At 40.5% G+C, this 144,179-nt stretch overlaps 1 protein-coding gene and 1 long non-coding RNA gene across 3 annotated transcripts; one reads left to right on the top strand and one right to left on the bottom strand.

The window, feature by feature from the left end:
- Positions 1–3,549: 3,549 nt before the first annotated feature.
- On the top strand, positions 3,550–83,623 carry HTR7 (5-hydroxytryptamine receptor 7). Of its 2 annotated transcripts, none has more exons than XM_008532204.2 (3): positions 3,550–4,785; positions 73,434–74,192; positions 81,916–83,623. In XM_008532204.2, exons 1-3 carry the CDS (start codon positions 4,241–4,243, stop codon positions 81,956–81,958), a joined length of 1,347 nt encoding a protein of 448 aa, XP_008530426.1. In that variant the 5' UTR covers positions 3,550–4,240; the 3' UTR covers positions 81,959–83,623. The 2 variants fall into 2 exon arrangements, with proteins under 2 accessions (XP_008530426.1, XP_008530429.1); XM_008532207.2 differs by having other exon boundaries at positions 3,551–4,785; positions 73,434–74,197.
- A 56,530-nt stretch (positions 83,624–140,153) lies between these two features.
- On the bottom strand, positions 140,154–143,427 carry LOC139084089 (uncharacterized). The gene is made up of 4 exons (XR_011541449.1): positions 142,928–143,427; positions 142,669–142,758; positions 142,353–142,474; positions 140,154–140,533 (listed from the first exon to the last, which is right to left on the bottom strand). It is a non-coding gene; the product is annotated as an uncharacterized lncRNA (long non-coding RNA).
- Between the last annotated feature and the right edge of the window lie 752 nt (positions 143,428–144,179).

A 144,179-nucleotide genomic window follows, 5' to 3' on the forward strand; every position in this document is an offset into this window, starting at 1 on the left:
AAAGTAATTAAAGGAGGTATATATCTAAGTTAAAACAAAACTCATGATTCACTTTTAAACTGAGGAATTATTTTAAATCATGAATGACTCTTGGTTATAGGCATTATTCTATATCCTATTCATTCGACAAATGTTTATTGAACACCTAGTAGGTGGCAGGAATAAGAAAATATCCATGCCTTTGGGGAGTCCACAGTCTAATGGGGAAGATAGTCATATATATGTAAAGCATAAGGCAACAGTGAGTGCTATAATAAAGGTGAGAAAAAAGTACTTTAAGAGCCTAGAAAGGATAAGACGAGCTATGGTGAGGGGACTGTCACAGAGAAGGGGATATTCCTGTGGCCCAGACTAAATGCTTTTCCGCAACTGGGCCTCCCCAGTGTCCATGTTGCCAGATTGCGGTCCTCATCAGTAGGAGGTCTGTTCTGTCTCTTTGCTACTGCTCTACGGCCTGACTGGCAGCCACAGGGTAGCATTTGGGTATTTATAGACAATAATCTCAGCATTACACCTATCTGAGCAGTCTGGCTTTCCTAGTCTTTTCTCATCCAATTCTGGGGTCAAGGGACACCCAGACAATTAGCTCAGTTGAGTGAGGCAACGGGCTGTCAAAGTGAGCAGCTGAAAAACTCGGGAGAAGTGAAAGAGTAGACCTGTGGGAAGTCAGCTGCTTTGGGCATCAGAAACTACTGGAACCCCAGTCAGCATCACATTAGCATGCTTAACTGAGTAGTCAGTTGCCAATGAATCCTATGGCATAGAAAGCTTTATTTTACTTGTGTTTCTTAAAGTAAATCTAGATTGTCAGAGTATACTTGTTTAGGGGAAAATACACTCTCCTAAGCTGATGTCCTGTGGACGGGCATGTGTGGGTCTGCATAGATATGATTAAGGACATGCATTTAGATGAGCCAGATGAATACCTAGAGGGAAGAAGAGCTTATTAAAAGACGATAATTCCTGTTGTAGGACTCGGCTGCTCTTCTGTACTCCCCTAGAGCAGTTCTGAGAGTGGGAGATTGCCATTTGGAAACATCAGAAAGCTCTAGTCTCCAGTGCCCTCGTTGCCCATCTTACGAGAATACTGTTATAGGCAATGAGAGTCTAGACAAGGTTCGGTACTTTTTAAAGCAATAGAGGTATTTTTTAAATGAAAGAAAGAAAAGTGATGAAAACTAAAGACATATTTTGATTCAGATGCCAACACTTCCCTTATTATCTGCAGTATAACTGCCAAAGAGTGGGCAGGCCGGGGGACGAGGAAGGAAGCAACACCTTGACATGGATTTTAAAACACCAGGACACCAAGGGCGAAACAAATAACAAATTGAGGTGAATGTTTGGGTAATTTATGAATATTTTTTTGTGAAGCTGTATCTTCAGCTTTTCTTTGTGAGAAAATTATGGAAAAGTATACATGAGATTTCAGCATTTTTATGAAGATAGGATTATTTGTTAGTCAAGGTTAGAGGAAAACTGATAGAATTCCAGATTGTTCTGTCAGGATTTTGGAATAATACAATGATAGATGATATTTAAATTCAACATAAGCAAGGTAATGCTGCAGAAGCCGAGATTTTCAATAACTATGTTTATGCATTGTGACAGCTTATAAATTAAAAACCTAGCAACTCTTAGGAAATACATTCAGCTATCACCAGGTTTAATGTAATAGGGGTGACTGCTCGATCAAAAGGGGAATTTTGACCTGATGCTCTACTGAAAATGGAAGAGGAAGTAAATTAGAAAGTAGTATTTTACTGATTATTTGGTGGGTTTATACGTCCTACAATTAAAAAACAAAAGCAAAAAACATCAGAAGGTGCTAGGAAATATAAGTGGGCTGGGTAAGGGCTGGTAAAAGTGTAGGTGGCAAATTATATTGACTGTAGATTCAAACAAAAATAAAACAACTGCTTTTAAAATTCTTGGTGTACTTATTTAATGTGGAATATTATTTAAAAGAGCCAAGACAGAATGTAAGCTGACCTGATTACTCAAGGAAAAAAAAATGAGAGAAGCCAAATAAGTTAAAATAAGTTAAAAAGTTAAAATGAGAAAAGTCAAAAGTATCTTGTGAAATTTACTTCCTTATGGAATTTTTAAGAGGCCTTGAGACAATTCTAAACCTCAAAACCAAAAATGGAGACATTTCAAAATAGTCAAAGATGATCTTGAAAAAATCATTTAACTTTCCCAGCCTCTATTTCCCTCTCTGTATTGAAGAGGGAACAAACGGTTTCTTAGATGACTTCCAGCTACAAACTAGTTTTCTTTTGTCTGAAATTATGTTTAATACTAACATAAATAAGGTTGAAGAAATTTCCTCATCCATCCTCTTGACTATTAAATAGTATTGCTTTGTGGCCTGCATGTTATCCTCTACTCTTACTCTGACTCAATCTATCCATCTGCTTATCCCAGGCAGAGGAGAGCCTCTGACATCTTCCTAAACAGTGAAAGAGCAGTGAACATTGGCCCACCATTCAGGGATTTTTTTTCTCTACTTAATTTTTTTTTTCTTGGGGAAGATTGGCCCTGAGCTAACTCTGTGCCAGTCTTCCTCTACTTTGTATGTGGGTCTCTGCCACAGCATGGTTGCCAACCACTGGTGCAGGTCTCTGCAGGGAACCGAAACAGCAGCCCAAGCTGAGCATATGGAACTTAACCACTAGGCCCTGGGGCACCACCCCTCCATTTTTTTTTTTTTTTTTTTAACGTGTAGAGGGAAGACTACCGACATAGTAATCAGATAAACTTGGGTTTGAAACCTAACTATTACTTACCAGCTAACTGCAATAGCAGCTGTGTTTCCTTATCTGGAAATATAGAGCTAATACCCACCTTGAAGAATGAGAGTATTATTCAGCCCCCAGATCAATACATTTAGAGGTTTCTGTTTCTTTTCTTCTTATTTATAATCCGCTAGGGCCTAACTAGAAAAGGAAACAGATTTGATTATTTTTAGAGTCTTAAACTAAACAAATCACTGCTGGCTCCCAAGAAAACCCTGAAACAAAACGGAGTGAACTAAGTCTCACAAACGATAAGAATCAGCCACTCTGACAGGGTTTGAACACCAAGGGCATTTGAGGCAATAGGCATTAAGTCAACGTACACCTCCAGCATTCTTCTGCAGAACATTATAACAGGTCATTTCTTCGCTTATGTGCAAGCTTTCCCGAATGCCATGGGAAAATTAACCCTCCTTTCAGGGTATTAGGCTTTGTAGTCTGAATATAAAAGCAGCCAGGGTCTATTTTCAGGCCTGTTTCTAGACGCCTGGAGGGTGAGCCAGAGTGGGTTTAAGCCCCCTGGAGGGTCCAAAGCTTTCCCAGGGCCCCCAGCTCCTTCTCGGTACCAGGACCTGAAGGCACCATTCCCTTTTTCCTTTCTTCTTCTTCTTCTGAGCTCCCACCCCCACCCAGTTCGGCGGTTTCTCCTTTTCCCATAAGTGGTCAACATAGGAAACGGAAGTATCTATTTATTGTTTGGTGTAGTAGTGCTCGAAAACGTTTTTTAATTAAGAAGAAGAAAAATTCCTCTCCAGGTTCTCCCTTTGGCCCTGAGTGCGAAGGGCCGCTGGCTCGCGATCCTCCCCCCGCGCATCTCCGGTGACCGCCCGGAGGAGGTCGGGCTGTCGGAGGGGTCGGCGCCCGCGGCCGCACACAGGTCCCCGTGCGGGCCGCCTCGGGAGCCCGGGAGGTGCGTGGAGCGCCGGCCCCCGCCCAGGGGGAGGCGCGGGAGAGGCGGCGGCCCCTGTCCCGCCTGGGAGGCCCGGCCAGGAGCCGAGGAGCTCAGCGGCGGCGGGGACGCGGCGCGGCTGCCGCAGGGGAGCGGCGGCGGCGGCGGCGGCGGCGGCGGCGGCGGGCGCGAGGGGCGGGGCGCACTCCGCAACTTCTGCCGCTGCTCCCGGGCGCTCTCGGCCGAGCCGCGCGGCGGCGGGCGGCGGGCGGCGGGGCGGCCCGGCGAGCCGGCGCGTCCCGAGCGTCCGTCGGTGCCTGTGGCATCTCCGGCAGGGAGTCCCTGTGCGGCCGCGCTCCCGCGGTGTCCGCAGCGGCCCGGGGGCCCGGGACGTGCGGGGCCGCGAGGCCAAGCCGGGGCGCCCCCCAGCGGCCGGCGCGGGCCCCATGGCTGGGCCGCGCGGAGCGGAGCAGGCGAGGTGAAGCCCCAGGGCCGGCAGCCGGAGCTCGTGGCGGGGGCGCCGGCTCCATGGGCAGCAGCGCACGGCGGCGCGATGATGGACGTTAACAGCAGCGGCCGGCCGGACCTCTACGGGCACCTCCGCTCTTTCCTCCTGCCCGAGGTGGGGCGCGAGCTGCCGGACCTGAGCCCCGACGGCGCCAGTCCGGTCGCGGGCTCCTGGGCGCCGCACCTGCTGCGCGGGGTCCCCGAGGTGACGGCCAGCCCCGTGCCCACTTGGGACGCGCCCCCGGACAATGCCTCCGGCTGCTGGGAGCAGATCAACTACGGCAGAGCCGAGAAAGTTGTGATCGGCTCCATCCTGACGCTCATCACGCTGCTGACGATCGCCGGCAACTGCCTGGTGGTGATCTCGGTGTGCTTCGTCAAGAAGCTCCGCCAGCCCTCCAACTACCTGATCGTGTCCCTGGCACTGGCCGACCTCTCGGTGGCTGTGGCGGTCATGCCCTTCGTCAGCGTCACCGACCTCATCGGAGGCAAGTGGATCTTTGGCCACTTCTTCTGCAACGTCTTCATCGCCATGGACGTCATGTGCTGCACAGCTTCGATCATGACCCTGTGCGTGATCAGCATCGACAGGTAAGGGCCGGGGCGCTCCGTCCCGGGGTCCGGCTGGGCATGTGCTGGCAGCTCAGCCCCGCGCGCTCGCTTTTCCTGAGAGGATAAGCCAGACTTCACGGCGGGTTGAAGGGCTGCGCTTTAAACATCAACCCCCACACATCCACCCTACACCAACGAAACAACTTCAGGCACGGCAAAGCCTGTATGCACCGTTAAAAGAAGAGCCCGAAATGTTCTGGTTTACTGTAGTGAAGATTTTAAGACCAAAGTTAAGAGTGTTTTAAGCATTAGCAGTTCCACCAGGGGGTCCCTTGGCTTGGTTTTCAGAAAGGAAGGGATTTGATCCTCTCTGAGTTTGACAGACGTTTTCTGTGAGCCTTCAAGAGTCAATTCTTACTTTAAGAAATCAGTGGGAGAAAAGCCACCCTGCTTCCCTGATTGTAGGAGCTACTCCCCAGGCCAATGGAAAGACCTAGGATGGTCCCAGAATTGGGGGTCTGCGTATACCCGTATGATTGCTGATTCTGAATCTTATTCTTTTCGAAGTCTGTTTTTCGTTTTTGGCAACGGTGTCTGTAACCTGCAGGCTTACTGACTGGAGCCTTACTCCCTGTCTGAATGGTTAGTTCTAGCCTGTCATCATATCCCTTGGGAATCTTCTCTTGAAAACTCCCCCACTGGCGTAATTGAAACAGAGGCTGACCATCTGTCAGGGATGCTGGGGAAAAAATTCCTGCCTTGGGTGTCAGATGGGACTAGGAGACCCAGGGTTTCTTTAGACTCTGGGATTACAGGATCCTGCAATGGACCTAGTCTTTGGCTCTCGAAATATTGTGCAGTTGACAACTTGAAGTATAGTCCCAGTGCTCTGTGGCCACAGAACAGCTCTGCTTCTCTTGAAACCGAAATATTAAGCCTTAATATTCACATGCAGAATTCTACTGGTGGTTTAAAAGCAGCACGGGACTGGTATCCTGTTGCGTTTAATGATACAGAGAAACGGTTGCTTATTTTCTTAGTGGACCTATAGAACCTTTACTGTGTAGACTTTTCAGCATAGGAGAAGTAATTGATGCCTCCACACTTAAAATGACAGTGTCTCAAAGGATGGTCTAGCACGAAATGGAGATTTTCCTCCCTGTAAATGCTTCTCATAATGGTTTGTTGATATTTAACATGTTCTGCAGTTTTACTCCTTGACCAGGGTTTATAATTACTGAATAAAGGGAATGATAGGAAAGGGGATATTTTCAAGGAAAAATACACTGTAGCTGCATTTACAGATCTAGATTGTTTTTTAAAAATTGATCCTGCCATTTTATATATTGTGTTAGGATCTTCTGACAGCAAACAAGGAATTATTTTTAAGAGTAGAGCATGAACTGCATGTATGAGAATATTAGCTCCACACCTGACAGCTGAAGTTCAGGATTACTGTAGTTAAAAATGACAAAAACATTTGCATTTACAGCCTGGCTGTGGCAACAGGAACTAGGAGAGCACACTCCATGTGCATAGTAAGTATATGTATGAATTATAAGCACAGGAACTCAACTGCTCAGCCAACCAAAACAGTGCTTCTTGTATGAATGGAGGCCTTTAAATGGAACTTAGTGTAATAAAGCAAATGGCAATTTATGCTGCAAGTAATACATTTATAATTTTTTTTTCATTTCCTAATTGGTAAATGATAAATAAACAGCACAGTGTGCTAACTTGTCTCCAAAGACAGCCAGTGCTTCTGTTCTTCTGGGCACATTCAGGTCTGGCTGGGACATCCTGTGATTCCCGTACGTGATCGAAAGGCTTTCTTCCCTCGCTGTGCATGTGTGACTTACCAGCAGCAGGAAGGTTCGAATACAGAGAAGAGCTTAATCTTTCTTGGCAAGAGCTTCTAATTTCTTTGTCAACTATATCCTTATGATTGTCACAAATTGTGGGAATACAGGGATATAGGTTCTATGTCTTCATTTCCTGTGAGAATTACCCCATTGTTGAATTCTGCTTAAAAATTAGTTTAGAAGATGAACATATTTCTTTACCTAAATGAAGAATTGATAACATTGGAAGACACAGATTGCTTTTCTTCCAACAACACTCAGAACTAAAAATGAGAAAAAGGAAAATGCACTTGCTATCTAAGGTGAATTATTTCTGAAAAGAATGTTTTCTGCAGTTCCATGGTAGACGATGACCAGTGATATAAAAATGTGCTAAGAAAATGGGAAAAAAATGTACTCTTCATTCATTCATTTCTTCATTCCCTCTTGAGTACCTAATGTAGTTATGCTGTGCTTTGTGCAGCATAATGAAAGGTGAATGACAGTATTCCTGCTTTTGAGCTCAGCCTGTATTGTGAGAATTCAGATATCTGCTGGGCATTTGACCTATCCAAAAGGGAACCTTTGACTTGTCTTAACCAATCCCCACCATACCAGGATGCTTTTCCAATGCAGTGTCATGCCATTCTTCTTCATGGGCTTCAATACTCCCATGCCTACCCTTTCTAGATAATGACTCATGTTCACTGAAAATGTAGCAGCCATTGCATGGGAACTCCCTTACCTTACTTTCCACCGCCAAACAAGCAATCTTTCCTCCATCTGTACTCTTCTTTTTATTTCCCTCCAGTTAAAAAGCAAGAAGACATGGTGTCCCAGCAAAGACCAAACCACCTGTACTTCATATCCCTTCCCTCTCACCTTCCTGAGGACTTTGTTCCTTCCTCGATCCCTCATCTTTTCTTTGTCTTCAGCTTTGCTTCTCTACCAGGTTAAGCTTGATCTTCCGTCTTTAAGAATTCCTTCTTTGGCCTCACTTCTCCCTCCAGTTGCTGCTCCGCTTCACAGTTAAGTTGCACAACGAACTGTGCCCACAACCTGTGTTTATTTCCTTACCACCCCTCAGGTATATGAGTTTGACACTCACCAGGTCTACTGCAATGTCTAACTGGCCTTCCTGGTTCCACTTCTGTCCACCTTCATCCATTGCCTGTGAAGAAGCAAGAATAATCTTTGTAAAAAAATCTTTAAGTGAGATAAAATTTTCCTATAGTGAAATGAGCAGATATTAAATGTACAATTTGATGAGTTTTGACAAATGTGTATACCCATGTAACCAACATTCCAATCAAGATATAGACTATATTTGTCATCCCGGAAAGTTCCCTATGCTCCTCTTAGAATGATCTTTTAAAAATAGAAATAATTACCTTTTATATACTGTTTAAAAACCATGCAAAACAGTTGTATGTATTGATTAGGGAAGCTTCTATAAAGAGTGAAAGGATAAAATAGGGCAGAGGAATGGTGACCACCAAATTCCCGAGAGTGCTTTTTTTCGCTGGGGTTGGTGGAGGTGTCCTCAGGGGTGGTACACAGATCAGCTGTATTGGTAATGTTTTGTTTCTTAAACTTGGTGGTGGATACAGTCTTGTTATTCTTACTCTTTTTTTTTTTTTTTTTTTGAGGAAGATTAGCCCTGAGTTAACTGCTGCCAATCCTCCTCTTTTTGCTGAGGAAGACTGGCCCTGAGCTAACATCGGTGCCCATCTTCCTCTACTTTATACGTGGGACGCCTACCACAGCATGGCGTGCCAAGCGGTGCCATGTCCGCACCCGGGATCCGAACCGGCGAACCCAGGGCCGCTGAGAAGCGGAACGTGCGCACTTAACCACTGCACCACCGGGCCGGCCCTCCAGTCTTGTTATTCTTTGTGTAATTTTCTGTATGTCTCAAATATGCTTTTTACCTTTTTTGGGAAATACCTGCTATAGAAAAGTGAACAATCCCAAGTGTAGAGCTTGATGAATGTAGAGCTTGTAGATGTTGTTGCTAATGTTATTTTACTCCAGAGAAGATAGCCGCTAGGCAGGTGAATTGGGGAACTGATTATTGTAATCAAGTTAGAGACTGTAGAAACAAAGTGAATAGGTAGATGTGATCTGCAAGTAGATCAAGAAATTGAAAATTACTAACCTTCCAGAGGTCCCCTCCTGCCCCTTCCCACTTCCTTATACTCCTAAAGATAACCATTGTCCTGCCTTTTAGCATCATAAATTAGTTTTGCTTGGTCAAAACTTCATATAAATGGAATAGTATAGTATGTACTGTATTAAATCTGGCTTCTTTTGCTCAGTAGAATGTCTGTGTTATTCATTCATAGTTTTTAGCCTATCAGTACTATTCATTCATTTTTATCACTGAATAGTAATCCATTGTATAAATATACCATAATTTGTTTACCATTTCACCTGTGGGTAACATTTGAATTGTTTCCAGTTTCTGGCTGTTACTGCTTCTATAAACATTTATTTATGTAGAAGTCATTTTGTGGACAGGTTTTTGTTTCTTTTGGGTAAATATGATACTGGGTAATAAAGTACCTTATTGCATGTTAATTCTATTTATCCCCTCACACCTTTTGTGTTATTGTTGTCATACATCTTATTTTTTATTTCCTTTTTTTTTTTTGAGGAAGATTAGCCCTGAGCTAACTGCTGCCAATCCTCCTCTTTTTGCTGAGGAAGACTGGCCCTGAGCTAACATTGTGCCCATCTTCCTCTACTTTATATATGGGATGCCTACAACAGCATGCCGGCGTGCCAAGTGGTGCCATGTCTGCACCCGGGATCGGAATTGGCGAACCCCAGGCTGCCCAAGCAGAACGTGCACACTTAACCACTGTGCCACCTGGCTGGCCTCATTGTCATGCATTTTAATCTACATATTTTTAAAACCCGTTAGATAGTACTTTTATTGTTCTTTTAAACAATCAGTATTCACAGATATGAAATGTACAGTTTGATGAGTTGTATTTACCCACATGTTTACCTTTTCCATTGCTCTATTTTTTCCTGCATTCTTATGCTTTCATCTGGGATCATTTTATTTTGCCCAATTAGAATTTGTTGACTTTTTTTTTTAAGTGAAGGTTTGCTGGTGACAAATCCTCTCAGTTTTCACTTGTGTGAAAATGTCTTAATTTTCCATCATTTTTGAGTGATATTTTCTCTCAGTGTGGAATTCTATATTTGAGGTTTTTTTCAGCACTTTAAAACACTATTCCATTGTCTTCAGGTTTCCATAATTTCTGTTGAAAAATCAACCATTAACCAACCTTATTATTCCTTTGAAGATAGCCATTTTTCCTTTGGCTGCTTTTAGGATTTTTTCTTTGTCTTTAGATGTTATAAATTTTTCTATGATGTCGTTAGGTCTGGAGTTTTGATTATTTTTTGCTGTTTATTTGCTTTTAACCCTGCTGGAGTTCTTTGTTATTTTTGTATTTGTGCATTGATATCTCTAATCAGTTTGCTATTGTCTCTTCAAATACTTTTCTGGTCCCATTTTTTCTCTCTACTTCTATATTTTCAAGTTTATGTAAATTAGACCTTTTTACTCTAATGTGTCTTACACTCTTTTCTATATTTTCCATTTTACTTTTTTCTCTGTGCTTCAGTTTTGAAAAATTTTTACCTGCCTTCCGATTTATTAATCATCTCTTCTACTATGTCCAATCTCCTGTTCAGTCTTATCTGAGTTCTTACACAGTCCTAGAAACTCCATTTGATTCTTTTTATTGATTCTGATTCTCTACCTTTTCACCTAATTTCTCCATCTTGTTATTATATTTTTGAGTATACTAATCATAGTCATTATTTTTCTACTAATTCCAATATCTGAATCACTTGTAGTTTTTTTGTGTGTGATCTGTTTTTTTTTAAACACTGTTTTCTGTGTGTGTCTTGGCATGCCTAGTAAATTTTGATTGCACACTCAACATTTTGTATGAAAAATTGTAGATGTTGTTGCTAATGTTATTTTACTCCAGAGAAGATAGCCACTAGGCAGGTGAATTGGGGAACTGATTATTGTAATCAAGTTAGAGACTGAGCTTACTGTAGGCTGTTTTAGTCTTAATAAAGCTCTGCCTGTCACTGGACTGATGCCTTGTCCTAGGGTGTAGCCTTCTTGGTATTTCAGCTAAGAGCATGGGGTGTTCTCAAGGACTCCTCCCCCTGGCTAGTTCAGAACTCTAATTTTTCTCTCCTCAGTACTGTGAAGCGTTTTGGGAGCTTTCTCCTTGGCATCTTAGCCTGCTGCCCTATACAGCTTCAGAATTCAGCAAATATCCTGAGGGGACTACCAGCCACGTTTTGGGCTTGGTATTTTGCACTTCCCATCTTACTGGAGCCTGGCCTCTCAGGTCTCTAATATTTGTCTTCTAACCTCAGTAGTCTACCAAAAGTTCTTCTGGTATTTTTGCCTCTTAATAGCAACTCTGCTGAGGCTTTTTGCCTGGATCTTCAGCTCCTTACCCCTCTCCTAGTTTTGGCCAATGTGCCCAAGGAAAGAGTGGTTACAGAACTTTGGCTCACCTCTCTGTGGTTCTCGCTTCTCCAAAATTTTGTCCCCTCAATTCCTGGTTGTCTCAACAGTTCCGTGATGCCTTCAAGCAGGGGTGTGTGGTTGTGTGTGTATGTGTTTGCGTTTTTGTGCTATATGCAGCTTTTCTAGTGGTTTTCAGCAGAAGCATTGATCTGAAGCATCAAGCAACTCCATCATCGCTAGAAGTGGAAGTGTGCCTGAAATATTTTAAATATATAAAAATAGAGAAATATAATTATGTAAATTTCCTGCTTAAAAGCCTTCCTTGGATTTCATTTAACTTAGAATAAAATTCAAACTCTTTAGCATGTCTACAAGGTCCCTGGTTTGTCCTGCTGTACTCCCCAACAACATTTTGTACCGTATTTCATCTTTCTCTTTGTAGTTTAGTCATATTGACCTTTTCCAGTTTCTCCATCACGCCAAATTCTTTCCTGCATCAGGCCACTTCCATGCAAACCCACCAACTGATATATTTGTGAAACTGTGATTTCACGTCTCAGGTTTAATTCCCTTATATATGTTTTTTGATCCCAAGTTGGAAAGCTTAAAAGTGTTTAACCCTCGAGAGAGCCACAATTAAAATATCTGAAAAATACCAAGTGTTGGCAAGGATGTAGAGCAAAGGGAACTTTCATGCATTACTAGTGGGATTTTGAAGTCATGAACCACTTTGAAATAGTTTGGTATTCTCAAAGAATGCTGAAGGCATGTACATCCTATGACTCTGTTATTTTACCACTAGTTATGTATCAGAGAAACTCTTGTCACCAAAAATCTTGTACAAAACTATTTATAACATCCACAAACTTGAAACCCAAAAACTTGAAAAAAATACGTCTGTGTATCAATAGTAGAATGGACAAATTGTGGTACATTCATACAATAGAATAGCATTCAGTGGTGGTTATCAAACTTGAGTGTACATCAGAACTATCTGGAGACCTTATTAAACACAGATTGTTGGGCCCTACCCCAAGAGTTTCTGATTTGGTAAGTCTGGGGTGGAGCCCAAGATTTTGCATTTCAAACAAATTCTCAAATGATTCCCATGCTACTGGTTTGGGGAACTTACTTAGAAAACTGTTACAGATAGCAATGAAAATGAACAAACTGTAGCTAAAATGAATCTAACAAAGGAAGTTAAACAACTTTTTATTATATTTTGAAACAAATGTGAAAGTCTAGAGTAGGGGCTGGCCCTGGGGCCAAGTGGGTAAATTCGCATGCTCCCCTTCGGTGGCCCAGGGTTTCACCAGTTCGGATCCTGAGAGCGGAGGACATGGCACTTCTCATCAAGCCAGGCTGAGATGGCATCCCACATAGCACAACCAGAGGCACTCACAACTAGAATATACAACTATGTAGTAGGGGGCTTTGGAGAGAAGCAGAAAAGAAGAAAAAAAAGATTAGCAACAGATGTTAGCTCAGGTGCCAATCTTTAAAAAAGAAAAGGTCAAGTGTATAGTATAAAGGGCTTAATTATATCCATTGCCTAGCTTCAACAGTGATAATTTATGGCCAATTTATTCAGTGTATACTTTGCAACTCCTCCTTCCTCCCATTGTTTTAAATCAAATTTTAGATGTCATGTCATTTTACCTAAGTACTCTGAGGTCACAAACACAATGCTGAGCAGAAGAAGCAGAGTACAGAAGAACACATATAATGTGATTCCATTCAGATAAAAAGTTAAAACAGACAAACAACATTGTTTAGGGCCATACATACATGGAAATATTATAAAGAAAAGGACGGAAATAAATATCATGAGAATGAGAATAGTTATTACCTCTGGGAAGGAGGGGGTTGTGATCAGAGAGGCATGCTGCTGAAGTCGTGTAACGTTCTATGTCTTGACTGTAATGGGTAGTTACATGAGGGCTCACTTTTAAAATGACTGGTAAAATATCCATGTATATTTTAGGCACTTCCCTGCATATGTATCTTGTTTTATAAAAAAAGGGACGAAAGTGTTTATTTGATGACATCTCATGAGGTGTTTTTGGATGCCTATCAGCTCTGTAATTAATCTGAGCAGATGCAATTCTTGTTTTAATGCTATTAGCAACCATTAGTTTTAGTTTCATGTTTGAGGGCAGGGTCATCTTTGGGTGGTTCACGGTTACAGGAACTCATCTGGCTCATTTGCAAGAGCCATAAGCTTTAGTTCTGACTGGTGTCTGGCTAAAGCCTTGCGTCCTCGCCAGGTACTATGACTCATTGGCTTCCATGGTCTGAGAGTCCTGCTCTTGGCTTTAGTTCTGCTGTGATCAGCAGTGCAGGGTACATTCTGGCTTCTCTGGATTGCCTTTCTCTTTGAAGGAAGTCATCCTTGCTCATCTCTCAAATTAATTTTCAGCTTGTAGAATTTCGCTTTAAGAGTTGATATAATCCTCTTCTAGCTTTGCTATGGGAAGGGGAGAGGGCCGAGAAGGAACAGGTCTTCTGCTTTATTCTTTTGTGAGGTAACACTTCCCACAAACTACTTTCGTTTTTTCTTATGTTAACTAACAGAAAGTAATACCTCAGGGTAGAAATGCTTACAGCTAATAGATGTTTCGTGTTTTATCGTTCACAGACCACTTTCCCCATATAGAAATCTCCTCTGATCCTCCCTACAAATTTATGAGGGGGGCATTATTATCTCCACTTGATGTAGGAGGAACTGGAGGACAGAAGTGACTTGTCCAAGGACACACAGTTTGTAGGGGTGGAACCTGTGTTCAAAGCCTATTCAAGTGCCATGTATTTATGTATATATATATTTAAGGAAAATAATAAAAGTTTAGACATGGGTCGTGATGAAGGAGATAGTTTCTGACTTAGGTCTTAAAAGAAATGTTGAATTAGACTGGTGATGAAATGGCAGGAGAATTTCCAGGCAGGGAAACAGCAGATGCCAAGAGCATGGAGGCCGTGAATCAGTCTGTGAGTGAACTTATAGAGAGGGAGCAGGAAGGCTTTCCATGTGAGAGAAGAGCATAGGAATCTACCAAGTCAGTAAGACATGCTGCTTGTTGCCCATCCCGACCCCCATCCTCCCCTTTCTCCTTGGTTATAGGACTTCCTGTTTTTACCTGGGAATATGGCTGTCCAGAATAAAGACTACATTTCTCGGCTCCCCTGCAGCAGGGTGTGACCATGTTACTAAATTCTGACCCAAGAGATATTGGTAGAAGTATTGTTTTGGTTTCTTGGAAATTTCTTTCAGGACAATTGATGTGTGCCCTCTTCCTCTTCTTTTTTGTTCTTTCTTTCATCTTGTCACCTGGAATGTGAATATGGTGGCTAGAGCTCTGGTCATTGTCTTGGTCAAGATGGACAACCAGGGCCACACTTGAGAAGGAAGAGCAGTGCGCTGGGAGGGTAGCCTGGGTCCTGGAGGATTGTGGAGTCCACAGGATTGCTGGAACGCTGACTTCTTACTGGCTGATAAACAGATGCCATTATGTTGTCTCTCACATGCAGCTTAACTCAATCCCAACTGCTAAGTGCCAGTTTCTTATCCCACTCCCTCATCCTTCCTACTGGTATCCACACACACTTCTTAAAATATCATTGTGAGGGTGTCACTGTGTCAGTCTCCTTTGGAAACCCCTCAGGAATAACAGCTACCATTTTTGAGGACTTTTTGTGCTATATAAATTCTGAGAGATTTTGCACACAATATCTCGCTTAATCTTCATCACACTCTCGTAAGGGTGTTTATTGAGTGTCTGTCATTGAGGGTCTCTGTTGGCCAAAGGAGAACAGGACAGAGTATGAATATTTTAATCACATTCTGTAGATGAGGAAGCTCAGGAGACATACACCTTGTATGCGGCAGGAAGAGCATCTGAATCAAAAGCCCATGTATGTCCCCTACATTGTTGTAGCCATTGCCTGCTACATGAGGAGAATATTGTTAGGATAGCATTCAAGGCCGTTTATAATTTGACCCCCTTGTAGCCTCAATCTGACTGACTCCATCATAGGCACCCTCCTTTTTAACACTATGTCAAAACAGAACTAATGCTCTTATCCCCCAAACTTGTTCCTCATCTAAGGAACTGATGCCGTTCCAGTAAATGGCATTAGTCTCCACCCAGTTGCTTTGCTAGACATTTGGGTATTATCTTTGAAACTTCCTACTGACTGTCACCAGCCAATCAACAAGTCCTGCTGATTGTCCCTCCACTTTCCTTCTTCTCCTCTCTCAGCACTAGCAACTCATCCCAAGCTCATATAAGCTTTCATTTGGACCATTCTGAGTAGCCACCCAGAAGTCTCCCTGTATCTGCCCTTGCCCCATGTTAATGCAAAGTGTGTAGCCCTAGGTGCACATAAGAATCACCTGGCCAATTAAAAAAAAATACCAGTGCTTGGATCCCACCTCTAAAGATCCTGATTTAATTGGTCTGGGTGGGCCTGGGCATCACTATGTTTGAAAATATCCCGCAGGTGTTTCTAATGTGTAGCCAGAGGGAGAACCCTTGAGTTAGGGTGACCTTTTAAAAATCCAAATATGATTTTATCCATGGATCCCAAACTTATCTGCACATTAGAATCACCTAGGAATCATCAAAAAATTCCAAAGCCCATACCCAGGCCATACACAAGCCCAGCTAATTCACAATCACTGGGGGTGGGACTAATGCATCTGTATGTTGAGAGCACCCTAGATTAGTCCTGGATTATGCTGTTCTGCTACTTCAAACTCTTTGTTATTTATTTGTTTATTTATTCTTTTGATGAGGAAGATTGGCTCTGAACTAACGTCTGTTGCCAATCTTCTCTTTTAGCTTGAGGAAGGTTGTCCCTGAGCTAACATCTGTGGCAATCTTCCTTTGTTTTGTATGTGGGACGCTGCCACAGCATGGCTTGGTGAGTGGTGTGTAGGTCTGCGCCTGGGATCCGAACCCGTGAACCCCAGGCTGCCGAAGCAGAGTATGGGAACTTAACCACTAAGCCACCATGCTGGACCCTCAAACTCTTTAAAAGGTTAATAAGTTGGCTTGCTCTTGGGATAAGATCATAAATCTTTAGTTGACCTAAAAGATTGTGTTATTTGACCTTGCCTATCTCACCAGATCAGGGGTTGGCAAACTTTTTTCTGTAAAGGGCTAGATAGTAAATATTTCAGGCTTGTCCACCATGCGGTCTCTGCTGCAACTATTCAACTCTGCTGTTATAGCACGAAAGCAGCCTAGACAATATGTAAATATATGGGCGTGGCTGTGTTCCAATAAAAACTTTATTTGTGGATCCTGAAATTTAAGTTTCATATAATTTTCACGTCATTAAGTATCATTCTTCCTTTTGATTTCTTCAACTATTTTAAAATGTAAAAACCATTCTTAGCTGTACAAAAACAGGCAGAGGCCAGATTTGCTCTCACTGGAGCTTTCTGACTTCTGCCCAAAATTTGATATGATTCAATTCAGTTCCTATCTAACCTTCTATCTATCCACCAATTATCCATCTTCCTCCCCTTGTCCACGTCCCCCCAACCCCTGCCATTCTGCGGCTGTGGTCTTCTTTCAGCTCCTTGACATTTTGATGTTCAGGGCCTTCACAAGTCATTGTATTGCCCAAGCCCTCTCACTCACCCAACACGCTTTTCTGCCTCCTTGGCTGGTTAATTTTCATCACTCTTCAGACAGCTCCTTGGTTAGATGTTATTGTCTCATGGAAGCATTCCTAGAATCCCCAGACTATCCTTAAACAGTCTTATAACTCCCTGCATTCTTTCTTCCTAGCGCTCACTTCAATTTGTAATTAATGGTTTGTGAAATTAACTGTAATGTATTCATGATTTGTGGGATCATCTGTACATTCTGCATGGCAGGACCCGGGTCTGTCCCGTTGGAGCCTACTTCTCTGGCATAGTAATTGGCACACAGTAGGTATTCGGTTAATCTTTGTGGATTGACTGAGGAAGGAAGGAAGAGAGGGAAGGTGGGGCCTCTGATTCCCAAATGCCTGGCCTGCACTCCTGCACTTCTGGTTCTCCAGCCTCCTATAAAACGTTCCTCTTGGTGACAGTGTAGAAGCTTCCTTGGGAAACCAAATTAGGATCAGGAGATTGTCTGATGAAACAGAAGCAGCGTGGAGGCAGAGAGACAGTCCCCAGGGCTTGTCCTATCAAGGTGTAGTAGGCTGGTGAGTCACTTTCTGCTCTCCTTGTCTATGCAGAACACTGACTTTAACAAAGCCCCAGTGATACAAAAGCCTTAGCAGCTTAGAGGCAGGAATCAACTCTTTATTATCATCATTGCTGTGCCATGAAGCAGGGTGAAAATGCAGGGAAAATTAAATGAAAATCCCAGAGCCTTTTTTTTTCAGTGAATAAGCACATTTTTGACCAATCTTGTGCATCCGAGAGGGAAAGCCATGGGTGTCAGGCATGAAGGCGATACCCAAGTAGGAGAGCATAATAACTGGCAGTCACGATTTCATTTATTGAGTGTGTACTGTGTGCCAGGCCCAGTGCCAAGGGCTTTAGGTAGTTCATCTCATTTAATCTCCATGACCACTCTCATCCCTGCCGCCCCTGCGTGATGAGGAAGGGGAGGCTGATGGAGGTTAAGTAACTTGCCCAAGAGCACACAGGAAGAAAGCAGGGGAATCACATTTGGCTGGGGGAGGTCTGACTCCAGGTTGTCTGAGGCTCAGAGGGGTGCTGGCTTTATGAACATCATCTGTGAACCACATCAAGCAGTAGGTGTTTTCTCTTGCCTTTCAGAGAGGATGACGATGATGTTAATATAATAGTAATAATTATTACTACTATAATATTAGTATAAGTCCATAGTCTCTTATCTAATATCCTTGGGGCCAAATGTGTTTCAGCACAGTCTTCTCCACTTTATTGTTGATCCAGGGCATCCCCTACTCCAGACCATCTGTTAACTTCTGGGTTAGGGTTAAGGTGAGGTCATTATGGAGTATCAAGATCCATTCCTTCACTGGTTTAAGATAGAATCTGAACAGCAGGCCCTGACAGAGAGGCCAGGGGTGTGTGTGTGTGTATGTGTGTGTGTGTGAGAGAGAGAGAGAGAAAGAGAAGAAGAAATGGATGGAGACAGATAGGAAGAGGGGAGAGGAGGAGAGAGGGAGAGAGAGAATGCATGCATGAACAAGCAAGAGGAGATGGTGGAGGTGAGATTTATTTAATAAGCAAACCGTTATTGTTGGCCTGCTGGCTATTTAAGTACTGAGGGGATACAAAAATGGATAAAGACAGAGCCCCGTCATGAAGAGGTTATCTGTTTGAGCATAAATTAAGATTATTTTATTCACATATCAGAAAACTTGGCGCTTTAAAAAGTTGGGTTATACATATTGCTTTGTAGTCAATCCCTGTGTGATATGACCTTTCTTGAAGGAGTTTATGAGTCCTTTAGTGTCTGGTGGTGCACAATTGGATTGTTTGAGCATTTCCATCGATAAAAAACAGAGTACTCTGTGGTCTGTTTTTGACCAGCCTTTCTGTGCCTGAAGAATTCTTGTTAAGGACTGCTGTAAAATGATGACTCCTAGGTCAAATCTAAGTGCTCACTCTTCTGATGTTGTTATGTTGAAGTACAGGATGCCAACTGCTGGGAGCTGAGCAGCTGTGAACCTTTGGGGGAACACCTCTAGTGCATTTATTTGTGGAGCTTTATTTTTGTCCATTTAGCTGGTTTGCATTCTCACTTTCATCATGGCCTCTGTTCTAGCTCAAATTCCTAAGCATCCTACGTTTCTGGGCATTCTGATAATATTTTCCACTTTTCAAAGAGGCAGCTGGATAGCTTTCTTTCTTCCAAATCGTCCTTTCATCTGGAACATCAGCCAGAACCATCCACCTCAAGGGGGCTATCAATATTTATGGGTAAACATGGGGAGACTTAATGGTGTGCTCCAAACCGTCTATAATCAATCTGGTCCAGCTGCCTGAATATTTCACAATTTTATCTGGGGAAATGTATATTCTGTATGTTTAGTTTGAAAAAGTCTATTTGACTGATAGTCTCAGTAAAAGTCTTTGAAAAGTCTTCTGTTCTGATCAACAGATTGCCTTGCAGTTTCATACTTGATAATTTTCTGGATACTGCAGGCCCCTACTACTCTGGCTTTCTTTCTGGGTTACAAAGGTGATAGTCCTTTATTAGCAAATTCTTAACATCAAAATCGCCTTCTCTTATCATGGGAGTCATAGGGGATTCATCTATTCACTTCTTCAACATTTACTGATTACTTAATCTTCATTGGATACTCTTCTATATCCTAAACAAGGCAAATAAAGTCTTTGCTCTCTTGAATCTTATATTCTAGTAAGAATAGGCAAGAAACAGATAAATTAAAAAAAAAACTACACACTAATTCATTAGGAATAAGTGCCATATGGAGAACTAAAACAGAGTGATGCGTTAGAGTAGGTGATTGCAGAAGGCCTTTCTGAGGAGGGGACATGTGCGTTGAGATGTAAGTGACGTGATAGAGCTGGCTGTGTGAAGATCAGGACGAAGAACATTCCAGGCAAAGGCAGCAGCTGGTGCAAAGGCCAATGTGATTCGAGTAGAGGACCATGAAAGGAAAGCCTGGAAGGAGATGAGAGTAGAGCAGTGGTCACAGATCACTTTGGGATTTGGGGAAGGTAAAGAGTTTGGATTTTATTCTCAGTGCGATGGAGCCACTGGAGAATTTGAAGTCTAGGGTCACGTGATCTGATTTATAATTTTAATAGTTCATTGTGGTTACTTTGTGGAGAATTAACTGGAGAGGGGAGAGAGTGAAAGCTGGGAGACCAATTGAAAGGTTCCCATAATAGTCAAGATAAGAGATAATTGTAGCCTGGACTGGGTTGGGAGTAGTGAAGATGGGGAAAACTGGAGGGATTCCGGATATGTCTTGGAGACGCATTAGCAGGGCTAGTTGATGGATTGGATGTGGGGAGTGAGGGATGGAAGAGACTAAAGGATGACCCTTGTGCTTTTGGCTCAAGCAACTCAGTAGACGGTGATGCTGTTTACTGAATGGGAGAATAGTAGAACCGGTGGTAAAAATCAAGAGTTCTATTTTGAATGGTAAGTTTGATATCAATAGACATCTGGACATAAGAGTCTAGAATTCCAGAGAGAAGTCAGGATTAGAGATACAAATCTGGATGTCATTGTAAATGATATTTAAAGCCATAGGGTGCGAGAGAATAGATAGCAAAAGGTGTCTGGATACCAAGCCTTAGGGAGATAAAATATTTAGAGGTCAAGAAAAGAGGAGCTGGCAAAGTTTGAAAAGGAATGGTCAGTGAAATATGAGGAACACCTGGAGAGTGTGCTATCATGGAAATGAAAGGAAACATGTTTTGACAAAGATAGATTATCAACTATGTCAAATGCTATTGTAAGATAAGGCTAGAAAAATGACCAATTTGGTGACCTTAGATCACTGGTGATCTTGAGAAGGACAGTTTCAGTGAAGCAGTGGAATGGAAGCCCATGTGGAGTGAGGTGAAGAGAGAATGAGAGGAAAGAAATAGAGACAGTGACTAGAAATGACTCTTTCAAGAAGTTTTGCTGATATCTACTCAGCTGGAAGTCAGAAAGTCTAGATTCCAGCCCTATATCTACTGCATTGTACCCTGATGATAGTTATTTGTGTAAATGTCTTAAATTCCATTAGAATGGGCAAGGACTTTGACTTCATTTTTCACTTCTCCTTCCTAGCACTCACAAAGTTCCTGGCACACAGTAGGAACTTAATTCATCCCTCCATTCATTCAGTTAATATGATTAATGAATATCCTACTAGAGTAGAAACCCTTTAGGCTCGAGACCATGTCTGATTCACATTCTGCAGGCTCACGTATACTAGTTGGGATGCAAAAATATTCCTGAATGAATAAATGAGTCTGGCAAACTTGGGAGTTGAGTGAGGAGCTAGGGTTAGGAAAGGTCAGAGATGGGAGCTGTTTAGACCAGGGTTCCTGTAGGACTGGGGAAGGGCACAGAGATCCCTGGTGAGGCAGAAGCCAGGGGTTAGGATACAGATTCTCTCTCTGTGGCTCCTAACTGTGACCTTTCATAAGTCACTGTACCTTATCTCTAAACCTTCCTCGTAATGACAGAAATATCTCCATAGAATTAGTATGAGGAATAAATGAGATTATATCCATGAGGAGTTTAACAAGGGCCTGACTCATACAAAACACCCACTGGTTGAGAGCATTGTTATTATTACTATTATTAATATTGTTCAACTCTGAGCTGTGCGAGGGCCTTGAGTTCTATCAGCCAGTGAGGGCCGCTTTCTGGGATTAGAGGGTTGTTTGAATCAGAGGGCCCTTCCTGACTCTCCTTTCTTCTTCCATCCTAAAAAGAATCAGTAACTCAAGTTTGCCTTTAGGAAAAGTCTATATGGGTTTTTGATGAGGCTTCAGGGAATGCCAGCCTGCCCCAAACCACCCTACTTGTCCATTGATGCCAGAAATAGCAGCCAAAGTCTATTCTATGATTAAGTTTAGATGCTGCTTGAGGCAAGCCAGAGTCTTGAATTCCTTCCTGCTGGGGTGTGCTCAATGGGTCAGTCAGGAAGGATAAATAATTGCTATCTTACAGAATGCTTTAGGTAATGGGGGGTCGAGGGTTTGTGGTGCATCGTGACTCCTCAGATAACATCCTAGCTGTTTCCTCCTCTTGCCCTTTCTCTGTCTACTTCCTGTGTGTTGAAGGAAGTATAGGGGCTGTTTCCATTTTCCCAAATATACCATGTCCTCCCTTGCTTCCATGTCCCAATATGTACTGTTCCTTCTACCTGGCATGCCCACCCCTTTTCTGCCTATTTCCTAAACATTCTTCAAGATTCAGCTAACATCTCACAATCTCCAGGAAGCTGTCCCTGACACCTCGGTCTGGGTTAGGTGCCCCTCCCAGGCTCTCCCTTAGCACTCTGAGCTTCTTTCTCTATTATCATCATGCTGAAATATAATTGTTTATATTTCTATGTCCCCCATGCACCAAATGCTGAGATCCTTGGGGACAGGGGCATCTGATCCATCTCTGTTTGCTCTCAGCTTCTCTTGGCATGTGGAAGGTGCTTAATAAAAATTTGTTGGATAAATGAATGAATGAACGAATGAATGAAGCAAGCAACAATTGGCTATTTAATTGGGTCTTGGGTATGAAACAAGTAGGCAGGGAAGATGAGAGAGGCACCTGGAAGCCATACCATTTATGATCCAGCTCTGCTTTGGTGGGCCTTGTTTCCTTCTCCCCTGAGTGGGGACCTCATCATAGCTGCCAGGAGCATTTTTTTTCTGTGACTTTGAAAGCACAGTTCTGCTTTGCATGATTTGTGAAGACACTGCAAATTTCATTCCCAGGATATTCTTTCATTAAGGTCTCCCTCTAAGGGCTGTCAGTATAACAGAGTTTTTACTTGCATAGCTCATTACGTGAACATCCCCAGCAGCCTTGTTGGGTTGGCTTCCAAGCCCCAGGGGCAAGACTAGACACTGGAAATAATATGATGGGATCCGCTACAGCCACAGATATTTCAAATATACGTGTGCAAAATGGGAAATCATGTGATGAAATCCTACCTTGCCTCCAGAAGCTCTTATTGCTACATCTTGGGCCACTCAGACGCATTTTTACATTTCCACTGGTTCCCGTCTTGATTCTTCTTCTAGGGAATAACTCCCACCCTGGTAAATTCCTAGGAGACTGTTACACTTCCCTCAAATATCACTCATGTATAGCCTTGTGATAGAGTATAAAAATGGCCCCCAATTTTTCCCGTTCCTATATGCACACACCTTTCAAGGGTGACTTGACAGCCCTTCCCATGTTGAGTCCAGGGTTGGCTTTATAACTTGCTTTAGCTAATGGGTCTTTAGCAAATATGATGCAAGCCCAGACTTGAAATGGCATGTGTGTTGGAATTTGCCTTCTTTTGATGCTTTTGGGGAATCCTGTGATTGCTATCATGTGAAGAAGCCCAGGATGGATGCCAAGAGACCCATGGCTTAGTCTTCCTATTTCCATGGCTGCCAGTTACCAGTCAGGTGAATGAGCTTGTCATAATTACTCAGGCACCAGCCGATCTATCCGCTGACCACACACATAAGAAAACCCACTTGAGGTGAACTGAACCTGCCTGGACCAGAACAGCCTAGCTGACCTGCAGAAGTGTGAGCTGAATAAATGGCTAGCATTTAAACCACAAGGTTTTAGAGTAGTTTGTTACACAGCAAAAGCTAACTGATAATGTCTGTAGCGATTTGACCTTCCTCTCCCCTGAATTTATGTTCCCATATTGATTTGTCCATTTTATAGCACGTCCACCATGTTCTCTGGATGGTTATTTATGAGTCCAGCTCCCAGGTATACCTTGGATACTCCAAGAGCAGAAGCAGTGTCTGGAATACTAATAGGATTTGCCCACCTAAGACATTTCTCAGTGCCAGGGACCAAGAGTGTGCTCTGGAAATGTGGACGGGCCAGAATGTGTGCAGCTCAATTGCGATGTCTTTGAATCTTGGCTTCTGTGTCACCAACAGCCTTTTTACTTATTTTTCCCCTACTCCCCAGCACCATATCCAAAACCTGATGTTTGCTCTACCCTTGACATTTTGTGTTTTCACATTCTCTTCTACAGTTATGGTGTTCTTTTACTTACCCTTATAATTTCTTGCTGTTTCTATAGATAATAGCAAAGTCCCCCAAGTTTTTTAAAAATAGGATTACGTAGTCATATAAGACGCTCGCCAAAATAAAGCCTTTTGATAAGAATCCAAGTTTCCTTTTTCTAAATTATATTTTTTAAATGGCATTTTATGTGATGATTGATTTTTATTTTACTTAGATTTGATTTTATTTTCAATGTGTAGGATTCATATTTTCAAAATGAACATCTTTTCCACTGAAAGCTATTAATTTCATCTTGTCTAAGGTGATAATTCTTCAAACAAATTCAGTTAATGTTTAGCTTCAGTAAAAATCCCTGATCGATTGTTGGCATTTTGGGCACCCTGGGAAGTTGTGTGAAGGAGTCCTTCAGAGTCAGAATGAAGGAACAGGAAGGTAACTCAGGTAAGAGATATTAACAACTCCCCAAGAAATTTTTGTTCAATAAATGCCCATTGAAGGATTAAGTGTTACTGCTTGTCAGTCAGACCCTGTGCTACAGGCTGAGTGTCTCATTGAGTCTTCCCAATAGCCCTGTGCGGTAGGTCCTATTTTCCCATTTTACAAATGAGAAAAGTCTTAGACAGTTTAATCAGATTACCCAGAGTCAGAACCTGTACTCGGACTTGGGTAAGTCTGATTTCACAGAGAAGAGAATGGAAAATGTGGTCTATTCCTGGTAGGTGATGTATCGTCTTTTAAACATGAAAATCGAATAACATATCTAGACCTTGGAGGTCCACCTAGGGGCATGATATCAGCACCTTGAAATATCCTGGACAGTGATAGGATAGGGGCAGACCTTGGTGTGTGTGTTGGTCTATGCCTGTTCCTAGCTGCCCAGAAATTCCAGGTTGGGCATGCCAGAAGTCAAGTGAGGTCAGGTTGTCCCCCTCAAATTGCCAGACAAACAGAATCAGAGGATGTTAAAACTGCAAGGGACCTGCACTAGGTTACATCTCCAGGTCTACTCTCTACCTTCTCCACTCCGTTCTCTTCCTTGGAAACTGATATGCCCTCTGGCTTCTGATTGGGTTCAGCCAATGGGAAATCCTGGGAAGAGTGTCAAAGGGGAGCCTACCCTTCCTTTGGATCACCTTGCATTGACTGTGCTCCTTGCATTGACTGCTTCTCTCAAGGTTGCCCTTGCTACCTGACTCCTTTCTGGGTCCTGTAACTGCCTCCTTTTGTCCTCCTTTTGGGCCTGGGCTGGTGATTGTTCTCTTGGTGCTGCACTGTGCTTTGTAGTTTCCCTCCCTCCTGCCTATATCTCTGTAAATAGTCTCCTTGAATTCTCCTAATTTGAGTGTGCGGTCTGTTTCTTGCTGAGACTCTAATTGATATAGAATTCTTGAAATTATATAGTCCATCCTTTACACTCTATAAAGAGAAAACTGAAGCACAGAGAAAGTATGTGCTTGCTTGAAGCAGCTGACTGCTAAGTGACAGGACCAGAACTTGGAAGGCACACTGGACTGACTCCTCCTCCAGAGCTTCTCCCACATACCCCAGTGAGGAAAGACCAGTGAATGAACAGCATTAGTTAGGGCAGTTGTTTATTTTATTTCCTTTTTTTCGTGGAGCAACTTCACTGAGTCACATCTTCCTGTAATGACTTTGGCCCACATCATCACTCAGCTGTACTTGGGCAACTTCTCAGCTATGACTATTGCCTTATCTTGGGTGCTCCAGACTAAAAAATGCCGTGAATGGGTTTCTGTGTTTCACTGGTTACAAACTTAAAAGCAGTGTAGGCAGACAGTTTGTGCGTGAGTGTAGTTAATGTCTTTCATGGTAAATGGGTTTTGTTCTTTAGGAAATGCAGGGTTTGTTGATAAGTTATTGAATGGTATTCAAGTTGGAATTACTGACACTCGGCTTTTGCCGATGCACTGGCACAAGATAAACAGTCAATAAATATTTGTTGAATAATTGAATGAATGAATGTCAACGAGTGGGAAATAGTAGTTCAAAGTTGGCAGTAGCACCTAATCTGTCTAGTGAAGTGCTTAATTCTTTGACTTCTGAGGGATTCTCCATTGGCTATTGAAATCTGTTGAAATTAATTAGGATTTTGTTGATCTCCTGACTTTCTTTATTCTGTTTATTTTCCATGCCTGTGATGATGTAGGGAGACCACTGCATTTGGAGTCTAAAGGCCCTGCTTTTAGTTCTCATTCTGTGACTTCTTTGTGAGCCGTGAGACATCACTTCACTCTCTTTGACCCTCAGTTTCCACATTGTAAAGTTGGGTTGATAATGCCTTTCTCAGAGGATGTCTTGGTGGTAAAAACAAAAATGTGTAGGCCAGAGTGCTTTGTTGTAAGTTGTGGAGATTATTGCTTTTACTCTAGTGTTAGGATGTTACAATTGTCCTTTGAAAGGACAGACTTGGCAGGACTATGGGCCTATGTTGACATTTTGATCCGTGTGCTTATACTAGTTCAGATGCGTGGGTTCTTCTCCCAGTATCTATAAAACTCATTTGTAGATCTTATGATTCTAAAGAGATCACTTGAGAAAAGGATCAGAAACCACATTTCCTATAGGGGATATCCCCATCTTGTAGGCAGGTCCTTGCTCCAAGCCTTAATGGTCTGAATTCACATTCAGCTCCTCTCCACATTAAAACTTTCTCCCCCAACACCTCTTTCAAGGTGGTGGGGTCCTTCCTCCCCTCTTTGCCTATTCCCTCTTCCCCCTCAGCAACAAAAGCAAAACCTAAAAACCATCACTCTCTTATGCTGTCCGGGAACAATTGAAAAGATCTTTATTATTTTATTATGCAGAACAGTTTCTTTCTTTTCAGCTGTTGTCTCATCAGATTAGCCAAGAGCCTTCCCTTTCACAACCTAAGGGCTGTGTCATCCTAAGCAAAAGAATGACTCCCCCCTCCCCCAGGTGAATTCTGCACTCTCCCAGAATGCGGAAGCAGCTAGAGTAAGTATTTCTCCCTTTTTAAAAATAGCAGATTTTCCTTCCTGATGAATGTAGATGTGGTTATGATTAATAAAATACAAATGTACTTAAGAGCATTTAAGCTATTGTAGTAGTAGCTTTTTGTCTTTCTTAATTTTTTCAAAAAGTACAATTACTACTAAGTATGGGTTTGAAAATGTTTGACATCTAAAAGGGGTCCTCATTTCTGAAGAAGGATGGGAATCCCTGGGATATACCTTTTAGCTTGTGAGATACTGCCTGGACTCCATCCCTCCCCAGAACGAATGGGAAGCTGGCTGGTGCCAATCTAACTGAGCTTCTTGACCCGGGGTCTGGGATGGTACTTAGGGTTTCTGTTTCAGATTTATGCGTTGAGGAATAAGGCTGCAGTAAAGCCAGTGTCCAGGACAAAAGTGAGCTTGGGAACCAAAAGGACAGTTGGGAGTGGGTAGACCCCAGAATTAGAAACAGATATCAGGTTAAGCTTTCATGGAGCAATTTTGGGTTGTAACTCTGAATTATACACCAATCAATAGATATTTGGGAGAAATTATGGGGAATGGGGTACACTGTTCAAACACAAGATCCCAAACCTAGTAGATTCCTCTTGACTTTGGGTCCCTAGCCCTAGGATCTCTGCTTGCCATTGTGGATAAAGAGGCAGTATTAGTGAAAACGGAGTAGGAGAGATTTTCTGGGAAGGGGTGAAAATGAACACTTACATTTCCACAGTGGTTTTTACTTCATCTTTTTCTTCTTCTTGTTTGACATCTTCAGTGAGATATAATTTACACACCATAAAATTCACCCACTATAATACACAGATCAGTGATTTTGAGTGAATTTATAGATTTGTGTATCTATCACCACAATCCAGTTCCAGAACATTTCCAATACCTCCCAAAGTTCCCTGTGCCCTTTAGTCTATAGCCATTCCCATCCCACAGACCCAGGCAACCAGTAATCTGCTTTCTGTCTCTATAGATTTCCCTTTTTTGGAAATTTTGTATAAAAAGAATCATGTAATATGTAGTTTTTTTTGTATCTCATTTCTTTTATTTGGCATATATTTTTGAGGTTCATTCATATTATAGTATGTATTGGTAGCTTATTCCTTTTTTATTTTTTGATTTGTTTCTGAGTAGTATTCTATTGTACACCTATACCACATTTTTTTTTAATAGTTGAAGGACATCTGACATTTTTCCACTGTTTTGGCTATTATGAAAGTTCTGTTATGTACATTTGTGTACAAGTATTTGGGGGACATTGTTTTTATTTCTCTTGTGTAGATAACTGCAAGTGGAATTGCTAGTAAGTATATGTTGAACTTTCTAAGACTCTGCCAAACTGATTTCCAAAGTGGTTTGTACATTCCCAAAAGTAGTGTATCGGAGTTCCAGTTTCTTCCTGTTCACACCAGCACTTGGTATTGCCAGTCTTTTGATTATAGCTACTGTAGTGGGTATATAGTAGAATTTGATTGTCATTTAAATTTGCCTACTGACTAAAGATGTTGAGCATCTTTTTGGCCAATTGTCTATCTTCTTTGGTGGGATGTCTATTCAGAGTTTCCTCTCACTTTTAAATTAGGTTATTTGTGGTTTTATTATTGAATTGTAGGAGTTCTTTATATGTTCTAGATACAAGTTCTTTATCAGATATATGATTTTAAGATATTTTCTTCCATCCGTAATCTTGTTTTTAGTAGTATGTGAATTATTTAACTTATTTATTGTTTTTAAATATTTATTAGCACTTACTGTGGAATGGATACTGTTTAACACATTGGGAATAGAGAACGAACAAACTAGACCAAATGCTCACTCTCACAGAACCTCAGATCTAATGGAGGGAAAAAACAACACATACATTTTAAAAAAATGTAATAGGAAATAATTTGTGCTAGACAGAAAAATAAAACATGGGAAGGTGAGGCAGAGAAGTTCTGCTTCAGATGGAGGTGGGTGGGACGTTCTCTGGTATGAGGACGTTTGAACAAAGATCTGAATAGAGTTAGGAAGCTGTGTGTCTATGCGAAGGGCCCATCCATAATCTTTAAAAATCATTAAAGTGTTTCACCCTCTCAATTTCAGTGCTCTGGGGAAAAGCCCTAGGTCATGAACACCAGGGATGATATGCAAAATATTTAACTACATGTTACCGCTAACCAATCACAGTAGATGTGGGTCATAGGGCTGGGTGATGGAGAAGAGGGGACCACTCAGGCAGCTTGGGGGAGCAGCTGTTTGCCAGCTAGTCTGGAAGTATTGTAATATTGTAACAACCGATAGAGTCATACCAGTGTATACACCTGGTATGAGATCAGGCTTGGGCCAGTTATTGCCAAGCAATTGGAGGGAAACAGCAGTTGAGTCTGTGGAGGATCCCAGAGGTAGCAGTGCGGAAGCACCAAGAAGAAACCTACCTCGAGTCTCTCCAGTGGACAGCGGGCTTTTAGGGGTCCACACCGGATGCACATGGGCATGGAGGCTCAGCAGGACTCAAGGTGTTTTTCTAGAGCATTAGCTCGCGACCTGGGCTCCTCTGAGGATCACCTGGGGATCTCTTAAAAGTACCTGTCCTAGGGCCCTGACCCAGGTTGATTAAATCAGATTATCTGCAGGTGGGGCTTAAGCAGCTGGAGTTTTAAAAGCCCCCCAGCTGATTCTAATGACATCTACGTTTGAGAACCCAATGTTGCTTTGAGCAAGATGGTCCCCAGTCCTGAAGGAGCTACATAAAATCAAGGTACGAAGTTAGCGTTGGCAAACATACTTTCTTGTGCTGCTTGAGGAAAAGTGGAGAGAAACAGCAATATCAACTCCCATTTTTTGAGCACTCTTCAAAGTACATTACTTTATTTAATCCCTCAATTATTGTCCCAGGTAGTCCTCATTCCTTTGTCACTTGTGAGCAAACTGAGTCTCAGAATGATTACAGTTTGCTCAAGATGATGCAGTTCATAAAGGGAAGAGTTCCTCCTTCTCAGAGGACTCGCGTTCTTTCTGTGACAGTCCTGGAAAGGTTTAGTATTGTATCGTGATCACATCCCCCAAACCTGAAGAATGGAAAGGAGGCCTCCGCGTTATGGCCCAGGAGAACCACATTGAAACTCGTGCTCTGTGTTCCTAGAACAGTTTTTCATTTCGATGATGGCTATTTTTGGTATAATTCTAACAAGGTTGCTTATCTGGTTTCCTAGTTGTCAGATTAGAAGCAGAACGTTGGAAAAGGGAGAAGAGTTGCTCAGGGAGGTGCATTAAAATGGCAAAAAGTTGGAGCCAGAGACCCACAGGGGAGGAGGAAACTAGTGAGCTGAGTGGGTTGAACTGGTTCATCTCTGAGGTCCCTTCCAGCTCTAAAATTCAATATGTTTAAGATAAAAGCTATAAAAAGCCACAGAAAAACACCCAAGAATGAAAAAGCCTAGCCATGTGGACCTAGTGTGGGGTATATAATCCTAGAGAACTAGGCAAGTCCTGAGGGTGGCACTGTGTCACAGTGCGATTCTTGATGCTTTTGATGAGGACGTTGAGTCATCAGGAAAACAGTAGATTTTGTTCTGTAGATGCTGTTTCAGAATGCAAAAAAGCACCCAAATTATTGAAAGATTTCACTCAAAAATGCTTATTAAATTGTTTGCTGCATAAACATCCACTGTTTGGAAAATTTACTTAGTGGGACATCTTCCCTGATACATTCATCGTTGTTTTATGGGGGTTTTGTTCCATGACAGAATAATTCAGATAGTTGTGACAGTATCCTGCATCCATATATTGCTTCATACTAATTCAAAGCATTTTTCCATCCTAGTTTCCAGTTAGGGCTTTGAAAGATTTCTAGTTCCGCTTATCGGGTATCCTTTGTACGCAGCCTTCTCCTACAGCTTCTTACGTGGTTTTATGGTTAGCCGGCTTCTTGATGACAAGGACTGGGTCGTCTTCATTTTGGTATCCTTTGAGTCTCCGTACATGTGTTACATCAATGGTGAATCAGTGAATGAATGAACCGCAGTAGAATAAAGTTCCTCTGTGGTCCTGTCTCTAAATCCTCTAGGTTTGTCTTTCACTGGGAAGTGCCTCTTGCTTACCTTTCTTTCCATTCCCATCACCACTACCTTGTTTTTTCACTGCACTCCAAAATCACCACTGAAAAATAAATCTCCACATGCTGGTTGTGAAAAATCTCGAAAATACATGAATGGATACACCTGACAAGGAAAAAAAAAAAAGATGACCAGGAGTCCCACTATCCAGAAATAAACATCGCTGACATTTTAGGCTATATCCTTCCAGTCTTTTTTCTTAGATCTCTTTTATATAATGGAGATGTCAGCTGCCATCCAGCCTGCTCTCTGAGCTTCCCCAGAAGAATCCACTTGCGTGAAAGTATTTATAAGCAATTTATAACATATTGTAAATTTTCTTTGACAGTGGAGTTTTGGGTTTCTTTTTGAATCTTCCTCTCTCTTTTGTGGACTCCCATCTCACTAGCTCCTGTCTTCTTTATCCTAGTTCTTTCCCAGACTTCTAGTATCTTATGGCTTTGTTATTTATTATTCAGAGAACCTTTAAACCTTTGTGCTCATATCGTTGTTCTCCCTAGGAGGTTGTGGTACTGGGAGTGGTAGAGGGAGGTCATAATTTTTTTCTCTTACATATAAATGTCTTTCAAAAGTGGGTTCATAGTTAGTTTTTTTTTTCCCCATTTTTTAACTTGTGGTAAAATATGCATAACATAAAATTTACAGTCTTACTGTTTTTAAGTATAGTTCATTAGTGTTAAGTACATTCACATTATTGTGCATCCAGTCTCTAGAACTCTTTTCATCTTGCAGAACTGAAACTCTGTACCCATTAAACAGCAACTGCCTATTCCCCTCTCCCCTCAGCTCCTGGCAACCACCATTCTCTTTTCTGTCTCTATGAATTTGACTACTCTAGGTACCTCATATAAGTGGAAATCATACAGCATTTCTGTCTTTTTTCATTTAGCATAGTGTTCTCAAGGTTCATCCATGAGGTAGCATGGGTCAGAATTTCTTTCCTTTTCAAGGCTGAATAATATTCCATTGTGTAGATATACCACATCTTGCCTTTCCATTCATCTGTTGATGGGCACTGGTTGCTTCCATCTTTTAGCTATTGTGAGTAACACTGCAGTGAACATGGGTGTACAAACATATCTTTGAGACACTGCTTTCTGTTCTTTTGCATATATATCCAGAAGTGGAATTGCTGGGTCCTATGCTAATTCTATTTTTAAGTTTTTGAGGAACCACCATACTGTTGTCCACAGCAGCTGCACCATTTTACATTCCCACTGTAGATAGAATTTTGTATCTTGCTGTTTTTCACTTAAAATTGTGTTGGGAGCAATTGCCACACCACATCAAAATTATAGCTTTTGGTGACTGCATAATTGTCTAACATGGTTTATTTAGTCATTTCTCTAGATTTTGATATTTAGGTTGATTCTAGTTTTTGACTGTTATTAAGAGTATGGTAAAAATACTTGTTTACTGCTCTGTTTGTTTTTTTTTTTTTTTTTTTTTGGTGAGGAAGATTGACCCTGAGCTAACATCTATTGCCAGTCTTCCTCTTTTTGCTTGAGGAAGATTGTTGCTGAGCTAACATCTATGCCAGTCTTCCTCTGTTTTATGTGGGATGCCACCACAGCTTGGCTTGACAAGTGGTGCTAGGTCTGCACCCAGGATCCAAACCTAGCAACCCCAGGCCACTGATTGAGACCTTCACCACTATGCCACCAGGCTGGCCCCTTGCTGCTCTGATTATTTTCTCAGGATAATTTCTTATAAGTGGAAATTATAAGAGTCTGTATATTTTTAATATTTATGGCACATATTGCCATGTTCTTCAGAAAGGTGATATGAATTTATGTTCCTCCAGCAAGTGTGTGGGAGAGTATCTGTTTCATTGCATTCTTGCCAACACTGGATAGAATCATAAGACATTTTTAAAAAAACTTTGACTACTTAAGAAACAAAAAGAGTACCCCATTTTGGTTTGTATCTTTGATTAGAGATGTCCAACTTTATATTGACTGGCTTTGTATTTCTTCTTTTGTGAATTGCTTTGTGTTTTCATCTTCATTTTACTGATTTAGAAATAACTTTTATTTTCGGTTATAAAAATACTTTGTTCATTGTAGAAAATTTAGGATGTACAAAAAAGTATAAAAGAAATAAAATTCTTGTTTGGAGATGAATACTATTAAAATGGTGAATATTCTAATCTTTTTTCTTTCTATATCAGTATCTATATTAATTAAAATTTAACTTGTAAGAGCTCTTTATGTTTGAAAGATAAGCCTATTTTTTAATATATGTTGCAGATATATTTTTCTGGTTTATCATTTGCTTTTTAATTTTCTAAGATATTCTTAATATAGTCAAATCTATCTTTTATTTCTTAGATTGCTTTTTTGCTTAAGGTGTCTTTATCCTTTGACAATTTAAATATTTGTGATTTATTTTAGATATTTCATGGATTTTTTTACATTTAGTTCTGTAGTTATTTTCATTGTTGTAATAAGATTTAATACGTACTAAGGTTTGTTTCTGGGCTATTATTCTATTTGACTAATTATGAATTCTTATACCAATATTTTGCTGTTTTAATTTTTTATTGTCTGAAAGGACCATTCATTTCCTTTTCAAACTTTTTTGACTAAATATTCTTCTAGATGACCTCCAGAATCATTTGACTCATTCTAAGAAAACAAATATCCTATTGTATTTCTAAGATACAATTTTCTATATCAACTTTTACTTTTTTTTTGGTTTTTTTTGCTTTTGGGTGAGGAAGATTGGCCCTGAGCTAACATCTGTTGCCAATCTTCCTCTTTTTTTTTCCTCCCCAAAGCCCCAGTAAACAGTTGTATGTCCTAGTTGTAGGTCATTCTAATTCTTCTATGTGGGATGCTACCACAGCATGGCTTGATGAATGGTGTGTAGATCCATACCCAGGATCTGAACCAGCAAACCCTGGGTCACTGAAGTGGAGAGCATGAAGCTAACTACTTGTCCATGGGGCCGACCACCCCCCCTTTTTTTTTTTGGTAAGGAAGATTGGCCCTGAGCTCATGTCTATTGCCAATCCTCCTCTTTTTGCTGGAGGAAGATTGTCCCTGAGCTAACATCTGTGCCAGTCTTCCTCTATTTTGTATGTGTGATGCCACCACAGCATGACTTGATGAGTGGTATGTAGGTCCACGCCTGGGATCTGAACCCACGAACCTTGGGCTGCTGAAGTGAAGTGTGTGAACACAACCACTATGCCACTGGGCTGGCCCCGATTTTGACTTTTTCTTTGTTTGTTTTTAGTTTTTTTTTGAGGAAGATTAGCCCTGAGCTAACATCTGCTGCCAATCCTCCTCTTTTTGCTGAGCAAGACTGGCCTTGAGCTCACATCTGTGCTCAACTACTTCTATTTTATATGTGGGACACCTGCCACAACATGGCTTGACAAGCGGTGCATAGGTCTGCACCCAGGATCTGAAATGGCGAACCCTGGGCTGCCAAAGCGAAATGTGCAAACTTAACTGCTGCACCACCAGGTGGGCCCCCCCAATTTTAACTTTTTAATGGACTTAATATCTTGTCTCATCCTTCTGAGGATGTTAATTTTACTATTGAAAATTGTACTTATTTTAAGTCTCTCCCTGTTTGCTCTAATGATTCTTCTTCTTCTGGTGTTAGTTCTTGTTGAGTTTGATGCTTCATCTTGGTGCTTTTGGTTGTCCCCAAATGTTGTGTGATTCTTGGTTGTGGGCTCATCTTGTCTGTTGGTAATGGTGTCTCTTTCACTGCAGCAGCCCCAGTCTCTATGAGGGAGGGTGGGATGTGTTTCCGGGGCGGGGGGATGGTTCTACTAGTTAGTGTGTTGGGTGTAGGGGAGAGTGGAGAATGACAGGTTTGTCTGTCTGTTCCTACTGTGGTAACCATCCCCACCCAGGTCTCACACTATTCATTGTCCTGGAGCCCCATCCTATGTGTACCACTTCTTGGCTTAGAGCACCCCCAGAGGCTCTGCCACGTGTTTCAGCAGTCATTGTCTCTGAGCGTTTTAGACTGGGGGCTGTCTTTTAATGTGATCCAGTCTACCTTGAGTCTTTAAGGGATTCCATATGAGTTTCGGTTCATTGAAGGCACCTCTTCTTGCTTTCCAATATTGTTATAGATTTTTTAAAAGACTCTTCTTTACACGTTAAGGAATTGCTATCTAAGGGCCGAGGCTGCAGTATACATTGGTCTGTAATTCTGAGCTGATGTTATTTTTGTTTTTTAAGAGTTTTTAAAAAACTGATTTTTAATATAATTGAATTTCTTTTTCTTTTTTGTGTTTTTTTGGTGAGGAAGATTGTCCCTGAGCTAACATCTGGGCCAATCTTCCTCTATTGTGTATGTGGGATGCCACCACAGCATGGCTTGATGAGTGGTGTGTAGGTCCGTCCCTGGGATCCAAACTTGTGAACCCTGGGCCATCGAAGTGGAGCATGTGACCTTAACCACTACACCACTGGGCCAGCCCCTGTAATTGAATTTCTTTTCACTATTTATATATTAGTGAATATATATATATATTTTAGATAGACTGGTATACTACTATATTATATAAATACATTTCCTAACATTAAACTGTTTGCATTCCTGGAATTAACCTCATTTGTGGTCATTATGAATGATTCATTTAGTTTATTTTAAAATTCCATTTGTCGGTGTTTTGTTGTGATTTTCACATATCACATATCTAACCCATCACACTTATAATTACTTGTTAACAGCTAGTCTGTAAGTACCAGGAAGACAGAGACCCTACTTTTTTCTTGTGTTTTTGGGTAGTGCCTAGTAGATAACAGATCCTATATATTACCTATTAGAATTAAAGACACGGGGCTGGTCTATAGTTAATTTTCGCAGTTTGTTCTAATCTGGATCTGTTTTTTTCAGATTTAGAATTACATTAGGTTCATGAAATGAATTGGGTGGATTTGCATCATTTTGTCTATATTAGAGCATCAGGTTCTGGAGCCTTTTTTGTTTTTAATCTTTCAGTTTCCTTCGTTATTATTGGTCTACTTACGTTGTCTACTTCTTTTGGGGTCAGCCTGGAAGATTTATATTTTCCCATAGACATTGCAAGCCAGCTGAATTATACTCTCTGCTTTACCTGAAGCTAGCATGGCTCTCTGTGCTTCTTTAAAATCAGTGTTTGTCCAGTGAATTTGTTTATCCTTCAGCTCTCTGTGATTTTAATAGATGTGTTTATTTTAAGCCATGTCTTGTTCAATATTTTTAAAGATCATCTGAGGGTCCTTGTAAATAGTTAGATTATTCATTTAAGTGCTTTTATAAGTTTTTCATCTTTATTTTTTCATGAGGGGCGGGTAGTTTTGTGGGAAGCAAAGAGAGGCTGCTACTGGAATGTTGGCCAGATGTCATCTTCAGTGACATTTTCTAGTACAACCCTCAACTGAGCTTTCTGATTTTGGTTTCCTTCCGTTCAATCCATTTTGCCTATTTCCATCCTGTTGATTTTCCTGAAACACTACTTTGATTATTCGTTTCCCTGTTGAAATTCTCCCTATTGTCTTCAGAACAAACTTAAGATGTCTTAGGTGGTGTTTAGAGTTCTCCACACATAGGTACATCTTCTGTTATGTCTCATTAAGCCCTTACACAAATTATTATTCCAGCTGAATCAGTCTTTGTATATCCCTTACTCCAACCCCAAACCTGCCTTGTAGTTTTTTATGTTTCAACTTTCTTCAAGCTTTCATTCACATTTGGATGTTCTTTTCCATCTATCCAAGTGCTACTGATCGCCCTTGGCTCAAATCTGACCGAATCCATCGAGTCTTCCCTTATTGTCACAACAGGAAGTGGGCTTTTCTTCCTGTGTGGGCGAAGGCAGAGAAAGGGACAAGGAAGGCACATGTGGGTAGACATGAATGTGTGCATTCCAATTCTTGGGGTGGATGGTGTACTCATGGTGTTGACTGTATTATTTTTTAAGACAAATAAAATAAATAAAAAGAGGGCCATGCATGGAGCAATGTTGATAATGTGTTATAAACCAAGAATTATGATTATTTCCATCTGCTATGACTGTAGCCAAAAAAAAATCTTCTATTTACAAACTTTATTTTTTATCTCCCCAATTAGACATTCAAGTCTTAGAGCCAGGGGCTTGGTGCTGTTTTATTTTTAATCCCCCACTGTACCCTGCAGGGAGATAAGACTGGAGTGGAAGTCAGGAAACTTGAAAATTTGAATCACGACATCATGGTTATGTTCCTAGCACTGAGAGCTTGCATGACAAATGTGTGACACTTAAAAAAAATTTTTTTTAGTGGTTTTCAAGTTAAAAAATGGTTTCACATTCTGTTTCATTTCATCCTTTTAAGAGAATCATCTAATCTGTAGGGTCATAGATGCCTCTGAAAATGAGGAGTTTGAGTTACATGATTTATATGATTCTGTCTCTCTTCAAAGTTCTTTAATTCCATGATGTCTTTTTACAAACTATACTGAAAACAGATTTGAAGATTTCCCAGGTAAATACCAAAGAACTCTAGGAAACAGCTGTGACCAGATATTTCAGATTTGAAGAAGAAAAACTCCTGTCAAATACTGGAATAATTTTCATTTTTCTGAAAACTTGTTAGAAAAGATAAAGAAACAGGAAGATCATCAAGTTTCAACTTACTGGAAATCAAAATAGTAACTTTTGTTTTTGGCACCAGAGCTAACATCTGTTGCCAATCTTTTTTTTTTTTTTTTTTCCTTCTTCTTCTCCCCAAGGCCCCCTGGTACATAGTTGTGTATTCTAGTTGTAGGTCCTTCTGTTTGTGCCATGTGGGACGCCCCCTCAGCATGGCCTGATGAGTGGTGCCATGTCCACGTCCAGGATCCGAACCGGTGAAACCCTGGGCCACCGCAGCGGAGTGGGCAAACTTAACCACTCTGCCATGGAGCTGGCCCAATGGTATCTTGAATGAAAGAAGCTGGATGGGAATGTCAAGAGTTAACTTTAAACATTCTTCTCTTTGGGCTCATGAGACATAGAATAAATACAAAATGTACATCTTTATTTTAGGTACAATTTCACAGGCTACAACATATTTTAATTTAGGCTGGTCTTATTTTGTATTCTCTCTTCCTCTCTTCCCTTTTCAGTGTACCTGAACAAAAATGTATACACGTACACTTGGACCACTCATCTTTCTTGAGCATTTTCTGCCTAAGAATCTTTCCTTGATATTTTCCATTTAATCCTTCTACTGGATTCTATTCAGTATTCAGTGTATCACTTAAATGCTAATTATTTATGTAGCCTTCCTTTAACTTCTCAGCTGAAATTCATCATCCTCCAATCTACCTCCTCACTCCTAACACACACAGACACACACACACACATTTTCATGGTGGTTCCTACGTATTGCTTTATTCTAAGTATGCATCTGTCTGTCTTCTCTAGACTTAAACCTTCTTGTGGACAGGTACTTGATGATAATCTTTTTTCTGTCCCACCTAGGAACCGTAACAGTTACTGACCTATGAGAATTGCTCACTAAAGAGTATGGCTCGGCACAAAGTTTTCTGAACAGCCCTCCCCCGCCCCCTTACATGAAATACCATGTAGCATTCAAATATGTAGAAAAAATTAAGGAGGTTATTTTATTAGTATAAATTTGTTAGTTCAAATTTGTGACATTTGATTATTTTAAAGTCATCCAAGAGAGCAATGAGGCTGATTTAATAAGCTTCCGATGAAATTTGTGTTTATGGAAGACAGTTCCAGTGACATCAATCTAAGCATCCAATTTAATTTTCTCTCTCTTTCACTCTGTATCTCTCTCTCATACATGCACACACTCTCTCTCTGTTTGCATGGTGTCAAGAAAATCTGGACTCACACAGGTGAGTAGTTGCAAATGGCAGTATTTTTAATAGCTTGCTCTTCATTTTAACTGCTACAGTAGCTCAAAAGAGTAGGAAATACTTATTTCAAATTAACATCGCAGCAAGTAACAAGTGCATGCCGTTATTAATTGTTAAGTGTTCAGTTTAAAGAGTCAATTAATGGGTTCCTCAGCCATTTTAATCTGTCACCATTTGGCAGAACGCACTATATGAATGTATCTTGTCATTTAATTGAGTACAGCACACGTATGTTGTAGGATTGATTTGCTTGTACAGTTTTCTGTGAGTGGACTTGTGCAAGTCTGAGTTTAAAACAAAACCAAACCCTGCAATCTTCTTAGTGAGTCTCACGTTCCCAAGAAGTTCAAATATATCCACAAAGAAGCTTTATTGTTGTAAAGGATCCAGAACAAAGCAGAGTTAACCAGGCTGCACAAATTAAATCATTTAGGGTCTCCTGTGTGTTCAGTTTGATAGAGAACACAAATGAGTGTGGGTGAGGCTTTATATTACAGTTTTAAAAATGATTGCTATATTGAAGAATGAAATTTGAATCAATGTTTGCAGAACCCTGGAAGCCCAGTTTGGCTTCCACATGACTAGGGTCAAAGGATGTTGCCATCAGAAAGGTTCATTGTGTCTGACCCTTTCATTTGTCCAGAGGGTAGCTGTGATGAGATATGGGAAAGCCTGCAGCATACTATCTAGTGTGTGCACTAAATATTTATTTTCTCGAAGTAATGAATAAATAAATGAGAAAGGAGAATGATAGCTGTTAATATTTATTGAATGTGTGCTCTATGCCAGATTCTCTAAGTGCTCATAATAAACCCAGGACTGTCCTCTTATTATTCCCATTTTACAAATAAAACTGAGGCATAAAGAGATTAAGTAACACGTTCAAGGTTGCCTAGCTTAGATATGGCAGAGCATGGCTTTGAATTCTGGCTCAGTGACCTCCCCAAATCCGCACGTTTGACCATTGCACTATACCCACAGATGTATTTAGCAAGTACAGTGCTTTCCCTAGTGATTTACTTTTGTTTAATTGTAGCTGATCTCGTGCAACCATGCAAGGCTGATCTTTCTGTTTTATTTATCATTTTCATAGAACTACGGTGATTCTGAATTGTCTGTTAACCTTCAGCAGTACATCTGCCAACAGCAGTTAAAGAAGCAGATCATGTCTGGGCACTTGGATTTATAAAGTGGATTTGATGTTCCCAGGGAGCCTTTCCACATTCTTTTCAGTTCAGGCAGATGCACTGATCTGTGTGGGGCGTCCCTCCGGACACAGTTTTATCGTGGGCAGAACAGATGAAAATAGCATTGAAAACCAAAGCCCTTGGTTATTTTTTTCTACTTTCCATTTCAATGATTGTTGATTTTGTAGCTTGGGAGGACTAGTTTTGAAGACCATAGAGGAAAAAAAACAATCACAAAAGGAAGAGTCAAAGCAAAGGCCTTGAGCATTGCTGGATCTTTATGCTACTTTCAAGAGCTTTTTGTTGTGCAATAATACAAAGTATAGCTTAGGAAGAAGGAAATGATATTTGCTTCAAATGATCATTATTTACTTCTGATTTCAGTAGTCATTCAGCTAACAGATGTGCTGAGACACTTCGTAAGAAAAGCCTATAGGCTGTGGGAGAAGGACAAGTCAGCGCCTAATTATAATTATTATACTGTGATTACATTATATCCTAGTGTTATATATCAAGTGCTATAGGATCTCAATAATGACAGTAGGTAGCTAGAGAGGGGCACAGATAGGAAGAACTTCACAGTGGAGGTGCCACTTGAGCAAGAGCTTGAAGGATGAATAGGAGTTTGCCAGGTTGGGAAGTAGGGACCAGAAGTGCAGACTCTTCCTGAATTTTCCACTTTGGCAGAGTCCTGTGTTTCCCTGCATTCATCTACCACTTCTCTTCTTTCTTTCTCTTTACTTTATGTCAAAGGAGAAAAGCAAATGAAAATGACGAATTGAAATAAAATACTCTTTTTTTCTGTTATTTTTGATAAGACGTCTTAAAAAAAGTGAATTCTATTTGTTTGGTTTGTTTTGCTTTAAACAAAGTATAGATAGAGCCTTTATTCTTATCTCATAGTAATATATTGATATTGCAGTTAGCTAATATTTAGTAAAAGAATGTGTAAAGAGAGTTGAGTTCCTGCAGAACTAGAGATCAGGAGCAATCATTTTCTTTTAGCCTTTATATCTGCACCCAATCTAATTCTGGTCTCTGAATGATTGGTTTTTATCTGCTTTAACGAGATTAGTGCAGTTATTTGTAGATATGTGTTGATCTTTCCTGTAAGAATTTGAGATCTTCCCTATCGTATTGTGACCATGATCATGGATTTTCTGGAAGAGCTCTGTTTAAAATGTTTTGCTTTGTTGATCCTTTAAGAATACCAAGGCTTGATCTGTTTTGGGTTTGGAATGTTAACTTTATACACTAGGTGACTAGCTTTGGTTATCAGATCAAGTGTCAGAGGTCTGTAGAATGATGGCACGGCGTCTACATGAAGACATTTACCTGAATTATCCAGATAATTGCTCTAATCTTTGGCTGCCTTTGACTCTTCTGTCAACCACTTGGTAATGGTCGTCTTTCCTGTGCCAGGCCGCTCTCCACTAGATGGTGCTAATATTTGCTGTTGCACCTCCAGCCCTGGGTAGTTTAGTAATAAAAGGTGAATCGTTTATTCAATAAATATTTATGGAGTGCTTATGAACCAAACGCTTTCAAGGCTTTCAAGGTTATGAGTGGTGGGATCTAAAGATAACTATGGTGTGGACCCCACCGCCCTTGGGAGGGTACCCTCATTGTTGTACACAGACAGCAAGGAAGCAAGTGGAAGATCCCTAAGAGAGAGGCAATCTAATGAGGTGGTTAAGCGTGCTGATTCTGGAGCCAGAGTGCCAGGATCGCATCGCAGCCGGTCCACTTACTGGTTTGCTAGCTAAATTACTTAACCACTCTGTGCCTCAGTTTCCTCATCTGTAAAATGTGAATAATGACAGTACCTCCCTCATGGGGCTGCTAAGGGGTTTACGTGAGCTAAATGTGTAAAGCGCTTAGCACTGCAGCTGATAGAATTGTTGGCCATTCGCCCCCAACCCCCAGCTGCCGGCACCTAAGCCCCATGAAGGCAGTGAGCTTTGTCTTCATTATTTACTGATGGATCCTAAGTGAGCCAGGCACGTATTCCTCTGGAATAAATACATTGAATAGTAAGGGAGGCTTCGAGGACGGGCTGTGTGAATCTAGCTGAGTGAGTAAAGTGTGAAACTATGGAGCTAACAGGGACTCATAAGCTTTCTAGTTTATTCAGTTGCTTCTGGATTTCTGTCCTGCTCATTCTAAAGAGGTATCTTTGTCATAAAGAATGCCGTTTTTATAAGAAGGTCTTTCTGAGAAAATGCAATAATGCAGGGGATGGTTTTTCCCATGTATTCTGCTAGAGTGGAAGGCAGGCTCTCAGGGTGACCTTTCCTGCCGGGGGCGTCTTTTGGGACGCTGACCTCTGAGGGTTGCTGTAGCCGCTTCTCTTGTCTGCTCCGCCTTCGCTCTTTCTCTCCACGTTGAGCAAACATCTTGAAGGCAAATGTCACGACTAGGAATAAGAAGAGCTTAATTTGTCACATCGAGTACAGCTGTGTGTGGAACTGCAATTTGCATTTTAATGTCCTGCTTATTCCAGAAAAGTGGCATTTTACAGATTTCCTGTATTATTCATGAATTTCAAGACTTTGTAGTTTAAAAATAAAAGTTCAGGTAATAACTGAGAATAAGAGAAGTTAAACTCTGTCAGGTTTTCTCACTCTTTCCTTGTCTCATCACTTTTCCTTCTGTTTCAGCATTTCTTAGCCCATTCCTATCAGGAATTTCCTAGCCCATTCCAGTATCAGGAACAAACACACATGGAAATGTTAACCCAGGTTCCACATCTGCCTGCCTCATTAGCTTCCAAGTTTCCAAGAGAACATGTGTGGTTAAAAAAAAAAAAGAGGGGCCAGCCCCGTGGCTGAGTGGTTAAAGTTATGCACACTCTGCTAAGGCAGCCCAGGTTCACAGGTTTGGATTCTGGTGCGGACCTACTCCACTCATCAGCCATGCTGTGGAGGCATCCCACATACAAAGTAGAGGAAGATGGGCACAGGTGTTAGCTCACGGCAAATCTTCTTGCCCTCCCCCCCCACCAAAAGAAATAAAAGAAAAATCTCTGACCTGCGTAGAGAAACGTGAGCAGATCTTTAGCAGCAGGCAAGTGTCACGAGCATTTTCCTGCTGACGAAGTGGATGAACCATCCTTAGCTGAGGCCTGCCCTTGGCCACTTGGCATTTACAGAGTGTTAATGCCCCCATGGTGGTTATCCTGCTTGTGGGATGTGTGGTCAAATGCTGAGCAAAGATCAGGTGTTAACCTGTCTGCTCTTCTAAATTATGTGTGTTGTTTTTTTTTTTTAAAGATTTTATTTTTTCCATTTTCTCCCCAAAGCCCCCCCGGTACATAGTTGTATATTCTTTGTTGTGGGTCCTTCTAGTTGTGGCATGTGGGACGCTGCCTCAGCGTGGTTTGATGAGCAGTGCCATGTCCGCGCCCAGGATTCGAACCAACGAAACACTGGGCCGCCTGCAGCAGAGTGCGCGAACTTAACCACTTGGCCACGGGGCCAGCCCCCTAAATTATGTGTTTTTAATGAAAACACAGGTTGGTTCCAGTCAGAGATAAACCTGGGCATAATGCGCTGAGGAAGCTGCCTACCCGGAAGTGCCTGGGGTGAGCAGTATTTAAGATGGAAGCCAGGTTGTGGGAAAGCACCTTGTAGAAAGGCCACATCCCTGTGGTCACATGCATTTAGGTGAGAAAGCACACTCCGGGGGCAGGCACATTCCGATGCTGGGTTGCTTAGCAGGCAGCGCAGTGACTGCTTTCTAGCTCCCCTGAGACGTGGTGCCAAGGGGCGCAGGACTTCGTGGATCGCTGCATTCTGGGCTCAATCCCTGTAAGCAGGTGTTATGGTGCAGTCTGAGGAGCAGTAAGAATCATTGGGGCAAAAACCAACACAATGTTAAGACTAAGTAAAGAATAAGAGTGAACCACAGAGTTATTTAAAATACATCACAGAGTGGAGGCTGGAGGTGGATTACTGGAAGTCCAATGCTGGTTCTTGGCTGAAGTGGCCCTTGCCACAGGCCAAGTGTTAATATTGATGGGGGAAAATGCAGGGGTGCCATTCAGTTGTTCAGAGAATATTTATTTAGTGCCTAATTACCAGGTACTGAGTCATGTACAATATGGAGAAGTGTGTGTGTGTGTGTGTCAGAGAGAGAAGGGGGGGAGGGTGAGGGAGAGAGAGGGGGGAACAGACAGACAGTTGGGGGACATACATAGGTAAAAAGGAATTTGCATCCAGTATTTAAAAATCCCCTAGACTCTTCTTGGCTTTCACCGAGAAGACTGTTCAAAGTGTATGTCCCTGTCACGTCTTCAATTTGATTATCTCAATTAGATGTTTAGGTCTGAGTGATCAAACTCCTTTGATATTTCTAATGCCTGTAAGTGATGTCTGTGGGACAAATAAGTCTTCTGCTACAGTTCTCTGCATATTTCAGTGATTCATCCATCCAACCAATGTTTGTTTAATGCCTGTCATATCAGCCAGTGTACTAGGATTTGGATTTAGTACTGAGCTAGGAAAAACATGATTTCTGCCTGAATGCATCTTGCAGTACTGAGGATCCAAACAAATAAGCGGGTATCCATAGTCCAGGATAGTTGGTGCTATGAAGAGATGCCCTAGGAACACAGAGCAGGGCCCTCGGTGAGACTGGAGAGCCTGTCTGGAGGAAGTGGCATCTAGGCTGATATCTGAAGAATGAGTAGGACTTAGCCCAAGGAAGACTATGTTCCTGGCAGAGGAGCGGCCTGTGCCATGGCTGGGAGCTTGAGTCTTTCCCAGAGCGGTCAAGAGCCTGAATGGCTGATGAATGCACTGGGCAGTAATATAGAACTATATGTACTTGTGCTAATGATGCTGAATCACACAGTTCGCTATTACATGTCCTGAATCAAGGCGAGGACCATCGTCTTTCTCCTGACTGACCATCTTGGAGAGTGAGTTGGCTCCACAGAGAACCGAGCAGAAGAGGCGGTCATCCCCATCCCTTACACAAACCTCTTGCCTTCCTTACACTTTACTGATATTGGCTCAGTTGTGCTCACCACTCCGTTTATGATAATACTGGGTGAATATTTTTTTTAAAAACTAGATGTTAATAGAATTCGTTCTTATAGCTACTGTTTATTGAAGAAAACCTATGCGCCAGGCACTGTACCAAGGCTTTTGCAAATGTTCATATTCAAACCCTGGCACGGCTCTGTACGGGAGGAGCTGTTGTTCCTTTGTTCAGATGAGGGCCAGAGGCTCCCAGAGATGAAGTGACCTACTCTTGGCCTCTCGCCTAGCCTGGATTAGGGCAGGGAGTCACACCCAGGCTGTTCCTCTCCGAGGCTGGGCACGGAACCCCAGTGCTTGAGCTTCAGAGAAAGAAGAACACAGAGATAGTCAGTGTGTGATGCAGGGGCTATTCATGGATCTTTTCAAAGTCTTTGTGATTAATTTTAAGATAATGAAAGGATAATAGGGGGCAGATGGTTATGTCTCCTGAGGTGGTTGGCAACATGATTAGAGAGTTTTGTATGTGGTGTATTTTATGACAGATAATGTATAAAATGCTATATTATTCCACATCATCTGTTTAATAGGACTTGTCTTAGCGAGAATGTAATTAATCTCCGTCTTTCTTTGTGTAATTGTATCGTACCTGTCGGAAACTGAATTTTCTAGAAATCTTGCTTGAAATCACAGAATAAAAATAGTAATTATACAGTAACCTTTCTCCTATGGGCAGACCTATTTGGAAAAATTCCTGATGAAGTGCCATAGCTTAATGGAAAATGAGAGGAGAAAACTCAGGCAGGGGTGAGTTAGTGGTGGCTCCAAATGTAGCAGGAACAGGATGATTATTGAGGCAGATGACAAGGAGAGGCAAACACAAACCATGCAAATAATGGGGTGAAGAAAATGCTCAGTAAATTTCAATATCAAATTAAAATCCAGGCTATTTCTGGTAGTAGTATGGATGGACTAGATATTCTGTGAAACCTGTCTAATGCAAAACACTAAAAATGCTGGATAAAATGTTAAAAATCTATGTTATTTTTGTTGCATGACTGAGCGGGCAAGAAAGTAAGAGGAGGGGTTGGCCTGGTGACGTAGTGATTGAGTTTGTGTACTCTACTTTTGCGCCCTGGGGTTCACTGGTTCAGATCCCGGGTGCGGACCTACACACACCGCTTATCAGGCTATGCTGTGGAGGTGTCCCACATATAAAATAGAGGAAGATGGGCACAGATGTTAGCTCAGGGCCAGACTTCCTCAGCAAAAAGAGGAGAATTGGCAGCAAATGTTAACTCATGGCTAATCTTCTTCACCAAAAAAAAAAAAAAAAAAAGATAAGAAAAGAAAGAAAGAAAGCTAGAGGAATCCTCATAGGCCTAAAATGGAGAGAAAGCAAGCAGTCAGAGAAGTAAACCAGTGTGGGAGCTGGTGGCCTCCCTTGGGGCTAGCCTGATTTATGGTCACCTAGAGCCTTGAATACAAAGGCTGCATTCTGAAGGCAAGAAATAAATTCAGGGGTTTTACAAAGTGGGGAGTGAGACTGAAGCTGCCACCCAGATCCAAGACCCTTGGAAAGGTGACCTTGGTGGGGAGCTTGCAAGGGAATTGGCAGGGAAATTTGCCTTTCTTAACCCTGGCCCTGGGGAGTACCAAGTCTCTCCTGAGAATCTGTCACCATAAGCAGGCACTCCTGGGGTTTAGGTTTGAGTTCATACTACTCCTGAGGTGCAGGAAAAACAAACCAAAAACCCCAAACTAGGATTTGGTTTAAAGGGATCCTTGGTTGACAATGCTGCCCAGTCTGGCAGAAATGGATGCAAATGGTCTCTGGAGAAATATTCCCTCCATATAAACCTCAGAGAACTGCCACAGTTAAAACTTCCAATAAACATGGGCTCACAATCACCAAATCCTAAAACTCCTCAGGAAACCAGGCACTACTAGCAAAAACTACACACAGCCCAGTTGGATCTGCAGACTTCAGATATAGTTATCAAATACTGAACATAAGATACCCATGCTTACATATTTAAATAAATAAAAGAATCAAAAGTAAGAGCAAAGAACAAAAGTAGTCAAAAAGGACCAGGCAGATTTGTGGGAAAGAAAACAAAAGGCTCCAGGACGGGTGTTAGAAAATTGTACAAGCTTCGAATGAACTCATGAGGAGTCTCAAGAATGTGGCATGGGGCAAGGGTTTACCTTGTTTTGGAAGATTCTGGTTGAGTCTGGTTGGCCATTTAAGGGCACTGTCGTAGCTTTTTCTTAGTGCCTTTCCTCTGGAAGGCTCCAGGCCATCTCATTCCTTCATAGGTAGGAAAGGTGAAAGGGCATGATTCTAAGGAGTTAATTGCTCAGGGAAGTCAGTAATTCCAAAGCCTTTTGGAATCATTGCCGTCATCATCATCGTCATCTCCATGAACACTCGTTAAGCACAGACTGTACTTCATGCATTGTGCTGAGCACATAATATGGATTATTTAACCTTATTTAGTAAGATTTTACTTTATTTAACCTTATTATGTAAGTGCCATCATTAACCCTCTGTTACAAATGAGGGGATGAAGTCTTAGAGAGATTAAGTGGCTCACTCAAGCTTGTGAGTTAGAAGCTGGTGTGAACCCAGTCGGCCTGACTTCTGAGCTCACATTCCTGAGCTTTGCTGCCTCTGGAAGCTGCTCCGTGTCCTCTTGGAGAAGCAGAGCAGCCATTGTGATACCCCAAGGAGTCTGGGGCACTGTGTGTATTGTCTCTTGCGTATGACTATGGAATTGGAGGTGCCATGGACCGAGCTAGGGCGCTATCCAGGAGCCTCTCCAGGATGCAGGTTGAAGCACCCCTCGCTGTATTTGTGATGTCCCGTTAATGACAAGAATCAGCCTCCCAAGGCGGAACCAGAGCTGAGCTTGGTTCTAGAGTCCAGCCTGATCCAACCCAGGTAGAAGACTGAGAGAGCTAAGGTCTAGAACCAGAGGAGAGAGTGCCCAGAGCAAGCAACAGGACTGGGGGGAGTAAGTCTTGAGTAAAGAGCAGATTGTGGCTTGACTGCTGCCTGCCCTCACTGTGGCCACAGGCAAGGATGCCAGGAACATGATAGCGGTCAGAGAACAGCAGAGAGAGGGCTTTTCCCAGTGAAATCCCGATTTTGATGCAGAAAATCTGATGCATGAATATATCTTGAAGTTGATAGGGTAGGGACGTTAATTCTGATTCTCGGCTTATGAGAAAATAAAAGAAGAGGCCTTGTTATATAACAAGACAAAATATTTGACACAAGGACATTGCATAAATCTGATTGATTTGCTTTTTCATGGTAGAATCACACATACTTTCTAGGCAAAGTAAAGTATTTACTTTCTCAGGTTCTTATCTTCAGTTAAAAGATGAATAGCTGCATTGTGTTGACCATATATCACCCTTCTCATGTCTTCTGGATTTTCTGTGGAATGTGAGCTCAGTTTTCTCTTTGTTTCCAAAGGAGAATGTGTTAAACTCTTTTCCTCCCTGAAAGATACATTTAAAAGAAAAAATTTCAAAAAATTGTGGCTCATTTGTTAGGGGTTTGGCTTACATTCCTTATTCTCACATTCTTGCTCTTCAGCTTTAAAATGAAGGAGGTGTATTTATATACACTGATGGGGAGGTGTCCGATATATCCAGGGAAGAGGAAAAAGCGACTTGTAGAATATGCACAGTATGATCTCATTTATATGAAAAGATTACATATCGTCATGTATGAATACAGTATGCGTGGAGAATTTCTGGAAGAATACATGGTTAATAGTAAATACTGCTGAGAGTGTTATTGGAGCTCTAGGGGAGAAATGGAGCAGGAGACTTTCACTTTTAAATTCATACCACTTTGTGTTAATCAAAATTTTGCTGTGGGTCATATATTACTTTATAATGTAAAAAACGGAAAAGATGGCACAATTTTAAATTTCAAGCCACATAGGTCATCGATGTAAATATTTATTCCTTGCAAGGGAACTTTGTTTGTGTTTTCTTTCTAAAACCTATGGTACTCTTAGGAGGGATAGGAAACTAAGATGTATGGAATCCTATAATGTTCTAGGCATTGGGCTTTGTTTGTCTTTTGCTGGCACCAAAAAAACCCCTAAAAAACAAAACAAAAAACAGATCACTTCCCATAATCCCATTGGCTTTTACTTCTTAGCAGATTTATAAATCTAAAGAGTTTGATTTTGTTATTCTCGATGATGGCTGACCTTTATATGGAATGTGGGTCTGTTCCATTTCCCTGTGGCACTGGGCCTCTCACCGTTCCTTGTCACTCCCTGAGCTGCTACGTATTTCATTTGATCATTTATCAGACATTTGTGAATCCCTTACCATGTGCCACTCTATATACTGAACTCCATATTTGAATTTTAAAAAGACAAATAATACACCTTAGAAGCATGTAATTTTGTAAGACAGACAAATAATAACATGATATGACAAGTATAATGACGTCGACAGAGTTCTAACTTACCCTAGGCGCAGGTCTGGAGGGTAAGGAATAACTAATGGGAATAGGAGTTAACCAAGATAAGGGTTAGAGAGTAGGGCATCGTAAGGAGAGGAGCCACTCTAAGGAGCTAAAGTATGGAGGTGAATGATAACGTGAATGTGGCAAGTATTTGTGTTGCTCACCACTGTTTCCATCCGTCCTTCTAGCCACGTGGCAGATTGACTTCCCTGCCCTGCTGTTAGTCAAGGCTATTGTAATACGCTATAACTAATGAAATGTGAGTGGAAGGGACACGTATTCTTTCTGGGTGGGAGCATTCATCTGTGGGTGTGGGGTCTCTAGCATACTCTTCCTCTGCCACAGGGACTGTGGAAGCATCCCTTGACAGAGAGGTGTACTGCTCAGCCATCACTGAGGAGGAGAGCTGACCTCAAGTGTTGCCTGGACTCATAAAAGATGTGACATGAGTGAAAAATAAATATCTGTTGTGATCTTGGAGTTGTTTTTTGATCAGAACATACCCTGGCTTCTTTGAACCAATACAGTATGTGAGAAACAAAAAGCAGGTCAAGGGAGGGAGTGGCCTGCAGTGAGGTTGGAGCCGGGGTCAGATCATGGAGGCCTTGTCTGTCTCTTGTTTCCTAATTGGGATAAAACGCTGATTGCTCCCTGCCATCACATCAGAATTTGTTTCTTAGCAGATTTAGAAATAGAGAGTTTCTTTTTGTCGTTCCTGATGACGTTGGTCCCTCTTCCTCTGTCTGTCCTAACTTCTCTGTTCCAGCATTCTCTGCTGGAGACACTGGCACTTCACCAGTGTTCCCAGCCAGAATGAGGGCAGTGACCCGCTCGCTTCTGAGTGGTTGATTCCTCCAATCATCATTCTGTGTGGAGTTAGGGGTGCTGATCCCCTCTTTGTTAGGCGAGGCAACACCAGCTAGGGGGGTTACCCAGGAACAAAGCAAAGGTCAGGGTGCCTGAGGCTGGAGGGAGAATGTTTTGAAGTCTGGAGTGATGTTGTAGTCAAAGCTGAAAAGTCAAGTTCAGAACTGAGTCGGCAGGGGCAGGTGGAAGAGGACCATGTGGACAAGGACTGTCCAAGAATGGAGCCATGTTCAGATGGTGGAAGAAACACGAAAGCCCAGTGCCAGACGTAGTGGTTGTGAGCAAGTGGGAAGTGGCTTGGATTAATGACATGGGTAGAGGGTGAGTGTCCAGTGCATGTTTCTGTGGGGGACCCCAGTTCATTGAAAGGAGCCATAATTGAGCAGCCCAGGCAGTGACACTTTCTTTCGGTTATTACACTCTCTGCTTAGGGTAATCAAGAGCCTCAGCATGTCTTGTGGTCTGCCCTGCTAGCTGAAATGGCTGGCGTGCAGAGAGTCCTGTCATCGTCCTTATCCTTTGGGATCCATGGTTCGGCTAGTTAGTATCAACTTCAGGGGAAATGGTGGAGGAAAGAGCAATAGGAAATTGTGTATTTGGAAGTGTCCATGGAGGAATTTCCATCATTGACTGAAGAGGCCTGTGTGCTTTGGGATGGTGGTTGGGGAGATGGCATTGTTACTTGTCGACACAAACTGTGTTCTCTTATACTGATTCTATCTGCATCTCACTTCCCATCCAGCTGCCATGAGACATAGGGAATTCAGGAACCAACTCCCTGTTTCCCACAATTGTGCTGTAATTCCCTTGTGCTCAGCTGCTGGTTGCCTTTTCCAAATCCCAACTTTCATTTTTCTTTATTAACAAGGCTCTGGTTTTGCTTAGGATGGCAGTGCTTCTAGTTGCAATATTTACCTCCCGTCCCCTCTTGGTGCTGTGGTGGTCAGGTTACATAGTCCTGGCCAATGAGACTGAGACAGAAGTTCTTGGGGGTGGCTCCTGGAAAAGTCCTTAAAAATGGGCAGACTTGGGGCCGGCTCTGTGGCTGGGTGGTTAAGTTTGCGCACTCCGCTGCGGCAGCCCAGGGTTTGGATCCTGGGCACGGACATGGCACCGCTTGTCAGGCCATGTTGAGGCGGCGTCCCACATCCCACAACTAGAAGGACCTGCAACTAAGATATACAACTGTGTACACGAGGGGTTTGGGGAGATAAAGCAGAAGAAAAAAAAAAAAAGATTGGCAACAGTTGTTAGCCCAGGTGCCAATCCTTAAAAAAAAAAAAAAGGAAGATTGGCAACAGTTGTTAGCCCAGGTGCCAATCTTTAAAAAAAAAAAAAAATGGACAGACTTGGCTGGCTTTGTCTTTTGCCTTTTGGCCTTTCTCCTGTCTTGTTGGCTGGAATGTGGATGGCATGCCTCTTTTATAGCAGCCATCTTAAGGCCACAAGGTAAGTCTGTTAAAAATAGGAATTTAGAAGGATAACAGTGTAGAGTCACCAGACCTGTTTGGGACTCCTGACCTCCAGAGGAAAACAAACCTTACTTTGGAGAGGTTAGTATATTCAGCGAAAAGCATTCTTAACTGGTACACCCTCACTTACTCTGTGATATAATCCTTGTTCTCATTTGCTATGCTATAGGGAATTCTGGCCAGACCTCAGCTAAACTAAGACCTTAAATAATTGGATTTTCTTACCTTTGTATCTCCGTACGTGGATGGCTATTATTCAGAGTAATAACACTGAGCTGTACAACTTAGGAGTCATCCAAGAAAATTCTATTGCCATCAGTAGACTATACTTATTTAGGTGGAAATCTGCCTAATGTATTTTAGAAAGATTTTTCACAGTAAGGAACAAACATTAACTTTAGAATTCAATTAACAAAACTATATTATTCCCTAAGTATTCTGGTTAATCAGCATTTTTACACCTGATCATTTTATTGTACTCTGTTTAAACATTGCTTTTATAATTTAAAAAAATGTTATGTTCTTTCAACCTATGAGAAGTGTGAGGTGTGAGGTTTATGAAATTACTTATCGAAATCAAATTTAGGTCATCAACTTAAAAGAAAGAAATAGTTAAGCTTCAAATCTTTTCTAAAGTTAATAGAATTTATCCAGTTAATTAAAGGATATAAAGATTGCCAACATTCTGCTTTTTCAAATAAGCATCCTGAACTAGAGCTAGCCAGCATACATATGTATGAGCATGCGTTTGAATTAAAGTATTTGAAAACAAAAAGTTAATCTGTGGGGCTGGCCCAGTGCTGTAGTGGTTAAGTTCACGTGCTCCGCTTCAGCGGCCCAGGGTTTGTGGGTTCAGATCCCAGGAGCAGACCTACACACCTCTCATCAAGCCACGCTGTGGTGGCATCCCACATACAAAATGGAGGAATATTGACACAGATGTTAGCTCAGGGACAATCATCCTCACCAAAAAAAAGTTCATCCAAGGAGATGATAGAACCAGACAATGTTGATCCAACAAATCTGAGTGATACTGGATATTAAAGTTAGCCAGACCTTTTATAATTAAAATATTTATCAAACTAATTCCTCAAATATTAAAGGCATGAAATAGTATAAGGAACACATTAGAAGGAATACAGGACAGGTGGAAACTATTGTCTCAAACTTCCAGGTCCAGTGTGGCAGCCAGTAGCCACATGTGACTTTTGAGTGTGGTTAGTGAGAATTGTAATGTGTTGTATGTGTACAACGTGCATTAGATTTCAAAGGCTTTATATAAGGAAAGGACTGTAAAATATCTCCTTAAAATTTGTATATTGGTTATATGTGGGAATTATAATATTTAGGATGTATGGGTTAAATAAAATATAGGATTAAATTTAAGTTCACATGTTTCTTTTTATGTTTTTTTTTTCACTAGAAACTTTACATATGTGACACATTATATCTCTCTTGGAGAGTGCTGGTCTGAGACAAGTAATTGAAACAGACTCTCAGAGATACAGGAGAAAGCTAGTGAATAGAAAGCATTGTTCTTGTAAATGAGGAAAAATGAAGTTAAAATGCTGTCAGAGATTCTTGAAATATCTGCTTCCTAGAATCTGGTCTCCACAGAGTCTCTTCACAGAGCAGCCCGAGTGAGCGTTATGAAATGGAAGTCAGACCCTGTGTCCCCTGCTCGGCCCTCCAAGGGCTCCTTGTCACACCTAGAATCAAACAAAGGCCTCAGAATAGCCTGCCAGGCCCCATCCGGTTTGGCTCCTGACTGTGCAGATTTATCACTTACATCTCGCTCACTCCGTGCTCGCTACTCTGGCCCTTTGGCTGGTTTTTGGACATGGCCATGGGCTGCTCTCAGGGCTTTTGCATGTAGGATTCACTTTCCTGGCTCCTCCTGTGGTCCGTTCTCTCACCTCTCTCAGGACTCTGCTCAGATAGGCCTCCTCTCACCCTGCTCTCTCCTCTTAGCCCCCTGCACTCTCCTCCTCTCTCTCCCAGCATCCTTTCTCATTCATCCACATAGGCCCTAACACTGCCTGAAAAAGCACAGGTAATGTTTCTTTCCTTGCCTTTATCACCACCATCTCTCCAGTGCCAGAACGGTATTGGGAAGTGGTAGCTCCTCAACAAATATTTGTCAAACGGATGAATAAATGAAATAATTTTAAGTGAAACAACCAAAAAAGGAAAAAGAAGTTTGGAAAGAAATATACCAAAATGTTAATGAGATCTATTTCTGGGTGATGAGAGTATGCATGATTTTAGCTTCTTTCTGCTCCCTACCCAAGCCCGACCCCTCATCTTCCTCCTGAAAAGAACCCCGTTTTGTTCAGGCACTCCCACTTCTACACGTGGTTGTGTTTCACTAAACCACTCCTGGTTGTCTCATATTTCTGTCTGTGACTGGTTTAGGTGTGTGATGTATTTCCTGCTGGTGAGCTGTGAGCAGCGGGCCGCCCAGAAGGCCATCTAAGAAAGGTTTCATTGCTTAAAGGGATGCTAATGAAGAAACGGTTTGTCAGAGTTCTTTTTTTTTTTTTAAAGATTTTATTTTTTGTTTTTCTCCCCAAAGCTGCCCCGGTACACAGTTGTGTATTTTAGTTATGGATCCTTCTAGTTGTGGCATGTGGCAGACCGCCTCAACGTGGCCTGATGAGCGGTGCCATGTCCCCACCCAGGATCCGAACTGGTGAAACCCTGGGCCGCCCAAGTGGAGCGTGCATACTTAACCACTCGGCCACGGGGCCGGCCCCTGTCAGAGTTCTTCTGGTCTTGGTTTGTGTGTGATGCTTGGAACAGCAGCAGCCATTATGTCCCTGGAGCCACTGAATCTGACGCTGGGGTTGGCAGAGTTAAAAGATGGAAGGAATCTGGGTCCCTGAGGATGCTGTTGGGTTGACAAATTAACTTTCTTGGAGCTGTCCTACTATGTGACTTCCTATTTGGGGAGATAATAAATCATTCTCTTTGCTTAGGTCATTTTGAGCTGGGTTTTCTGAATTTTTTTCCCAGCCAAATGTAGCTAACTGATACTCTGTTATAACAAAATTCAAGTGAGGCAGCCTCCAAATTATAAACCTGTCAGACAAAAGCACAGAAGTCATAATAAAAGACACTATTGTAAAGGGGTATCTCCCCTGGGAATAGATTAGGGACACAATTAGCACAAAATGAGTGCTCAGTACTTAAAGGAAGAACAACTCCCCAAAAGAAGAAATACCTTGAATTATCTATGTAATTATATAAACTTGAATGATAAATATAACACAGAACAGTAGAAAAACTAATTCTCCTTTTCACCTATTCTATGCTGATTCAGACACATTTGGAGCTTAATTCTGTAGTCACATTGTAAGATCACTGACAAATTCTACCGAAACAAGGAAGACGCCTGGAATAACTATTATCTTTGCTGCCCCTAATTCCCTGGTGACCTGATTTTCATCTAGGAAACTATCCCTACCCCTGTTCTTTTTTTTGTGTGTGTGAGGGAGATTTGCCCTGAGCTTACATCCATTGCCAATCTTCCTCTTTTAGCTGGAGAAAGATTGTCCCTGAACTAGTAGCATCTTCTGCCAGTCTTCCCCTATTTGGTATGTGGGACACCACCACAGCATGGCTTGTTGAGCAGTGTATGGGTCCATACTCAGGCTCCAAACCTGCTTAGCCCGGGTCGCCAAAGTGGAGCATGCAAACTTAACCACTACACCACCAGGCTGGCCCTCTACCCCTTTTCTTACTCCATGTGTTTTGGGTGGAGTAGATGCCACCCCAGTCTGGAGTGTTGGGTAGGGAGGGCATTGAGTTTTCCTGGCCTGTGTGATTGGTTCAGGGGTGGGTGTGTGAACCAATCAGAACCAATAAAATGCAGTAAGACCTTTTCTGGGTTTGCTGGGAGAGAGCACACACTTTTCATTCAGACTGAATCTTGCAAAATATAACTCTGGAGCTGCTGGCAGCCATATTGCCATACACTGAGCTTGAGAATGAAGCCATGTTGATGAGTATAGAGGTGAGAGTTGGAGATACCCTAGATTCTCTCGACCTCATTTGACCTCCTGGATCAAGGCATGCCTGAAGCACAAGCTCAACTTTTTTTATTTGTGAGCCATTACATTTGCCTTCTTGCCTACTCCTGTTTGAGCTCAGGGTTCTGTCATCTCCAATGGAAAGAACCTGACTGAACAGAAGGTATGAAAGGATCATAAATGTCTGCAGCCATTTTAATAGTTGTCACATGGAAAAGATTGAGAATTATTCTCTGTTGCCCTAACGGAATGACATCCGTGGAAGGCAATCCATTAAAAGGCACATTTGTCCTCGACTTAATGTAGAACTTTTAAACCCTTGTGACTATCCAACAGTGTAGCTTTTGCTTCAAGCAGCTGTGACTTCTCTGTCCATGTACGAGTTTAAGTAAAAGCTTGGGATGCTCTAAATGGGAATTTCTATATTGAGTTAGAGTCAGGGCTTCTAAGCTCTTTCCAAGTAGACTTTCAGTGATTCTCCCACATAAATGGAACACAGGGATTTTCTGAGAGCGTGTATACAAACGTGCTTTGTAAATGATTAAGGAGAAAAGTGTGCATTGGTTGACAGGAGGCTCTGGAGTCAGAAAAACCCCTGCCTGAAGCCCAGTTTTGAGCTTTATTAGCTATGTGACATTGGGAGAGTAAGTTAACCTCTCTGATCCTCAGATTCCTCATTTGTAAAATGGAGATAATAACTCCCATGTTGGGTTGTAGAACTGAAATTCACTGCTGTGTGTAAGCCTTTCTCACAGAACCTGGCATGCCGTGTGCTCAGTAAATGTTAGCTAGTGTTATTCAAATGCTATGAAAACATGAAGCAGAATTATTTTTGTTCTTGTTCTTTTAGAATAATTCTGGGGTAAAAAGAAAAAAATATATGCCATATTTCATTAAACTTACACAAAGCAGGTTGCGTTTCTGGGTAGACACATATATAAAGGGCACATAATCTTTTCCTCAGACAAGTAGAAATTTTATCAGCTATGTTCTTTTATTCTAGAACGTTTTAGCTTTAGTATAAAGACATGTCCTGTAGAAAGGGATAAGGGAAAGAAGAAAAGAGTAGAAAGAGCCTCTGGGCTGAAGTGGGGTTTTTTTGATGACTAATGTGCCAAAGGGGGAAGGAAGAGGAGAGGAAAAAGCTGCTGCTCTGCGTTTCGTGTTTCTTAGAAGAAGAGGAAGACATCTAAGTCATCAGAATCTATAACTAATGGTTCATATAGGCTATGTCTACTGAATAGTATTTCAAACTATAGAATAATGCCATTTTAAGGGAAAATATTAAAAGGCTCTGAGAATAAAGGATTAGTTTGAAAGACGAGAATAAATAACCAATCGAATACCTGATACCTTTTGCTTTTTTCAGAGTATTAGGTAGGTAAGAGTAAAAATTATGCTGCTATGATGTGGGCCTTTGTTTTTAGGAATTTGTTTTAATACTCTCTGTATTTAGGAAGTTATTGAATTATTTTATGGTAATTTTGTCATCAGTTTTCAATTGAGATGCCTTCCTAAATATTGTTTTTTAGACATAGAGTGATTTATAGTTCTTACCAAAAGGTTTTTAAAAAAATTCTTTGCTTTATATTTTAATTTACTTTGAAAGTTATTGATATTTTTACGTGATATTTTCTTTCTCTTTCATTTATTTTCTCTTTTAATCTCTTTCTCATTTCGCAGTCTACACAGGGGATTTTCAATTTTATTAATTTTGGTCAGAGAACTAATTCTTGGTGTTTGTTATTTTGCCAACTGGTTCTGCTCTTACTGTTTTATTTTTGCTTTGGTTTTTAGAATCTAATTTTTAAAATTCCTTTTCTAAGTTAGAATATATTGTATCATCAGTTTTCTAATTCTAAACATCCTTTTGTTCAGTTGCTCTCATAATTATTTTAAAGTATATATTTGCTTATAGTTAGTTGTAAGGTCTGAAGCTTATTATGGTTAAAACTTTAAACCAGAAAATGCATTTTGGTAAGTATATGCTGATTTATATTCTGCTCTATTTCAGTGGAAATTTATGGACATTTTTGATAGGCCTAGATCAGATAAGCAATTCAGTTCAGAAAGAAAACACATTGAAATTATGCATACATATGCATACATAATATGCATTTCAAGATTAAATACATTTGCTAGTTGATTGCTTTGGGGGAAGATTAATGGAAATGGGAAAATTAATTAACGATTATCAACAGTAATGAAGAGAAAAAAGAGTACAGAGTAAATTTAATTTATAACTTTCCATACAATTGACTTAAGAAAGGGAAATGTTTTTATCAAAGTATTAAATCCAAAGACAAATGTCTTACCCAAAGCTCTAGGTGCCATATTTTTATATGCTTTTTAAAGACTTGAATATTGATGGTTTAGACTGCTATGTATCATATTCTTAAAGTAGGAGTAATATAATGTTTACATTCAGATGGCCAGCAACTTGAGGTACATTGAGGACGCTTGTCTTCTTGTCTTTTCTGCAAGGGTGGCTCAGGGAAACACACCCTCAGCAACTGCAGGACTTTCGTGAACAAGGCCCTGGGCTCCAGTTAATGGGAGCGTTCTTGGCTAATTAGAAGAAACGTGAGTTCTGTGCTCTGTGTCAGTGGCATCTGCAGTAGCTGAACAGCAGCCTTGGCCAACAACATCCTTCTTTGTCTTCAAAGACCAACCAAGGGACAGGTAGCAGCTATGCAGCTTTAAAAAATCATGAAGGAGCTCTCAATGCACCAGTGTGAAAGTACCTCGAGGATATATTGTTAATTGAAAAAAGCGATGTGCAAAATAGCATATCCAGTGTGCTGTCTTATGTGTAGGAAAGTGGGAGATAAAAACATATATTCCTACTTATTTGCATTTATTCAAAGAAAAGCTGGAAGAGTACACAATATTCTAATAAAAGTGATACATATAGGAGGTGGGAGATGGAGAGGGTAGAAACAGGATTTGAAGCAAGACTTCTCAATATAAACCTTATTGTATTTTAAATCAGTGAAATGAATTAACATAAAAAAAGAAAAAAGAACATATCACCCTGGATGCATGAGGAGAATGGATTAGGAAGGAGAAAAACAGATGTGGAGAGCCAATTTAGAGGCCTTTGCAATAATCCATTCTAGATTGGTGGCAATGGAGATAGAGAGAAGTGATTAGGTTTTAGAGATATTGAGGAGGTAAAATAGGCAGGACTGGATTGGTAACTGGGAAGGAAATGATGAGAGAGAAGGAGGAGTCAAGGATGACTCTCAGGATTCTGGACCACACCCTTAGATGGATTCACCTAACTGGGGAAGTAGAAGGAAGCTCAGTTTGTGGGGATGATGATACGTTTGGACATGTTGAGATAGGGGCAGGCCCACTGAAGGTGTTTAATAAAAGTACGTTGAACGAAGTGTGAATAAGATGCTTTAGAGATATCAAAGTAGAGATGTGAAGGAGGCAGTTGGACTTGTGGGTCTGGAGCTGCAAAGGGAAATCGAGGTTGAGGATTGAAATTTGGGGATTGTCAGCTAATCGAGGTTTTTGAAGCACTGGTAATGGAGGTAATCAACTAGGGAATATAGTTAGAGCAAAAGTAGGATGAGGACCAAGCCTTGAGGAATGCCAAACATGAAGACCCCATAGCGGAGGACAAGGCAGCAGACAACACTGGGCAAGAGTGGGCAGTGGGCTGGGAGGACTGGGAGTTGTGGCAGTATGGGACCAAGGGAAGCATCTCAAGAAGGAGGCAGTGAGTGCATACTGGGGGCTGCAGAGCCATCAAGCATGGTCAGGATGGAGAAACATCCACTGGATCTAGAGAGGTCATCAGTGATCTAGGTGAGAGCTGTCTCAGAGGCCTCTGGGGTGGAAGGTGGATTGAGGACAGTTTATTTCAGACAATAGTCCCACATCTTCCAGTCACCCTGGCTTGAAAACTGATGAGCTTCTTCACCTCCTCTTTTGTCTTTGTCCCTTTTCCCTACCCTTGCTAAACCATTTCCAAGTTCTGTATACTCTGTTTCAACAATGTCTTTTGCTTCTGTCTTCTTTTCTCCATTCATACTGCCACTTCACCAATTCAGGTCCAGTCAGCTCTCATGGCAATGAATTCCACAGACACCTACTCTAGCTGCTATGCTCTGTTGTATGTAGGGCATAACCACCCTCTATTTTTACTTTCTTTCTTGCATGCTTTGTATTTCAGCCTCTTACTCTCCTATTGGATTGACTCAGGTTGCAGCCTTATTTGCCAGTCCCTTTCTTTAAAGTGGGGTTCTGAGGGAAGGAGGTCAGCTATACATTTTGGGTATCTCTAAGATAGTGGGTGGAGTGAGAGCCTTGCCTTACATGCATGTTCTCATTTAATCATCACAGTGACCCATGAGATAATCTTCTTTTTCCCTTTCTTACATGCGAGGCAACAAAAGCTCAGGGAGGCAGAGTATCTTTTTCAGGGTACTTTAGTAAAAAGGACAGAGTCAGAATTCGAACCAGATCTGCCTGATGCATGGTTTAAACTGTTTTCATTTTATCTTGATGTTGAATATCATCTAGCCGCTACATGGACATGGTACGTATTTCTGCAGCCTAAGATAAAGAAGTGGGTGAAGGCAGTGTCACAGCAGTTGAGAGTAGAGAGCATTTCAAGAAAGACCGGGCCTTCTGCAATCACATTGCAGGGAGAAGAGAAATAGAGAATTATCAGAAATGAAAAAAAAAACAATTAGAATTGGCTAAAATGGAGGTGGATTTTTAGAGTAAACTGCTTTAGGATGATGGGGGTGGAAGCCAGGGTTTTGGGAGAATCAGAAAGAAGTGGGTGGGTAGGAAATAAAAGCAGCTGAGGTAGACAATGTGTTCAATAAATTTGGGGTGACAAGGGATGGAGCACCATGGAGTGGAATATAATATATGCACACAGTATCTACACAGGCACCCACACAGACATTTGTATCTATAGATGGAACAGAACAAACCTGTGAACTTGAAAAGTTAGAGAGAGAGAGAGAAAGAAATAACTGAGAAGCCAGACCCTAGAGGAGGGAAGAAAACGTAGGCCCAAAGGCAGTGCTGTTTACGCCCTTTCCAGGGGGAGGGTTTGAGTTCTGTTGAATAAGACCCAGGTAGGAAATTCCTGCTTGAGATACTGGCAGACTTCAACCTAGAGGGACAAGCCCATCTCAGGTTTAAGGAAAAGCTGTGTCCAAACAGCTAGCCTGGGAGGTCTAGATGCAAGAGCTTCGAGGCCGTGATCACACTGCAAACCTGTACTGCAGCTCGCCCCCAGCCCCACCCTGAACTCTCTGTTCCCCTCCCCTGCTCTGTTTTTCTCCATGGCACTTATAATTATCTGACCCACTATATATTTTTACTTATTGATTTAAGATCTGTCTCTCCACCCCAACCCACATTGTGAGCTTCATGGGTTTTTGTGTTTTGTTCACTGCTTTGTCCCCAGTCCTTATAACAGTCCCTGGTATGTCGTAAATGCTCAGGATGTGTTCTTTGAATGAATAAATGAATCAATCAAGATGGAGTCAAAAGGAAAGCAGGCCTGCAATGAACCTTGGAGCTGCTTCAAACACCAGTGAGTGTTTGTGGCTCAACTCTAAGGGCTGCAGGTACTAAGTTAAAGCAGGGTGACTGCACAGACTCATTCCTAGTAATGAGGTGAGGTGCTTGCCAGCAAATTTAGTTTCTAAGATTGTGTGCTAGTTAGGAGAATATGGCATTGGTCTCCTGTCTCAGTTATCTACTGTTGCATAGTAAACATCCTGTAACTTTATTTTTATTTATTCTTGTTCCTCACTCTGTGGGTAGGAATTTGGGCAGAGTTTGTGTGGGTGGTTCTTTGACTCCAGATGGCATCATGTGGGATTACTCACTTGGCTGCACTCAGCTGGTGTCTGGGCTGGACTGGAAAGTCCAAGAAGGCTTCACTCACATGTCTGACTCCGCAGTGCTCCTCCACGTGGTGCTCTCTTTCTTAACATGTTTAGCTTGCCTTCCTTGCAGCATCGTGGACTTCCAAGAGGGGGTTTTCCAAGCAGTGAAGGCAGAAGCTGCAGATCTCTTAAGGCTCAGCCACAGAAGTTACACAGCATCTCCTACCCTACTCTCGTTTGGTAAAGACAAGTCACAAGGCTAGCCCAAAAGAAAGGAGCAGGGAAGTGTTTACTTCTCAAAGAGAGTGGTGGCAAAGGATGCATAGCTATCTTTAGTCCACCGTGGCTCATTAGGAGATTATACAATTAGGATGCATAGAACCAGCTTTCTGCCAAGATTTCCTTCACCATCCAAGAAGTTAATAAGAATTTAGAGGGCAAAGATGATTTGCAAAAATTTCTGAAAATTTGAATATCGTTAAATCAACAGTTAGTTCCAAACCTGCCAAGTTCATGGAGAGATTTGTAAAGAAGGACCAACTGGCAGCTGAATGAAATTACTGGCTGAAATCATTGTTTCAAAAAAGGGCTTGCAATATTTTAAAGAAATAGTTTTTTCTGAAAATTAGATGTGCTCATTATAGAAATTTCAAGCAATTGTAAAAAATACAAATAAGAAAGCAACAAAGCATCTAAACTTTCCCCATGCAGGAAAAAACCCAGCGTTAACATTTGGTGAGTATCATTTTAGGTGTCTCTCTATTCTTATGCCCACTTAGGAGGATGGCTGGCTATCTGGTTGGCCGACTCAATAGACAGGTAGATAGAAAACTGATAGATAAAAAATTATGACATCATAATATACATGTTATTTTAACAAAATTTTAAAACTGAGTTTACTTGAATTTAAAAGAAGAAAAATAAAATCAAAAAGAAGGAAGTAAAAACTTTGAGCTATTAATTTTAGAGCTATTATTTCCTGAAAGATTATGTGAAGATTATGGGAAAAATATGAACACCATCAAGAAGTTGGATTTATATCAACTTATGTGAAAATTTCAGACAGTAAAGTTGAAGTGGTTAATACTCCAATGCTGTATCCTACACCACTTCCCTCACCTCCTGATTCTTGTGGTTTATAATTTTGACTTTGTAAAATTTACATTCTGTTCTTCTAATGTAATTCCCACAGGTGTTAGTTCTGCATTTAAACAAGTTCACTGATAACCATGGTTTCTGTGGTTCTGAATTCTTCATTCTGATTCACCTTTGGTTGGATGAATTTTGTCTTTTTTCCCCCAAAAAAGGGTTTATGGGGACTATATTCTGCAAATTCTGTCATGTTTGAGAATGTCTACTTGTTGACTTTGTAACAACAGGTACAATGTTAACGTAAATATCTTTCCAGACATTTTTGTATTATGTTCTGTTATGGAATGATGCTATTGAGAATCAGCCCCATTTTTTCCTCCCTTATGTATTTATTTATTTCTTTTTTCATTCCAATGCCTGCATACTTCTTTCCATGTCTGGAAGTTCAATAACTTTGCCTGGATAGGTCTTGTTGATAATAATTCTATGTCATTTTTTCCAACTATGTTATATGTCCCTTTGATCATAACATTCAGGTCTTTCATTGATTTAAGGAAAAAGTCCTATATTATATCTCTGAATGCTTTTTACACATTGCACCTCTATTTACATTTTGTTGTTGTTCCATTTGTTGGGTTCTTTTCTTTAGGAGCACTGGTTATCCTTATGTCGTATTATCTTTGTGTGTCCTCCTTGTCTATCATCTTCTAATTGCTTGAATAAATTTTTCTCTCTGCATTGTTTATTATCACCTCAAGCCTTTACTTCATGCCGTTGGCTTGCTTTTCAGGTCTGTCTGTTCTATTCCCAGCTGCTTCTAATTTATCTATTAGACCTGCGCTAGTGGTGTTTTGGCCTCAATTTATTTCCTTAACTCTACAGTCTCATTTTCTATCTCATTCTGCTGTTCTAACATCTCATCTTTGAGCTTCTGCTTTAGTGGTTACATATACTTGTTAAAGTCCTTTACAGTGAAAAGTATTTGTAAGAAAATTGCTTCTATTCTAAGGGTTGTGTTTTCTTCTTGACTTGGTTCTTCAACAGTCTTATGCATGTTCTGTTACTTTCTTCTTCCATTGTTGTTGTTATTGTAGCATGTTAGTATAGTTGCTATGACATTTGTTTTCATCTTGCTCATTCTTTTTTTTCTCTTTCTTTTTTCTTTTGAGGAAGATTAGCCCTGAGCTCACATCCATGCACATCTTCCTCTACTTTATACGTGGGACGCCTACCACAGCATGGCTTTTGCCAAGCGGTGCCATGTCCGCACCCGGGATCCGAACTGGTGAACCCTGGGCCGCCGAGAAGCGGAATGTGCGAACATAACTGCTGCTCCACTGGGCCGGCCCCTCATCTTGCTCATTCTTAACATAGGGTGTTTATTTAAATGTTAATATTTCTTCAGATATAATGTGGTTGAATTTTCCTTGATATTCTGCCTTATTTGATGTCAGTTAATTTTCTCCCTTTAGGCTGCTACTATTTATTGTATTCACTTTTCTAGAGGCTGAAGGTGTAGGGGTGGGGGAAGCGAAGGGAGTAGACTCCTGGCACCTGAGTCATGCCCTTAATGCAGGACTGTTCTTTATTCTGAATTTTCATTAAATGTCCTATACTGGAACATATTCCACGAAACTAAGGGTTACCCACCTTCTGACCTTGGTGGATCTCCCAGTTCAGCCCAGTGTCCTGAAATATAACAAAATCTGGTGATCCTTCTTCCTTTTGCTGAAATGTTTTGTTGGGGCTCCTGTTCTTGCTGGTTTTCCATTGCTTTTCCTTAGGCTGGCTTCTCACCACCCCAGTTTGCTTCTCCCCAAATAAAAGGGTACTAGTCAGAATTTTGAGGATTGTGTTCACTCACCCTTTTTCTTCAGGACTGCTTCCGTGGGGTGGGGTGGGGTGGGGTGGGGTTAGAAGCCACTTAATGCTATCAGAAAATAGAATACATTCTTTTTTTCCCTGCCTGTAACCTTTCGAAGTTTTTAGTTAAGGGTTTTTGTCATTCCTTTGTTTTATTGTTGTTGGTAAATTTTTGGCTCACTCTTTGCTTTTTCATTTCTCTCTTTCTCTGAGGAATAAAATTGGTGGGAAAATTCAGGGTTTACTGTAAATTCAGATACAACCGAAGTGATTAACACCATATATGATTCAGGATCACTATTCATCTACAGTATTCATTTTCACGACTTTCTGTAATTATCTAAAACTCCTTTGATAGTTTTTGATAGACATAAAGAATTTTACATATTAGGTAGGTAAAAACCCGAGTTGACAGTAAGAGAAACCTTCTATTTTTGCATTGAATGACAGAAAAATTCAGCAGAAAACAACTGCCTAATGATAGAGTTATAGACAGGATTATACTTACTCCAAGGCTTGTCTCAAGTTGAGTGGGTAAAAAATAGGTCTTCGTTAAGCTCCCTTGGCAGAAAATTTTCTGTATCCGTAGCTTCTGTTATCACCAAGTGCCGGTGCTAGGCAGAATTCTAAGGTGGCCCAGAGATTCAGTACACAAGGAAGGTATATATCACTCCTTCCCCTTGAATGTCAGTGGGCCTGAACTAATCAAGTGAGCCCTTTTCAAAAGGGTTGCAGGATCAGGGAGATTGTGAGCTACAGCAGATGCTCTCCTGCTGGCCTTGAAGATGTAACCTTCATGAATTCTACAGTTAAAGGAACTGAATTCTGCTGACAACCACCTGTGCGTGGAAGAGTGCTCTGAGCCTCATATGACCTCCGCCCTGGCCGACACCTTGATTTCAGCCTGGTGAGACCCTGAGTAGAGAACCCAGTTGAGCTGTGTCCAGACTTTTGACCTACAGAACTGTGAGGACACTTAGAGTATTGGTGCTATTTCAAGCCACTAAATTGTAGTCATTAATTATGTAGCAACAGTAAACTAATGCAGTATATGAATTTTTTAGAAGTACTTTTAAATTTAAGTGATTGCTTTATTTTAATTGTCTGATTCTCTCTCTAAGGGGAAACTCTCATTTCTTGTCTTATAATTTATTTTCACAAAGAGGAGGCTTTTGTTATTCTGTTCCAAATTTTGTTGAATTTCATTGCTATTTCTTCCCCCACTCCCCCTTCTGCCCACTTTCTTCCTTGATAATGAGGTCAGAGTGGGGAATTTAGACTATTTACTGGTCCTGACTATAATTATAGCTTGGAAACACTGATGAAAATGGTTTAAAAGCATACCAGAATGCCATTATAACAATGGCTTTAGAGAACAGGTCAACGTCTAGGTTAATGGCAAGTGGTAAGTCCAGTGTGGTTTTTAAACTTGACTTTTAATTTTTAAAAATAAAATTATTGATACACGTTCAGAACATTGCACAAATCATAACTGCACAGCTCATTTAATTTCTGCAAAGTGAACCTCCCTATGTAACACACCCAGATAAAGAAATGGAACATTTCCAGAACTCCAGATTTTCCTCAAACACCCTGCTACCCTTTAACATTTCCTCTCCCTATAAGGTCGTCGCTATTCTGGTTTCTGTCACCATAGGTTAGTTTTGCCTGTTTTTGAACAGTACGTTCTCTTTTGTTTTCGGCTTCTTTAGCTCAATATTATGTTTGTGAGCCTCATCCATGTTTATGCATTAAGCAGTAGTTGGTTCATTCTGGTTGTTTTGGAGAATTCCACTGTATAAATATAGTACAAGTTATGCACCCATTCTACCATGGTAGCAGTGTACTCATTTTGTTCTTGTAGAATGGGTTGGTTTCATTTGGAGTTATCTTATTTTAGTGCTGCTATGAACATTCTTGTACGTGCATTTTGATATTTTCCTGACTGTTCATTGTCTACTTAGAAGAAGTGCTGGGTCCTAGAATACATCTCTATACCTATATCTATCTATCGATATATATATCCAGCTTTAGTAGATATTAAGAAATAGTTTCTGCAGATAGTTACTGCATCAATTTATACTCCCACCAACAGTGTATGATTTACAGTTGTTCCATATCTTCACAAAACACTTGCCATTAAAGTTTTTATTACTATCATCATCATCATCATTATTTTTAAGCATTCTGATGAGAGTTGGTGATATCTCATTGTGATTTTAATTTGCATTTGCCTGATGACTCATGATGTTTAACATCTTCTCATGTGTTTATTGAAGGCCAGTAATTTTCAAACTTTGGGTCATGATCCATTATTGGGTCATGAAATTAACTTAGTGCATTATGAGAAGCATTTGAAAAGTCTGAAGTAGAATAACATACAATAGAAGAGAGTGAATTGCAAGTTGTAATGGTAAGTATGGTATTGTGAAACTTTTGTTTCAATTTCATTATATGTAAGCATACACATATCTATATCTCTATACTACAATGTATGTACACACATGTATGGCTCAATTTCTTATTTATGTATGTAAATATATGTATTTGTACTAAGTGACTGTGGAAAATATATTTCTTAATGTGAGAAATATTTATTCTTACTTCTTCTTGTCAGAAAAGTTTGCAAAACCCTGTTGTGTATCATGCATTTTTTTTTTAAATCTACAGCTTGATTAAGACATAAAAACTGTGCTTACCTCATTTGCATTTAGCACAGTCCTGGGAGATAGAACTAATAGCCGAGACAATGGAAACATGACTCAAGATGATTTTGTTAGGCCAAACTGGAAGCAAACCATCAATCTGAAGTATATAAAGTAGAAGTAAAGTCCTTCATAGATGAGGGGAAAGTCCTTGGAATTGAACGGGGGCTGGCCGCTCTGACGGTGGGCCGTGGGATGAAGAACCACAACAGTCAGTCCTAAATACAAAGCCCTGGCTCTCCAGACCTGCTCGAAAGGCAGTCTGGATGGTGGCCCAGGAATCCATGTGTTTCAAAAGCTTCTCAGTGGTTCTGATAATTGGACACCTTTGGGGACCACTGACACGGGCTGGAGATTCCAGTGGGTTTCACCTACTGTACGGGAGGAAGTCTCCTGGAAGAGGTTTTCTGAGTGAGCACAGCTTTTTTAAGCCCAACACTCCAAAAACCACTGTATTTCAGGGAAATTCTACTCGGTTTCTTTTACCCTCTAAACTGTTGTGCTATAGCAACAAAACTCAAGAGAAGCCATTGAATTAAAGAGCCGTTATCTACAGTTTCTATACAGTTAGAGAGGAAGACAGGCAGCAGGGTTAATTTGCTTTCTAATCCCTCTCTATGCAGATTGCAACTCGCTAATCCTCTTTTCCTTCAACCCCTACTTTATTGGAACCCCTAATGTGAGTTGCATGCATTTCCCAATTATATAATACTTTGGTGTCTTTATCTCTGAGATTTATTGTATTTTAACATTTGTATGCATTTTAAAGTTAAATTCTGAAGGCTTTATAAGCACCCCGCTTTCTAATTAACAGGGAGCATAAAATGTAAGTGTGACAAATATTAACCATGCATATTAGGGAATGTTCAGAAGCAATCTAGGTTGCTTTTTTCTTTTCTCTCCTTCAAAGGTAAGGTTTATATTATACAAGATTTGGAAGGACAAATGTATAATTTGGACAAACACTTCCCTGAATACTAATATTACTTTATATAGTAATTATGGGATTTTAAATGCCAATGAGTTCTGTTTCCTTTGTGTAAATTTATGGATGTAATAAAACACTTTTGACAAGCTAATCAAATAGAAACAATCTAAGATTTAATTATCAGCTTTTTAAAGATTTTATGAACCAGATAGTCTCTTGCCAAAATCACTTAGGTGACTTAGGAATAAAGAATCCTCTTAAATCTTTTATTTTGTTATTAAAATTAAAATGGCAGTATTTTTTTTTACATTCTCACAGATTGAAGAAAATTAAGCAATAAAAAAGTAAAAGGAAAATTTAGAAACTACTCAAATCTCTACAACTCAGATAAAATTCCTATTAATATTTTGGTAGATATTCTTCTAGACATCTCAGTATACACACAAGCACATGCACTCTCAGAAACACCTAGTTGTACATAAAAAGATTAATACAATATATGACACTATTGCTTGTCCTTTTTTTAAATTATCAAACGTTTATTGAATTGGATTGAAATAAGCAGCTAACATGATCACTATGAGGTTAGAATTGTTTTTTTTCTTTCTTTTTTGTGAAGAAGATTGGCCCTGCAGTAACATCTGTGCCAATCTTCCTCTATTTTATGTGGGACACTGCCACAGCATGGCTTGGTGAGCAGTGCTAGGTCTGTGCCCAGGATCCAAACTGGCGAACCCCAGGCTGCCAAAGCAGAGTGGACAAATTTAACCACTATGCCCCTGGGGTGGCCCCTCTATTACTTGTCTTTGAGGACTAGACATTGTTTTCTATCCACTTCTCTGTTGTTTTCATGTCAATAAATAGATATGTGCATCTTAATTTTTAATGGTTACATGATATATTTTATACTATACTTTAGTCTCCTGTTGATGTTTAGATTGCATCTTTTTTTCCCTCCGTTATGTGTTCAGTTAACATCCTTGCACGTTAGTCATTTTGCACCTGTACAATTATCTTTTTAGGACGGAGTCATTGAAGTCTGATTGCTGGTCCAAAAGGTCAGTGCTGAAGTATGTTAATTACCAAACGATCCTCCAAAAGTGTTACCTCATTTGAAACTCCCACCAGCAAAATGATAGAGTGCCTGTTTTTTCACACTTTCCCAATATTGCATTTTGTCTTTCTTAAACATTGACAGATGATCAAAAATTTGTCATTGCTTAAAAATTTGCATCTCTTTGATTATTAATAAAGTTGTACATATTTCCAAGTGCTTTTGGATATTCTTATTTCTTGTTTGGTTAATTGCTTCAATATTTTTATTGGGATTGGTTATCTTTTTCTCATTAACGTGTAGGAGATCTGTCAATATTGGGATATGGTTATTTGGACTCCAGATTTGTCATTTGACTTTTAACTCTGCACATAGTGATTTTTAAATTAAATTGAATGTCATTTTGTAATTTGTTTTTGTGCTTAAATTTTCATCAAACATTTATCAGTATGTCATTTTGTAGTTTCAGACATTTGTATCATGGTTAAGAATGGCCTTTGTCCCTCAGGATTACAGAAATCCTCACCTGTATTTCCTCATAGTAGTCTGGGTTAATGTTTTTACATGATAATCTTTGTTTCATCTGGGATTTATTTTTGAATACAGAGAAAGACAAGCCAGTTTTATTTTCACCCCAATTGCTAGCCAGTTGTCAGACTTCATGAATATTTGACCTTTTACTACTGACTTAAAATGACTCTTAAATTTTCTTATATTGAATTCCTTTACATGTTTGAATCTATTTCTGAGACCTGTTGCATGGATGTCTCTATTTCTGAATAATTATTATTGAGTTTTTATTTCTTTGGCTTTATATTATTTTTTATAGGATAACTATCCCTTCATTTTTCTTCTTTTTCAGATTTTCTGTCTATCTTTGCATATTTACTTGATGAATTTAAAAATCATTTGGTCAAACTAGCAAAAGCCCTGCTAGGGTTTTCAACTGGAGTTGTATAATATTTTTAGATTAATTGATGGAAAATTAGCACTTTTAGAATACTAGGTTTTCTTATTTTAAAAAAAGGTTCTTTGTTTCCCCCATGGAATCAAGCATTTTCTTAGGTCTCTCAGTAGCATTTTATGTCTTTTTCATATAGGCCTTGGCCGTGATAAAATAGTTTCCAAGATATCTTAATTTTTTGATTGTTGCAGTGAATGGAATTATTTTCTTCCATAATATTTTCTAATTGTTAATTTCTTAAAAAACCTATTGACTTTTGTTTATTTATTTTATTTCCAGACACTTTAATGAGCACTCATATTTTTTTCTAATCATCTTTCGATTAATTTTAGCCTTCAAAAATCTCACCAAGTTCTACCCAGGAGACTAAAGAAGTAAATATAACTACCTTACTATAGAACATGACTTGAGACCATTAAAGAATGGAGCCTAAAATAGGACAGTTTATGGAATATAATTTGTATATCAGGAAGGACCGAATATGGACCAATTCATCACTGAAATGTAATATGGGCCAGACTAAGTATATTAGAATGAATAAGCATGCTGTTCTTACAAGATTATTTAATATTCTGAGATGAACTTTGGTACTCAATCTCTCAGGATTAATCTTTGTGAATTCTATAATATTTGTGTGAACAAGAGAAAGGCTGTATTTAATTAAGCCTGAAAACATAAATCTCTGTTTCAGTAAGGAAAATGTCAAGGAATCGAATGGAAAACTGAACTGACTTTTTCAAGAATAGTTTACCAGCGTGTGAATTCCAGGCTTGCTAATTTTTGCATACCTCCACAAATAAAATATAACTTCTTTTCTTGTCATGAGTAATCCTTCCTCCTTCCAGCAAGCACCTATTGGTCTAACTACCCAGCATCCCCACGCTCCCATAAGTAGGTGTAAAGTGGTCTGACATTGCCATCTGGTGGCCACCTGGGGAACTGTGTGAACTAACCTCGCTCCTGTTGGACGTCCAGTCTGGGTTGGTGTCTTGGAAGCCAGATCCAGGCTTGGGAACAAGTAATTTATACTCCTGGCTACAGGCAAAGAGAGAAGATAATCAAAGTCCAAGTCTTGGCAAAGGCTGCCTGGGGGAGCTGGGAACCAAGGAAGGAGCCAGAAGGCTACGTCCACAGGAGGTGGGAGAGAGCAAAGACTAGGTCCAAAAGGAGAGAGCTGCTAAGGAGTTCCAGCAAGAAAAGCTTGGTGAGAGCTCCTGAACCAAAGCAAAGAGAGGGAGACTTTAAAAAAAATTTTTTTTTAAGAGAACCTCTGCATTCAACCTCAGAACAGGGATCAGCTTTATTGTGGGCTTCCAGTCAGTTCCAACCCTTTCTTCACCGGGGTTCCTCATCTACATTTTTCCTTTCCTTTTCTTAAATTGTTTTCCTCATAGCTTAAAACTCAGGTAATTGCAGATAATTCCACAGAAGGTAAAGCTTACATCATACTTCCCTTCTCTCGTTCTCTTTTCCGTTTCCGCTCTTTCTTCCTCCTCCTCCTCCCTTGCTCCCTCTCTTCTTTCTACCTCCTTCTCTCTTTTCCCTTCCTTTTCAGCCCTTATTCTTGCATTCTCTGGAAGACGTCTCCCCTTCTTGTCCTTCACTCTATTTGGGAGCCAAAACATAATTGTAATTACAGCTGATAAACCTAAGGCTAGTGCCCTCCGGTCAGCTTCCTCCAGGAAAAAGGAAGGCAGAGGCTGTGAAATAAGGATCATTGCTACCAACACCTGACTCCTTGGGCGGGATCAGGAGTCCCTTCAGCATTACCTTGAGGCTCAGTGCTCCCATCCAGCCCCTACATGATGTCCCCCTGTGCCTGCATTCAAGATTTTTGTCTCTTTTCTTCTCTGCCATATCCCCAACATTTAATCAGCACCTGGCATATAGAAGGAGCTCTATTAATATTTGTCAAGGGAATGAATACATATTCTCAACGAATAAGCAAATCTGGCTTATTCCTTTTTACTCTATTTCAGTTTTGCCTTGTAGTAAAAGTTGCAGAGATGCTAATTTTCATTATGAAAGCATGATTTTCGACTTTTGTGGGATAATTTAAGCATAGCACAGGAGGATATTTCAAGCACAAAAATATATTTTTTAAAAATTCCAACCTACCAACTGGCAGACTTTCAGAAAATAGCCTCTTGTTAAGCTAGGGACTCTCTGTACCTTTTCGTGTTTCAAGAGTGTATCTTTTATATACATAAATGAAGTAAAAAACCGACAAAATGACCAGCTTTTACCTGTCTTGGCTTCTTAAGTGCTCTTTGCATCCTCCCCAAAATAGAAACTAAGACTGTTAAATACAGAGGAGATAACAGCTTTGGAAAGCTGAAAACTATTAAGCATTTGGAAAACATCTTGCTGTATACGTTTTCTCTGTTGGCTGAGTCTCTTTTGCATTACAAATCCTTGATAACACAGACGGAGAAATATTTATTCTCTCTATAGAACTAAGCACAGAAACAAATGGGTTTATTTAATATTTTTCAGAGTTGTGCCCTTTCTTATGATCCTTCTCAAGATAGGAGAGACGAGGCAGGCTGTTTTTAGTTTATAGATTGTTCCTCTGACATTCCTGTTGTGTGAGAAGTTTCTGGGGGTAAAAAAATCATCACTTGCTACTTTCCATTCCCAAACCCTAGGGTTTCCTAAATATCTCCCCAAACTGTGTAATCTTAAAGAAATGCTTTCACTACAGTGCACATGGGAAGTTAAAATGAATTAGAAGCTGGCCTGAATTAAGACAACCAAGGAGATGAGTGGGTGTGTAACATCAGAGTGTGGTCGACCTTGGTTAATTTGTGAGGATGTGTCACAACATCCCACGTCAGGCTTGACATTTTATTCCTGGCGGATTTCAGTGGCAGTGTCATGGGAGAGGGCAAATGTTTACTCTCTAGGTCACTGACTACGTGGAATATGAGAAGCTACAAGGTATGAAAAGACTAGTGTTATAGGCAGAGGGCTCTTAGACTGAATTGTGGCGGTGCCTCCAGCTGACTGTGTGACTCAGAATAAAATTGGTAACGTCTCAGAGCCTTGGTTTACCTTTCTGCAAAATGTGAATAAGGATGCCTAGGTAGAGGGCTGTGGGTGAGGCTTGGAACTACCAGGTATAAAGCTCAGCGTCTGGCTGCTGCCACTTCCTGGTTGATCAGTGTGATCACAGTAGTCCCATGTTCTTCTGTTTTTCTCCTAGGTACCTTGGGATCACGAGGCCGCTAACGTACCCTGTGAGGCAGAATGGGAAATGCATGGCGAAGATGATCCTCTCCGTCTGGCTTCTTTCCGCCTCCATCACTTTACCCCCGCTCTTCGGATGGGCTCAGAATGTCAACGATGACAAGGTGTGCTTGATCAGCCAGGATTTTGGCTACACGATTTACTCCACCGCAGTGGCATTTTATATCCCCATGTCCGTCATGCTTTTCATGTACTACCAGATTTACAAGGCCGCCAGGAAGAGCGCCGCCAAACACAAGTTCCCCGGCTTCCCTCGCCTGGAGGAGCCGGAGAGCATCATCGCCCTGAACGGCATGGTGAAGCTCCAGAAGGAGGTGGAGGAGTGTGCAAACCTTTCGAGACTGCTCAAACACGAAAGGAAAAACATCTCCATCTTTAAGAGGGAACAGAAAGCAGCCACCACCCTGGGGATCATCGTCGGGGCCTTCACCGTGTGCTGGCTGCCGTTTTTCCTCCTCTCGACAGCCAGACCCTTCATCTGTGGCACTGCCTGCAGTTGCATCCCGCTGTGGGTGGAGCGGACATTTCTGTGGCTGGGCTATGCAAACTCTCTCATTAACCCTTTTATATATGCCTTCTTCAACCGGGACCTGAGGACCACCTATCGCAGCCTGCTCCAGTGCCAATACCGGAACATCAACCGGAAGCTCTCCGCTGCCGGCATGCATGAGGCTCTGAAGCTTGCTGAGAGGCCGGAGAGACCCGAGTTTGTGCTGTAAGGTCATTTATCACCATTTTCCTTTTATCCCCCCAACCCTTTCATGGAACTTCTTGAAATGTATTGCAGAAAGCTTCCTGAATCAGTGGCTAGCTTCTTTTCTACTAAGCACATCAGATTTGAATTCAGAATGCTATGGACTCCAGTCCTCCATCCAGTAGAATTCCAAAAGCCAGAGATAGGTACGTGGTTGGATTGGAAGCTGACACAGGTTTGCTGGTGAATTGCAGTTGATGTGATTGATGACAAAGGAAGTGATGTTTCCTGTCCTTTCTCCATAAATAACATCCAAATTGTGTCCTTATATCTCCACTTCTTGTAACATTATCTTTTTCATTGCTATTACTCTTATATCCGGTGAAACTTTTTTGATGACCTCATCCTTCACCGATAAATTCTTTTGAAAAAGGAAGCAAATCCACACAGGCTAGAAGGAAGCAGCCTGGGACAAAGGGGAGTCGTTCGTGTGGGGAGATGCCAGGATGAGGCAAAGACTTGAAAAGTACGGAGATTTCAGGAAGTGCTGTCCCTCTTTTTTAGGAGTTGAGAACTGATAGATAGATCATTGTTGAGTTTGCTTAGGAGGCATTAGTGACTTTCCAAGTGACTGCAATAGGATGTTGGGATCTGGAAAAGGATGGCAAAGGGCCAATGGGGATAAGGAAATGGACGTTTCACCTGTAACCCGTATGTTAATGAATTTGGCATTGTACAAGAGACAGTGAGTAATTACAGTCGTTAGCAGGTCAAATCAAGATTTTGCTTTAAATTTGAGGTAGAGGTGACATCTTCATGTTTGAAAGCTGTGGGGAAAGAAACTGAAGTGAGAAGATGGAAGGTGCTGGTGAGAGAGAAAGCAACTTAGTGTTGCACATGAGAGAGGAGGAGATTGCTCTTCCCTGAACCTGGCAGGAGGGAATAGATCAGAGAACGCAGACCACTCTAGCTGAAAAGGACCTTTCAGTCATCTTGTCCAAGCCCTTCATTTGACAGAAGAGTCAACTGAGACCTGGAGAGTGAGATGTCCCACGGTGAGCTAGTGGCATCACCAGGTCTAGATCCCACATCATCTGAATCTTACATCTATACCTTTTTCATATATTAGACTTCTTTGTGTATAATACATGTGGCAAAGGGCACCTCTATGCTCCCAGCTATCTCAGGGGAACAGCCCTGCTCAAGGAGGGTAACAGAGTGCCCTCATGGATTACAGTAGACTCCAGAGGCTCCAAACCTCAGACACTCTCCAGATGACTCTGGAAACCTCTAGGAACTCAGCCTGTTCTCTAACTTCACTAGAATGAAGCAAGCAGAAACATCCCTAACAGAGATTAGGGAAACCAGAGATCAACATTCTTGTCCTAGGAACTCAAAATTGTAGGACTACAGATATGCTAATTCTTGACCTGAGTGTAACTTTCACAGGTATTCATTTTCACTTTTATTATATATACTCTTTTATTATATATATACTCTTTTGTACATATGAAATTGTTCACAATAAAAAACTCAAAAACATTTTTTAAAAGAATGCAATTTTTGGTTCTGGAATATGCACTAGGAGCGATCTGTCTTCCCAGGGATCTTTCCAGGACTGTAACATTCTTATTGAATTGACCGCAAGTGTTTGCCCCCCAGATTCTAAATCCCTTCTGGGAAGGAGCTGTGTCTCAGTCAGATTTCTAGTTGCAGAATCTAGTACAGTTCCTGATACATAAGAGAAGATAAATGTAACTAATAATCGCTAACAATTATTGAACATCTACTACATGCTATACATCTTTCTACCTGGAAAGTAGGTGCTTCTAGCATCCCCAGTTTTCAGAAGAATAACTGAGGCTCAGGGCCATAAAGGACCTTACCCAGGATCACATGGCCCCTAAGTGGTGAATGCGGTATGAATCACCCCCATGCATGTGCTCTTAACCATGTGCAACACTACCTGTCGGCTGATTTCATTCTGTAGGCAGCGAAGAGCTATTGAATGTTTTTGAGCTGGGCATTGTAGCCATCAGCTCTCTAAGAAGACAATTAGAAAAACTTGTCAATAGAAGTAAGTTAAGTTTCTTAGACGCACTGCAGCGTGGAAGGGCAACTCCTTGACAGAGTCTTGGTAGTTTCTCAGATGGAGGAAAGAAGGAAAGGATATTGATAGAGCTGCAGGGCTTGGGCTGGGTGATGTTAAGGTGGGGAGCCCGTGAGGACTGGGCAGAGTTTATGACACTATAGCTTTGCATCGGTGGGGACGGCTAAGTGAGGGCCTTGAAGCCAGTATTAATGAGCAAACTACTAGTCTTGATAAGTAAGCTATTTTAGTCGGTGTGCAGTCTCATCTTTTGGAAGCAACTATTTCCTGGAACACATAGCTCAGTTATTTTGCCTAGTCCAAAAGTTGTTTAGCACAGGAACAGGAAAGCATATTGGTTTCAGTTCTCAGGTGTAACGCGCTGAGAGAGCTGTTTGAGGAAAGTCTCGCTGGCAGCAGTGAGAAGGGTAGAGAAAGTAGAAAGCCTGGTGACAGGAGGTCTAGTTAAGCAGCCAGTATAGAAACTAGGGAAGGGCACATGAGGTCTTGAACTAGAAAATACCACTATGTTTGTATGCCTCCTACACAGTCAAGAACTGGAGAATATTTTATTGATTATTTTAGCTAATAATTCACACATAATTCACAAAATGCTAATTTTTTAAACGTCACACAAAGAGGTTTTCCAGTTTAAAATAGTAATCCACATTTATTGAAGATCCACTCCCAGGCACTATGCTGAGCACTCTCTGTGAATTTTATCACTTCATCCTTAAAATTTTATGAGAGGTTGGTTTTCTTCATCTCCATTCCCAAGATGACAAAACAAGGGCCTGGGGAGCTCAAATAATTTTCCCAAAGTCTTACCTGTAGGGACTATTAGAGCTGGATTTGAGGCCAGGATTTGAGGAAATCTGTGTTCAAAAGGACTTTTCACTTCCTTGCTACTGTGTCTTTTATAAAAGTAAATTAACATTATGTCTAAGGATATTTGCCTCTGTGTCTGCAGCTAGTGTGGAGGCTTGGGTATTATTTTCCTGTTGTCTAAGACAGGGGTCAGTGTCCTTTTACTGTGAAGGGCCAGACAGTAATATTTTAGGCTTTGCTAGCCAGAGGTCTCTACTGAAACTACTCATCTCTGCCTTTGTAGTGAGAAAGCAGTCAGACACAAGTAACCAAATGAGTATGGTGGTGTACCAATAAAACTTTATTTACAAAATCAGGCGGCCAACTGGATTTGGCCCACCAGTCATGGTTTTCTGTCCCCTAGTCTAAGAAAATGACGATCCCTTCAGTAAGTCTCTCTTTATTTGAATTTTATAATTATTTTATTTATAACTATAGAATATTAAAGTCATTTGGGATGATTGGCCTAAATATTCATTAACTTTAAGAAATTTCTAATGAGAGAGTTGGAATAGCTGCTGTTTTTAACTTCTATATCAGGCAGGTTTCTAGTCAGTTGCAGTGTGGGAAGACTCTTTTTTAAACTCTTGTTTGTAACTGTGGCATGCATTGAGAAGGATACAGAAAATACGTGATGTCTTTCCTGTCCTAGTGCAGATATTTCTGTTGGACAGACCTCGCATAAACACACACATATGCACTGTGACCCTTTTTTTATAAGAACAAAGGAAAGGTGGAGACAGGAAAAGCTCTAGGACTCAAAGGAGAGGAAAATAACTGACAGCTTACCCTAACCCTGGTCTGGGAAGACTTCCTGAAGGATATGGGCTCAAGTATGTCTATGAAGGCGGTCAAAGCATTTATAACTGAAGGAGAGTAGCAATGGCATTCCAGGTGAAGGGGACATTTTATGTAGAGGCACCAGTGTGGGACCTTATGCAAAGGACAGTCTGGCTGAAGCTAAGCATTGGTGTCGGGGAAGATATGGTGATCACAAGTTAAGGTAGAATGACATTGAATTATGAAGAGTTTTTCCATTCTAGCCTCAGGAAATTGGGATTTTAGGGTAGAAAAGTAATTCTCAACCAGGGGTGATTTTGCCCCCAGGGGACATTTGACAATGTCTGGAGACATTTTTGGTTTTCACAACTCGGAGAGGGGAGGACCTACTGGCATCTAGTGGGTAGAGGCCAGGGATGCTGCTAAATATCCTGTAATACACAGGCAGGCCCCCACAACAAAGAATTACCCAGGCTGAAATGTCTACAGTGCGAAAGTTAAGAAACCCTGGTGTGGACAATAGTAAGCCATTGATGGAATCTCTGCAATTCGGAGAATGGAATCATGAAAGCGATGAAGAATGATTCAGTGGCACCATGTGGGATGAATCAGAAGGTAGAGGCTGGAAGTAAAGAGTCTCTTCATTGGCTTGTTTTCTCTAGAAACATTTGAGGGCCTACTATATATGAGGCATGGTGTGAAGCACATCAGGGAATAGAAAGATGAATAAGTGACAGTCCTTGCCTCTGGAAGCTCACAGTCCAGTGGGCTGGGGGGACTGTAGACATGGTAGTGGTCTCTAGTAAAAGACTAGTGACCAGAACGCCCCACATAGTCCACACTCTGCACAGTTGCGGTTAAATAAACACCAGTTGGATAATCCAGAACAACTCATAACTCTACTGGAGTCTCTGGAGAAATGACCTGGCATCCAATCCATAGTTCACGGCAAAACTTAGAACCCTTTGCTCCCCACACCTACCTCTCTAGTGCTCATACCTCCTGGGCCAGCCTGGAGACTCGGAGCTCCTCCCACTCATCTCTCTAGCCCTTTCCTCCCCTTCCTCCTGCTTGGGTTCTAGTCACTTTTACTTTTGCCCCTACCTCTGCCTTCTTAGGTCTATTTTTTCTCCTACATAATAGTTTTCTACCTTTCCTGTGTAAATGATCTTCTAGACTGTGTATTGCCAGTTCCAAATATTTACCCATTTCTTCCCATTTTCTTGATCAGCATAACAAGAGGCTCAGGAGTCCAGCAGGTGCTTAGGAATCTTCCTCGGGGTAGGGAGTGAATAGAGAGAAAAGGCTATGAATACTTCACTGGCAATTTTAATTCACTACACTAAATAATAATCTTTGTCACCTTTTCACAAGTATTCAAATACTGGTAATATAAAACCAAGGGTGATAATGTGGTATAAGCAAGGATTCTTCCTTTTCTTTTTAATTTGGTGACCATTTATGGATTTACTTTGAATTGGCATAAATTGCTTTTTTTTTTTTGAGGAAGATTAGCCCTGAGCTAACTACTGCCAATCCTCCTCTTTTTGCTGAGGAAGACTGGCCCTGAGCTAACATCCACACCCATCTTCCTCTACTTTATATGTGAGATGCCTACCACAGCATGGCTTGACACACGGTGCCATGTCCACACCCGGGATCTCTAACCGGCGAACCCTGGGCCCCCGAAACAGAACGTGCACACTTAACCGCTGCGCCACTGGGCTGGCCCCTAAATTGCTTTTAAGTGTGACATTTTGACCACTTTTGTTCTTCGATACCAATATCGTGAACAATATGGAAAAGTGGTTTCTAAAATGCATCCATGTAAAAGAATTGCATGAGATTGTTTTGGGGTAGCTCTTCCTTTCCCTCTCCCTTCTTCTCCTTGCTGGTCCTATTGTCTTTCTCTTCAAAGAGCCCCTAAGGATCCCTGTCCAGTGCCGTGGTGAGTGGGAGCACAGTGAACTTGGGTTCCCGCCATGAGGTCTGTCGACATCCCGCTGCAGCGTTTGTGCTGAAGCTTTAGACTTCAGGGTGACTTTACCTTTTCTTTATGGAAACAAGTGATTAAAAAAACGAAAACGAAATGGGTCCCAGTGGGAATTGGGATGAGGCATGAGGGCCCCTGAAGCCCTGGTATCTGCGGTGGGATGTTGCCTAAAGAGGAAAACGAACAGAAAGTTTACTATTTCATGGATTTTTTTCACCCACAGTAGCATTTTCCTCATCAGGAGCTAGCTGGAATTCAGCACCTTATTTTTATTAAATCATCAGATAGTAGTAATAATAGCTTTTTTCCTTCATGCTTTGCATTTGCCTGCATTTTAACTTTGCAGCGTCTCTAAAGTAGGAAAGGCAGGCAACTGATCTCTCTTGCCTTTTCCAATGTTTTTTGTTTTCTTAGGAGGTAGTAAATACACATAGCATAAAATTAAATCAAGCATACAGATGGGTATACAAGAAAAATAAGCCTTGGGGGTATGTCTTAGGGGGAAAATATCCACGGTGGAAATCACAAAGGAGGTAATATTTGGGGTGGGTCTTGAGCAAAGGGTAGGATTTTAATAAGAAGGCATGGCAGAGGTGGAAGTGGGAGTGGGGCTACTCAAAGCAGAGGGGATGTATGGACAGAGGGGCACAGATGTGGATGGAGATAGATCCGGAACCTGGGGCAGGCCTTCAGCAGTACCTGGAAGCTGGGTGGATTGCGATCATCATGGAGGGCCAGGTGGGCAATGTGGGTGAGGGGAGAGATGAATGCTTTTGAGCAGGAGTGAGGTCAGGATTGCTGTGTAAATAGGGGCTCACAATAGGAGGAGAGAGATGGGTTAGGAGACCAACGTGAAAGTGAGGTCTCCTGTCAGGATGGCCCACAATAGGAAGGTGGCCTTGAGACTAGGAAAGAGTCCAAAGAAGTCCAGGTGTTTGGAAGTTGACTAGCTGGTGGGTGGTGAGGAAAGGGAGGCTTTGGAGATGGTGCTATGCCTTGAGGCCTGGAAGCATTCGGTACAGTTCATGAACTGATGTGAGCAGAGCAGTGCTGGGCTGCAGAGGAAGTGCAGTCTCTTCTCGGTGCTGAGAAGAGGCAGAGGCCCCAGGCTAAGAATAAGAGTGGAGCACCAGTGGGGCCACAACCTGTTTGCAGTGTCCACTCCCAGAGACCCAGAGCCGGGGGTCTGAGCTGAAGCACGATGCTTCTCTTCAAGTGCCATCATGTAAGGTGAGGGACAAAGCGAGAGTGGTGTCTTATGGAGAAACTGATCCTGTCACCAGGAAAAGGCATCCGTCGGGTCTTGATAGCTAAGTGAGAGGGGCTCTTTCGATGGGATGCCGGGGCGGGGGGCGAAGGCTGGGGCACAGTGCCAGGCCCCAGAAACTCATAGACGTAGCTCTCAAGCACATGGATGTAGCTTGGTAAGTCGAGTCCTGTGAAGGTTCAGAGTTAGGGAGTGTGGATCTGGGGGGAATGTGGCCCTACACCAGGGAGAGAGAGACTTTTCCTCAGCCGTTGGCCAAGACTTCTCTATGACTCATGGCTCTTCTGTGAAGCTGGGAGGAAGGAAGTGATGGAGGAGGGGTTTCCTGCTCTGCACACACGGTTTGCTATAATGCACCCTCCTAGATTTGAAGGGGAGAACACTTCTCATGAGTAGTCATCATTGTTCTTTTGAAGTAGGGCAAGTGCAGTAGTATTTTGCAAGCATTTTTGAGACGTGAGCCATTTTTGGCTACAGCTGTATTATGAAAGTGAATTTCTACATGGATTATCTGGGTCTGATTTGCAAATATATTAAGGCCCTGGCAACTTACAGAAGCTATAAAATTTATGAAAAGAGCCACAGCACTTTTTCTTTCCATTTAGAGATGTTCATAACCCCTTAGAAGACGCAAATGATTCAAATTACTGAATGCTATAAAAATTAAATCCACCTACCACAAAAAGAAACTTCGCATTTATGGTTCTGCTAAATCATTTTCTTGTCTCCTCTCTCTCTCTCTTTATAGACAAAACTCTGACTACTGTAGAAAAAAAAGTCATGACTCATGATGAAAAGTGGAATAATGGAGACGAAATAAAAAAGGCGAGACAGGTGGAAACGGGACGAATCATTCGCTGAGACTACGGAACGGAACTCGGCTTCTGTCCTTTCTTGGGATGGCTAAAACGTGACAAGCAGGGTGATCTGTCGTACAAAGTGTATTAGGAGGGAGATGGTGACCTCTCCTTTTTTTCTGTGGATCCGTGCTATTGTGTGCAAATGAAAATAGTTCTCGGTTTGAGACAGCCAGGTCAGCCCAGCCGTAAGCGCACCTGCAGAACTGAGTTCCAGAAAGGAAACGGTTTCTGGGGCTTTGCTTATGTCTGAGTCCAGGGAAGTGGAAGAAACTTCCAATGCACACTTCCCATGCTTCTGAGTGGAAGCATTGTGGTGGATATTCAGGAATCGTTCATGAGACAGAATGTCTCTTGTTGTAGGACAGAAGGGAGGGTGTTTTTCCAAGCAAACCGCGGTAAGCCTAGTGGCGAATATGTTGCATGTCCATGTTAGAAAACAGAATCCCGTCATCAGCTAATACAAATGATTTCCCAGAGTAGTGTCTGTTTAAAGCTTCTGTCAAACAGTTTGGCTTTTTTGCAGGGTCCCTGTGACTTCCCCAACAACGCACTTTCTTTGTTAAGTTACTTCTTGTTATGGTCAAACTCAGGAACAGATCTCAGGATGGAGAGAATCATAAAACCAGAAGAAAGCTTTTTCTCGCACTCACACTTCTTCTGAGGGGTCCTGAGAGGCAAGGAGGATTCCTTCTGGGAGGATTTTTACTTGGGCAGAGAGCGAGTGCTACCTAACTGCACTGTACATTAACGTGATTACTGGCACAGAACTTTTGACTGTCGTTTACCTGTGGGTGCAGTGGGCCCACGGGCTGGTCCGTAAGTGTGTGTTTTTTGTATGGACGTATGGGAATAGTGGTGTTTCCATGAAAGGTTGTGATGCTTCTGGAGATGGAGCATCAACATATTAATTCTCTTTGAGCAGCTTTGTATGAAACTGAATTGGGTGAATCCGAGGTTACCTGGGCCTCTGCTGGGAAACGCTCCAGAATACCATTCTGTTCCTTCTAGAGGATTTGTTTGTGTGTTCTCTGTATCTTAAATCAAATGTGTGCCTGGCCAATTCTGTTCTTCTCCCGTCTCCCTCTCCAAAGTGGTAGATATTAAGGGCAGGTAAGGAAACAGAAAAGGTCCCTTTGCAGACAGTATTTTTTTAAGAAATGGTACTGTGATACATATGCGCGAAAGAGATAGAAAGACATTAGAGCAGAAAAGAATACCTCTAAGGGGAAAAAAAAGAATACAAACCTTCATTTGATAAAAGAGAACTGAAAGAGAATGTTATTTTCCTACAATAAAGGTAGCTGTTCTCTCGCAGGACAATGTGGAATTCCGACGTGGATTATGGATTTCTTTCAACTGTCGCTGACATTGCTTCTTACAAGACACAGGGGAGGGGCTGCCTGTCCTGGACGGGGAGGTGGGCACTGTCCTGTCAGACAAAGCTTGTACAAATTCCTGAACCGCAGATTTGCTAAAGTGACTGTATATACTTAGATTCATAATTTAAATGATTAATTCTGGTCAGATAAATGTTGTTAAATTTGGAACTGTTTTATTACATTACATCAAATAAAGTTTATTTATAGCTGTAATAAAGCAACTTCAGTAATGATTTTTAATTGAAGGTCTTATGTCATAAGTGTTGCTGTATAGAGAATAGCAGAAGGGCAAGCTGTATATATTTGCTGAAAACTTAACAGGTAGTTAAGACAGTTCTGTGATTAATTGCGTTTCACTGTGAGGATTCATCCATTTTGTAACTTTTTGTTTTTAAGAATGACTGTTCAGCCCTTGATTTGATTAATGAGCATTTACTGGGCTTCTGCCACATTCAACACTGTGGGCATCAAGAAAAAAATGGGTAAAGCAAGTCCTTAGTTTTGAGGAGCTTGCCACCAGATAGAAGGCAGACATTTCTCAGATTGTCACCATAGAGTGTAGTAAGTGCTATAGCACTTTGCAGGGCGTGACATCTTTCTTTCTTGTAGTATAACACAGGGCAGTATGGTTAATTAGATGGATGAAGGTTTTCAAACGTCTTTAATTTTTTTAGGACCTTATATTCAAATTAGCTCTTTATCCTGCCTGCCTTGAACACCTGAGTATTGAACTCGCTGCTTCATTCTGGCTACGGGGGCTGGACGCTGACCACTGTGCATTACATGTATGGCAGCCAGACGAAAGGAAAAGGGAGGCATTGAGGGAGAATGAGAAAAACATCAAAATGTCAGACAATTTATACTATTTCACATATGGCATATTTTGTGCCAAAGGTACAGCTTTTGTTTTAACTGAGATTTGGAAAAATCACTGATGTAAACATTTTACATATATTTTATGACTATTCAGCAAGAGTGACTATTATGACTAATCTCTCTTCTCACTCTAGTGTATCAGCTGTCATCTTCTGGGAAGACTGACTATTGGGAAACGCTTTTGGGGAAGTAAAGTACTTGTAAGAGATACCTTAGTGACTCTTTCCTTAGTGTTTAGTTTTATTCTGTAAATATCAAACAGTAGGCATCCATAGAGGTCCCAGGTTTTCTGGAAACTGTTTCATAATTCTTAAAGTGTTGACCACGGTGTCGTGTGCTTGAGATGCTTGTATGTGTTTTTGGTGATTGTATTTTCATGCAATTTTATTAGATTTTTTTGATTGCAAGGCACGAAATCAACAATACAAATAGAAAATTCAGGCAATTTTTCAAATAATTTATGCTCATGTAATAATTGTGTGAATTACTGTCTGGAGATGGTGGGAATTTTCCTTTCAGTATTTTGATTGTCAACTGAGTCCTCAGTTTAGTGGATAGAAGTATTTACAAATCCCGCCTTTTTTCAAAGTCCACGCTCTCTCCCATCTCAGGACTTTCACACATGCTTTCTCCCCTGTCTGGAATATTCTTCCTGTTCTCAATTATTTATTTAATGTATGTCTTCATCCCTGTTCAGTAATTCTTCAAGGGCAGGGACCGTGTCTGTTTTCCTCACCTTTATGGCCAGCACGTAGCACCATGCTTGGAACATATATTGTAGGCATATACTTAATATTGCTTAGGAAGGGAAAAAAGAGGGAGGGAAGGAAGAAGAGAAAGGCAAGGAGGAAGGCCAGAGTTGACTTGGCACCCTTTTTGGTTTTCAGATGAGGAAATCGAGACTTGGTGGGATCGAATGACGTGTGAAGTGAGTGGGAGAGAAGGAGCTGGAATTAAGCTCTCCTGTGTGCAGCTTAGGCAGGCCCTCCACTGCCTGGTGCTGCTTCTTTTGCATGAGTTTCTCATATCAAGAGAGCGACCTTTTTGTAATTTTCTGCACTAGTGGAGCAGAGCTGTGTGTGTGTTATGGCCCATATGTTGAAACTTGTTTATCTACAGCTAGCCAGATGGCCCTTAGCAGCACACAAAGAAGCCATTTGGAAACTTCCAGAGGGTCAGCACATTCTGAAGGCACTGGGAGTAAGGCATACTGTGATGTCATTCCTTACTTACTCTAAGTGCTGTAAATCAAAAAAGGAAGGCCTCGTTAGATACTCTGTGTGAAACCTGCAGACCTTGAGAACTAACTCAGGGGATCCGTTCCTAGAGACAGGAGTTTATTTAATTGGATATCTCTTTGAACTTGCTTTGTCTACACTTCCTCTAGAGAAGAAAAGTAATTTCTTAACTTAAAATACTTTGCTTTTTAAGCTCTTGCTGGCTAAAACAAACAAACAAAAAACCCCACCTTATGCAGCACAAGCAGCAGAGGTGTGACGTGATGTGATCGGCAATGGAAACGTAAAAGCAAGCTTGAGTGTGGCTCATCTGGAGCACGCTCTCAGAGGAAGGGAGGTTGACGATTCTCAGAAGCAGACTTGCAGATAACACCTACACTGGGCATTTGGCACTCTTAAAAAAGCTGAGTTGAAGGAATTAAGACATCTTTTAACTATGGTTCCCTGGATAGACACACGTGAAATCTTAGATTCTATTGAAGCTATAGCATTTGTGCTCAGAGATTATGGAACAAAAGGAAGGTAATGGACAAGAGGTATTCAGGAGACTATAAAGAAATGGAAAGCCTAATCCATGATTCTTCCTCTAAGAAATTCATTCATGCATCCATTCACTCAAATAAATATTTATTAATATGTCAGAGACTGTCTAATGGCTAGAATCCAGTGGTGAGTAAGACAGAAATGATACCCATTCTCGTGAAACTAAAACTTTAGTAAGAAAGCTGAATGTTACACAAGTGATTATAATAAATGTGATGTGTATTATGAGAAGGCAAGTACAGGCGTTTCAGAAAGAAGCGCCTACTTCAATATATTGATATAAATATTGAAATCTCAGTGGAGGAGAGAAGTGGTAATCCAAAATAGCAGATGGTAAGAAATAACTAGAGTTTATCTCTGAAGTGCACTGTGTAGTATTTTTGGTGCCAAATTACCTTTCTTAATTACATTTTGATTGGGCTATGATTAAAATGCTCTTTATTCTTTAAACCCACACAGTCTCCCAGTAGGAGAGATGTACAGAGCTCGGATGAGAGGGAGCAGAAAGTCAGCTGTAAATATAAAAGTTTGTCGTGGATAATTCACAATTCACAGGTGACTAATTCACCTGTAGGAAAATGAGATAAACTGTCCCCACGGAGCACTGCAGAGCTAGAGAGTCTCACGGATGATCCAGGACACCCCCCTGCTGTTTGGAGGTGAGAGCATGCTAAATGAGAGCTGCGTTTTGTGTGAATCTGTTTAAAAGAGTGTGGCATAGAGCAGTGCTTTGCGAACTCTCTTTGGTGAAGACATTTTTTTAAATCTGTTGCACAGCTATGCATTTGCAAAATATAATAAAAATGAATTACAGGAAAAGTGAAGTGGAAAAAACATACAAAATATAAGTTTGGTTTTTTCTTCTTAGGTTCAATAGACATAAAGTTACATTTTAGTGAGCATAGTCGGAACAAACATAACATGGAGAAAAAGAAAAGAATTGCAAACAGCGACCATTGTCCACGGAAAGTGTGCAGTTACTCAGGTGGGGAAAACCTAGCAGTTACCAGGCTGAGAAATGACTGTAGCATGATCATTACATGTGTGGGACACCGAGTGTGCAAGGCTCTTCCACAGCACGCTGGATGAGTGTGATGGGGGCAGGCCGTACTGCTGGGAGGATGAGGACGTCAGGAATAGCTCGCCTCTGAGAACTACACCAGGGGTGCTAGTGGTGCAGAGGTTACCTGCAGTCATGAATCAGAGCCTTTAAACTCAGCCTTCCCTCCGTGTATCTGCTCTTTAATTATCTACAATTAAATTGAATCCAGAATGCTGATCTAAAGGCACTAAAAGGTATTTAATTTTTAGAATGACTATATTAACTAAATTGTTCTTCAATAAGGCCATGAAAGAGACTAAATTTTGACAGTGTCAACAACAGTTTGAAGATGAAAGGCTGTGATATTAGCAAGGTTAATATCAAGTAACCACACCATCCTATATCTTAAACCCAGTGTTTTCTAAACTTCACTCTCAATAAGAATTATCAAGGGAGCTTGTTAAACATGAAGATTCCTGGCCTCTATTTCCAGAGATTCTCGTTCATTATGTCCTGGGGTGCAGTGGAGGGTGAAGAGGGCATTTAACCAGACTACCGGGTAATTCTGGTACAGCTGCTCTGGGTTCCAAATGTTGAGAATTGCTGCTCCCAAACATGCTGGCAAATGAAATCATCTAGCTGATTCTGTGTGCAATTAGTGTAGAAAAGTGTGGTTAATATGAAATAATATCTTACTCACTTGTATATGGTTATAGAATCTTGTCAAAGAGATAAGATGCTCACTCACTCTCTCTTACATAGCCTTTAGTACTCACTGCTCTCTGTTGGCACTGAAAGTCCAGCAGCTTGTGGAAGATAATCCACAGATCACCCCAGATAGTTTTCAGCAATATTTAAAGACATGCGAATCTTAGGTTTATATGAAGACCTGACTAATTCCTACATTATTGAGTAACTCCTGGTGTTACCAAATTAATATTAGTGCTAGCACAGGGTCAGCTGAGAATCAATATATCACATTTCTGTCCCCTTGGCCAAGCAGCTGATCAAATGTTTGTCCACAAAACAAAGATTAGATCTTTGTAAAATATGTGTTGAATATTAGCCATGGAGAATGAGATGTTGATCTTGGCCAAGATCCACGCTTTCACTGTTGGGGGGTGTGTGTGTGTGTGTGTGTGTGTGTGTTATGGCAGTGGTTAATACAGCTCAGATTAATTGAATGTTTATTACTTATCAGTCATTTCGATAATTATCACAGCAACCCTAAAAGGCTACTTTTATCCCTATTTTATGGGGAGGGAACTGAGGCTTATGGAGCTCAAGGACGTTAACTTGTAAGTAGCAAAACTGAGCTCTCCAGCTGATATGTACTTTTCATTACATATTCCCTTCCATTCCGTAAAAGCATCTAAGTCAGTGGTTTCTGACTGGTTTTGTGGGCCTGGAAATATGCATCTGAACTCTGAGGGGACTCACTCTGGGTCTCCAAATACCTCTTGAGTACTGCAAGGCAGTTGTTCAAGGTTAAATCCCAGATAATTGTGAAGGGAGCAAAGGTTGTGATTCCTGCTTCTTAATCCTATTCTTGGATTTCTCCACTTCCAGGTATGCAGTGTCGCAATGCTTTCTCCTGGTTGTGCATTTCTGTTGCAGCCTGCCTGTGATGGTTAATGTTATGGGTCGATTTGACTGGATCACAGGGTACCCAGATATTTTGCTCAACGTTATTTCTGGATGTCTCTGTGAGGGTGTTTCTGGATGAGATTGGCATTTGAATCCATACACTGAGTAAAGCAGATTGCCCTCCTCAATGTGGGTGGGCTTCGTCTGATCCATTCAGGGTCTGAATAGAACAAAAAGGTGGAGGGTGGGTGAATTCGCTCTGCCTGACTGCTTGAGCTGGGACATGAGTCTTCTCCTGCCCTTGGACTGGAACCATCAGCCCTCTGGTTCTCAGGCCTTTGGACTCAAACTGAACTCTACCCCTGGCTTTTCTGGGTCTCCAGCTTGTAGATGGCATATCGTGGGACTTTTCAGCTTCCATAAGCACGTGAGCAATTCCTTATAATAAATCTCTTTTTAGAATATAAAATTCATATATATATCAGTAGGATATTCGTTTATATGTATATGAAGATATATAATATTTATTAACTTACATATAATATATATAAAATAACCTATTGGTTCTGTTTCACTGGAGAACCTTGATACACTGCCCCAACTGCTGTTGCCCTATAATGTGTATCTTTCTATATTTTCCTGATTAAAACTTATCTGTCCTATGTCCCATTCTCTCATCTTTTGCTGTCTCTTAACTGTCAGGCAATTAATCAAATACACTAATCCATTATTCAGTGGCAATGTCACCTTCCTACAGGGTGCAATAGTTACATTGAGGTAAGTACACGGTTACATTGGATCAATGCCTGAACCTGCGAGAGCGTTGATAGAAACTTCAGACAGTGTGACAAGTTGACAGTGGCAATAGCAGCTCAAATCCTACCTTGTGTGCTTCCTTCATTGATGAGGATTCGGTGAACCCCACTGCTGTTTCGTTACTTACAGCCTCCCCAGGGGCCCCTGCAGCTGAAAGCATGCTGATAACCAAACCCATAGATGAGACTTGGGCCAGGCCTTTCTCCTGCTCACGTTGGAGCCAAGAACTGAGGGAATTCCTTAGCTTTTTAAAGCAAAAATGAGTGAGGATAATTAGGTAACAGCTGAGATTTGTCAGAGCGATTTGGCCATTTGCCCCCGGTCCTGTCTTTGTGGAGATCTGCTTCTGTGAGACAGTTTTGGGTGCTCTTCTGGCCCAAGAAAGCAATTCTGGTGAAGAATGTTTACTGTCCTCCCCATTATTCCATCAGCTTCCTCATCAATGGCTCTGTATGAAATGTTAGAATATATTTTGGAAGTGGAGATAAAATGAACACCTGAAACTATTTCTGGGGCCATGAATTCAAGATTATTCTTTATACTGCTTATTCTCTTGGCTCTTAGAAATTTAATTGCAGCAAGCTTTTAAATGTTGGCTTTTAACTTATCTGCAAAGAAGAAAAGATTTAATTAAATCAATTATGGGAAAATTTGGCCTAAGTCCCATTCATCCATTTGGATCATGCAAAGCACAGATTTTTTGGATGAAAACCATCCCTTACATATTATAACATGAATTGTGGTGGGGCATGCAGTTTTCTGGCAATACTATCTAATATAGACCGAATGAAATGTTTTCATTTCTATTTCACCACAGCAAATATGAAAAAGGACACCAATTTATTTAATTTATCTGCCACTGGTAAGGACAGTTGAGAAAAAGACATATGTTTTCTTGAAAAGAAATGATAACCAGAGTTTTAGAATGATCTCATTAGACAGGTTTGAGCTGCTGAAAGAATAATGCAGAGCTTTTAAATTTGATATTTCAAAAAAGTAAAAAAAGGATGATGTGCAATAAACACTCGTTTGTCTATTATGTTGTCATTTTGTTGTATTTATTTCAAGTCTTTATTAATAAAAGAAAAAGTTTAATATACAATTAAGGACCCCTTTTGTACCCTTTATTAGAGCTGTGTGACCTTGGGCAAGTGCCCTAATCTCTTGTTTCTCTGCGACAGTTGCTTCATCTGTAAAATGGAGATAATACTATCCAGTTCCTCATGGGGTTGTTGAGAGGATTAAATGAAAAACAACATAAAGAACTGAGGACAGAGGCTGATGCACCGATGCCAATTGATGTCCTGTGTCATTGCTCTCTTCCTCCGCCTGAACCCGATTCTTCCCCTAGAGGCAGGCACTTTCCTGAAGTTACTGTGCGTCCTTCTCATCAATGCTGTATGCTTTTAATACTTGATAGTTGTGTCTTTTAAAACTTTACCTAACTGTGTAAATTTTGCATGTATTGCCATACTATGTGTGCCATCCTTCTGCCACCTGCTTTTTTCCCAATGCTAGGTTTTTGAGATCTTTTCATGTTGAGGGATATAGATCAATTTCATCCATTTTAATTCCACTATAATATTTGGTTAGCTGAATATACTGCAACGCATTCATCCATTTTTCCTCTCATGGACATTTAGTTTATGTCTAATTTTTTGTGACTATGAAGAGTGCTGCTGTGAGCATTTATGGATGTGTCACCCTGTGTATATTAGTGAGAGTTTCTTCTGTGTAGGGCTTCCCAACCCTTTCACTCAGGTCATCCTGCCAGGTGTCACTGTGCCTCTAAACCAAGGCTGTCCCCAAGGTTGAAGAGGTCAACATCTTGTGGCGCAACCAAAACCCATTTACCCATTTAATATAGACCTGTTTGGAATCTCTGTCCCAGAGTACTAGTCTTCAAATTAGGGTATGTGCACTGCACCAATATCCCCCCGATACACTCACATAAACATGCACACACTCACACAAGAACATCTCACACACATACACACATGTATGTTTGTGTGCACATGCATGCATGTGTGCGTGTGCACACACACACGAAGACTTTTCCCATATGTGTGATTTTTAAAGCAATCAGTTTCCAGATCCTGAACTTGATCTGCCTGAGGGCCGCATGCAAGTTCCCACCTCCTCATTCACCATTTCTTTCTCCCATATTACAAAAAAAGAGATCTCTTACCCACCCAGGATCTTAATATAGTGTTATGCCCCAAAAGGGACTATTCAAAATATCAATGTCCACATACTTTCCTTTAATTGTGGGCCTACAAATCTGCAGTTGAGCTTCATGTCTTTCCTTGCACATAATTCTGTTAAAGGCAAAAACTTGGGTGGAATTTAAAATCCAGATAAAGGGGGCCGGCCCCATGGCCGAGGGGTTAAGTTCGCGTACTCTGCTTCGGCGGCCCAGGGTTTCACCAGTTTGGATCCTGGGTGCAGACGTGGCACCGCTCGTCAGGCCATGCTGATGCAGCCTCCCACATGCCACAACTAGAAGGACCCACAACTAAAATATACAACTATATACTGGAGGGATTTGGGGAAAAAAAGGAAAAAAAAAGAAAAAGATTGGCAACAGTTATCAGCTGAGGTGCCAATCTTTAAAAAAAATCCAGATAAAGTATAGAATGTCCAGTTAAATTTGAATTTCAGATACACAACAAATAATTTTGTATTATTTTAGTATAAGTGTGTCCTGACGTAGTATGTCTCAATTTGTGCCATGGGAAAATACTTATGTTAGACAATTATTTTTGTTTTCTGAAATTCAAATTTAACTGGGCATACTGTGTGTGTGTGTGTGTGTGTGTGTGTGTGTTTGAGACTTTGCTAAATTTGGCAACCCTAGTGGAGTTAAAAAAGGTATTTTGACCCATGATGGGATGATCCAATTCAGCTATATTGCAGAGTGTGGTGACAGCACACTTTTTGTCTAACGATGTCTCCTGTTCCTTCTCCTGATTATCAAGAACACATCACCACTGAGGGGAGTCCCATGAGAGCAAAACAGGTGAGAAATATGTAGGGCGTTAGTGTCTTATTTCATTGGGACAACGAACTCATGGCGACTCCTTGGTCTGTATCCATCTGTGTTAGACTAAGAGTATTCAGCAGTTGTAAAAAGCATGCTGAGAAACACCAGCCTGTGAGAAGCACAGCCTGCCTTCCTCTCTCTGAGAAAGGGGCAACTTTGGAGACTATGCTTATTTGCCAGGGCTCAGTCTTGCCTCTCCTGCATCATTTGCATGATTTAAGCGGGGAAGAGGTGAACACGTCCATATTTATTTCCTACAGCTCAACATTACACCTTTGAGGAAAAGAAACATATGTTGGAACAAAGTTAGTGTTTTATATTTTCCTGGACATTTAGTCAGACTTGTAGAAGAAACGTTTCCATTATTTTTGCCAAAAGGTAATTGGATGTTATAAATCCATATACACTTTTTATTTGGACTCAAGCTTGCTGCTCATTTGTTCTCAGCTCATTTGTTCATTCCTATCAAATACTTATTGGATTTATCTAACTTAGGTATATCTGGTGGAATTTATTGTAAAAAAATGCACTTAATCATTAACACACTGTTGGTAAGCTTCACACTACTGGTGGCCTCATTGCTTTTATTTTGTTGTTAATTTACAGCAAGCCCTGTTTCATTTTAGCATAAGTAATATTCACATCTGGATATGTGAACTAAATAAAAAAAACTTTTCCCATTCATTTCATTAGAAGATGCATTTTCAATAGTTTTACTTTTTTGTATTTAATAATTACTCATCAAAATTTGCAATGCATTTAGTTTTTGATCAATAGTAATTTAGTAGTAATTAGTATACTAATTAAATTTAATAAGAATTAGTAATATTTAAAAGTCATTTAAAAGTCATTCAATTTTTTAAATGAAGAAGAGAAATTTTTTGCAATTTATCATTATATACACATTTCTGAAATGTGTATCAGAAATGTTATAGGGTGATCAATAAAATACATTCAAGCATAAAAATATATTAAATTAAGATAAACTTCTGTAGTGAAGTGGAATAGAAATATAAGTTCAAAAAAAGGGTAGAATTCCAAATGTTAAAGTGCAGTTTGTGTCTTTGTAAAAATCAATAGTATTGGTTATCTGATATAACGTGAATACATTTAAAAGAATGACATCACAGTTTTATTTTTTAAATGTCAGCATTTATGACAATTGCAAAATTACGTCTTCTGCAACTATTTACATTTATGATTTAAAAATGTACGTCTATTTCAAAATTGGCAAAAGTGGCTGCATAGGTTTTCAAAATTATAGAGTCCATGTGCGAGAAATACAGATGCCCAACAGCTCTGTGGTGCGCTCATTGTGGGACTGCTGTGTAGGAGGGCGTGTATATCCTTAACTAGATTTTGCCAAATTCTAAGTGATTGTCCTGTTTCACATTCCCGCTAGCAGTGTATGAGAGTTCTCATATGTTCACATTTTCTGCAACACTTAGTCTTGTCAACCTTTAAGGTTTTGCCAATCTGAACGGTGTAAAATGCTATGACTTTGTGGTTTTAGTTTGTCCTTCCCTGATTACTGGTGAGGTAGAACTTCTTTTCTTGTGCTATTTAGCCAATTATATTTTCTCTTCTGTGGCTTGCCCACTCAGTTCTTTGCTATTTTTCAGTTGTTAATGTACGCATTTGTGATATGGGGAACTGGTTTTCACAGCATGTTGATTTCTGCGGCTTATTTTTGGGAAAGAAAACCCTTTAAACTTTCTTTTACTCTCCTAATTCTCAACCTAGTCCTTTATTAGCCAAAAATATTTCCTTTAACAGAGCATTCGTGCTTTTGGTCTCTTACATGGATTTCCTCTATAGAAATTAACTGCTGATTTTCCTTCCCATATAAAACGTCAAACCGTGTGGACACTTGTGACTACATGATGAAAACCACCTATTTTTGCGTGGCTAAATATACAAGTAACTTGATACAAAGGAAACAAATATATAAAATAAAAGCAACTTATCACCTTACTAAAAACCTAGGGTCATGTTGATTGGTTTAATAAGTTTGATTCTTTGAAACATGAAATTGTTTAGAAAAAGAGTTTCCTCTTGAGGTATTTAGTGATTATTTGAAATACAGGCAATCCCTGAATTATGAGCCGATTGGCCAGGGCAATGGGCATAAATTGAGCCATTGAAATATAACTGGTTTTTGGAATAGGCTGAACCTCATGGGTGATACCAGAAATAGGCTTAATTTTCTTCCCACCACTCTTTTCAATTCTGATCATCAGATCTCCCTTCCTGGCCCCTAGATGCCAACCTAGGCAAAGCTCAAAACTTTCTAGTAATTTTCAGTGATGAGAAAATTTCCTTTCAGTGGTTAAAATCAATTTTAAAGTATTAAAAAGTTCGGTCTGTTCCAGTTGAAAACTTTAATCCCAAAGCCAGTTTAAACTTTCTCTTTCCACTACCTCAGTCCCAACCTGAGGTCTGTAATCAGGGACCTTCTGTGGGTCCCTGGTTACAGGGGTGTGGACTCTGGTTTCACACATCCTGTGCTTTCTATTTTCTCCCCAATTGGAAAAAGAAGGAGGATCAGAGAAAAAGGAAGGAAGGCAGGAGGAAAAGGGACAAAAGTCTTTTTACTAGCTGGTGTTGGTTGTGGGTTTCTGATATGACAGGTGTCTGGGTGCTGGCTGTTTTTGTGGGTCATATTTTGGGGTTTTTGGACACATATCCATTCTGTGGTGGGTTCTGTGTTCTCCAGATAACTTCTTAAGACCCCCAGTTCCTGCCCCAGTGGCCACTCCACAACCTCTTACTGCTGGTATTCCTCTGGCTCTGGCTGGCAATCCTGCTGGGTGAGTCACTTTCAGTCAGCTCAAGCCTAGTTGCTTCCATCACATCTGCTTTGCCCAAGAGCAATCTCATACACCTCGGCCATGCCAAGTGGTAGGAGTGTGGTCTCCTCACCCAGCACTATTGTTCTTTCTCCTCACCTTACTGTGGAGGGTTGTTCCAGCCAGTCTACCCCCTGCAGAATTCCCCAGACTGTGGCTACTCAGAGTGTGGCCCAGGGGCCAGCAGCATGGGCATCATGTGGAACCTTGTTAGAAATGTGGAACCCCAGGCTCCATCCCTGACTGACTGAATTAGAATCTGCTTTTCACCATGATCCCTGGGTGAGTCACGTCCACATTAAAGTTTGAGCAGCCCTGACCTAGGCCAGAGGCAGGCTCTGTGTTCAGGTTGACTCCTAACTTCCAGGGGACTCATGTGAGGTTCCCTGAAGTTCGCTCACATCACCCTATTTGCATCCACCCTGAGCTTCTACAGCTCAGTACCATCCAGCTGGGCATGCAGGAACTCCCAGTTTCTACGAGAATTTCTCTAGGAACTGCTGTCACTTGGTTTGGAATGGGAGCAATTTCTTTTCTCTCGCCAGGGGTAGAGAGAAAAAAATCCAAAACTCTTCCCCTAAGGCCTAGAAGTTACTACTTCCCTGACCCTCTTAAGAAACTCTAGTCTTTTGCCTAGACCAGCTAGATAGGATGGGAGTGGAGGGGGTTGCAGGGTCAAAGAACCAGTTGTCACCTAGCAAGGCTTAAAGGGAGGTGTCTGACAAATCCACAGTTCCTCTCTTCAGAATGTAGAGCCAACAGTCACCTCTTGTCCTCAGTTTGGGGTTTTATTCTGAAATTCTATGATAACTGGAAGAATTAATGTTCTTCCTGTTATGGTGAGAAGTATTATATTTTATAAGTATAACATTGTGAAATGTGATCTAATTTTGGAAATTCTTTGCCTATAATAAGAAAGCCAAAGTTGATAATAAATGAAAGAAGTATAATTTGCAGCCTATGTTATTTAGACCAACATTTCTAGTGACAAGAAATACAATACCTGGATACAATTGAAATAAAAAAGCGTCTTGAGGGCATCTGACACTATAGTGGGGCAGCAGAGATGTATGCAGATCCCAAAGCTATTTTTATTCCTAGGGAATTGCCTGTAGGGAAAACCTGGGGTTCACTTCTGCTGGACTTAGGGTACAGAAATGAAAGGATCTCTCAAGAAGGCGAGTTTAATAGTAGACTCTCACCACATTCAGCTCAGACCTCAAAGGGCTGAGATATCCCCAGGGTGGAGGTCCATGACTAAACTCATCTCACCCTCAACCTCAGCCCTACCTCAATTCCCATTTCCCTCCCTAGGTGCCTTCAGATAAGGTTGCCTGGAGTTGGTGGGAGAGGAGAAAAGGGGAAAAACCCTCCGACAACTTTCCTAAGTTGGGGCCATAGCCTTTTCTAGTGCAGATTTGCAGCCTTGGTCCATATCATAGTGGTCTAGGGAACTCTAGCTTTCTTCATTCGGTTTGAGGGGCTTCAAAGCAGTTGACAGTGCTTCCAGACACCTGGAAGAATCAAATGCAAGTCCTCTCTGGAGGAAAGCATATTGAGTCTGATCTTCAAAGAATTCCCGTTAATATTTTTTCAAGGACGATGATTTGTATGTGGTAAATAAACAAACAAATAAGCAAACACACAAGGAAATAAGTGAGAACCAGTAGAAAAAACACATAGTAGAAACAGACCCTCAAAAATTTTGATTAGAATTTTAAGACAGATTGTAAAGAAGAAATAAAAATATAATAAAGTAAAAGTGAAATACAGGAAGTTTCAAACATTTATTAGGCATATGAAGCCGAATATTTTATATACAAAATACATTATAAATGTCACCTCTTAGGAAAATACTTCTTTTATGCTTGAATTGGCAGAAGTTTCTTATAATATGAATGCCATATGTATGGAAGTAGACAATTTCTTTTACAGGTGAGTGTCCCATAGCAAACGTAGGTATTCTTTTATTGCTTCAAGAGCTTTCTTTTCTTTTTTCAATGTTTTGTTGAGGTATATTTTATATTCACTGAAGTGCATACATTTTATAGAAAGCTTAGTGAAGTTTTACATTTATGTATACCCATGAAGCTACCACTCCCTTCAAGTATTGAACATTTCTAGCACCCCAGCAGATCACTTCTACATCCACCATTCTATAACGCCCCAAAGGTTACCAATACTGTGACCTCTATTACCATAGATTACTTTTGCCTGTTTTTGAATTTTATATAAATGGAATCATATAATATGTACTTTTTTTGTACTTGGTTTCTTTTGCTCAGTGTTCAGACTATGAGATTCATTTATGTTGCGGTGTGGAGCACTAGCTTTTTGTTTTTAAAAATTATGTAGGGGCTGGCCCTGTGGCCGAGTGGTTAAGTTCGCGCACTCCGCTGCAGGCAGCCCAGTGTTTCATTGGTTCAAATCCTGAGCGCGGACATGGCACCGCTCATCAAACCACGCTGAGGCAGCGTCCCACATGCCATAACTAGAAGGACCCACAATGAAGAATATACAACTATGTACTGGGGGTCTTTGGGGAGAAAAAAGAAAAAAAATAATAAAAAAATCTTAAAAAAAAATTATGTATACTACATTGTATGGATATACCACAATTTATTTATCCCTTTTTATTGTTGACAGACATTTGGGTTGTTTCCACTGGGGACTATTGTGGATAGTACTACTGTGACAATTCTTGTACATGTCTTTCTGTAAACATAAGCAATCGGTTCTTATATGAATATAGCCAGGAGTGGAATTGCTGGGGCATGGCATATATGTTTATTTAGCATTAGTAAATACTGCCAAATAGTTTTACTAACTGCTTAGACCAATTTATACGTCCAGCAGCAATGCATGAGCATCCTCCAAAAACTTTTTATTTGTCTTCAAAGTTAAGGTCATCTACTATCATTGCTGATATGATGTGAATGAATTTCTCTAAAACCTTTAAGTAGTAAATGCTAGGAAAAAGGAAACTTCCATCATGACTTCTGCCTTGCTGAAGTTGTCAGCTGCCCATGCAGGCAGGAACAGAGTCAGAAGATGAAAGAGTTCGAGTAACAGCATTTAAATCTATGAATACTATGGTGCCTGAGGCCCCCTTCATCCTGACCTTTCCCAGTTATATGAGCTAGTAAATTTCAATTTTGTTTAAATGAGTTTGAATCGGGATTCTGACACCAGCAACCAAGGGAATCCCGCTAATAGATAACCTGTGCTGAAAGGAACATTGCAAAGGCTCTCTCAGTCTCTGTTTCTAATGCCGCAAAGTTCAGATTTTCAAAGTGAACATTTTGCATCATCAACCATATCGTACAACACTTTATACGTCTGTACCTGCTTATTATGACATAAATGTGTGCAGCAAACATTGCATATGTGGACAATTGGAATTCCTGGGAATATTTGCCCAGAGTTGCCCCTGCAGGTACATGGAGTTTTCTAGACCTGAATTATTTTAGGTGGTGGGCGAAATAATGTAAAGATAATCTATTTTCTTATCTTCCACAGCAAAGTTTATTAATCCATTAACAAATGAAACCAGAAAATCCTCAGAATGGGATTATTTTTCAGATAATCCTCATTTTAAATACATTTTATTTTTAATTCTGAGCCATTAAAGAATTATCATGCTGGAGAAATTCATGGTCAAGGGAGGTGGGCACCTTTGGCAAATGCAACATCCCAGCTAATCTTCAGGAGACGCTACAAATACTCAGCCAAAGAAAGTTAAGTAACAACCATTACAGTTGTGGAGTCAGGGATCTTTGCATGTAGAAAAATTCTTATAATTTTGGGAAGAACAGGGAGATGGTAGAGAGGGAGAGAGTCACAAGAGCTCTTCCGGGGTAAATAGTACATCGTATGCCAAAGCTCTGACGTCCTCGGGATCCTTTTTAATCACTTTTGTTTGTAACTTAACTTTTTTACTTTTGTACAGATGTCAATAATTAGAAGTCATCCTTGAAACGTTTTTATTCAAAAAAGTTTTAACTGAATTTTTATAAAGCAAACTTCCACAACCAATTAGAGTCTGCACACAGTTTTTTGTAACTTTCAGAAGAATCAGTAATTTATCAGATAAAAGCAAGACAATGTCCCTTCACCCGTTCCTACCTGAAAAGAAATGACTGGTTTTCAATGCAATGTATCTCTGGCGTATCTGGCAGAATTGAAATTGCTGAAATTACTAAGCAGATTTCAAGATGATTTGGGAAGTTTTGGCTTCCTTCCCATCACTCACATGCACAGGTGTGGCTAAGATTGGGCTCATGCACAAAAGTGTTCAAGAAATAGGTTCACCTAAATAGGGTTAAAACTATGAAACCCAAGTGTCCCCAGTCTTCAGGGGTCCCCTCTTGTCCTTTGATACCCTGAGTCATCTGTGGCAACAGAGGATCTTGTCTTCATTATCTTTCCCTCCCCAGGTATCTGAGACTCCACAAAGAAATCATCCATGTCCTTATTCCATTCTGATGGCTACTTGTTACCTCCATCACCTGTTTCTATGTAAGCATCCTCCATCCTTCTTAGGTCGCTTCTTGCTGATTGGCAACCAGTTTCTCCTTCCTGCTGCTCTTCTATTGATACCCAAATAAGCGTAAGTTTGGGCCTTGCTTATGTTGTAGATAAGATCAGGCTGTAACACCGGGCAAACACAACTGAAGGTGTGTCTATAGCACAAGGGAATAACAACATAGAAAATATTATAGTGGACATGTCCCCAGAGTCCAGTAGCCAAGCCCCTCTACCAGAGGGAGTTTTCTTGATGTCCTTCCCTTTAGTTCTCAGCTCCCACCAGCCCCTCTCCACAGTGGAAAGGCCTTGGACAGGCCAATCTCTGTTCATCCTGCCAAGATGTAAAATGAAGAAAGCCAGTTAGCTCTAAAGCTATACTTAATCTATTCTAAGATGCCTTTAGTTGTAAGATGCAGCATTATTTTATGTACCTCTTGACCAGTCAGGGATTTATTTACAAAGGCACTAATTCCAAAGGTGTTGGGGAACCACAAAGGAAAGTACAGAAACCTGGGGCTAACATCTGAGGAGCTGTCACCACCTTACCGTGAAAGAATGAGGGGCGGGAGATGTTACAGAAATCTACACGGGGGGAGAACTGTGGAGCAGGCTGCTTGAGTCAGGTAAGCTCACAGGGAGAGAACAGGAGAGTGAATGCTCTGCCTCCTCCCCTCTCTCCCTCCCATCTCCTGCCGGTCCTCCCCACTGTTCCAAGCCAACCTGACGCCAGAGGGCACAGGAGCACATCCGCATGGTGCAAAGATCAGCCTCACGAGGAGAAGTGTGGAAAGTGGACCTGAACAGGCAAATGGATGACATCTCTGGAACAGCTGCCAAGAAAGAGTAAATTCTGCCAATTAAACTATGAGACACTCCTCCCTTATCACTTAGAACTTTTATGTTTCACTTTTGAAAGAGTTCTGTTAGACAAATAAAAAGAGGGATTTTTTTTTTTTATCATGTAGTACCTTTCTGGATTTAAAATAACTTTATATTTCATTACCAAACAATAGTGTCATCTTTTTGAAAACATTTTGTGGCAGATATTTTTTTTCAAAGGTGACCACAATAATAGCTCTTATCCCACACGTGCGTCTAGAGCCTTACTAATTTCACATTAAGAGAGGAAGCCTCATTCCTACTCACTTGAATCCAGGCTACTTTGTGACTAGCTTGTAACCCATAGGAAGCAGCAGATGTGGTGCAGCATGACTTCTGAAGCTAGTCTGAGAGAGGATACATCCACCTTGGTTGCTGGGAAATTGGCTCTGGAACCCAGAGCCTCTCTGTTAACAATCTGACTGGTCTGTGGCCACCACGCTGTGAGGAAGCCCAAACTAGCCCCATTCCAGAGAGATTGCACGCAGAAGCCCTGAGACTACTTGAAGAGAGAAAAATGCTTGGCCAGTTTCCAGTCGTTCCTCCTCCCTCCACCCCTGTTCTTGGGGTTCCAGCCACTGTGGGACTGAGTGTTTCTGGGTTAACCCTTTCTGAATTCCTGGCCCACAGAAACTGTGAGAGAGAATCAAATGATGGTTGTTGTTTTAAACCACCAAGTTTTGAGGTGATTAGTTATGTAGCAAGAGTAACCAAAGCAATTTTAAATGCCAATTATACTCAACAGATGTAGTACCAATAATGTATGTAACTAATTGAAGTGATGACAGTATGAATAACCATGATCAAGTTTGCACACGCCCAGGCATGGACAACTGTGTCATGTCAGCCCCCTGGCCAACGGCAGTTGTAAGATGCATATTATTTAAAGATGCATTCTAGTGAGAAACAATATGCAATTTAGTATTGAAATATGGTAGTATTAGTGTAGAAGTACGGACCAAAAACCCCAAAAAGAATTAGGGAACTGTTTGGTTAGGTGACTTATTTTGAAAAAGGTTAATATTTTATGGCTAAGATGATACATTCTCATTTACCGAAAAAAAAAAAAACGCATAAAAACCTAAGACAATAAAATCCCCAAAATCTCACCATCCACATATAAATTTCCAGATTCCTGAATGTACATGGGCACACATATAGATATGTGGACATATGATTTATAAATAAGTTCATCCTACACTGCAGCGTATTTTTTCCTACTCAAAACATGCTGATTTCATGTTTCTACTTCAATCGATAGAAAAACTACATCCTTATTATTTTATTTTATTTATTTATTTATTTTTAGGAAGATCAGCCCTGAGCTAACTAATGCCAATCCTCCTCTTTTTGCTGAGGAAGACTGGCCCTGAGCTAACATCCATGCCCATCTTCCTCTACTTTATATGTGGGAAGCCTAACACAGCATGGCTTGCCAAGTAGCGCCATGTCCACACCCGGGATCCAAACCAGCGAACCCCGGGCTGCCAAGAATCGGAACATGTGAACTTTAACCGCTGCACCACCAGGCTGGCCCCTATTTTATTTTATTTTTTTGCTGAGGAAGATTCGCCCTAAGTGAACATCTATGCCAATCTTCCTCTATTTTGTACATGGGTCACCGCCACAGCATGGCCACCAACAAGTGGTGTAGGTCTGTGTCTGGAAACCGAACCCAGGCTGCCAAAGCAGAGCATGCCAAACTTAACTACTAGGCCATGGGGCTGGCCTCTACATCCTTATTTTTTAATGGTAGCTGAGTATCTTATTTACTTGACCAATCATCTAATGATGGACATTTTGTTTTGTCTTTTCAATTTTGCTTTTGTGATTGTTAAAACAATAGGCATATTTATGCATATACGTTTTCCCTACTGTGTAACTATCTCTTTGTGGAGAATTTCTAGATGTGAGGTTGTTGGATTGAATGGACTGCACAATTATAACTGTGATAACAGACTGATAAAAACACCTCCCAGAAAGGGTATATCCATTCATACTCCTATCACGTTTTTGAAAATACCAATTTTCTTTCTCCTTTGCCAGTGAAGGAGTTCAGAGCGTGCCCCCCCAAAATATGCCACTTTGGCATATTGATTATTTTGAATTAAAGGCGCTTGAGAAACAGCAGATGCAAGAACACTCTGACCTCCTTTTTATTCCTGAAAGCAGGAGATAAAACTCCCATGAGTTTTATGTGGAAGGTGCCCTCTCTGTACCAGGAGGAAGGAAGACATTCTTATCAGCAGAGATGTGGAACTGAGGCTGAAAGAAATCTGTTCAAACAGACCTCGTTAAAGTAATTCTTATCTTCCTTTAGTCTCTCCACATCACTCAGCTGCTTTTCCACAATTGCCTCTCTTTGTTCAACCTACTTTAAAAGCGTGCAGTTTCCGCCATTACTTTGAGTCTTCACGCCTTATGCGGGCTCCTGTGTTGTGTAAAACAATATAAATCTGTACGTTTTTCTCCTCTTTATCTCTTACGTCAGTTTCATTCTCAGGCCTAGCCAAAAAACCTTGCGAGGGTAGAGGGAAATGTATGCCTCCCCTACAACAACATTTGGTTTTTGTCATTCATCTGATGCCAATCTTACGGTTTGAAAAAATGTCTTTTTTATTGTTTTCATTTGCAAATAATGAAACTGAACATCTTTCTATATTTTTTTGTCCGTTTAAATTTCTTCATTGTGAATTGACTATTCATAGTCGTTGACCATTTTTCTTTTTATAGTTAATTTGTAAGAGTTCTTCATACAGTAATATGTAGTAATTCTTTGTCCATCATGTGTTACTAAGTAATTTTTCCTAAATCTTTCAAACTTCTATAATTGTGGCATTTTGTTTCTGTTTTTGCTGCCGGAAAAGATTTAATTTCTATGTAAATGTATTTTCTTCTATGGTTTCTGCCTTTGCTGTCAAGTTAGGAAAGACTTGTTTCACTCTATTGTTATTAAAAGTGTTTACTCATACTTTTGTTTCACTTTTTACATTTATTAAATTTTTAATCCAGCTGGAATTTAATTTATGAAATTTAATGTTTCCCCTAGAATGGTGAGCCAGTTGCCCCAAATTATTTAGAGAATAACAAATCTTTCCCTTGTGAATTGAAATGCCACATTCATCATACACTTGTTGGAAGAGGTCGTCAAGAGGACATGACCACAGATTGACCCTTGAGCTGTACCCCTATCCTTGAAATGCATGCTCTGCCCACTTTCCCCACGTAGAAGCCCTTCAAGAACATAGCCTTCAGAGAGCAATGTGTTGTTGCGACCCCATGGATGAGATACTGGACTGAAGCCAGTTAAGGCTTCTATATAAACTTTTAAGCTTCTGGTGGGCGGGTGCGGAGATCTACTCATCTGGGAGCCACCCAAGATAAGCCTCGTAAGTAAGTTCTCTGCCACCTACCATCGGGAGTGGCCCACCTGTTTCTTCGGTCTCTCCCTGCCCTCCGTGTATAGAGTACCAGGGTCGGTTTCAGATTTCACCCGGGCAGCTCCTGAGTTTTCGAACCAACAACTCTAAATTCTCATAATACTTGTCTGTTTCTGAGATTTTCTACTCTGCCCCTTGGCAGTCTGTTTTTCCCTATGCCAATACCATCCATGTTGTTGCTGTTGTTGTTTTACTGTTATTGCTAAATACAAGACGTTACTATCTAATACGGAAAGTGTGTGTCCCTTCCCTCCCATCCCTTTCATAATTTTTGTTATGGTCTTTGCAGATGGTTTTTAAAATAATTTTTGTTACATTCTACAATAATCCTGTTGGGATTTTGATTGGGATTACATACAATTTGTAGTCTATTTTAAAGAGAATTGACATCTTTACAACATCAAATCTTTCTGTTCAGAAACAAGGTATGTCTTTAAACTTATAATTATGTTATTTGACATATAACACTGTATTAGTTTCAGGTGTACAATATAATGATTTGATAATTGTATACATTGTGAAATGATCACCACAATAAGTCTAATTAACATCTATCACTTTATAGAGTTACATTTTTTTCTTGTGATGAAAACTTTTAAGATCTACTCTCTTAGCAAATTTCAAATATGCAATAGAGTATTATTATAGTCATGATGCTGAACATTGCATCCCCATGACTTATTTATTTTATAACTGGAAGTTTGTACCTTTTGATCCCCTTTGCCCATTTCTTCTACCCTCCGTCCCCCACCTCTGGCAACCACCAATCCATTCTCTGTACCTATGTGCTTGGTTTTTTGTCTTTTGTGTTTTTTTTAAGATTCCACATAGTGAGATCATATGGTATTTGTCTTTCTCTGTATGACTTATTTCACTTATCCTAATGCCCTCAAGGTCCATCCATGTGGTCACAAATGGCAAAATTTCCTTCTTTTTCATGGTTGAATAATATTCCATTGTATATATGTACCACATTTTCTTTATCCTTTCATTCATCAATGGACACTTAGGTTGTTTCCATATCTCCACCATTGTAAATAATTCTGCAATGAACATGAAGATGCATATGTCTTTTCAAGTTAGTTTTTAGTTTCTTCAGATAAATGCCCAGAAGTGAAATTGCTGGATCATATGGTAGTCCTATTTTTAATTTTTTGCGAAACCTCCATACCGTTTTTCATAGTGGCTGCACCAATTTACATTCCAACCAACAGTGCACAAGGGTTCCCTTTTCTCTACATCCTTGCCAACACTTGTTATTTCTTGTCTTTTTAATAATAGCAATTATACCAGGTGTGAGGTGATATCTCATTGTCATTTTGATTTGCATTTCCCTGATGATTAGTGATGTTGAGCATCTTTTCATGTACCTGTTGGCCCTTTGTGTGTCTTTGGAAAAATATCTATTCGGATCCTCTGCCCATTTTTAAATTGGATTGTTTGTTTTTTTGCTTTTGAGTTGTATGAGTTCTTTATATATTTTGGATATTAACCCCTTATCAGATATATGATTTGCCAGTATTTTCTCCCATTCAGTAGGATGCCTTTTCATTTTGTTGATGGCTTCCTTTGCTGTGCAGAAGCCTTTTAGTTTGATGTAGTCCCACTTGTCTATTTTCGCTTTTGTTGCTTTTCCTTTTGGTGTCAGATTCGAAAAATCATTGTGAAGACCAATGTCAAAGAGCTTACTGCCTATGTTTTCTTCGAGGACTTTTATGGTTTCAGATCTTACGTTCAAGTCTTTAATCCATTTTGAGTTAACTTTTGTGTATTGATAGAGTTTTATAATTTGTATTACTGCATCTTTATTTTTAGTTTTTTTCTATTTTTTTTTTGTTATTAGTTGCTATTATAAATATAGTAGTTCTCTCTAGTTATCCTGGGTATGTGAAAAGACTGATTGCATTTTGTATATTTATTTTGAAACTAGCTACCTTACTGATTCTCTTAGTAGTTCCAAAAGTTTTCCAGTTTGTATTCCTGGGGTTCACAGGTATAAAATTGTATTAGCTGGAAATAATGATAATTTTGTATCTTCTCTTCAAGTATGTATAATTCTTATTTTATTTTCTTAATTAATTGCAATGTTTTGAATGTTCAGAACAATAATTATGATGATCTAAGATATCCTTATTTCTGACTTTAATGGAAACACTTCCATTATTTATCCACTCAGCATAATGCTGGCCTTAGATTTATAATATGTATTATCTTATAATATTAAGGCAGTATCCATTAAATCCTACTTCCCAATTTAAAAAAAATCAGGGATAGATTTGGAATTAAACAAATGTTTTTGGCAGCAAAGAGAGTATATGATGTTAATTTATTTACTAATATCAAATTATCCTTGCAGTCTAGAATGAATTCTATTTATTCATGATCTGCTATCCTTTCAGAGTCTCATTCAATTCTATTTCCTAATTTTTTTTAGGATGTTTTTGGGCAATATTCATAATTGAGATTGGTCAGTAGCTTTCTTTTAGTTTAATATGATTTGGCAATACTGTCATGTTGTTTATACCATATATTTGGAATATTTACTTTTTCTTTAAACTATTCCAGGGCTCAGTAGAGAAATTTATTCCATATAGATCTTAAAAATTTGCTCACAAAATGACCCTACCATGTCTTTTTGATAAGTGGCTTTTAAAAAGCTTTTTCATTTTCTTCTGGCTTTGGTTTCATGTTAAGAAAGACTTTTCCTGGGGCTGGCCCCGTGGCTGAGTGGTTAAGTTCACACTCTCTGCTGCAGGCGGCCCAGGGATTCGTCGATTCGAAGCCTGGGTGCGGACATGGTACTGCTCATCGAGCCACACTGAGGCGGCATCCCATATACCACAACTAGAAGGACCCACAACTAAGAATACACAACTGTGTACCTGGGGGCTTTGGTGGGAAAAAAAAAGAAAGACTTTTCCTAACCTAATTTTATATTACTCACACTTTTATATTGTTCTGTTAAAATTTTCTATCTTTAGTTAATTTTGTGCTTGTTCTTCTTTAACTATGTATTATATCATATTTTGAGTTAAATACTAATCAAGCATTTTATGCTAATTTTTTGATAAAGAATGTATTTTTCAAGCAGCACAAGTCGGAAAACATAACAAAGTTCTTGGCTGAGTTGGCCACACCTGAGGTAAATTTAACTGACGGCAGCTGCTCCAATTTCACAGCTGAATATTATTGTATAAGAATTGCCCTAGGAAATGCAAATCAAAATTACACTAAGATATCACCTTACACCCATTAGAATGACAAAAATATCTAAAACTAATAGCAACAAATGTTGGAGAGGTTGCGGAGAAAAAGGATCCCTCATACACTGCTGGTGGGAATGCAAACTGGTGCAGCCACTATGGAAAACAGTATGGAGATTCCTCAAAAAACTAAAAATAGAACTACCATACGATCCAGCCATCCTACTACTGGGTATTTATCCAAAGAGCCTGAAGTCAGCAATCCCAAAAGTCCTGTGCACCCCAATGTTTATTGCAGCTCTGTTTACAATAGCCAAGACGTGGAAGCAACCTAAGTGCCCATCAACAGACGAATGGATAAAGATGTGGTACATATATACAATGGAATACTACTCAGCTGCAAAACAGAACAAAATCATTCCATTTGCAATAACATGGATGGACCTTGAGAGAATTATGTTAAGTGAAATAAGCCAGCGAGAGAAAGAAAATCTGTGTATGACTCCACTCATATGAGGAATTTAAAACTATGGACCAAGAACAGTTTAGTGGATACCAGGGGAAAGGTGGGGTGGGGGGTGGGCACAAAGGGTGAAGTGGTGCACCTACAACATGACTGACAAACATTAATGTACAATTGAAATTTCACAAGATTGTAACCTATCAATAACTCAATAAAAAAATAATAATAATAAAAAAGAAAAAAAATAAAATAAATAAATAAAATAAAATAGTAAAGAATTGCCCTAGGTATGTAGGGCTCAAAAAAGCTTTTCCTCTTTTTGGAAATTAAAAAAAAAGCTTTTTCCCTGTATCTCTTTTTTGGGATACATGAATAGCCATATCCCCAAATTTCCCACTTCTTTTCCTAAACCTAGGAGACACACCAATCCTCTCTGAAAGAACTTGTCTTCATGCAAGAGCAAAACCTCATGGGTGATTTCACAAAGAGCTGACTGACTTATGTGGGCAGAACCTTTACTGGCTGGTGCATCACGGAGGTTGAGAGACATCACAATGTACAGGGAAAGAGACAAGAAGAAATGGCTTCCACTGAAACTGAGATCTGAATTGACCACAACCGAAATCAAGTCAGCAGCAGAAGGCTGCAATAATGATAAAGTCGCACTCTTCCCGCCTTCTTATTGCAAGTGAGGGCACAGCTTTCTAGAAAGTTTATACTGTATCTAGAATTTCTGGAAGAATGTCGTCACTCATGATTAGATTTATCAATCCAATTTTAACCCTAGACTGTGTGGTGAGTGCTTTCTTGTGTTTGCTATTACTTATAATGGTGAAAACACAATTTTCTAAAGCTGAAATGGAATGTTTCCAATATGAAAAGATTGGTATTTAAATAACTGAAATACATAATTAGTATTAAAATGCTTTTAAGAAATATTTGATCTAGGTATTTGGCATAATAAAACAATCAGAAATAAGGTAAATATTTATGTACAAATCAGTTTATCTCAACATTATTTCTGTGACCTTTATAAAGCCATCATCCCGGAGTGGTGATATGAGCAAAGAAACACAGACTTATAACAATAATCACCAAACATTATTCCAAAATAGTGGATGTTCTGTATTAGTTAGGGTCCTTTGATTACAAGTAATAAAAAATAACTGTGGCCAACTTAGGCAACAAAGGAATTTGTTGGAAGGATGTAGGTAGATCATAGATGTGAAGGAAAAGTTGAGATCTACTTCTTGTAAAAGACACATTCAAGGCTAATGGAGAGGGGGTGTCCCCTTGCAGGAATGAAGAATGGTCATTGCAGGGCACTAGCATCAGAATGAAGCAGCCCCAAATGTTTGCCATCCTTTTGTCACTTTACTCAAGATTCAAATAATTGAGAAAGAGATTCCAAATGGTTTTACTTGGGCCCCGTGTCCACTGTTAGGCCAGGGGAACACAGATACTTCAGTTTTACCAAGACTTCAGAGAATAGGGAGGGATAGGAGAGACAGGCCATCTGGGACACAATACACTACCTTGTTGACTTTGCTTGCAGCTGGATGGGGGCAACATGACTGAATTCTGAGCGATAGAATGGGCAGAAGCGATGTACTCCACGTCCAGGTCTGGTCCATTAAAACTCCTGCAGAATTCTCCGTGCTCTCTCTGCTTCCTCATCTCCAGGCAGGATGTGGAAGGACCAGTGTAGGACACAGAGTCCCCAGGGGATGTCATATCCACCACGTGGAAGGAGCTGAGTTTCTACATCATCCCATGAAGGCTACCCACTGAACACCCCGTTGGAGAGGGACATGAGTGAGTAGCAAGCTTTAATGATGTTAAGTCACTGAGATTTGGGGGTCGTTTCAGAAGTTAGGCTGCCCCAATACTCAAGGATGAATGTTGGGCAGGCAACCCCCACCCCCCCAAACCTGATTCCTGTAATTGAATTTTAAAAACACAGTGAAGAAGTTGCATAGGCCACTGCAACACTATCTCCCATCTAATTGTCTCACATGGCTGCTTCTGGATCTTATCCTCCAAAATTCTCAGAAAATCCTTTTTCCAGTCCTAGCCTATAGTCCTTGTTCTTCAACTTCAACTTCACCTCTTTCCTTTTGAATCTGTATCACAAAATCTCAAAGAATGATCAGGCAAAATAGAACTCATCTCTGAGGGAGGGAGAAAGAAAGTAAACAGCTGTCAGGCAAAGGGGGATGTCTGGGAAAATTCATATATTAATAATATTGTCGGGCTGGCCCAGTGGCACAGCAAAGTTCACACGTTCCGCTTCGGCGCCTGGGGTTCACCAGTTCAGATCCCAGGTGTGGACATGGCACCGTTTGGCAAGCCATGCTGTGGTAGGCGTCCTACATATAAAGGAGAGGAAGGTGGGTATGGATGTGAGCTCAGGGCCAGTCTTCCTCAGCAAAAAGAGGGGGATTGGCAGCAGTTTGCTCAGGACAAATCTTCCTCAAAAAATAATAATAATAATAATATTTTAACATTTATGGCAGTGAAAATTTGGAAACCACCTAAATGTCAAACAATAGGAAAATGGTTAAATAAATTCTGGCATACTTGTTCATACTTGTTACTGGTTATACGAACAAGATTTAGTTGCTATGCTCATGGAGTTTATGGTTGAAAAGGGAATATTTTATAGCCATTAACAATAAACATGTTTTGGAAATATAGTTAATAGTATGAAAAGAAAACTAATAGCATAATTTCAAGTGAAAAACTACAGGTAAGAAGCTGCATATATAGTAGTAAAATCCAAATAAAAAGATTTTTATACGTAAGTCCTTGTGATGCGTGTATATATACATATGTATGTATGTGTGCGTATCAAACTGTTAACGTGGTTATCTCTGCATATTGGCAGTATGGGTGATTTTTATTTCCTTTTTTATGCTTTCTATGTTTTCACAATGTTAATAAGTAACTTTTTAATAGTAAGTGGGATTTACAGCTTATTTTATCCCTTTCCTTATAATTTTCTTCATTTTCCAAATGTCAGTAGAATGTATAATTGGAAAAAAGTATCGATCAATTCACAGTATTTGATATCACTGTGTGCTGAGAGACTGTCTGCAGCAGTGGTTTCCTGATTTAGTAGACTTTTGCCTCTAATAGCTCCGTAGACCTCAATATGTGTGTGTGTGTGTGTATTCTAATTGGATTTTAACAACAGAGTGGTTTATTCCCAGAGCGCAAACAATTTGCATATGCTTGCCTTGACTGTGTCACCATGGACTCTAATGAAATTGAGCTTACCTGCCCTTTAAAATACAAGCAGTAAAATTTCATCAGATGGCTTTTAAGCAAGCAAATTCATATGCTTAAAATATGGAGATGAAATGATTAATAACTCTGGGCAATTCTGTGCAAATTTATTTAGTAAATTTGCTTTGCACTTTCCCTTTGTCAATGTGGAAATCTATAGAGATATTAAAGTGCAATTTATGTTGCACGTAAAGAAAATGACTTTTGCGTGATACGCTACAAAGCCATTGAATGCTAACCCCATAACATGCGCCCCTCCTTGAACTACCAAATACCATGGAGAGGAATGAGTGAATTATCGTAGGTGATTTTAATTTAGATTACTAAAACATTTCCATAGACGTGGAAGTCTGAGTTGATTAAACTTTAAACTTATCTGATTAAAGCACTTATTATATTACGGTTGAAGTTACAGGAAAGTACTTCAATTGATTGGATAATTATGAATAAATAGGGAAGGATATGACTTAGAAAATTTGTTTCAATTATTTGAGCTATTGCTATATGAAGGAAGTTAAGAAACTGAAATTGTCATGACGTTGTAGCAAATTGCCAGGCAGAAGCTTTGAAGATTAATAGCTTGATGACATCTGTGATGTCTAATTATTTTCTGAGACATTGTTTACTTAGTTTGGGATAAAAAGATAAAGATGAAAATATGAAAATTCAACTAATAGAAACATTTGACCGATTTGAATATTATTGGCAGCATGTCTCTAGCTTATTTCCTTGGTTGTCTTTAGAGAAGTCCCCCAGCAAAGGGGCCATTAGGTCTCCTAAGTAGGTGTTCCTCACTGGGAACCCTTATTTTGTTTGTAGCTCTTAAGAAGTACTGTAGTTAGCCTTCCTTATCAATGAGCATGATTAGTGGACAGTTAAACATTTAAATTGCTGACCTCCACTGAGGATGTTAAATAGTGATCGCTGTTTTCAACTTAAACTCAATCTGGGAGTTAGGTTTCTTTCCCAAAAGCTAAGGAATGGAAGCTTCCTTTATGCTGTAAAATGAATCAGAACAGGAACATGGGCTAACCATTGATAGAAGAGCTAGAGAGAGAACATTTTTTGGGGGGAAACCCATTTAAATATTTTCTGCATGTTCATAGGCTTAAGTTAACTATATTGTAAAACTGCACGTGGACCTTGTTACAAGTTGGGATCAATCTCATAAAATTGTTGGCATCTTCATAAAGGCATGTGTTAAAGAGCTCTTCCACTTATTGTGACAGATACCTGCTCTGGATGGACACCCACTAATTATAAACATCAAGATTCGTCGAGTCCAAAGAGGAGAGGCCAGTTATGAAGCTCTTTCTTTAATTCATGAGCCTTCTGCCCTAGCCAGTCTTGGCTGCTCCCTGTTAGTGAGAGAGTTCTCAGTTCCCAAGGATAGTCTGATATTGAGCAGTGTGTGGGCTTACATTTCTATTATCTCTTGCTGTCATCTCTTCAAGCTTCGTCCTTTTTTCAGATACCAGGAGGAAGTTAAGTTTGCAATCAATTGATAATGTCAGGCATAGCTATAAGTTGCTTCCACAGAGATCATAGGAAATAAAATTCTTAAGTTATACTATTCAGGTCTGTGAGATTATAAGATTGGCTGTCAGGTTTTTTTGGAGCAGACTTTTAGGCGTCCTTCCTTCCTTCCCTCCTTCCTTCCTTCTTTCCTCCATACCTTACCTTATTCCATATAGGATTTGAGAGAATTTCTATTCACTCATTCTAAGCCTTCCTAAACTGCATGGCTATAAAGAGAGGTGTGCCGGATCTGTCTATCTTGGTATTTTATTTCCTCTAATACCTTACGGAGGTGGAGGATGACTCATGTCCCTTCAGCACCTCTGATCTTCTGTGATGAGAGTCCCTGTGTCATAGTGAGGACAGAAAGAGAGAAGTTCTAAGTTGAGACCCTTACTATGAGATCTTGGACAAGTCTCTTCTATTTCTTATCTGCATAATGGGAATTATAGTATGTCTGCCTCAGTGTGTTACTGAAGCATCAAAGATGATAATGACTATACACATGCCTTGTGAAGTGCCATACTTTTATCAACATTGGTGCTATATCCCACTGATACATTTGTGGGCTAGAACTACAAGAAAGTGTCACATATCATTCCTTTGGGGAAAGAATGCTATATTTTCTTACTTGTACATAAGTATAAACACTTGATTGATAGGGTCTACCCAGATTTAGGTATGGCAAATCAACAAATACTTCATTGTTTGCCTGAACCGGCACTTTTAAGGAAAATTTATCATAATAGTAATAGCATTTCTTGGTTCTCCTACTATATGCTTAATGTTTAAAATGGGTTAGTTTATTTAAGCCTGAAAATAAGCTTAATAAGATTCTATTATCTCTATTTTGTTCATATGGAGAAACTGAGGAGTAGAGAGATTAAATCACTGGTCTAAGATCTCGTGAGTGATGGAGGCAAGATTTAAACTGATTGAGACTCCATGCTCTTGTAAAAACATTTTTACTCTGCTTTCCTCCCTTAAAACTTATCAAAAGCAACAAAAAGAATGAAAAACAGGGAAAGAAAAACCAATCCTTTGTATTCAATGAAACAGTAGAAGGGCCATAACTGCCACCTGCAATCTAGGAGGGCTTCCTGCCCCAAACTGTATCCTGGACCTAAAGAGGAGGAACATGAGAGCAGAAGCAAACACATTTCCCACACATGTCCCAAACCTGAAGACCCATCCTACAATTCTTCAGATTCATAGGATATCTATGCTGTGACGAGATACAGCTCACTCAATGGGGAATGCCCCTGTGGAGGCCCAGGTTAATAGTTCTCAATGGCAGGCATGTATCTCTAAAAGAGAAACCTCACTGACACTCCGCATTTGTTGTCTAAATCCATCCAAAGGGCAGCGAGATGAAGGAGAGCAGGGAAGCTGTGGTGTTCACCTACTCACGACATAGAAAGGACTTGATTGACAGCTGCACTAAGCTCAGAGACAACGGGGAGGCTCACTCCCAGAGCACAGCATTAGGTCTCCTACTTCTGAACTTGCCCTCCGGCAGATTTCAGCAGCCACGCCCTCCCTCTCCACCTTAATACTGCCCTCCCCTTGGCTTCTGGGCTCCTGGTCTGAATCAGCATGGGCTTCTCAATTCCTAGCTCTGCAGGAAGGTCAGGAAGAGACGCTGGGGAAGGAGCAGAGCAGTCAGGGCTGTGATCTGAATCCTTGTTTGGCTTTTGGCTTTTCTGTGTAAGTACTGGAAATGTGAGTCAGGAGGAGGAACGTAGGTAATCAGAGCTTGATTGATTGTCTGACTAGTGGCACAAATTGGTTTTGAAATTCTGCAATACTCAAACTCTAAATCCCAATATTAGAATTTCTTGTACATTCAACTCTGCCCCCTGCATAATTCTGAGTGTGAGTCATCCCCTTTGTCCCTCTCCCCAGCATCCCTTTCAGTTACACATCTTTTGCTTCTAACTAATTTTGTCCCTGTTTATCCCTGGGTTTATTATTCACCAGTGGCCTTCATTACCATTTCAGTATTTCACTGGGGAGGAGGAAATATTCCACTTGCGATGCTGAACAACACTGAGCAGAAGCCTTATCTTAGTGAACTTTGACTCCTATGGAAAGCCAGAAAAAGAGAGAAGTCTCTCTGTAGCTGGGACGGATGGGGCCACAGCAGGGCCTGTATATATTTCAATCTCTTTGTTATTTATGTTTTATGAGCCAGGAATGTTGGCGATAAGCGCCTTTTTGAAGTGGATGAAGGTGTCTGGATGGCTATTTCCTTTTATTCTGATTAAAACTGTTAGCTTAACATATACACCAGAGCTTGTAGTCTGCCACATAGGTCATGACAGACTTGGTGACACTATGGTGTCCACAACCACAAACCTGAACTGACCTTGTAGACTGCACTCCCCAGCCACGTTGTTCCTTCGCTTGTAGTTGGCCCCACTTATAGAATCACTCTATTTATTTTAAAGGAACTAGAAAACAAAATATATCACAAAAAGAATTACCACCATACACAGGAAAACTTCAGACAAATAAGTGCATATATTTCCAAAGAAATTACAGTGTGTTTTGTAAAAGAGAGCTCCAAGGCTCTGCGAAGAGACTGTAATACATCAAGCAAGAAATGAACAGTGTGTCGGTAGAATTGAGGGAAGAACTGCAAGAAAATAAAATCATTACAGAGACGAAAACCGCATTAGAAGCGATAAGAATCAAGCAAACAATTCTGAAAACACAGCCCGGGATGTGAGTGCTGGACAGGAAGAACCATCAAAATAAATGGAAATGACAAAGATGTTAAAAAGAGTGCTAAAAAATGATCAAACTGGAAGACAGAGAAAACATAATCAACATAAGTATAACTGATTTCCTGAAGAACAGAATAAATTGAACAGAAAAAGTATTCAAACCCATCATTTATGCATTCAAAGAACATTTATTTCGCAATTCTTATGTAACTCTAGACAGTGGAAAAGGTATTGAACAAAGATACAATAGAAGATAACTTTCTTGAACTAAATAAAAACAGGCAATTGAAAAAAAAAACAGGCAATTGAACTAAATTGAACTAAAGACATAGTTTATCCTACAAAGAAAAACAAAACTTGATAATTGAAATTATGACATATCTGGTGAAAACTGCTGAATTTTAGAAATAAGCAAAAATTCAATGGTCAGAAAATGAAAACCTTACACAAAGGAAAAATATGTTTGGCCCCAGGCTTCTTAATAGCAACACTCAGTGCCTAAGGACAATGGAGCGGTATCTCCAATATCTAGTGGCTTGATTATGCAAGTGGAAAGTTACAAAACAGACATTCTAAATTATGTGGTTACTGTGAGGCAATCTTGAAGAATCTACTTGAAGACAAAATTTAGCACATCAAAATATGAATGATGATGTCCTGAAGTGTGGAGTTGTGGTGGAACCCATGGAAAAAGAGACCAAACGGCAATGGGGAATTTGACTATACAACAGACCCTGTTATAAATCTTGACACGGTAAAATAACCACAAAACTGATAAAAAGTGGGAATTGAGGGGGGGGATGGTGGAAGAAAGTATAGTGTTAATTTCCATGTCTTTCAAATTAATGAATATTAACTAAATTTACAATAGATAATTTAAAAAGAATCCCAAGCACAATTTTTAAAAACAATTCTACGTCTTTTGTTTTGAGTGCTTTTTATAAATGAAATCTCTTGTAAATGAATATTAATTTGAGATTTAGTAAGTTTTCAGTTGCTCTTCAGTGCCATCTGGTAAATTATAAAACCTAAATCTATAGTGAAAAATGAAATCTTGCTTAAGACATAGACTTTAAAATGATCCCCAACTGTGAGTATTACATCTGGTAAAAATTTTCTTTGAAAATCTCCTCAGAAAGTGCATGGTGGTGAAGGCCACTCTTGCTTGGTAAGGTGTACATAGCCAATTTAATTTCCAGCCTTGGAGGAGACCACTGTTTACTCAGTAGAGGACTAGGTAAGGTGGTCAGTTTGTGTTTGGGACCATATTATACAAAGATACCTCTTTTTAAGCACCAAAGCCCGTATTCGGTGCCGTGAAATGCTTGCACTGCAAGAGGTGTTGGAGGAGGTCATTAAGAGGACATGACCGCCAGTTGACCCTTGAGCTGGACCTGGGCAATCGGAGGCTCCTGACTCCCTCCCCTGTCCCTGGAACGTATACTCTGCCCACTGTTCCCACCACCAAGGACGTGGCCTTGAGTGAGTAAGGGCTGCTGAGGCCATCTGGACAGTCTATATCACTGAAACCAGTCAAGGCCTTTACATAAACTCTCAAGATTCTGGCGGGCGGATGGAGAGATCTATTCATCATGCAGCAGTCCAAGACGAGCCTTGTAAATAAGTGCCCTTGCTTATCAAAACCTGCCACCTACCAAAATGGAGTGGCTTGCCTCTTACTTTGGTCTCTCTTTGCCCTTATGTATGGGGCCCAGTTTGCAAATCAACAAGAGGTGTGCTGTCGTTGAAAGTGAATAAGGAACAACAGATGGAAATCTCCTCTCTCATGCCCACTGTGTGAGGGGAATATAAATTAGATAGTCTGCACTGTATAAATTTTTACTTGTCCTCTGTCTCTTTCTTTATCTATATAGTGTATGATTGTATATGTGCAAGTTAAATAAATGCTGAGATAATGTGACTCCTCTGAAATATTTTTATTAAAAATAGCATGTAGTATAAATTCATTTTGCAAAAACCCTCCTTCCTTCCCTCCCTCTTTTCTTTCTTTCCATCTATCATTTATCTATTTGTATCTCTCTCTCTCTATCCTTCTATTTATCCAACCATGCAGCCATGTGTTTATGGCATATATTTATGTAAACATATATAAAAATGTATGTATGTATTTAGAGAATGGTGTGTGTGCTTGTATATATGTATATATATGTGTATGTATGTGTGTCTGTGCACATACATGTCTATCTATATATATTATTTATATATAATATGTGTATATGAGTGTGTGTATATATATATGTATATATCCACATATATATAGAGAGAGAGAGGGGGAGAGAGAAAGATTTATCTGATTTACCTGAAATGATGTCCACCATGTGATAACAAAGCTAATTTCTGGTAGGTGGGATTTGGGTACTTTTTTATTGTCTTTTTTTTTCCTACTATTCAGTATTCCTAGAATTTTTTATAAGAGTATATAATTTTATAAAGTTAATAGCCATTCTTTTCTACTCTTTACACATAAAGAATTATAAGAAATTAACTTCTAATGTGTTATGTCATTGTATCTACAGTCAGACCTGCACAAACCCTGCACTTTGCACTGAGACCAGCAGGGAGAGGGCGAAAGCTGAGTAACCAGAGAGGTGGGTCTTGGTCTCTCACTGTGCTCCATCTCTCCTCTCGTAGCCCTCCATGTTGGTTTCTCCTGAGGCGCTGGCTCTCATTTCCTGAAGCTTACTTTTCCTCTTGTCATTCTAAACATTTTTTTATGTGTGAGTGTAAGTTAGTGGGAAATTCTAAGTTTTTGTCTGTCTAGAAATGTCTTGGTTTCACCTTCATTATTGAAAAAACTATTTCTTTGGATAAGGCATTCTAAGTTGAAAGAGTTATGCCTTTCAGCATTTTGAAGATATTATTTTGAAGATATTAAGTGAGCTGACCTATGTCATTGCTGCTGGGAAAGAATCTGTTAATCTAATTATTATTCACTTATAGGCAATTCTGCTTTTTCTCTTGATGGTTTTAAGATCTTCTCACCATCTTTGGAATTCCCGCACTTTGTCCGTGTTGTGCTGAAGTGTGTCTATCCTGCTATTTGCTGGCTTCTTGAATCTGAGGATTGGTGCATTTTGTCTCTTCTGGAAAAATATTAAATGCTGTATCTTAAAAATATTGTTTCTCCCTTCTTGTCTCTGCTCTTTCATGAGTTCCAAATAGACATTTTTTGGATCTCGTGCTAGCCTGGTTGCATCTTTGCTACTTTGCCACATTTTAATCTCTTTATCTCTTTATGCTGCATCCTGGCTGATTGCTTCACATCTGTCTTCAGGACAAATTCTCTCTTCATACTGTCTAATTTGTTATTCAACCGGAATATTAAGTTTCTTTGTTCAATTATTCTAGGTCTTTTGTTCTTTTTGAAAAAGTATTTTTTTGTTTTTTTATAAAGATGTTGTTAAGAGAATAAAACAAAAACAAGCCACAAACTGGGAGAAAATATTTGCAAAACACATATTTGATAAAGGACCTGTATCCAAATGTACAAAGAACTCTTAAAATTCAACAATTAGAAAACAAACAATCCAATTTAAAAAACGGGAAAAGATCTTGGGGGCTGGCCCCATGGTGTAGGTTAAGTTCAACACACTCCGCTTCAGTGGCCTGACATCGTGGGTTCGGATCCCTGGAGTGGACCTACACCACCTCATCAGCCATGCTGTGGCAGTGACCCTCATACAAAATAGAGGAAGATTGGCACAGATGTGAGCTCAGAGCTAATCTTCCTCAATGGAAAAAAAAAAAAGGAATGTTGGTGACAGATTTTAGCTCAGGGCAAATCTTCTTCAGCATTAAAAATAAAATGGGAAAAGATCTGAACAGACACCTCACCAAAGAGGATATACGCAGATGGCAAATAATATGCTCCCTATAATATGTCATGAGGGACATGCAAATTAAAACAACAATGAGATACCACTACACATCTATTAGAATGGCCAAAATCCAGAACACTCACAACACCAAAAGTTGATGAGGCTGTGGAGCAAAAGAAACTCTCATTCATTCTTGATGAGAGTGCAAAAGAGCACACCTACTTTGGAAGACAGTTTGGCAGTTCCTTACAAAACTAGACATACCCTAACCATAAGATTCAGCAATCATGCTCCTTGGCATTTACCCAAAGGAGCTGAAAATGTACGCCTACACCAAACCTGCACACTGATGTTTATAGCAGCTTTATTCATAATTGCCAAAACTTGGAAGCAGCCAAGATAGCCTTCAGTAGGGGAATGGATAAATAAACTATGAAACATCCAGATAATGGAATAGTATTTGGTGCTAAAAAGAAATGAGCTGTCTAGCCATGAAAAGACATGGAGGAACTTTATATGTGTGTGGCTAGGTGAAAGAAGCCAGTCCGAAAAGGCTGCATACTGTATAATCCCAACTACATGACATTCTGGAGAAGGCAAACTATAGAGATAGTGAAAGGATCACTGGTTTCCAGAAACTCAGGGTGGGAGGGAGAGAGGGATGAATGGGTGGAGCACAGAGGATGTTTAGGGCAGTGAAACGATCTTGTATGATACTGCAATGGTGGATACATAACAGTATGCATTTGTCAAAACCCATAGAAGTGTGCAGCACATAGAGTGAATCCTAATGGGAATAATGGACTTTAGGTAATAATTATGTATCCATTTTTGTTCCTCAGTTGTAACAAATGTACTACTCTAGTGGGAGATGCTGATAATAGGGAAGGCCATGCATGTTTGGGGACTAAGGGATTTATGAGAAATCTCTGTTCCTTCCACTGAATTTTGCTAAGAACCTAAAACTGTCCTAAAAAATAAAGTCTATTTTTAAAACTTAGACTGTAGTATCGATGAAAAGATAGAAGTATAGGACAATAGAGAAAAAAAGAGAGCTCACAAACAGACCCACATGTTTATAAAAATTGGATTTATGACAAAGATATCATTGCAAAGCTGAGGGGAAAGGATATTACTTATAATAAGTGGTCCCAGAACAATGGGATATCTGTATATAATAAATGAAACATGACCCCCTACTTCACACCATACAGAAAAATGATTACTAGGTGAATTGTAGATCTAAATGCAAAGGCTGAAAATAAAACTCCTAGAAGATAATGTAGGAGAATGTTTTCATGACTTAAGGATAAAGTCTTAAACCAGACACATAAAATGTAACTACCAAGGAAAAGATTGACAAATTTGACTAAATTAAAATTAAGACACCTTTAAGAGAGTATGAAGACAACCCATGGAGTGGGAGAGGATGTTAATGTTGTATATAACTGACAAAGTGCTCATATCTAGTGAACGTTTAAAAAAAAATACTCCTACAAATGAATGAGAAAAAAATCAAACGATTTAATAGAAAAATGGACAAGAGATTTTAATACTTTGTGAAAAGTACCCCAAAGTGCTGATAACCATATAAAAACATAAGCAAACTCATCAATAATCAGGAAAATACAAATTAAAGCCACAACGAGCTACCATATACTAGAATGGCTAACATTAAAAGCAATTTTTTAAAACTTGATAATACAACTATTGGTTAGGATGGGGAGCAACTGGAATTCTCACCCACTGCTGTGTGTGTGTGTGGAGGGGAGGGGTATAGACTGCAAGAACCACTTTGGAAACTAGTTTTGCATAACTAGTAAAATTGAAAATATGCATACCTATGACCCAGAAACTCCACTTCTAGATAGATACCCAGCAGAAATGAGTGCAAGTGTACACATATGTGCAAGAATGTTATTGTCATCTTTATTTACAGTAGCCTCAAACTGGAAACAACCCAATGTCCATCAGTAGTAGACTAAAGTGTGATATTTTCATGTAATGAAATATAGCAATAAAAATGAACAAAATACAGCTACAAACTAAACCCGAATGAATCTCAAAACCTAATGTTGAACGAAATAAAGCAAACATAAAGACTTTATACAAGGTAGTTCCATTTAAAATAGCCAATCCTAATCCATAACGTCTGGGGATGCATTCCTAGATGGAATATAAATAAATATGTTTCTATCAGGAAAAATGAGGCTGTTTTGTCATAAATTTCATCAGAGTAGTTATCATTAGGGAGAAGGGGGAAAATGATGGGGAGTGGGCATACAGAGGATTTCTGAGGTACAGACGATGTTCTGTTTCTGATGGTTAAATGGGGTTCATTTTGAGTTAAATTATAGAGGTATGTGCTTTAGTTTGTGAACTGTGACAGACACAACCTAGGATGACCACATGATTCCCATGTCTCGTGTGGACAGGTCCTGTGCCATGTTTCTAATCAATAGAATAAGGCAAAATTAATGGAAGGTAGGTGATTCTGTGTATGTGATTACACTACATAAAATTGTAACCCGTCTTACAAGGAGACTCTGTTGTTATCTGTGAAGAGCCCATATTTATTCTCTCTCTTTCTTTCTCTGTCGATCCCCCCATAGTTCCCGCTATTATTAACAACTGGCATTGGTGTTGTACATTTGTTACAATTGATGAATCAAAATTGATGCATTATTATTACCTAAAGTCCATAGTTTATATTAGGTTTCTCTCTATGTGCTGTACACTTCTATGGGTTTTGACAAATGCATACTGTTATGTATCCACCATTACAGTATCATACAGAATCGTTTCACTGCCCTAAAAATCCTCTGTGCTCTACCCATTCATCCCTCTTTCTCTCCCCACCCCAAACCTCTGGAAACCAGTGATCCTTTCACTTCTCCATAGTTTGCCTTCTCTGGAATGTCATGCAGTTGGAATCATACAGTGTGTAGCCTTTTCAGACTGGCTTCTTTCACTCAGCCATGTGCATTTAAGGTTCCTCCATGTCCTTTCATGGCTTGACAGCTCATTTCTTTTAGTGCTGAATAATATTCCATTGTCTGGGTGTTCCACAGTTTATCCATTCCCCTACTGAGGGATATCTTGGCTCTTCGAAGATTTGACAATTATGAATAAAGCTGCTATAAACATCAGTGTGCAGGTTTTTGTGTGGACGTAAGTGTTCAGCTCCTTTGGGTAAATGCCAAGGAGCAGGACTGCTGAATCATATGGTTAGGGTATGTCTAGATTTGTAAGGAACTACCAAACTGTCTTCCAAAGTAGCTGTGCTCTTTTGCACTCTCATCAGCAATGAATGAGAGTTTCTGTTGCTCCACATCCTCATCAACATTTGGTGTTGTCAGTGTTCTGGATTTTGGCCCTTCTAATAGATATGGAGTGGTATCTCATTGTTTTAATTTGCATTTCCCTGATGACATGACATGGAGCATCTTTTCATATGCTTATTTGTCATCTGTGTATCTTCTTTGACAACATGTCTGTTAAGGTCTTAGGCCCATTTTTTAATTGGGTTGTTTGTTTTCTTACTGTGGACAATCTAATTTGATGTGGCTTTCTGTTTTCATAAATAAAGTTCTCCTACCTTGTTTTTTGTATACCCCCACCTTATTTATTTATTATTATTATTATTTTTTTGTTGAGGAAGATTTGCCCTGAGCTTATATCTGTGCCAACCTTCCTCTTTTTGTATGTGGATGCCTCCACAGCATGGCTGATGAATGGAGTAGGTCCATGCCTAGGATCCAAATCTGCAAACCGGGCCACCGAAGTGGAGCGTGGAGAAATTTAACCACTGGGCTGCAGGGCTGGCCCCACTCCCAGCCTTTTTAAAATAAATTACAAGGTTTGTTTTGCTAATATATTGTTTAGGATTTCTTGCGTCTATGTTCACGAGTGAGGTTGGGCCTGTAACTTCTTTTCTCGCAATGTCTTTGTCAAATATTGATAATAAAGCTATGTGGCCTCATAAAATGAATTGGATATTGTTCACTTTTTGTGTATTCTTTGGTAATGTTTCCTTATGAAGTCAACTTTCTGTGAGCCTATGATTTTTTTTTTAGGTACAGGTTTTTAATTATAGATTCAGATTTTCAAATTGTTATGGACTACTCATATTTACTATTTCTTCTGTATAGTTTTTATAAATTTTATTTTTCTTGGAATTTATCTAATTTATATCTTCTGTTTTCCTTGACTAATATCTCCAAGAATTGACAAGTTTTGTTAGTTTTTTTCTTAAGCACACAACTTTTGGCTTGATTGATATTCTCTATTGTATGTATTATTTCTGTTTCATTAATTTCTTTTATCTTCGTTATCTTTCATCTTCTACTTTAATTTGCTAGGTTTTTATAATTTCTTGATATGGATATTTATCTTGCAGATTTTAGTCTTTCTTTTCTAATACATGCTTTAAAATTGTAAATTTGCATTTAGATGTATTCCAAAGTTTTGATATGTCATTTTAAATACGATTTAAATACCTTCCAATTTCCATTTGATTTCTTCTTTGATCAAAGTTTACTTTTGTATTTCTGAAGTTGCAAACACATGAGGATTCTCTATTATCTTTTTGCTGTTGATTTCCATGTGGAAATAATTGTTTGGTGGAAATAATATTAGATGATATTATGCTCCTCCAATGACGATCTAAGTTTGCTTCTGCTAGGTATCTGGGGACACAGGAATCTAGGATAAGCTTCAAAGATTGATAGGATTCAAAGCTGAGCTGCAGTCTCTGTGGGTGCCTATGGATTTCTAGGAAACTCCTTCTCCTTGGGTGTAGGTCCTCAGGGGCCTAGAACAAAGCGAGGGGCATTCACTCCGGACTTTCTACTTAGCTCTTTAAAACCTTGTAGCTTCCACCACTCAATTATCTTCTGGAATTGGCAAACATCCACAGCAGAAGAGCAGCCTCAAACCCTCAAAGACCTCCAGTTATCCCAGGATCTTTGCATCCTAACCCTCACTATCCTGTGAAATCTTGAATGCCTTTCAGCAGACTTCTACATTTCATCTTGCCTTTCTGATTGTCCCCAGTGGAAAGGTTTGTCTGTATTCCTTAGCCTGTAATTCCTTTTTTTTTTTTTTTGGAGGAAGATTAGCCCTGAGCTAACATTTGCCGTCAATCCTCCTCTTTTTGCTAAAGAAGACTGGCCCTGAGCTAACATCCATGCTCATCTTCCTCTACTTTATATGTGGGACGCCTACCATAGCATGGCATGCCAAGCCGTGCCATGTCCACACCCAGGATCCGAACTGGCGAACCTTGGGCTGCCAAAGCGGAATGTGTGCACTTAACCACTGCACCACCGGGCCTGCCCCTAGTCTGTAATTCTTAAAAGTGGAAGTTTTATTTAGTTCTCTTTCACATCTGTCTGGTCAATTTTAATAGTAACTTGTTCTTGTCTTATACTTAAGAATCTTCTCTTATATCTTTAAATATATTAAACATACTTATTTTGTATTCTGTATCTGATAATTCCAATACCTGAAGTTTTGTGGATTTGATTCTACAGGTTTTTTTTGCCTCCAGCTGTTAGTTTTTTATTATGGTGTCTTATGTCTTGAGTTTGGGGATTTTTCATTGTGTGCTCATTTTCCTAGGAACTTTATCTTGAATTCTTTGCCTTTTGGGCTTAAAATATGTTAATACAAAAAGGATTTTCTTTTGCTGCTGCTGGGCTCCTGAGAGCCTAACAAACCTGAACCCACTTTAAGCTAACACTTCAGTTTAGGTTTTCCTGGGACAGACACATCATTCGAGTTTTGGCCCCAGATTTGCCTGATGATGAGCTTGTGATTAGGAATTCTAAAAGGAGCCTTTGCCCCAACCGCTTCCACAGCCAAGGCCGAGAGTCATGTATTTCCATTGTCTTTCCCAAGGGTGAAAATCCTTGGTTGGGGGAGTGGGGTGATGGTGGTGGTGGTTTTAGGTTTAATTAGAGTTAGTGACTGACCTTTCACCTTGTTCTCACAGGTTTCTTTCCTGTCCTTAGGCCCGTGAAATACTAGGCTCTAGACCTCCTGGGATTAATAGGAGATGTGCGCCTGCTTTTTTTTAATTGAGATACACAGTCACCCCTAGGTATCCAGAGGGGATTGGTTCCAGGACCCCTCGCAGATACTAAAATCCACAGATGCTCAAGTCCCTTAGTCAGCCCTTCATACGCATGGGTTCCCATGGGTTCCGCATCCACAGACGAGGAGGGCCGACTCCTGTAATTGACATATAACACTGTGTAAGTTTCAGGGGTACAATATGTTGGTTTGGTACATTTACATATCCCTATTGCAATATGATTACTACAGTAGCATCAGCTAACACCTTTATCGTGTCACATATTTATCATTTCTTTTCGTGTTGAGAACAGTTAAGATTTCATCTCTTAGCAACTTTGAAGTATATAAAACAGTATTGTTGACTACAATCACTGTTTTTGCATGAGATCTCCAGAAGTAATTTATCTACTAGTTATAAGCTTGTACCCTCAAACAAAATCTTCCCAATTCCCCGACTCTCCACCCCCAACCCCTGGTAAATCCCATTCTACTCTCTGTTTCCACAAGTTCAGTTTTTTGGGATTCCACAGATAAGTGAGATCAACCAGCATTTGTCCTTCTCTGTTTGACTTATATCACTTAGCATAGTGCCTTTAAGGTCAATCCATGTTGCTGCAAATTTGTGCCTCCTTTTGATTCTTGAGCATTTCTTCTTTCCCCGCAAGCTCAACTGTGAATTAAAAAGGGTTTAAAAAAATTTTGTGCAGAATTTTAAGTTTTAGGGCTGTTCCAGGAGCATTTTCTATAAAAATCTAGTCAGCCATATCACTGATATAGAAGTCTCCCTCTTGTCATTCTATACTTTGTGATTCTAAGATGACTTTTTTTTTAAAGATTTTATTTTTTTCCTTTTTCTCCCCAAAGCCCCCCAGTACATAGTTGTATATTCTTCGTTGTGGGTCCTTCTAGTTGTGGCATATGGGATGCTGCCTCAGGGTGGTTTGATGAGCAGTGCCATGTCCGCACCCAGGATTCGAACCAACGAAACCCTGGGCCGCCTGCAGCGGAGCGCGCGAACTTAACCACTCGGCCACGAGGCCAGCCCCCTAAGATGACTTTATTAATGATTATTATATTATGGCTACATTTACTACATACCACCCCTTCCCTTTCTGCATTTGCCTGATCTATGTGAGTCCAATACATTTTGACTAAAAGGAGGGGGAAGGAATCTGAATGTTTAGTATATTGCACAGGTCAAACATTTAGGTAATTGATTAAATTCGTCACTAAAATGTGCAATGTTGTTTAAATACACCAACAGCTTGCATGTTCTGATTTGCTGCTATTGTTTTAAATATAAGAATAATTTGTCTATTTTGGTTTTGGCTCATCTCGTCATCTCAGTGGTGCTCTATCTTTTGTTTAAAAATATCAGTCACATTTAAAAGGTAGGAGGCATTATTTTAGAACTAAAGATTAGCGTAAGAGTACGGTTAAGCTATGGTGGCATGTAATTCTATTATAATAAATTCCTTTCTTGGCATATTCTCTTGAGGATGGGATTACATAGCAGAGAATATTAGTATCACCAGTTACATGGATACATTACTGAAACTTCTGTCTTAGAGCCTTAAGAAAAACATGGGCTCTAAAGAGTAATTTGGGATTGTGAAGGAGTTTACTAACTGGATATTCCTGTTATAATTTATTAATCTCATTTTATCCACAAGAAATCTCATACTAGTAATCAGATGACTTATTGATATATTTAGAAGTACCATAAACTAGGAGAAAATAGAAACAAATACATTAGTTCCTATGGATAAACAAATCTTCTTCCTAGAATTTTGTTCAGACAGTTTCTAAACAATGAGACGTGCCGAGTTTACGGTAGTGGGCCCATCGCGTTTATAGTTTCACTTGCTCTGCAAGTCGAAACAAAATGGAAACATACTCAGTAACATCCGTCTGAGGTCAACAAAGCACCGTAAGCGCCAGAACAAATCTGTTATTGTTCTAGGCTCTCACTGGTTTCTACAAATATTCTCCTTCTTATATGAAAATCACAAACAATAGTAATTCCCCTGAAGAGGAAGATGAGGGTCTGAGGATTGATTTTCAGGAATGGAGATAGATTTGGTCTAAACTACCCACACTCTGAGAGTTGAGCTAGCCCAACCTGTCTGATGACAATAATAAGAGGAATAATAATTAAACATGCTTATGTTACTGTGGTGTTTTATAATTTACAGAGGTTTTAATTTATTTTATCTTATTCTGATCCCGCGAAGAGACCTTTGAAGTTGACAAGGCATTCTGCCTTTTAGAAATGAAGAAACCAAGGGTTAGAGAGATTGCATGACACAATTGAGAGTAAACTTCAAATATCCTGATTCTCAGCGGAGTATCCTGTCCCTACACCAGTCTAGTGATTTGGCAAGAGTCTTGCTGTGGCTGGAGGAGAGTCCAAACCAAACAGGGGGAGGACCTTGGCCACATGCCCTTGATGTGGTCTGAGACACGATTCCCTGACACTCTCATGTTATGACTTTCCTGGGGATTCTCATGTTACTATGACTTCTGTGTGCTTAACCAATATCTTAAAGCATCAATTATTTTGGAATAAAATAAAATAAAACAGTGGCTGGCCCGGTGCCACAGTAGTTAAGTTCACACGTTCTGCTTTGGCGGCCCAGGGTTCACCAGTTCGGATCTCAGGTGCAGACATGGCACCGCTTGGCAAACCATGCTGTGGTAGGAGTCCCACATATAAAGTAGAGGAAGATGGGCACGGATGTGAGCTCAGGGCCAGTCTTCCTCAGCAAAAAAAAAAAAAAAGAGAATTGGCAGTAGTTAGCTCAGGGCTAATCTTCCTCAGCAAACAAACAAACAAAGAAAATAAAACAAAACACATCAAAAACTTTTACCAGAAAGTATTGTTGGGTGCAATGAATGGATGGATTGGAAAAGTGAGAGGGAGAGATGCTTTCAGAGTTTATTCTTTTGTCTTTTGTTTATGTCTGTTGTCATTAATTGAGTTAACTTGTTCCCTTGTTTCTCAATGGTACAAACCTCTCTGGAATATTCCTCCCATTTCCTGTCTCCTTTTCTTATTCTGCTCTTGGTGGGCAATGGATGGAGGGGGTTAATACAGTGGAGGGAGTCATTTCAGTCTCTTTGTGGCTACTTAGGCCTGGAGCACAGTGAAGTGACCAATAGCGTTTATCAAAGAAACTTGAGCAAAGTGACGTGAGTGTTTGACAGCTTTTCTTTCACTTGTGTGAAGCCTGAGCACTCCTGTAAGACACTTTTCTAAGCCCTCTCCAGGTTATGCCTTATAGCTCCATGTCCAAGAGGAGATTAACCCTCTGAAATGTTAATTCAGGAATTGTCCACTAGAGAGATTCAGAGTGGCAATGGGAGACTGTAGATTTGGCGTGTTTGGGCCAAAATTGTCTAGTTCTCATAGAATTTTATTGAATTTTGGAGGTTTTTTTTTTGAATGATGAGTGCTTCTCTTTTTCAACTATTGTAGCCAACCCATCATCAGCCTCGCATGGCTCCCCTTTTCAATAATGTATCTCCATTGCTCTCTCTGTGACCCCTCTGGCTTTGCCCTGGTCAAGTTTGTGCAGTTCTCAAATACATCAGTCCATCCGCTTTCTAAGCGGTCTCTCTCACCTCCGTTTGGTTCCCCTCTTACCCTCCTTAGTGTTATTTTAGTGGGATTGTTATAAAATTCGTCTCTAACCCACGGTGCTCCCTATATAGACTCTGTAGGTGTCTCCTTAGAATTGTCACTAGTTTAGCAGGAAGACTTTGCAGATGCTGGCTCTCATTTCACACTCAGGTACGCTTTGTCCAGCCAAACGAAATCCCTTGCAGTGTCTGCATGAGCCACGGTATTTGCCGCCTTTGCCCTTCCTTCATATATGTGCAGCTCCGTGGACCTGCCATTCTTATCCGCCTTGCTCACCTGGCTGGCTCTTCTACATTGTCACAGCTCAGAGGAAGCATGATTTTCTCCAGGCAGCTTCCCTGCCTCTTCCCTCCCAAGCTGTTCAGTTTCCACCGCTTCCGTGTGTTCCCTTAGCCCCACCCTCACGTACCCCACAGCACATGTCGCATGGTACTCTAATCACCTGTGAACTTATCTGTCTCTCCCACTAAACTGGAGATTCTTTTTTTTTTTTGAGCAATATTAGCCCTGAGCTAACATCTGCCAATCCTCCTCTTTTTGCTGAGGAAGACGGGCCCTGAGCTAACATCCATGCCCATCTTCCACTACTTTATACGTGGGACGCCAACCACAGCATGGCTTGCCACGTGGTGCCACGATGGCACCCGAGATCAGAACCGGTGAACCCTGGGCCGCTGAAGCGGAACGTGTGCACTTAACTGCTGCCCCACCAGGCCAGCCCCTAAACCGGAGATTCTTGAAGGAAAGAACTGTGTCTTAATTGACTTGGGATCTCCAGTAACTCTCATAGGTTCCTTCACATGATTCATAAAACATGAAGAATGAGCAAAAATATGACCTAAAAGATATCCCAGATAAATTAATCACCCCTTGTCAGGGTTCACCCTACTGCACACTCAGGTGCTGGACTGATTCTTTTAGAACTTTTAGACAGTCCAGGATGATGTGGCCATGCAGGCCTGACTGCTGGTTTAGCTCCTGCCTGGTTATGCAAAGTGACTGCCCATGTGACATGATTTCAGGGTCAGGTGGGTTCCTTCTCCTGCTTGCTCTAAATGCCTGGAATTGTGCTGTGAATACAGTATTTCCCTGTGGGAGTCCTCGTCCCCTTAAGATTTTGTCTTTAAACGTCAGAAACAACAGAACTATAACTGGCCATAAACATGTTCAACCCCATTCTTTGGAAAACTGAACCAGAGGCTCTCTTAAAAAGTGGTTTTGGGGGCCGGCCCAGTGGCGCAGTGGTTAAGTTCGCACGGTCTGCTTCTCAGTGGCCTGGGGTTCACCGGTTCGGATCCCAGATGCAGACATGGCACTGCTTGGCGCGCCATGCTGTGGTCGGCGTCCCATATATAAAGTAGAGGAAGATGGGCATGGGTGTCAGGGCCAGTCTTCCTCAGCAAAAAGAGGAGGATTGGGAGCAGTTAGCTCAGGGCTAATCTTCCTCAAAAAAAAAAAAGTGGTTTCCCTAAGGCCATACAGTGGATAGGGACATGCAGGCTAGGGCTAGAGCCTAGGCGTCTTGGCCTTCTGTTCAGGTGCTTGCTATGATGCGATTCTGCTGCCAGGGCATGGAGGCATTTTCAGTTCTCTGGGTGTGAGAACGACCCAGCGTGCTCACTGCAGAGTGGCTTCCTGGGCCCTACCCTGAGTGATTCTGTGTCAGCAGGCCTGCGTGGATTTGGGAGTCTCTAGTTTATGCCATCCCTTGGGGAATTTTGATGTATTCGGGTGAAAGGCTAAGCTCACGAGAGGGAGGGCAGTCCCTCCCAGCATTGGTCCCCTTCTCAGAGAGTTTGTTTGTCTGTCGGGTTAACCTAGGCCAGGCCAGTTCGGCTTTCGCGAGATGGAAATATTTGACAGGGGCAGGCATATAATCTGCTGCCTTGTGTTTTGTATATACAATGTTATTTATTTATTTGCAACAAAGCACAGAGTTAGGCTCTTGAACTTTACCTCCTACTTGGAAGCAGTAACGGCCCTAAGTAGATGTCAGTGGAAAGACGTCTCCTCTCAGGCCTCCCTCCGTTCCCACACAGCACAGAGGCTGCTCGCGCACAGCTCAGTTGGTGTGTCTTGGGGACCAGATGCCAACAGGGCTGTTTTTAGCTTGCTCTGGCTTTCTTGGTATTTTATGCACAAGTTCGTCACAGAGGGAGTGCTATCTTGTCACTCACCACAGGATTTCTAACCTGACTTGAGAATTTCCCAACATTGTTAAAAAATTGTTCCGCTTTCTTCTAACTAGAAGATCTCTCTCTTTCTCTTTTTTTTTTAAAGGAGATCGGACTGCTCTCTTTCAGACATATAAAACTTCCAAATTAAGTAGAAAACTCTTTCAAACGTATGTTTTACAGCCTAGAGGGAGCTCCTCAGGGCAGACTCTGTACTGTACATCTTGTCCCCTTGGCCTCAGCGTCTTTAGTAAGTGTGGGTGGAGTGTGGTTTTCCTTACAGGGGTGATCCCTTGGTTCATAAAACTGAAGAGTGAATGAATTTATCGCTCCAGGCTGAAGGGGAGCTCAATGAAAATCTCATCCAAACTTTATATTTTTGCAAGTGAGGGAACGAAGGCCAAGCATGAGATGGTGGAACAAGAGAGTGTTGGGGTAGAATAAGAGAGCTCCGGTGCCTAGGAATAGAGGGGCCTCTGGGTAGGAAGAAAGCGGCCCCTTCTAAAGGCATTTGTGGTTCTCTGATTCACCAGCCTCACAGGCCTGCCTCCACAGGGCCTGACCTAAGACAGTGCCGCAGCGCTGGAGAAGGTGGTCCTGAGATTCTCCTGGGTCTGAAATCCAGGTGATCTCTTGATGGCTCTGGGAGCGCTTGAATTTGATCTCCTGTTTGTTTCATAAACATGTGATGCAGAGGAGGGGAGGGCCCTTGATTTAGAAGCGAGGCAATTCTGGGCACATTCATAACTCACTTCTTCCTTAGAAGGGAGGGGGCTGGGTTTCAGCGAATAGTGGAATCATTTCTCCTTGACAGAGAAAGGGGCCTCATTTCAATGTGTGTTATATATACGTACATCCCCTAAAGGAAAGGCAAATAGGGAGAACTCTCAAGTTCCATACTAGCGGTGGCTGTCTGTCCCTGTGTCTATCTATTGTCCCAATATCCATGACCCATGAAGTCATGGATATTGCCTGAGTTTTTGGCATGAGTGTCTCCTGTCACCTCAGCTGAGGACTCCCCACTCTAGATTTCAATCCAGTGGAAAGTGGACTCTCCCTGCCACTCGGTGACTCTTTAGGCAAAGCAAGTAGTAAGGGAAGGTGGATTCGACACCAGTGCAGACATAGATGGGGATGTTTTATTAAGAATGCCGGAAGGATAATTTTCATATTTCACCCTTCATTATAAAATTTTATCTTACTTTATCAGAAGAACAAGAATTTCACCCACATTTCATGAACCATGCCTTCAAAGGTGAAAGTAAAAAAAAGCTTTCAATGTAAATTAAATCTACAATATCCTTTAACACCTTTTTCCTTTTTCCCTCACTTTCTTTCTTATTTAAAATTAATTCTTGAGGCCAGCCCAGTGGCGCAGTGGTTAAGTCCCCGTGTCTGCTTCAGCGGCCCAGGGTTCACCAGGTCAGATCCTGGGCGCTTGTCAAGCCATGCCGAGGCACATCCCACATAGAAGAACTAGAAGGACTTACAACTAGGATGTACAACTATGTCCTGGGGCTTTGGGGAGAGAGAGAGAAAAAAGAGGAAATATTGGCAACAGATGTTAGCTCAGGGCCAACCTTCCTCACCAAAAAAAAAAAAAAAAAGAAGCGCACTTTTAAAATTGATTCTCAGAGTCAAAGACTCTTCCCAGGGACTAAACACAAGGGCTGACTTGTCTGTGCAGTGTCACAGCATTCCTGAACTGTTCTGTCTCTATTTCCTAAGCACACTCCCTCAATAATCCTATGGTTTGCTCCTGTCTCTCCTTCCAGTCTCTGCTTAAACCTCCCTTTAAAGTAAGGTCTTCCCAAGCTGTTTTTTAATAAAATAACAATCCCGCCCCCACCCCCCCCCACCGCTTTTTCTGCACTCCCTATTCTCCTTTCCTGCTTACTTTTTCATATCACCACTCTATCTCTTAGTTTGATTATTGTCTAGCTGGCTCCACTAGCAATTAAATTCCCCAAGGATAGAGATTTCTACGTGTTTTGTTCACGGCTGTGTCCTTAGCACCTGGAAGGCTATGTGGTTACAGTAGTTGCTCAATCAATATTTGTTGAGTGAATGAAACGTAGGAGTAAACGAAATAATTAGAGAAAGTATTGCTAGAGGAAAGAAATATAAAAACAGAAGCGTAAGCTTAGCATCTCCTCTCCTGTCTCCTGCTTCTGCACTCCTAGATCTCATCTTCTAAGACATAAGAAAAGAAAGTCAAGCACATACCAGTGTGGGACCAGACTCTGTTTTAGACAAATAGGTTAAGGACACAAAGGCAGGGGGTGCTATACTGTCTCTTGTAACAGGCAAACACAGGAATGGGTCTGCAGATGCAAAAAGCTTAAGGACCAGGGCTCTCCATCAGTCTCCAGCTTTTTTCTCAGCCTTGGCACTAGTCTTGGCCTCATTCTTCTGGCGCCCTCACAAGGCAGAGGACATGGCTGCTGGGAGCTCTAGAATAGTATTATGAGAGCTCCCCATCAAGGGGAAAGAAAGCATTGTTCTCACTGTCTGCATATAAAATCCTAGAAAACAACTCCCATTGGTCTAACTTGGCCAATTCCTCCAACTAGGCTCTAAACCCCCAGAGAGCAGGACCATTTTCCCTTTTGCTCACTGCTCAATTCCAAGATCCTAGAATAATGCATGGCACAAAGTAGGTGCTTGGTGAATAACTCCTGAGGGATGAGTGGATTGCTGTGAGCAGAAGCAGCACGCTGACTGGCAGCTACTCTGTAATCACATGGAAAGTTATTACCCCTCCATCCTACCAAAAATTTAAATAAACTGAGAGGAAGGAACTCCAAGCGGCTAACGTATTAGGTGCCCACCTTGGAGTCTAAAAGTGTTTATGATTTTTTTATTCAATCAGGAGTGATCTTAGAGTCCCTTCCTGGGAGAGCACAGTCTTTGGCTGAAGAGAATAAACATGAAGGTTAAGGAAGACTGTGGCCCCTTCCAGGTATAAGCATGAGGGATGAAATGCCAGTTTTCTGGTTACATTGTTTTTACAGAAACAAAAGGATTAAATGTATAAAGGCACTGAAGGATGGATACATAGGCACACAAATTATTTTAGAAGTTGCTTAACAATATCACACTTGATTTTTAAAAATTTAAATGTAGGAAGGAATATATGCAGTACATTTCATAGACTAAAAGGATGGAATGTCCTTCGTAGGCAATTCAACATTTACTAAAAATCTCTAAAATTGTTCATACTTTTTGACCAGCAAAACTAGGAATTTTTCCAGAAATCTCTCCTAAGGAAATAATGAGATATGCAAAAAATTTATGTAAAGTCACAAAATTACAGTTATTTATAACAGAACTCCCCCCCCCCCCCCCCCCAGTTAAAAAACAGGAATTAAGGGGCTGGCCCTGTAATGCAGCAGTTAAGTTCGCACGTTCTGCTTCTTGGCGGCCTGGGGTTCGCTGGTTCGGATCCTGGGTGCGGACATGGCACCGCTTGGCAAAAAGCCATGCTGTGATAGGTATCCCACGTACAAAGTAGAGGAAGATGGGCATGGATGTCAGCTCAGGGCCAGTCTTCCTCAGAAAAAAGAGGAGGATTGGCAGTAGTTAGCTCAGGGCTAATCTTCCTAAAAAAGAAAATAAAAAACAAGAATTAAATAATCTGTGGTATGTTAATAACACAGGAAGTGTTCACAGTATACTGTTAATTGAAAAAAGCATGATTGTAGATCATGATGTAAAGCATGATTCCAATTTTATATATATAAAAAACTATCATATTAACAGGGTGCTTCTCTCAGCATAAAGGATTAAAATATTACTGGTGAATTTTATTTTATTTTCTGCTTTGTGCTTTTCTGTGAATTTTGAATTTTTACAGTGAATATGTATTTCTTTTGTAACAACATTAAACACAAGAAGACCTTAGCAATTTTTACTTGTAATTTCTCTAATCTTGTTTATACGTAGAGCTTAAACATCTAACCAGTCTTATGAAGTGCTCCTGGTTACATCTGACATCCTGAAATTTATATAGAAACATTGTAAAATGCATGTGTTTTATGGCCCTTTTATTTGTTTGGCTGGGGGAATTGGGTCCTGCAGCTTTAGTTTCTGCAATAATTGCACATTTCTCCACTTTTAAAATGATTTGCCCTGAAAATTCTCTGCAAGAAAAAAATTGTCAAGGAGTTATTCCAGGGCGCCCACAGTAAACATCTCTGGGTGTGAAACTCGAAATGTAACAGAAGTATCGATTCGCTTTCTCTTATAGGATCTCCCATCAATGGGATGCCGGCAAGCACTGTGAACAGCTCAACAACGGGATTTATGGATAGAATTAGAGCAATGTGGGAGGAATATAAAAGGTGATTTCAAGAGGACTGAGTAATTGAAGGAGTAGCAGAATGGTATTATGCAGGTGGGAAATCAGGAACATTTCTTGTTTTCATGCAAACAGGTTTAGGGGGAAAAGACAGAAAATAAATAGAAGCAGAAGCAAATCCACAGTATTACTCAGGAAAGTGTGTTTGTAAATCTATCTTCAATGCACAGGAGCGATTCCACAGGTCCAAAATGTTTTACTGTTCAATTCAACCCAGAAAAAAAACCACTTAGCATTACTACTGATTCACTTTTTATCTTTAGTTCTTTCTTTCTTTTTGGATATTAATAAATAAAATCTAGCAAATACTAAAGGAGTATTCTTTTTGTTTGTTTTTTTTGGTGAGGAAGATTGGCCCTGAGCTAACGTCTGTTGCCAATCTTCCTCTTTTTTTCTTTTCCTCCCCAAAGCCCCAGTACATAGTTGTATATCCTGGTTGTAAGTCCTTCTAGTTCTTCTCTGTGGGACGCTGCCATCGCATGGCTTGATAAGCAATGTGTAGGTCCATGACCAGGATCTGAACTGGCGAACACCAGGCCATCAAAGTGCAGCATGTGAATTTAACCACTACCACTGGGCCAGCCCCGATATGTTTAGTTCTTAAAGACAGCACATCTTTTATTTATTAGCAGTCTTATTGATGTTAATGATTCCAGGTCTGTATAACAAAAAGTTGACAGGAAAATATGTTGTTTACCTTATAGAGGAACAGAGCAGTCAGAAAAAATTGTCTGTGGAGAAAGACTAGTCACTCAAGAATGGATGTAGATTTAAATAAGTGAAAATTGCAACAAAACTTTATTAAGATTTTGATCATCTTAATTTTGCAAGGATTTACCAAGGTTTCAGCAAGAAAGCCCAAGCTCAAAAGAAGATGGATTATTTTAAATAGATTTCCTGGAGGTAACTACCTCAAGGAAAAACAATATGGTAAGACCATTTTGCTCAAAATAGCTGAAAAGTTGGAAAACTTTGTATGTCTAGTAATAGAGCAATGGTTATATGATACATTATGATACAATCACTCACTGTAATATGATATAAATTTTTTTTTTGAGGAAGATCAGCCCTGAGCTAACATCTGCTGCCAATCCTCCTCTTTTTGCTGAGGAAGACTGGCCCTGAGCTAACACCCGTGCCCATCTTCCTCTACTTTATATGTGGGACACGTAACACAGCATGGTGTGCCAAGCGGTGCCATGTCTGCACCTGGGATCTGAACCAGCAGACCCCAGGCTGCCAAAGCGGAACGTGTGCTATTAACCACTGTGCCACCAGGCCAGCCCTTATATAAACATTAAAATGGTAGTTAAAAACACTGCAGTAGAGGGTTGGCCTGGTGGCACAGCGGTTAAGTGCGCACGTTCCGCTTCTTGGCGGCCCGGGGTTCGCCAGTTTGGATCCTGGGTGTGGACATGCCATCACTTGGCAAAAGCTATGCTGTGGTAGGCGTCCCATGTATAAAGTAGAGGAAGATGGGCACGATGTTAGCTCAGGGCCAGGCTTCCTCAGCAAAAAGAGGAGGATTGGCAGCAGTTAGCTCAGGGCTAATTTTCCTCAAAAAAACCAACCAACCAAACAAACAAAAAAACCACTGCAGTAGCATATAACTATTTATGCCCTAATGTTAGTAAAAATCAGAATGTTAAATTTTATCTATAGATATAGGTCTAGATATCTATAGATAGATATACCTGTATATCTATATATAGCATATAAAGGAAAATTAATGGAAGGAAATAGTTGAGTATATATGCCATTCCATTATTTTTTTTTCTTATGCATGCTAATATAAATCAAGATAGTGGTGTTTTCTTTTATACTTTTTTATTGTTTTTTGTTGAGGAAGATTATCCCTGAGCTAAAATCTGCCACCAATCCTCCTCTTTTTGCTGAGGAAGATTGGCCCTGAGCTAACATCTGTGTCCATCTTCCTCTATTTTATATGTGGGACACCTGCCACAGCATGGCTTGATAAGCAGTGCATAGGTCCCTGCCAGGGACCCAAACCAGCAAACCTCCGGCCACCAAAGTAGAACACATCAACTTAGCCCCAAGATAGTGGTGTTTTGTTTTTAATTTTCCAAAATTTCCATACTTTGTTTATATGAAAAATAACTTAAAAAAAGCACTCACATTCATCTCTAAATTAAAAAAAACATATTACTGTGAGTCAGCACCCTCCAAGAATCCTTCTAAGTTTAAGTTGACTTCATGTTAATTTTCTTATTTTGTAAAATGTAACAGAAAGTATAAAGTTTATTATATTTTTACATTGGCATGGAATATATTATTTCTCAAGGAGTCTAAATTTCTTTTAAGGCACAGACATTTCTTCTACTTAAGATTAGATGAAGTAAAGCATTTGGAGATAATTTTAAAAATAAAAACATTATAAAAATAAAAGCTAATATTACCATCAACATCTCTATTAGCCATGGTGTAGAGTTGTGAATACAATAGACACGTGCTCAATAGCTACTTATGAAATGGATGAGTGAACGCATGAGGGCTAATGGTCCCTGAGTCAAACGATGACATTTTTTCATGACTTCTTAAGGACTGGGTAACCTTCGGTGAGAACCACATTGCATAGTTGTCTGTAGGGGACACAAGGATCTTCCCAAATCCAAATTTATATCTGGTCTAAATTGAGTTCAAAGGAAGCTTGTATTGAAATGAGGACTCACAAGGCAGTCTAAGGGCAGCATGGAAGGGTGGGAGGTTGGATCTGCTCGCCTTGGTGGAAGAGGGGTAGGAGAGAAAGAGCAGCGTGTGGGCTGTCAGGGAGGAAGACATTTCCTCTACCCGCTCTGGGTCCTTCTGGCTGGACAATGAATTAAATTCACGTGAGACAGGATAAAAGGAGAAAATTAAACAAAGCTTTATAACATGTATACATGGGAGAGACCCAGAAAAACTGAGAAACCCACCAAAATGGCTGAAGCCACCACCTTAAATACCATCTTCAGCTAAAGACAAAGAAGGATGTTGGGGGTCGGGGGAGTCAGTTATGGGAGATCACCAGAAAAGCACAGTAAACAAAAGTAAGGTTATTGTGCACATTTAAGTCCTTGCCTTCCACATTGATAAGTGTTTCTAGAGATAAGGTCATCCCCCCTTCTTCCTGGTACAGAGAGGGAGGCACCTCTACAGATGGAAATTTCCTTTACAAATGTAAATGTCTCTTACAAAGGGTAAGTAAATTCTACTTTTCAGAGTTTATTTCATGTCTGCAGTTTTTAAAAGCAACCAGCCCAAAATAATGATCATGCCGAAGAGACGTATCTTGGGGTGGCCAATTCCAGTCCCCCACAGGGCTCATAGGAACCATAATCCTTTGATTATTTTTATTTAGCAATACCTGGAAGAGCAAAGTCCTTCTCCACAGGCCATATCCACGAGGAGATGTGAGAACTGTGCATTATTGGGAGCCTCTCTTTGCTCACCAGAGAGGGTTGCCACCAAGACTGATCCTGGAGTCCTCAGTCTGATAAGAGTAGAGTTGAGGTAACTACCTCGATATGCTGGATTTTAATTTTTGTTCATTTACGATAAAAAATCTTCCTGCCTTGATAGGATTTACTGGACTATTTGAAAATTGCACCTTTCAGCTAAGGCCTAGACAGAAGCTGGCCTGTTGGAAACACTTAGTTTAATAAGTGAAAGGATACTTCACCTTAAGCAACAAAACTAGAGTTTACAAAAAGTTAAACATTTGTTACAGAAAATGACTCTTCTTCAACTGGTGTGAGGTCACGTTTCCCCTTAGTAACCAAATTTGACAGCCTATAGAAATTCCAGAGTATTCCAGGTTCCCCTACCTCAGTATTTCTGGGACTCCCTGGGAAATGCTCATATTACACACATTGGTCACGGTGGTGTTGACACCTCAGTCAGTCACCGAGTTGCTGCTCTGTCCTCTGTCAGCTCACTTCCAGCCGACCAACCTCAGCCTGCTGCTTTCCCAGCTCTCTTCACCCTGTATCTGGACACCTCCTGACCATTTTTCCCCAGGTGGGCACTGTCACTTCCCTTAATCCCCCCATAATTGCCTGTTAGATGGTCCACGGATTCATGAAGGCTTGGGGGTTTCAGAAGGGAATAACAGCAAAGAGAATGCAAGAAGGATTCCAGATACGGCTGCGTTCAAAGCCCCCCCCATGAGGTCATCCACAGGGGGTGTACTTCTTTCCCTGACTGCCCTTTCACTGTAGCCCTCAGCCTGCTGCTTAGCCACCCACAGTGCAGTGCCCTGGAGCACATCCCTCTTACCCTGAGTCCAGGCCCCCAAGCCCTAAAGCCCTCCAGACATCCGCATTTCCACCCTCCCCTTCCAAGTTGACGGAGAATATTCATTCCCTGAAGGGAGAAGGCCACAGGAATAAGGTTTTCTCTGGAGGCTCTAGAATCAATCATAACTCTTAAGTTTAACAATATACATTTTCCTAATTCAGGGTGTTCGGTTGCCCATGACGCCAGTTGCAGAAGAAAGAGCCCAGGCCCAGGATGGCCTGCACTGGTGCCGTTTGCTCCTTTTACGTTCTCTCTTGCACTGTAGAGTGAAGAGAGTGCCAGGATTCCACACAGGCCTCTCCTCTCTGATGCTGGCTCTTCCATCTCATTTCTGTAACTGCTGTCTACTGATGCTGACAGAGACACACATTCCTCTGCCACAGGCACTCATGTACACAAATAGGACACTATAAATCTACACTTAGGGAGGAAACATTTCTCTATTGGCTATATAAACTGTGGAAACATAGATCTGTTAAAAGATCTGCCCAATTTACATTTCTGAACAGAACCCTTGGCTTCTGATGGAACAAAATACATCTGGGTTTGCATTTAGGTCTTCCCCAGAGCTGTGGGTGGATATTACATAACTATAGAACTCACTCAAGTGGGGCTTTTCACAGAACTAAAGAATACTCACCCCTCAAAGCAAACCCAACCGACCACCCTTGGAGCGTCTGCTTGCAACTTTCCCAGCTTGAAAATAAAACATATTAAAGAAGAGTTATGAGGAAAGACTAGCCTTACCAGACATTAAAGTGCATAATAAAATTAGAGTAATTAAATCAGTTTATAATGAAGGTAGAAAGAGAAAATCAATGAAACAGATTACAGAATCCTGAAATAGACTTGCATATGTTTTGGAATTTGACATTCAGGATAGTATTTGAAATCAGTAAGGCAAAATTAGATTGTGTAATAAATTATGTTTGGACAACTGGAAATTTGAGAACAATATACAGCTGGATCCTTATGTATTACATCAAATAAATTCCCAATGATTAAAACATTTATACTTAAAGAATTAAGTCATAAAAGTGCTAGAAGAAAATACCAATAATTTAAAAGATAATTTTGAAGTGGGGAAGCTCTTGGGGTCTGACATGAAACCAAGAAATTATAAAGCATAGGGTGGATAAATTGAGTTCTGTTTAAAAAAGGTAAAAACTTCAGTGTTATAGTAATACTGTAAACAAAGTAAAAAAATTCAAAGGACAAAGTAGGAAAAAATGTTAACATGTGATAAGGATAGAGTAATTTCATATATATATGTAGAGAGAGAGAGATTCTTACAAATCAAGAAGAATAAATGAACTATCCAAAAGAAAATGAGTAAAGGATATAAATGATTCATGGAGAAAATGTGTTTCTGTTTCTGTGTGTGTATCTATGTGTGTACAAATAGGGCATTATAATGCACACTGACGATTTATAATGGGTGTGTATATTCCCAATTTTATTTATAATTAAAGACATGGAAATTAAAACAATAAAATGCCATTTTCACCTATTGGTGAATACTGAGTGTTGGCAAGGATGTACAAACACATTATTGTTGACAGCAATCTGCCTTCACCTACTGAAATTTATGATGTGCATACTTTTTAAGCCAAGGATTTTACTTCTAAGATATGCTTGCACAAATACACAAAAATATACATATAAGTAATTTAACTGCAGCATGACTTGTAATAACAAACAACTGGAAATCACCTAATAATCACTTACAAGAGGTCTCATTAAATTATGGTCTGTCAAAACGATATTCAGTTCTTAAAAATGAACGAATTAGACTGGAGTGCCCTGATATGGAAAAATGTCCAAATAAGTACACTAAGTTAAAAAAGCAAGCGATGGAACAGTATGCTTTGTGTTATTCCCATTTGAATGTTTTTCTTTTCTTTTCTTTTCTTTTTTGAGAAAGATTAGCCCTGAGCTAACATCTGCTGCCAATTCTCCTCTTTTTTTGCTGAGGAAGACTTGCCCTGAGCTAACATCCATGCCCGTCTTCCTCTGTTTTATATGTGGGATGCCTGCCACAGCATGGCTTGACAAGCAGTGCCATGTCTGCACCTGGGATCTGAACTGAAGAACCCTGGGCCACCAAAGCAGAATGTGTAAACCTAACCGCTGCGCCACTGGGGCGGCCCCCACCATTTGAATGTTTTTAAAAGTATTATATATAGAATCACTTGCATGTGTATAAATTATTTCTTGAAGGATGTAGAATAAACTGTTAAGTGTGCATACCTATGGTGAGGGCACATAGGGTTGTCTGGTGATAGGGAGAAGAATTTTACATTTCATCGTATACCATTCTGCATAATTGAAGATTTTACTTTGAATATGTCATTTTTTTTTTTTTTTTACAATATATAACAAATTTAATCTTTGGGACCAGTCTTGGCTAGGGCAGCAAATTATATGTAGGAGGTTTAGGTGTTTGCGATTGCTTGGAGATTGAGGAAGCCGGGTAAGGAGCACATGCGATCGTTCCAGAAAGATGACTCCTCACCTCATGCCACCCTAAGCCATGCAGTGTCACGAAGTACCTTCCTCATTATTTCCTGCCTCTGTCCAAGAAGAGATGGTAACAAGATCTTGCCAGGAACATGTCATCTGACTTCCTCTTCAGCTCTGAGGTGAAACAGGAAAGTCTGTAAGGAGCAAAATTCTAATCTTTCTTCTCTCTCACTTTCCCTCACCCCAGCTCTCCCTTGCTGTGGTGCAGCGTGGACGGTCCCTGGCAGAGCTCTCTGTCTCCAGGTTCTATGGGGAGCCAGCTCTGCCCTGGGTTTGGTAATAGCCTGTCATAGTACCCCAGGTCTTACCTTCCTCTTGAAAAAAAGATGTCACAAGAGAGTAGCCATTGTAAGAGAAGACTTCACTAAAGCTTTCTACCAGGCTGCAACATTAAGGTTCTGGAACAGTAAGAAGCATCTCATATTTAATCACTGTAAATGTGCCTGTGCATTAAGAAACAGAATCACTTAATGGCAACAGCTTGAGAATTGCTCAGGGAGTATTGGGAAAAACCAACATCTTTGACACAGCCTGCATTTGTCATCCCCATGGAAACAAAGTACTTACTGAAGGGACTCTGGAATTTGTCAGCTCTTGACTGTTTTTGTCTTTCCTCTTTCTCCTTTCTTCTCCGGGAAGCCAGACACAATCCTTTCAGCTGAGTTTTCATAACTGCCTGCGGGGGTGGCTGTGAATATTCTTTCAGCTTTATTTCTTTTTCTTCTACACCCAAAGCAGCATTTAGGCTCCAGTCAACGGTGTGGAAATGATAGATTCTCATGACAGGATAGGAGGCTAAGGACCTGGAAGTTTCATCATTGATAAGTCACTGCCCTCGAGGAAAAGCTGGAAGGGAGCTTAGTTTGGCTTTGCTGGTGAAGAAGGCTCTCTGAGCTCCAGCGGCCGTGGCGGGGAGCTGCCTCCTGTCTGCACATTTTCTCAGCTCACAGAGATGAACTTGAGAATTCACTCTCCATCGTTGCAGTAATGTATGTGTACGACTTCCAGCAGGTGGGAAAATGCTAGGGTGTGTAAGCTAGACATTCGTGTGTGTGTGTGTGTGTGTGTGTGTGTGAGGACCACGTATGTGGGTTGTGGACAGGAAAAACTAGGACCCATTATATCACTTCCTCTTTGGGCCATCAAGTTGGGCTCCCTGGCGCAGACAGTTTTCTGGAAAGGCTTCAGTCCCTCTCAGTGTGGTGCCGTGCTGTACGCTCACGGTCACACTGTAGAGTGTGTGTGTGTGTGTTTGTGTGGGAGAGAGAAACAGTGAAAGAAAAGAGAGGCAGAGCTACTCTGAGAAAGAGGTCTGGATTTCATGTCAACTAAATCAGACAAATGAATTTTTGCCTTACTTTTGTCCGGTAAGAGCTTATATTTTATGCAAACTCTACATTAATTAGGGTATAAGCTAACTTCTGATAAAATTGTTACTTATGTTTGTTTTTGAAATCGAAGAATATTCTCCAAGCCATCTCAGTGGTATGGTATGATTGGTGACAGTAAAGCGTCAGAGCCAAGGAATTCAGAACATCTGCCTCCTACCGAGGCCCAGCTCCTATCCTGCTTGGAAGCTTCTCTGGGAAGGTACACTCGTACAGAACACACAGAAAGTAAATTGACAAAGCTACACGGTTGACAGTTGGGTTTGGGCTTGAGGTCTCAGACCATGGAATTCTGGTAAAGCCAACTGGACTGTGTGAGCATAATTTTTTATTTCCCCTCAGCTATTTATACCCAGTCCATCATATCTGCCAGCTGCAGGGGAATGGAGCTACAGAGAGAGGAACTGTAAGAAAGAATGCAGTTGATCCCA

The sequence above is a fragment of the Equus przewalskii genome, chromosome 1 (assembly GCF_037783145.1).
Source record: "Equus przewalskii isolate Varuska chromosome 1, EquPr2, whole genome shotgun sequence".
NCBI lineage: Eukaryota > Metazoa > Chordata > Mammalia > Perissodactyla > Equidae > Equus > Equus przewalskii.

Excerpts from the sequence above, each read along its gene's own strand:
- HTR7 (XM_008532204.2), top strand. The coding sequence starts at position 4,241 with ATGATGGACGTTAACAGCAGCGGCCGGCCGGACCTCTACGGGCACCTC. Across the intron at positions 4,786-73,433 it reads TGCGTGATCAGCATCGACAG|GTACCTTGGGATCACGAGGC; the intron begins GTAAGGGCCGGG and ends TTTTTCTCCTAG. Across the intron at positions 74,193-81,915 it reads GAGAGACCCGAGTTTGTGCT|ACAAAACTCTGACTACTGTA; the intron begins GTAAGGTCATTT and ends CTCTCTTTATAG.